Consider the following 118,260-nt stretch of genomic DNA (forward strand, 5'->3'; position numbering starts at 1 on the left):
GGAGGCTTAAGTGGGTAGAAGAAGAATAAATGAAACAAGATGGGATTGGGAGGGAGACAAACCATAAGTGACTCTTAATCTCACAAAACAAACCGAGGGTTGCCGGGGGGAGGGGGTTTGGGAGAAGGGGGTGGGATTATGGACATTGGGGAGGGTATGTGCTTTGGTGAGTGCTGTGAAGTGTGTAAACCTGGTGATTCACAGACCTGTACCCCTGGGGATAAAAATATATGTTTATAAAAAATAAAAAATTAAAAAAAAAAAATAATGACATACTGTATGATGACTAACATAATACAATAAAAAGTAATTTAAAAATTAAACATAGAGCTACCATTGGATCAAAAAACCTACTCCTTAGTATATACACAGCAGTATGAAACCAGATATTCAAGAAAAAAGGGTACACAAGCTTTCCTAGTGGCATTATCCAAAATAGCCAAGAGTAGAAATACTGAGAAGGTCAACAAATGATAAAGAGACAGATGAAATACAGAAAACCCATGATAAACAATAGCCAAACTACTCAGAGAACCCCAATGTCCTCTGAGTGATGACTGGATAGGGAGAATGTGGTATGTATATACACACAGGAATATTACTCAGTCATCAGAAATATGACATCTTGCCATTTGCAACAACATAGATGGAGCTAGAGGGTATTATGCTAAGCGAAATAAGTCAGAGAAGGACAAATACCATATGATTTCACTCATATAGGGAATTTAAGAAAAAAAAAAAAAGAAAGTATGGGAAGGGGAGAATAAGGAGAGAGGGAAACAATCCATAAGAGACTCTTAATGATGGATAACAAACTGAGGGCTGATGGGGGGAGGTGGGAGAGGGATGGGCTAGGTGGCTTAGGAATATTGAGGAGGGCCCTTGTGATGAGCACTGGGTATTGTATGTAAGAGAAGAACCACTTCTACTCTAGAAATTAATATTTCTATGTTATGTATGTTAACTATGTATGTTAAATAACTATAATTTAAATTAAAGAAAAGAAAGAAAGGAAATATTATATGTCCATATAATAGAATAGCATTTGACAATAAAAAGGAAAGAAGGTCTCATATATCTACAACATGAAGGAATCTTGAACACATTGTACTAAGTGAAAGAACTCAGTCAAAAAGACCACCTAATGTAATTCCATTTATATGAATGTTCCAAACAGGCAAAGCGGATGAGCAAGTCATGGGGATGAAAGGTACAGCGTAGGGAATGTAGGCAATCGTATTCGAATAGCATTGTGTGGCATCAGATCACTATGTTGTACAATTGACACTAAGGTAACATTGTCTGGCAACTATACTTCAATTTAAGAATTTAAACCATATTTTAGGGGAAAAATGGTTTCCTAGGGCTGGGGGTTATGGGAGTTGGAGGAGAAATGGGATTGAATGCATAGGGGTTTTCTTTTGGGGTGACAAAAATGTTTCAAATTGATGGTCGTGATGATCACATAACTGAATATAGGGAAGACCAACTGAATTGTGTACTTAAATGGGTAAATTTTATGGCATGTGGATTATATCTTAAGAAAACTGTTTGATTACAAATGACACTAATATGCAAGACACAAATCAAAGGAGAAAGAAGAAGTAAGGCTCACATTTATTGAGCACCTGCTATGTCCTGCGTGCCGTCACACATCTTTACCAATCATACTCGGTAGTCACTGTTAACCCCATTGTACAGATGGGGATATGGTCATCCTTCTACCTTCTTCTAACACCACCTTCACACTGGCCACTTAGATGCTGGAGGAATAGAGTTTGTTGAGGAAAGTCTTCCTCATGGCAATCTTCAGCTCCTTGTTCCTGAGACTGAAGATGATGGGACTGAGGAAGGGCGTGAGGACCGTGTAGGAGATGGCCATCAAGGTGTTGCTTTCCTGGGAGTGCAGATTCTTGGGCTTAAGGTAGATGATAGAGGCAAAGCCATAGTGCACAACGACCACAATAAGGTGGGAAGCACAAGTAGAGAAGGCTTTGTGCCTGCCCTCAGCAGAGGGGATCTTCAAGATGGCGGCCACAATTAAGGTGTAGGAGAGGAGGATGAAGAGAAAACAGCCCAACAAGACAATCATGCACACCAGCCCCACACCCAGGGCCACTACTGGTATATCAGTTCCACAGGCCAGCTTCAAGAGAGGGGGCACATGACATACAAAATGCTGGATTTCATTGGGTCCACAGAAGGTGAGGTGGAAAATAGTTGTGGTCACCACCAGCCCTATGACCGAACCACCAGCCCAAGACAAGGCCACCAGGCAAGCACAGCCACAGGGACTCATGAGCACATTGTATTGCAATGGGTGGCAGATGGCCACATACCGGTCGTAGCCCATGACGGTGAGCAAGAAGGAGTGGGTGAAACCACATGTGAAGAAGAAGAACATCTGGCTGGCACAGGCTGCAAAGGCAATGGTGCGACGGGAGGAGAGCAGGTCGGCCAGCAGGCGCGGGGTGACGGCCAAGGTGTAGAAGATCTCAGAGATGGACAGTGCACACAGGAAGAGGTACATGGGTGTGTGCAGGCTTCGCTCACTCCAGACAGTGGCCATGATGAGCAGGTTCCCCAGCAGCGTGAACAGGTACATGAGCAGGAACAGCAGGAAGAAGATGGGTAGGAGATGAGGTGGGAAGGTGGAGAAGCCCACGAGGATGAATTCAGAAACGGAGCTATGGTTTACACCCAGAGTGGCTGCCATCCCTGGGTGGAGAGAGAGTGAAGGTGACCTGGTCGGCAAGAGCTCTGGGTCCAAGCTGAGCCTGGCCTAAGAGGACTTCCAGAGGGAGCAGAGAGTCTTCACCCTGCAGACCATGGCCAGTCCCTCTGCCACCTGATGCTCGTGATACTTTCAGAGAACCTGGGAGCTGAATGGGGTCTACAGAAGATCATGAGCTTCAAGTGCCTAGCACAGGCCTTGGAGCATAGTAAGAACGCAGTAAAAAATAATACTGATAATAATAATGACAACCACCTGGCTTTCCTGCCTAATTGCTGTCGTCAGCTGGAGGGCACCTCTCCCGTGTAGCATGCAGAGGTTGTAGGCTCGGTTTAATTGTCAGCATTGCCCTTACTGGCTCACTGGGAATGTGGAATAATATACTTTAAACCACAGGACTGCAGTGGTGCTAAGGTAAGGTGTGCAAGTTCAACTCTTAGGTACTATTGTTGTTGTGTGGTCCTACTTGTGTGAGTCCCCCCCAAGGATGTGGCACTGACCAGAATCACCAGATCACATTCTGCAACCCTTGCTGGGCACTCAGCTCTGGTCACTTAACAATGCAATTCACTGAATCTCCTTCCATCTCCTCAAGCCCTATCCACTCTCCTATCCCCAAACGCCTGCTTCGTGGAGCAACCAAGGCTGGCAGCTGTGGGATCTCTCATACCCTTCTCCAAGAGGCAACAGACTCACATCTGCCCCAGCTCCCTGTGAGGACTGCTCTCCTTCCAAGCACCTGTTCCATCCAGGGTTACTTCTCTGTCTTTCTGTCTCTCTGTCTTCCTCTCTCTGCCACCAACAGACGTGATGCAAAAATGCAACACCTTTTTAACAATACAGAATGGATCAACCGATGAATGGATAAACAAGAAGTGGTATATCCATATGACGGAGTATCTTTGTGGCATACAAAAGCATGAAGTACTGACACACATTACAACATGCTGAGACAATATGCTGAGTGAAAGAAGCCAGCTGCAAAGACCACATATTGTACGAGTTCATTTATTTGAAGTATGCAGAATAGGTAAATGCATCAAGGCAGAAAGCAGATTAGCGGTTGCCAGGAACCAGAAGGAGGATGGAATGGGGAGTGAACTTTTAATGGGTTGCAGATTTCCTTCGGGGGTGGGGAAATATCTTGGACCTAAATGGAAGTGTTGGTGGCCCAACACTGGGAATGTCTAAATCACACTCAGTTGTACTGGAGGTATAGGGAGTGGAAATCTGTGCATTGTTAGTGGGACAGCACAGTCATGCAACAGCTATGGAAAACAGTATGAATGGTTTTCCATCCATAAATTAAAAATTAGAAATAGAACTACCTATTCCACAGGCATTACACATCTGGATGGATATGCAAAAGTGGCATAAGCAGCGTCTGGAAGATGTATTTGCACACTCCTGGTCAGAGCAGCACTAGCCACAAGAGCCCTGAGATGGAAACAGCCCCAATGTTCATTGGTGGATGGATGGATAAACAAGTTGTGAGATATCTGTACAATGGAATATCATTCAGCCTTGAAAGGGAAGAAATTCTGTCTCATGTTATAACACCAAAGAAGCTTTATGCTATATGGAATCAGCCAGTCCCCAGAAAGGACAAATCCAGTATGATCGCACCTATCTGAGGTCCCTAGAGCAGTCAAATTCATAGAAACAAAGTAGAATGGAGGTTGCCAAGGGCTACAGAGAGTGGGAAATGGAGAGTTTTGTTTAATGGGTATAGAGTTTCTGATTTGCAGGGTGACCTGAGTTCTGCAGATCAATTACAACAATGTGAATACACTTAATGCCACTGAACTGCATACTTAAAATGGTTGAGGTCATAAATTTTCTGTTGTGTGTTTTTTACACAACAAAGTAGGAACACATGCTGCGTCATAAATGAACCTTGAAAACATTCTGCTATGTGAAATAAAGCCAGGCAAGAAAGGTTGTCTGAAGAAAGGATTGTCTGCTTCCGTTAATATGAAATACCAAGGATAGGCAAATTCATAGACACAAAAAGTAGATTAGGGGTTGGGGGAAGCTGGAGCCCTGGCAGGGGGGAATGGGGAAGTGACTACTAATGAAGGCAGTGTTTCCTTTTGGGTGATGAAAATATTTGACAGCTAGAAAGGGGTGGTGATTGCACAACATCTGTCAATGTGCCAAATGCCTATGATTTGAACAATTCAAAAGGTTAATTCTTTATTATGTGAATTTTGACCCATTTTTTCTTTTAAAAACAAAATGGACCTTCCCCTTTACTTCTGAGTTGTCTCTCCCTTGATTCACAGCCCAGCCTGTCCCCAAGGAGACAGACAGTGAGTGTCTAGGGCCAGAGGGCAGATGAGGGAGGAAAAACCCACCACCTGCCCTTAAGCCTACCTGTGCCTTCCAGGGCAGCCACTGAGCCTCTGCCCAGGAGTATGTGAGAACAGAAGGAGAAGCACCTCAGAACAGCTCTTCTCAGGGGTGGGTGGCCTCCTGTCTCACAGACTGGGATCTGGGTGCCCCCTGTGTCTCACAAACACCTCCTTGTGGGCGGTCCCACACCTCCACATACCTGCATTCCCCTTGCCACCCATCCCCACAGGTGCAGCTGCCTTAAGCTCTCACACCAGATAGGCACCCAGCAGGCCCACAGGCACCTGAGCCCTGCTGTCAGCCCTGCACACTCACACAGATGCAGAGACCTCGCTGCGCGGATGGACCCACACAACAGCAGAGTCAGGGCCAAAAGCACACCTGCAGGTGCACACGGACCTACACTCTCACAGTAGGACACAGCACAAGCAGGTGACTAACGCTGGTGTCCCTGACACACAACCTTCCCGCTGAGATCTGCAGTGACAACCAGGAAGTGCACAGGACTCTCAAGGAAACCCTCGTGCACAAAGCCCAGCCTGGATGCGCGATTCCGGATTAGAGGTCTCCGCCCAGGCACTATTTGCTTCAGACTTCGTTGGGCCCAGTTCCGGGTCCCAAGATCCACCCCAATATTCTTATTACCCACAGTCTTTCTCTGCATCCCGCGCTTGCATCACCTCCTCCTCAAAGACACCCAGGGGCACACACTCGCCTCTGTTGTTGGCAGCCGAGAGCAGTCTGGGGGCGTCGCAGGGGAAGCCCGGGGTCCCCTCACTGGCACTCAACACCAAGAGCTCAGAAGTGGGGTGGGCAGGGCGGGAGGCTGCACCTGCACTTTATCTAGCTTTACTCCAGTGACATTCCAAAGGCTTTCCAGAGGGAGGTGAGCTGCTGACTCAGCTTGTGGGCGGGGCCGACCTCAGGCCCCAGAGTTGAGTGGGGGAGGGACTCAGGAGACTTCCAGAGGCTTCCCTGAGACCCACTGTACATGCAGCCTCCAAACCTTCCCTGAGGCCTCCCAGCTGGGCTGTGCAGAGGATAGTTAAGCCTGGAGATGGAGGTGACAAGACAGAGGAAGAAATACAGCAGGAGGCTGGTGTCCCTCCCCTACTCTCTGAGAATACTCCTTTGTTCTCATGCATTATGGACTAGGCACACTCTGTTCTCAATGTTCAGGCTCCATCCATACCCTACAGACAGGCACCGCGGGCTATCCTAGAGAGGACAACACAGGTTCTCAGAGCTTTGGTGGAGAAACCCTGGGCCCCAGTCCCTGGGACTGGTCCAGAAGAAAGCTGCGGTCTGGTTTCTGCAGAAGCAGAGATGTTGGGCCAGAGGTGGGATCTCTACAACATGGCCCTGCTCTGGACCCAACTGCCCAGGCTGAGATCTGAGAGGGAGGAGGCGGTGCCAAGCCATCACAGTTACCCATAGCCAGACTTGCCTTGTGCTTGGGCCACAGTGCAACTCAGTGTCCACTCACCTCCCACTCCCCGTGTGCAGGCCCCCTGCATAGTGTGAGCTCATCTGACCTAGAACACAGCACCTGCCCTTGCCTAAGTTTCCCGGGACTCGGGTACAAATTGCCATAAACTGGGGTGCTGCAAACTCCAGAAATGTGCTCTCTCACAGTTCTGGGGGTCAGGGGTCAGCAGGGTAGTTCCTTCTGCAGGCTCTGAGGGAGGATCAGCCCTATGCCTCTCTCCTGGCTTCTGGCGGCTGCCAGCGGACTTGACTGCATCATTTCAATCTCTACCTGCCCTCACATGAACTTGTCCTTGTGTCTGTATGTCTTCTCCTCTCCTTATAAGGACACTAGTCATTAGACACCAGCATTTAGGAGCCCAGCACTCAGTATGTTTTCACCTTGAGATCCTTCTCTAATTACATGTGTAAAGACCCTATTTCAAACAAGGTCACATTCTGAGGTTCCAAGTGGGCTTGCACTTCTGAGCGACACTATCTTGACCCACTACAGCATCCGTCCTGATTCAGTTCTCTGCTTCAGGTCTGACCTCTGCACCTGCTTCCTGCACAGCATCAGAGGGATCCTGCTGAACAAACCACATTCCGTCTTCCCCTCTGCGTGGAACCAGTCAGGGCTCCCTCGTCCCAGATGCTTCGCTGCAGCCAACAGTCTGGTCCTTGTTGGCCTCTTCAGTTTCCTCTCTCAGCTCCCTCTCCATCTTCCAACACAGACCCCCACTTTGTATCTGTAGGCTAAAATGATGGGAGCATTTTCAACTTCCTGAGTGTAGCAGACTCTCTCATCCCCAGATCCCACTGCATCCCTCATGCCGCACTCCTATCTGCTTCAATCAACTGGTCTCATTTCACGTGCCACCCTCTCCAGGAAGCCTATCCTGTGTCCTTGCACCACTGGCTTGACCAGGCGCCTGTCTGACTCCTAGCTTGCCCTGAAGTCCCCCATCACATGGTGCTGTCATCACTGGTTATGGGGTCTGTGTCTCTCACTGGACTTCAACAGACCTCCCGAGGGCAGAGATGGCATCTCATTGGGAGCATCCTATGTTCCCAGCACCCAGAATGGTAAATATTAAATGGAATGATAGATACACAATAAAAATGCATTAAAGAAAACAGTGAAGGAAGCACATGCACAGTGCTGTGAGACTCTACAGCGCCTGTGGGAAGGGAGGAAGGCGGCATCTGAGCTGAACTCCGAAGGATGAACAGTCCCTGGAACACGGAGTCAGGGAGGGAATGGCCAGCAAGGGAACCAACTGAAGAAAAGGCATGGAGAAATGTCCAGTATGGGGTCTGGGGAGTCTGGGAAGTCAGACGAGGTCAAAATGTGAAGGGACTTTAGGCCCCTTGGATCCACCCTTGTAGGGTCCAGGAGAGAGTGGGCTGGAAGGAGGTGTCAGCCTGGATTAAGGGTCCCATCAACACTCTCCTCTAAGCTTTAGCCCCCTGGCACAACAGAGGACCCAGAATGTGTGGACAATGTGAGGCATTTCCTAGCACTACTCAAGTCGGGAAAGAATATCACAGAATCAGATGTTCAACCAAGAAGTGAATTCAGGACTAAGGAGAAAGATTTTGGTTGTTGCTTCTGGATGCCCAGAGAGGTCAGGATATATAAGGCTAAGGTGACAGAAGAGGGTCAAGGGGAAGCCAGTTGATGGAGTGGAGCCAAGGGTCTCAGTTCAGTGGCTTCTTTATCCCTGCCTGGAGGGGGCGCTGTGACTCTGGACAAGTGGCTTGGCCTCTCTGGGCCTCATTTTCTCTTTTATGAAATGAGCTTGAATGAAAAGGAGAAGAGACACAATGTGTAGAAAAAGCCTGGCACAAGGTAGTTGCTTGGACCATGTGAACTCTTCACACCTCAACCCCCATCTCAGTCTTTTTTTTTTTTTTTTTAAGTTTTATTTATGTATTTGACAAACAGAGATCACAAGTAGGCAGAGAGACAGGGTTGAGAGAGGGGGAAGCCAGCTCCCTGCTGAGCAGAAAGCCCAATCCAGGGCTCCATGCCAGGACCCTGAGACCATGACCTGAGCCGAATGCAGAGTCTTTACCCACTGAGCCACACATGCGCCCCTCAACCTTTTTTCTTTCTTTCTTTTTTTTTTTTTTAAAGATTTTATTTATTTATTTGACAGAGAACACAAGTAGCAGAGAGGCAGGCAGAGAGAGAGAGAGAGAGAGAAGCAGGCTCTGCACTGAGCAGAGAGCCCGATGCGGGGCTCGATCCCAGGGTCCTGGGATCATGACCTGGGCCGAAGACAGAGGCTTTAACCCGCTGAGCCACCCAGGCGCCCCTCAACCTTTTTTCTTGAGTGTGGGTCCCATACTTCCATTTTTCTCACAGTTATTTCTTGTGCACCTACTGTGTGGCAAGCAGTGTGTGGCCCCTGGAGATAAAATAACCAATAACCAAAGTCCCTTGAATCAGACAGATGTGCAGATACTCTCAATACCTAATACGTGTGACGGACATCTTCAGGTTGTTAGTTCAGAATTGAACAGAATTATAGGACACCAACATGGTGTCTGGGTAGTTGGAGAATTGGTCATTGGTGTGGAAAGAACTCACATATTTGGTGTCTTGAGTGTTAGAAGTAGAAAACATTCACTTCCTCTCTCCCTCTGTCCAATCAACAGCACTGTCCGTCCGTTCTACCTCTGAAATCAGCTTCAGCTTGCCACTCCACCCCATCCAGGATGCCCTCATGCACCTCTCCCCATCTCTTCCTGCATCTGCCCACCCTGCCTGCCCTCAGCAGCCTGCTTCCCTCCTCACACCAGCCAGAGGGGGTCTCTACAAACAGGAATCTGACCATGCAACTTGTGCTTAAAATGTACCTATTGGTATCATCAGTTTGCAAAACGGTTTGGCAGTATCTATTCTAGCTGAACATAGGTATTCCCTATGAGTCAGCATTTACATGCCTAATATAGACCCAACACAACACATAGGTATTCATCCACCAAAAGATAGGTACTACATCTTATAAGAATACCCTCATAGGGAAACCCAAATAGAAACATCCATGAAAATGTTCACAAATTGGAATGCAGCTCATTCCTCTATGTATTTAGAAAACATGAAAAGGTCCCCATTACCCTCAGAACAAACTCCTCACGTGGACACCATTGTCTTATGTGCTCATGCCCTTCCCACCTGCATGCCTTCAATTCAGAACCGCACCAATGACTTCTAACTCTCCCTGGTGCACTGAACATACCATTTCCCAAATGCACTATGCCTCTGTCACCCTGAACCTTCATACTTGCTGTCCCCTCTGTCTGGAAACCCCTCTTCCAACTGCCTGGTTCACCTGAATCATACCTACTCACCCTGCACGTCTCCCTGTAGACATCACCAATTTCAAAGTCTCTAAATTGCAGTCTGGGTCTGAGACCTACACTTAGCTTCTGCAGCTCCCTCGGCTGTCTCTAACGCACCTCTGACTGTCTGTGCTGTCATTTTTGGTTATGACAACTTCCCTCTGTGTACCATGAAAAAGACCTCAGAGTCTTAGCCCTTGGTCATTGCTGGATTCAAGCACCTAGAATGTTTCCATATAAAATAGACCTTCAGTAACACTTCTTAACTATATAAAGGAATAAATGAGGTCAAAGTGCTGTGACATATAGCACTCTTCTCTGTTCATGATCATGGGCAATGACTGCTATGTGACTATCTGCCACCCTTGCGGTACAATGTGCTCATAAGTCCTCAGAGTTGTGCTGTCTTCGTCCTGGTGCTGGGCTGGTGTCTCGGTCATGGAGTTGATGGCGATCCTGATCATTTTTCACCTCACCTTCTTTGGGCTGAACGTGTTCTACCATTGGGTCTACTACGTGCTTTCCCTCCTAAAGATGGCCTATGGGAAGGAGACATCCTCTGTCACCTTGGGGACACCTTGGTCCTGACATGTGACACTGCTCTTATGGGATGTTTATTCCTCACCATCCTCTCCTACATCTTCTCCTGCATCCTCTCTGCATAGCGGCCTCCATACTGAGGATCCCCTCTGCTGAGGGCAAGCACAAGTCCTCCATCTCATGTGTGTCCCATCTCACTGTCATCATCTTGAACTATGATTCTGTCTCCATTATCTACCTCAAGTCCAAGCATCTCCATTCTATGGACAGTAACCCTCTGATGGCCACCCCCTACACAGCCTCACCCTTTTTTTAGCCTGATCATTTTCAGCCTCAGGAATAAGGAGCTCAGGAATGGCATAACGGGAAGCTTCCAGAGAAAATTCAGTCCCCTAAACTCCTAATCCTGATGTCCAGTTTGGTGGTAAGGAAATATGACAGAATGGCAGGGAATAATAATGTTCAACCTCCATAGGACTGTTGTAGGGTTTCAAGGATACGAAAATACACACATTCATAGATAATGGATACATGTTCAATATTTGTTTTTCTCCAGTTTGTTTACCTCCCTTGCATAGGATCTAGTGATCATGATCTCCTGTTCTTGACCCTGTGTGATGAAGTTCATCCCATGTCCTCCAACAGAGAAAATGTTATGTACCTAAGGGCTGGGAGGGCAGCATCATGTAGGTGTGTCTGGATTCTGATACACTGGGTTCTCTTGCATAGACAAGCAACAGAAGACTTTCTGTTGCCCAAATTGTTGACCCATATATATATACATATATATGTATATATATATACAGTTCTATTAGTCATCATATAATACATCATGTTTTTATTGTGTTATGTTAATCACCATAAAAATACACCATTAGCATTTGAGGCAGTGTTCCAAGATTCATTGTTTATGTACAATACCCAGTGCTCCATGGAATACATGCCCTCCTTAATACCCACCACCAGGCATCATTAGTTTTTGTTGCAATATTCAATGATTCATTACTTGCATTTGAGGCAGTGTTCCAAGATTCATTGTTTATGTACAATACCCAGTGCTCCATGGAATACATGCCTTCCTTAATACCCACCACCAGGCATCATTAGTTTTTGTTGCAATATTCAATGATTCATTACTTGCATATAACACCCTGTGCTCATCAGAATACCTGCCCTCCCTAATACTCATCACCCAGTTACCACATTCTTGTACCTCCTTCCCTTCTGTAACCCTCAGTTTTTTTCCCAGAGTCCAGAGGCTCTCATGGTTTGTCTCCCTCTCTGATTTCTTCCCATTCAGTTTTCCCTTACTTCCCCTGTGGTCCTCCGTGCTAGTCTTTATGTTCCACATAGGAGTGATAACCATAGGATAATTATCTTTCTCTGCTTGACTTATTTCACTCAGCATAATCTTCTCCTGTTCCATCCATGTTAAGAGAAATGGTAGGTATTCATCCTTTCTGATGGCTGAGTAATATTCCATTGTACATAGGAACCATATATCCTTTATCCATGCCCTTGTTGAAGGACATCTTGGCTCCTAACACAGTTTGCCTACTGGGCACATTGCTGCTATGAACGCTGGGGTGCATGTGCCCCTTCTCTTCACTACATATGTATCTGTATGGTAAATACCTAGTAGTGCAATTGCTGCATGTAGGATAGCTCTATTATGACCATCTTGAGAATCCTCCACACTGTTTTCCAGAGTGGCTGTATCAGCTTGCATTACCACCAACAGTGCAAGAGGGTTCCCCTTTCTCCACATCCTCTCCAACATTTGTTGCTTCCTGCCTTGTTAATTTTTGCCATTCTAACTGGTGGAAGCTGGTATCTCATTGTGGTTTTGATTTGTATTTCCCTGATGGCTAGTGATTTTGAACATTTTTTCATTTGCGTCTATTAGGCACTTGTATGTCTTCCCTCCGTTTCTGGACAGGATTCTTTGTTTTTTGGGGTGTTGAGTATGAGAAGTTCTTTGGAGATCTTGGATACCAGCCCTTTATCTCTAAAGTCATTTGCAAATATCTTCTCCCAAGCTGTGGATTGCCTCTTTGTTTTGTTGACTGTTTCCTTTGCTGTGCAGAGGTGGGTTTTTTTTTTTTTTTTTTAATGTTGAAGTCCTGAATTTTTACAATAGCTGTGCTTCAGCTAAATTTTCATATTTCATATTTGCTTTTGTTTCTCCTTGCCTTTAGAAATATGTCTTTGAAAGAGGTCTCTATGGTTGATGTCCAAGAGGTTACTTTCTATGTTCTCCTCTAGGTTTTGATGGATTCCTGTCTCACATTTCTATCCTTCATCCATTTTGAGTTCATCTTTGTGTATGGTATAAGAAAATGGTCCGGTTTCATTTTTCTGCATTGGCTATCCAGTTTTCCTAACACCATTCATTGAAGAGACTGTCTTTTTTTTTTTTTCACTGGGTAGTCTTTCCTGCTTTGTTGAAGATTAGTTGACCATAGAGGTCAGGGTCCATTTTGGGGTTCTCTTTTCTGTTCCATTGATCTATGTGTTGCTGTCTTGATGATCACGGCTTTGTAATATAGTTTGAAGTCAGACATTGTGATGCCTCAGGTTTGGTTTTCTTCTTCAACAATCCCCTATTGATTCCAGAGTCTTTTCTGGTTCCATACAAATGTGAGGATTGTTCCAGCTCTGTGAAAAATAATGATGGTAGTTTGTTTGACAGGGATGACATTGCAAGTGTAGATTGTCCTTGCAGCATAGACATTTTCACATGAGCATGGAATGTTTTCCATCTTTTTGTGTCTTCTTTGATTTCTTTCAGGAGTGTTCTGTAGTTTCTAGAGTATAGATCCGTTAAACTCTTTGCTTAGGTTTATTCCTAAGGATCTTACAGTTTCTGGTGCTATTGTAAATAGAATCAATTCTTTAATTTCTCTTTCTTCAGTCACATTGCTAGTGTATGGAAATGCTAGTGTATAGTTGAATTGCTATAAATTCTAGAAATTTGGGTTTTCCACATAAAGTATCATGTCATCTGTGAAGAGAGACAGTTTGACTTCTTTGTGAATTTGAATACCTTTTGTTTCTTTTTGTTTTCCGATTGCTGTTGCTGTTGCTAGGACTTCAGGTACTATGTTGAACAACAGTGGCAAGAGTGGGCAACCTTGTCATGTTCATGATCTTAAGGGGGAAGATTCTCAGCTTTTCCCCACTGAGAATGATATTTGCTGTGGGCTTTTCATAGATGACATTTAGGAAATTGAGGAATGTTCCTTCTATCAATACACTCTGACAAGTTGTAATCAGGAAAGGATGCTTTTTTTTTGTCAAATGTTTTTTCTGCCTCTGTTGAGAAGCCCATATGGTTCTTGTCTCTTCCCTTGTTAATGTGTTCCATCCCACTGATTGATTTGCGAATGTTGAACCACACCTTGTATCTCAGGGATAAATCCCAACTGGTCATAATGGATAATCCTTTTAATGTTCTGTTGAATCCTATTAGGAGGATCTTGTTGAGAATTTAGGCATCCATATTCAACAGGGATATTGATCTGAAATTCTCCTTTTTGGTGGGCTCTTTGCCTGGTTTTGGGATCAAGGCTTCATAGACTGAGGTTAGATATTTTCCTTCTGTTCCTATTTTTTGAAACATCTTCAGAAGAATAGGCATTATTGCTTCTTTGAATGTTTAGTAGAATTTCTCAGGAAATCTGTCAGGCCCTGGACTCTTGTTTTTTGGGAAGGTTTTTTTTTTTTAATCACTATTTCCATCTTGTTGCTGTTTTATTGGTTTATTGGTTTACTGGTTATTGGTTTATTCGGGTTGTCAGTTTGTTCAGAAAGTTTAGCTGAAGCTCAGCTATTGTGAAAATACAAGTAGAACAGGTGTCTCATGATGATTTGGTGAAGTGGACCAAACCATGTGCTTTCTCAGGATGTATTTGTAATTGATGTATTCAGCAAAAACTCATGAGTACTTATAACATTTTAGACACAGAGATTAAGAGCAGGATACAAATATCTGTCCCCAGGATGCCTTCCTGGGACTTTGTAGTTTATGGCAGAAGGGGAGCTGATAGAACTGGTGTACAGAGCAAGATGGAATCACTCAGGTCAAGAAATAACTTATGTCAAGCACTGACATAAGCAGCCAAGGGTGTTGCTGCTCAGACCTGATATCACTGAAACCAGCACAAGCTGATGGCTTCCAGAACTGGTAACCAGCTGAACTCAAGGAGGTCTTCAAAGGCCCCAGACTGATTAAACTCCCCCTTTTTTAAGGATTTTATTTATTTACAACAGAGAGATAATGAGCAAAGCAAAGGGAGAGAAGGAAAGGGAGAAGCAAGCTCCCCACTGAGCAGGGAGCCCAATATGGGGCTCGAACCCAGGCCCCTGGGATCTTGACCCAAGCCAAAGGCAGACACTCAACCAACTGAGCCACCCAGGCACCCCTGATTAAACTCCTTTTAAAAAGGAGCATTTTTGCATCAAACTGTCAAACTTTCCAAATGCTGCCCCTTTCACATCTGACCACATATAAAAAAGACAATTCCTGCAAAAGGTCTTCCCAACTGATCACCAAACTCAACAGAGATCCTCCACTGCTTGAACATAATAAGCAGCAGTTCAGAGAGCTGATCCTTTCAGACCAAGGTCTCCTCCCAACTGCATGCTCACGGACTGACTTTGTATTTGGTTTGTTAACCTCTTACCCTTTGCTCTATCTTGCTTGTTGTATGACTTTGTCTTGTGCTTGCTTTGTATGACATCTATGAAGCCAAGATAAAAATGTAGTAAAATGTCAAGTAAATTTGGAATATTGAGTTTGCTTTATAATTAGGTTAACCTGACTTTAAGACTGAATAAAGCTGAAATTATGGAAAGACACAACATGTGTATGTACCTTCATAGAATGCTCACAATGGTAAGTTTGAACAAACAACCAGGTGACCTGATCCTCACTGGGGAAGGGTCCAAATCCAGGAAAATGATTTCTTCACAACCCACACTGACTCTGATACAATATCCATTTAATGTTTGCTTTGCTGTTACATCTGGCCCAAGAACGGAAACTACAAATCCATTTCCTTAAAATTAGCATTTCTTTGTGTGAATCATACTAACTCATATTTTTATAAATGAGTCCCTTCCGATGTGAAGGTAAAAACCAGAAGGAACCTCATCTCCTTGCCCTGTGTTTAAATTTCAGGGGCCTGGAACACAGAAATCACTCAATAATGTTTGATGGATGAATGCATGGAGGATTTCCAAAGGCATGGGATAAGGTAGGTAGACAGTGAGCTGATTCTATTCACTGGACCCAGGCTGCTACTGGGCTCTCCTCAGTGATGAAATACCAGTACCGAGCACTTCCTGAATATTTGCTAAGTACCAGTCAGCTTATATATTAGGCAGGTGCTATTACTATTGGTGTCTCCGTTTTCAGACAGAGAATCAGAGAGATCCAATCATTGCACCAAGGTCCCACAACCAGGAAGTGGCTCACCAGGATTTCCACCTGAGTCTGTCTGATGTGAGTCAGTGCCCTGAGGCACAGAGCCACCCAAGTTACATACCCAAGTTACTACATCCAAGTTACTACAAAGTCTCTCTTTGCCTATCAATCTGTGTTAAAGAACCTCAAGAGAGCTGAACAGTTCACACTGGTGGCTAGCTAGTCTTTGTTTAAAGAAGCAAACAAAAAGCCCCCAGAGAATTCAGTGGAGGTGATGTCTTGGGGTAGCAGGATATTAGGAGAATTGTCTGAATCCACCATCTCCAGCCCTGCCCCCATGCTCTCAGAGCCCATCTGCCAGGGCCCCTGGGCTTGCTTCCTGGAGGACACAGAGAGCTGAACTGAGTTAGGCTCATCAGGAGTCAGTCAAAGGCATGAAAGAGCAAAATGGGACCCCTTCTGTGTACAGCCTGCCAATCCCAGCTGGCATACCAATCCTTAGAATCCAAGACCATGGTCATTACTGAACAAGTCACAGGATTTTAAGTGACAGCTGGCACACAATTAAAAGTTGGCACACAATTCCCCATCTCCACTTCTTTCGTGGAATTTAAAGAGTCCCTAAGGATTGGCCACAGACCTGCAGGCAGTTGAGTTTCAATACACACCTCAAGGCTTGGTAAGTCTGGCTCACTCCAGAGGAATGGTCCCCAAAGAGTTTTCCCACCTTAATTTCAAGCTCAGACATAATGTTTCTCTAGCACCAAGAAACATAGGTGGGAAATGGAGGTGACCATTTTTTGGCTCATGCACCAGTTTCCTGGGGCTCAAAGAGGTCAAGTTCTACAACATGCACCATGGCCGAACCATTGCCCACAAACCACGTGGTGTCAAGTGGCCATTGTGAACACTGCATGCTGCTGGACACAGACAGGGACAAAGGTCTCCAGAGCTCTGAGAGCAGCTGAGGCTTCTACTTCCACAGTAATAGTCACTACATTGCAATATAGTATTACTTGATCAACATCTTCCATCCTTCCCCACTAGAATAGCAACCTGAGAGCGTAGGACCAGTCTGAACTAGCTTAATATTGTGTGCCCATAGCTGGGTACCTAATAGGTGGTCAATAAAACTGGCTGAGAAAACAAACTCATCTCTCATTACAACACTCCAGGAAGTATGTGAGTGGTAAAATCCTCCTGAAATACAAATGGTTCATCCCTAATTTATCTGAAATTGACTTTTCAGGAGTGACTATGCGACTGATGTCACAGGAACCCATCTACCCTCTTGTGTGTATCATAGCCAGTATTTCCTGTAGATGAGTTCCATCCCATGGCAGTAGGGTTATGGAGTAGGGTTCTTTTGTTTTCATCCCTGTTTGGCTTTAAACCATCTTAAGCCACTCACTCTTCCTCTCCTGTCCAAGCTGTCACTTTGGCTTTCTTCCATTCCTGAAATGGACAGCCATCTTCCAACCTCGCAACCCCCAAACATTCTCTTCTCTCTGCCTGATGCACCCTTTCCTCACACTCTACCCATATAGGAGAAAGTCTCAGCTGAAATGCCTCCTTCTCCATAAAACCCTGCAATCTTCCCTGCTTTCACAGCCCACCACCTTCCCTTCCTCACTCATCTCATATCCTTGTCTAAATTCAGTTATCTATCATCCACCATCTCCTCTCTACTGTCATGTGCACAGGGACAGGCATGTCAGTCCTGGTCACTGTGGACTCCCCAGAGAAGGGCTCAGGTGTTGCATACACAACTACTGGATACATGCTAGCTAGGGCTAGATGTCCTCTGAGCCAGAGATAAGAGTTATCTGGCCCACAGTGTTTAGGAACTGAGGCCAGTCACGCTTATCAAACCAACCAGCTAGCGTGGCCTGTTCCGACTTTACCCAGCTATCAAAGAGCAGATCAAACATGACGCTTCCTCCCTCCATGTACCAACACACTGCCACCTAGCAAAATGAGCAGGGACTTCTTAAGCAAGACGATGACCAAGAATTTGAAGAGTTTTTCAATTGACTTAAGTGTCCAGTCTGTAGTTGAATATTGTGCCATACACATTCATGGTGTTCTAGATTGTGCTAGAGATGGAAAGTGACTGGACCTAAGTGCTAACACTTAAGGCTACCAGGCAAGGTGGGGAGAGATAGGCAAATGCTGAAATCATTCATATCCTTGGAGATAAATATCATGAAGGTGCTGTAGACTCTCGGGACGCTACAGCCCCGGTGACTTCCCTGAAATTCACAGAGGTAAAAGGATCTGAAAAGGAAATCTACTGACAGTTAATAAGTCCTGCCATGTCCATGAGCCTGGGATCAGATGGAAGATTCATAGGAAACTGCCCCCACATTCCTGGGGCCAGGAGTGCCATGTCGTATAGAGAAGTAGGCGCAGGACATTAGTCTTGGAGATGGGCTGAGTCTGAACCATCTCTCTGTCTGTAGCTGTGAATACAGATTCCGGCACCCAGTGGGGGTTGATGAATGCCTAGGGTAGGAAACCTCTAGGACAATATTTCTTGTTCACCACTGCATCAGACTCAGTGCAGAGACCCAGAAATGCGCAAATCCTGCCTGGCAGAAAAGCTGAGCAAAGCTACAAGGCTGTGCTTCAAAAGAACATTGGTTTTGGTAATTTTATTTCCAGTGACCACAGACTGCTTGGCACACAGTAGGTGCACAAGAAATACCTGTGAGAAAAATGAAAGTACGGTGCCCACAGTTCAAGAAAAATGTTGAAATTGGTGCTGAGGTGGGTGGAGGTCACCTCGGCCGCACACCTACTGTGTGCCAGGCTCTATATACAAAAGTGTCGCTTCTCCTTATCATTCACTCCCATTTCATAAAAGAGAAAGTGAGTCCCAGAGAGGCCAAGCCACTTGTCCAGGGTCACAGTGCCCCCCTCGAGGCAGGATTGCAAGACCCAGCTGAGCAAATATTCCATCTCCGGGCTTCCTCCTGACCCCCTTCTGTGACCTTAGCCTTATATCTTGACCTCTCTGCGTATCCAGAAGCAACAACAAAGATCTTTCTCCTTAGACCCGAATTCATTTCTTGGTTGAACATACGTTTCCTTCATGTCCTTTCTGGACTTGAGTCTTGCCGGGAATTTCCCAGATGGCCCTCACATTCTGGGTCTTCTGCTGTGCCGGTGGGCTAGAACTTAGAGTATAGTGTTGATGGAACCCTCAGTCCAGGCTGACACCTCCTTCCACCACTCTCCCCTGGACCCTACAAGGGTGGATCCAAGGTGCCTAAAGGCCCTTTATATTTTGACCGTGAATGATTTCCCAGACTCCCCCAGCCCCACTCTGGGCACTTTTCTCCATGCCTTTTCTTAAGTTGGTTCCTTTGCTGGCCATTCCCTCCCTGACTCCACATGCCAGGGTCTGTTCATCCTTCAGAGTTCAGCTCATGCCACCTCCCTCCTTTCCCACTGGTGCTGTAGCGTCTCACAGCACTGTGCATGTGCTTCCTTCACTGTTTCGATTAATGCATTTGTACTGTGCATGTATCATTCCATTTAATTTTTACCATTCTGGGTGTAGGGAACTCAGGATGCTCCCAATGAGATGCCATCTCTGCCCTCAGGAGGTCTGGCAAAGTCTAGTGAGAGACACAGACCCATAACCGGTGATGACAGCATCATGCGATGGGGGACTTCAGGGGAAGCTAGGAGTCAGACAGGACCCTGGCCAAGCCAGTGGTGCAAGGACACAGGATAAGATTCCTGAACAGGGTGGCATGTGACCTGAGACCCGTTGATTGAAGCAGATAGGAGTGGGGTATGAGGGATGCAGTGGGATCTGGGGATGCGAGAGTCTGCTACACTCAAGAAATTGAAAATGCTCCCATCTCATTTCAGCCTAGATACAAAGTGGGGGTCTGTGTTGGAAGATGGAGAGGGAGCTGAGAGAGGAAACTGGAGAGGCCAACAAGGACCAGACTGTCGGCTGCAGTGAAGCATCTGGGACTAGGGAGCCATGGCTGGTTCCAAGCAGGGGGGAAGACGGAATGTGGTTTGTTCAGCAGAATCCCTCTGATGCTGTGCAGGAAGCAGGTGCAGAGGCCAGACCTGAAGCAGAGAACTGAATCAGGACAGATGTTGTAGTGGGTCAAGATAGTGTCACTCAGAAATGCATGCCCACTTGGAACCTCAGAATGTGACCTTGTTTGAAATAGGGTCTTTACACATGTAATTAGAGAAGGATCTCAAGGTGAAAACATGCTGCGTGCTGGGCTCCTAAATGCTGGTGTCTAATGACTAGTGTCCTTATAAGGAGAGGAGAAGACATACAGACACAAGGACAAGTTCATATGAGGGCAGGTAGAGATGGAAATGATGCAGTCAAGTCTGCTGGCAGCCACCAGAAGCCAGGAGAGAGGCATAGGGCTGATCCTCCCTCAGAGCCTGCAGAAGGAACTACCCTGCTGACCCCTGACCCCCAGAACTGTGAGAGAGCACATTTCTGGAGTTTGCAGCACCCCAGTTTGTGGCAATTTGTCCCTGAGCCCCAGGAAACTAATTCAAGGGCAGGTGCTGTGTTCTAGGTCAGATGTGCTCACACCATCTGACCTAGGGAGTGGGTCTTGACACGGGGAGTGGGAGGTGAGTGGATACTGAGCTGCACTGTTCTTCAAGCGCAAGTCAGATCTGGTTGTGGGTAACTGCGATGGCTTGTCACCACCTCCTCCCTCTCTCAGTCCTTAGCCTGGGCAGTTGGGCCCAGGGAAGGGCCATGCCACAGAGATCCCACCTCTGGCCCAACACCTTTGCTTCTGCAGAGGCCAGACAGCAGCTCTCTTATGGACCAGTCCCAGACACTGGGACCCTGGTGTCCTCACTAAATTTCTGAGAACCTGCACCTTTCTCTCTGAGATAGCCCGGGGTGCCTGTTTGTGGGGGTGTGGAAGCAGCCTGAGCATTAGGAATGGAGTGTGCCTAGCCCAGCATGCATGAGAACAAGGGACTATGCTCAGTCCCAAGGGACTGCTGCTCCCTGGCCCCCAGAACTGTGAGAGAGCACATTTCTGGAGTTTGCAGCACCCCAGTTTGTGGCAATTTGTCCCTGAGCCCCAGGAAACTAATTCAAGGGCAGGTGCTGTGTTCTAGGTCAGATGTGCTCACACCATGCAGCGGGCCCGGATATGAGAACATGGGGAGTGGAAGGTGAGTGGACACTGAGCTGCACTGTGGCCCAACTGCAAGGCAAGTCGGGTGCTGGTAACTGTGATGGTGTGGCACTGCCTCCTCCCCTCCATCAGACCTCAGCCTGGAGCAGCCTGGGCCCAGAGCAGGGACATGCCTTAGAGATCCCATCTCTGGCCCAACACCTGTCTCTGCAGAGGCCAGACGGCAGCTCTCTTCTGGACCAGTCCCAGGGCCTGGGACCCAGGGTTTCTCCACCAAAGCTCTGAGAACCTGTGCTGTCCTCTCTGGGATAGCTCCGGGGTGCCTGTTTGTGGGGTGTGGATGGAGCCTGAGCATTGGGAATGGAGTGTGCCTAGTCCATAATGCATGAGAACAAAGTTGTATTCTCAGAGGGGATGGGAGGGACGCCAGCCTCCTGTTGTATTTCTTCCTCTGTCTTGTCACCTCCATCTACAGACCTAACCTTCCTCTGCACAGCCCAGGTGGGAGGCCTTAGGGAAGGTTTGGAGGCTGCAGGTACAGCTCTAGGTGAATCTCAGGAAAGATTCTGGAAGTCTCTGGAGTCCTGTTGCTTCTCTCCACCCCCTCCCTCTGGGGCTATGATGGTGGCCCCGCCCACAAGCTGAGTCAGCAGCCCGCCTCCCCCTGGGAAGCCTTGGGAATGTCACTGGAGTACAGCTAGATAAAGTGCAGGTGCAGCCTCCCGCCCTGCCCACCCCACTTCTGAGCTCTCGGTGTTGAGTGCCAGTGAGGGGACCCAGGGCTACCTCAGCGACGCCCCCAGACCGCTCCCCGACGCCAACAACAGAGGCGAGTGTGTGCCCCTGGGTGTCTTTGAGGAGGAGGTGATGCAAGCTCGGGATGCAGGGAAAGACTGTGGGTAATAAGAATGTTGGGGTGGATCTTGGGACCCCGAACCCGGCCCGATGAAGTCTGGAGCAAATAGTACCTGGGCGGAGACCTCTAATCCAGAATCTTGCATCCAGGCTGGGCTGTGTGCGCGCGGGAGTCCATGAGAGTCCTGTGCACTTCCTGGCTGTCTCTGCAGATCTTAGCAGAAAGGTTGTGTGTCAGGGACACCAGCGTTAGTCACCATCTTCCTGCTTGTGCTGTGTCCTACTGTGAGAGTGTAGGTCTGTGTGCACCTGCAGGTCTGCCTGTGTCCATGACTCTGCGCAGCCGGATCTCCGCATCTGTATGGTGCTGCAGGCTGATAGCAGGGCTCAGGTGTCTGTGGGCCTGCTGGGTGCCTATCTGGTGTGAGTGCTTAAGGCAGCTGCACCTGTGGGGATGGGTGACAAGGGGAATGCTGGTATGTGGAGGTGTGGGGCCCGCCCACATGGAGGTGTTTGTGAGACACAGGGGGCACCCAGATCCCAGTCTGTGAGACAGGAGGCCACCAATCCCTGAGAGGAGCTGTTCTGAGGTGCTTCTCCTTCTGTTCTCACACACACCTGGGCAGAGGCTCAGTGGCTGCCCTGGATGGCACAGGTAGGCTTAAGGGCAGGTGGTGGGTTCTTCCTCCCTCATCTGCCCTCTGGCCCTAGACACTCACTCTCTGTCTTTCTGGGGACAGGCTGGGCTGTGAATCAAGGGAGAGAGAACTCAGAATTAAAGGAGGGCTGAAAGGCCTGTTTTGCTTTCTTTAAAAAATGGGGCAAAATTCACATAATATAGAATTAACCATTTTGAGTTGAACAGATTATTGGCATTTGGCACATTCATGATATTGTGCAATCACCACCCCTTTGTAGTTGTCTAATATTTTCATCACTCCAAAAGGAAACACTGTCTTCATTAGTAATCACTTACCCATTCCCCAGGCCCTTCAGCAAGGGCTCTAGCCCCTAATTTGCTTGTTGTATCTATGAATTTGTATGTCTCAGGTATTTCATATTAAAGGAATCAGACGACTTTTTCTTCAGAAAGTCTTTCATGCCTGGCTTTTTTTCCACATAGCATAATGTTTTCAAGGTTCATTTATGATGTCGCAAGTGTTCATACTTTGTTGTGTAAAAAGCACACAACAGAAAATTTATTATCTTAACCATTGTTAAGTGTGCAGTTCAGTGGTGTTACGTATATTCACGTTTTTATGTAATCGATCTGCAGAGCCCTTTTCATCCTGCAAAACAGAAACTCTACACCCATTAAACAAAGCTTTCCATTTCCCACTCTCTGTAGCCCTTGGCAACCTCCATTCTACTTTGTTTCTATGAATTTGACTGCTTTAGGTACCTCGGATAGGTGCAATCATACAGGATTTCTCCTTTCTGGGGACTGGCTGATTCCACATAGCATAAAGCTCCATTGGTGTTATAACAGAAGACAGGATTTCCTTCCTTTAAGGTAGAATGATATTCCATTGTATGGATGTATCACACCTTGTTTATCCATCCATCCACCAATGAACAATGGGGCTGCTTCCACCTTAGATTTATTATAGCTAGTGTTGCTCTGACCAGGAGTATGCAAATATGTCTTCCAGACCCTGCTTTTGCCACTTTTGCATATCCATCCAGAAGTGGGATGCCTGAAGCATAGGTAGTTCTATTTTTAATTTTTAATTTATGAATGGAAAGCCATTCATACTGTTTTCCATAGCTCTTGAACGACTGTGCTATCCCAACCAACAGTGCAGATTTCCAATTTCCCCACCTCCTTCCCAATTTAAATGGCACAACTGAGTGCCATTTAAACACTCCCAGTGTTGGGCCACCAACACCTCTATTTAGGTCCAAGGCATTTCCCCACCCCTGAAGGAAATCTACAACCCATTAAAAGTTCACTCCCCATTCCATCCTCCTCCCGTTCCCTGGCAACCGCTAACCTGCTTTCTGTCTTAATGCATTTGCCTATTCTGCATATTTCAAATAAATGAACTCATACAATATGTGGTCTTTGCAGCTGGCTTCTTTCACTCAGCATATTGTCTCAGCATGTTGTAATGTGTGTCAGCACTTCATGCTTTTGTATGCCTCAAAGATACTCCATCATACGGATATACCACTTTTTGTTTATCCATTCATCGGTTGATCCATCCTGTGTTGTTAAAAATGTGTTGCATTTTTGCATCACGTATGTTGGTGTCAGAGAGAGGAAGACAGAGAGACAGAAAGACAGAGAAGTAACCCTGGATGGAGCAGATGCTTGGAAGGAGAGCTGTCCTCACAGGGAGCTGGGGCAGATGTGAGTCTGTTGCCTCTTGGAGAAGGGTAATGGAGATCCCACAGCTGCCAGCCTTAGTTGCTCCATGAAGCAGGCGTTTGGAGATAGGAGAGTGGGTAGGGCTTGAGGAGATGGAAGGAGATTCAGTGAATTGCACTGGTACCTGACCAGAGATAGAGTGCCCAGCAGGGGTCAGAGAATGTGATGGTATGCTGGTCAGTGCTGCATCCTTGTGGGGGACTCCCACAAGTAGGACCACACAACAACAACAGTACCTAAGAGCTGAATGTGCACACCTCACCTTAGTGTCACTACAGCCCTGTGGAATAAGGAGTATTATTCCATGTTCCCAGTGAGCCAGTAAGGGGCAATGCTGACAATTAAACAGAGCCTACATCCTCTCCATGCCACACAGGAGAGGTGCCCTCCAGCTGAAGATAGCAATTAGGGAGTAGTTTGCACTTACAGTTCAGGATGGATTTTGAATCACAGAGTTGGAGATAAGCATGAAATGGCCAGCCTGCTCCAAGGCAGGAAAGCCAGGAGGTTGTGCATGGAGCAATAATAGTAATAATAGTAGTTGTAGTTATTATTAGTAGTATTATTTTTACTGCATTCTTACTATGCTCCAGGGCCCACCCTATGCACTTGAGGCTCATGATGTTCCATGAACCCCATGCAACTCCCAGGTGCAGTGACAGTCATTATGAGCATTGGGTGGCGGAGAGAATGGCCATGGTCTGCAGGGTGAGGGTCCCCTCTTCCCCTGGGAAGTCCTCTGGCTTGGGCTCAGCTTGGACCCAGAGCTCCTGCCCACCAGGCCACCTTCACTCTCTCTCCACCCAGGGATGGCTGCCACTCGGGGTCTAAATCACAGCTCCGTGTCTGAATTCATCCTCGTGGGCTTCTCCACCTTCCCACCTCATCTCCTGCCCATCTTCTTTCTGCTGTTCCTGCTCATGTACCTGTTCACACTGCTGGGGAACCTGCTCATCATGGCCACTGTCTGGAGTGAACGCAGCCTGCACACACCTATGTACCTCTTTCTGTGTGCACTGTCCATCTCTGAGATCCTCTACACCTTGGCCATCACCCCGCGCCTGCTGGCCGACCTGCTCTCCACCCATCGCACCATCGCCTTTGCAGCCTGTGCCAGCCAGATGTTCTTCTCCTTCACATTCGGCTTCACCCACTCCTTCCTGCTCACCGTCATGGGCTATGACCGCTACGTGGCCATCTGCCACCCATTGCGGTACAACGTGCTTATGAGCCCTCGTGGTTGCGCCTGCCTGGTGGCCTGGTCCTGGGCTGGTGGTTCAGTCATAGGGCTGGTGGTTGCCACTGCCATTTTCCACCTCACCTTCTGTGGACCCAATGAGATCCACCATTTTTTATGTCATGTGCCCCCTCTCTTGAAGTTAGCCTGTGGAACAGATGTACCAATAGTGGCCCTAGGTGTGGGGCTGGTGTGCATCACCAACTTGTTGGGCTGTTTTCTCCTCATCCTCCTCTCCTACACCTTAATTGTGGCCGCCATCTTGAAGATCCCCTCTGCTGAGGGCAGGCACAAAGCCTTCTCCACCTGTGCTTCCCACCTTATTGTGGTCATTGTTCACTATGGCTTTGCCTCAATTATCTACCTCAAGCCCAAAGGTCTTCACTCCCAGGAAAGCAGTACCCTTATGGCCATCACCTATACAGTCCTCACACCCTTCCTCAGTCCCATCATCTTCAGTCTCAGGAACAAGGAGCTGAAGACTGCCATGAAGAAGACCTTCCTCAGCAAACTTTATCCCTCCAACATTTAAGTGGCCAGTGAAGGTGGTTTTAGAAAAAGGTAGAAGGATGACCGTAGCCTCATCTGTAAAATGGGTTAAAAGTGACTACTGAGTATGATTGGTAAAGGTGTGTGACAACACCCATAACATGGCAGGTGCTCAATAAATGTGAACTTTTCTTCTTCTTCCTCCATTGGTTTGTGTTCAGACATTAGTTTTATTTGTAATCAAACAGCTTTCTTTTTTTTTTTATATATAAACATATATTTTTATCGCCAGGGGTACAGGTCTGTGAATCACCAGGTTTACACACTACAGCACTCACCCAAGCACATACCCTCCCCAATGTCCATAATCCCACCCCCTTCTCCCAAACCCCCTCCCCCCAGCAACCCTCAGTTTGTTTTGTGAGATTAAGAGTCACTTATGGTTTGTCTCCCTCCCAATCCCATCTTGTTTCATTGATTCTTCTCCTACCCACTTAAGCCCCCATGTTGCATCACCACTTCCTCATATCAGGGAGATCATATGATACATCCAGATGGCCAACAGACACATGAAAAAGTGCTCCATATCACTTGGCATCAGGGTAATCAAACAGCTTTCTTGAGATATAATCCACATGCCATAAAATTCACCCATTTAAAATACACAATTCAGTTGGTCTTTAGTATATTCAAAGTTAAGTGATCATCACCACTATCAATTTGAAACATTTTTGTCACCCAAAAAGATAACCCCCTTCCCACTTATTCCCCATTTCTTCCCCAGCTCCCATAACTCCCAGACCTGGGAAACCACTTTTTTTTTTTTTCAGAAAATTTTGTTTAAAATTCTTTTATATTATTTTATGTTAGTCACCATACAGTACATTATTAGTTTTTGATGTAGTGTTCCATGGTTCATTGTTTGCATATCACACCCAGTTCTCCATGAAATACGTTCCCTCTTCAATACACATCACGGGCTAACCCACCCCCACCCCCATCTAAAACCCTCAATTTGTTTTCTGGAGCCCATAGTCTGTCATGGTTTATCTCCCCCTCTGATTTCGGACCCCTTCATTTTTCCCTTCCTTCTCATAATGTCCTCCATGCTGTTCCTTTTACTCCACAAACAAGTGAAACCATATGACTTTCTCATTAACTTTCTCTTCTTGAGTTATTTCACCTAGCATAATCTTCTCCAATTCCATCCATGCTGATGCAAATGTTGGGTATTCACCCTTTCTTATGGCTGAGTGATATTCCATTGTATAGATGGACCACATCTTCTTTATCCATTCATCTGTTGAAGGACATCCTGGCTCCTTCCATGGTGTGGCTATTGTGGATATGCTGCTACAACAATGGGGTTCATGTGGCCCTTCTTTTCACTACATCTGTATCTTTGGGGTAAATACCCAGTAGTGCAATTGCAGGGTCAGGAGGTAGCTCTATTTTTAACTTCTTAAGGAATCTCCACATTGTTTTCCAAAGTGGCTGCACCAACTTGCATTCCCACCAACAGTGAAAGAAGGTTCCCCTTTCTCCATATCCTCTCCAACATTTGTTGTTTCTTGCCTTGTCAATTTTTTGACATTCTAACGGTGTAAGGTGGTATCTTAATGTGGTTTCGATTTGAATCTCCCTGATGGCTATTGATGATTAACATTTTTTCATGCATCTGGTAGCCACTTGTATGTCTTCTTTGGAGAAGTGTCTGTTCATGTCTTCTGCCCCTTTTTTGACGTGATTATGTTTTTTGAGTGTTGAGTTTGAGGAGTTTTTTATAGATCTTTTTAGAAGGAGTTTCCATGTGACATCAATTATAAGGCTTCCTCCTTATCTGCTTAAGAAACCTCTAGTAATGTATCATTGTCATGACCTTGCGGAATGCCTCTCTACTGGATCTCACTTGAAAGTGGGCATAGGAGGAAAGTCTCTATTCCTTGGGAGTCTATTCCTCTTCACACTGTCTTACCCTGAAGTGCAGTGAAGAAGACAAATGCAAAAGGGGGCATCATCCATGCTACAAGTGGAATTCCCTCAAACAACCAGCTCTTTGGGGCAGGCAATCAAACCAACCATGAGAGAAGAGATGTAGGTGGTATTTCCAATACGCAGTTACCACTACTTCTGACATCAACCACTCTAACTCAGGAATCTTCATAAAGCAGCAAAGCAATATCTAGCTCCTTGGTTCCCCTGTCCTGGAATGAATCTCTCCTCAAAATTCTGTTTTTTATCTGTATTTTTAAAGTTGTATTCTCCTTTCATGCATAGTACCCAGTTCTCCCCATTACTCAACTTTTTAAAAATTTGAATTCAATTAGCCAAGGTATAGTACATCATTGGTTTTTAATGTAATGTTCAATGCCTAATTACCCAACTTTTACTGGTGAATTGTCTATATGGGTTGGTAATTTGACAAATGTTAGCAGCATATGATCTCCTTGACAGCTCACCCTCTTTATATTGATTCCCTTTAGGTTTTTCCATTACCATTGGCTGGGAAACCCTTAAGGATGACTTCAGACATGGAGTTGTGGTGTAGGCCCCACATGTGACCATCTCTGCTGGGGAAGGAGGTAAGAAGGCCCAGTGGACATGACTCAGGTTATCCACTGGGCCCCTGCCTGGGAGGACTTCCTGGACATGTCCCTTACACCTTCCAACTGTAGCCCCTCCTTTTGCAACATGGTGTTCATGGTATTGGTCTGTGTTTCAAAGAGCTATTTGGGGTTTATATAAGATCATGCACCTCAAATGCTCAGCATGGGTCCTGGTGCATAGTAAGGATTCAAAATAATATTAATAATTGTTATGACTACTATTCTAAAATACCAGTGGAAGGAGCTCAGGGTCTATATTCAGCCACACCCGGGTTGAATCCTACTTCAGAGCTCGTCAGGACCTCCAGCCATTTTTCTAAGTAGGAAGGGTAAATTCAAGAAGAAACAAGTCTAATCTTTCCTTAAAAAATTTATACTGGGATCTCTAATAAAAAATTTGAATTGGAACAATCTGGTGCTGGTTGGCATTCTATCTTTGAAAGAATAATGCACATCTCACATCACTATGCCCAGTATGCTTGCATCAACTCTGAGCTGTGTGCAAGCCTTAGTAAGAATTACATGGTGCTTTTTCCTTTTATACAAAACTCTACCATGTTACTTGCATGAAAATCTGTTTAAGAAATTTGAGCTTTAAACCACTGCTCAAAAACCCCAAGCCTACATTGGGTTGGTTCCTTACCTCTTCCTATAATAAGTCTCTAAATATCTATTCATATTATAATGTAATATTATATGTTATGTAGTATTAAATTTCATTAAATTATTATTATATTACATGTATAATCACATTAATATATAATCATATACATTATAAAAACATATACTGTGGTATGTTATGTTAATAATTATTGCATTTGATAATAATTAAATTAGATTATATATATTATTTGTAACAACCATATGTTATATAAAAATGCATAATTAATAAATAATTATCAATAATAATATGCAATAATATACATTACATGCAATAATATATGCATAATATATTAATATATAGTACAATATATTAACAAGTTATATATTTATCAATATAATTATTTTATGAAATTATATAAATTATATTTATATATTGCTATATAATATATATCATATAATATAAAACATACACTATATATTATCATATTAATATATATACCATATTATTATAGTATATTATGTCATATATACTATCATACATAGTATCATAGTATATAATATATACTATATATTATTTTTTTAATAATTTTTTATTTTTTAAATTTTTCAGTGTACCAGAATTCATTGTTTATGCACCACACCCAGTGCTCCATGCAACACATGCCCTCCACAATACCCACCACCAGGCTCACCCAACTTCCCACCCCCTGCCCCGTCAAAACCCTCAGATTGTTTTTCATAGTCCATAGTCTCTCATCTCCCCCTCCAATTTCCCTCAACTCCCTTCTCCTCTCCATCTCCTCATGTTCTCCATGTTATTTGTTATGCTCCACAAATAAGTGAAACCATATGATAATTGACTCTCTCTGCTTGACTTATTTCACTCAGCATAATCTCTTCCAGTCCTATCCATGTTGCTACAAAAGTTGGGTATTCATCCTTTCTGATAGAGGCATAATACTCCATAATGTATATGGACCACATCTTCCTTATCCATTTGTCCATTGAAGGGCATTTTGGTTCTTTCCACAGTTTGGTGACTGTGGCCATTGCTGCTATAAACATTGGGGTACAGATGGCCCTCCTTTTCACTACATCTGTATCTTTGGGGTAAATACCCAGTAGTGCAATGGCAGGGTCATAGGGAAGTTCTATTTTTTATTTCTTGAGGAATCTCCACACTGTTCTCCAAAGAGGCTGCACCAACTTGCATTCCCACCAACAGTGTAAGAGGGTTCCCCTTTCTCCACATCCCCTCCAACACATGTTGCTTCCTGTTTTGCTAATTTTGGCCTTTCTAACTGGTGTAATGTCAATGTCAATGTGGTTTTAATTTGAATCTCCCTGAGGGCTAGTGATGATGAACATTTTTTCATGTGTCTGATAGCCATTTGTATGTCTTGATTGGAGAAGTGTCTGTTCATATCTTCTGCCCATTTTTTGATATGATTGTGTTTTGTGTGTATTGAGTTTGAGGAGTTCTTGATAGATCCTGGATATCAGCCTTTTGTCTGTACTGTCATTTGCAAATATCTTCTCCCATTCCGTGGGTTGCTTCTTTGTTTTCTTAACTGTTTCCTTTGCTGTGCAGAAGCATTTGATCTTGATGAAGTCCCAAGAGTTTATTTTCACTTTTGTTTCCATTGCCTTTGGAGACGTATCTTGAAAGAAGTTGCTGTGGCTGATATTGAACTGCCTATGTTCTCCTCTAGAATTCTGATGGATTCCTGTCTCATGTTGAGGTTTTTTATCCATTTTGAGTTTATCTTTGTGTATGGTGTAAGAGAATGGTTGAGTTTCATTCTTCTACATATAGCTGTCCAATTTTCCCAGAACCATTTATGGAAGAGACTGTCTTTTTTCCCCTGGATATTTTTTTCTGCTTTGTTGAAGATAATTTGACCATAGAGTTCAGGGTCCATATCTGGACTCTCTACTCTGTTCCACTGGTCTATGTGTCTGATTTTATGCCAGTACGATGCTGTCTTGGTGATCACAGATTTGTAGTAAAGCTTGAAATCAGGCAACGTGATGTCCCCAGTTTTGTTTTGTTACATATACTATCATATAGAGTATCATAGTATATAATATATGCTATATATAGTTTAATATATATTGTTTTATATAATGGAACAATACAATTATAGCATAGTACAAAATATATTCTAATTGCACTAGATCATTATTTACTAAGTTGAGTTTTTCAGGCAATTAACAAATATTAAGTATCTACTATGAGTCAAGCATAGTAGGGCTACAATGGTAAGCAAGACAGAGACCCTGACCCCAAGAAGCTTACAATCTAATGGGGAGATTCACGAGGGGAATAAAGTACCCATGTGTACTGCACAGCAATCATGTTATTCAAAAAACAATTCATATAGACTACAGTGAAGTGCAGATAGTAAAGTCTCTGAACCATGTGAAGCCTGCAAAATATTCTAAGAGTGTCAAAAACTGTGGTTTTATTTTTTTTTCCCTACTGGCAAACAGTGTGACTTTCTGCACATTCTATGGATGTGAAGGACTCAACAAATAGAAGAGTCATAAGTACAGACAGATGCTGGGTTCTAGGTCCTGGCCTGGGTACTCTACAGCTGCAAGGTGGTATGTGTCCTCACGACACTCCCCAAGGGCCTTGCTGCCAATGACCAAATCCTGCAGCTGGGCTATCAGGACTCCTTCACCTTTGCTGATGGACTTCCAAGGATACTTTGCCCTTCTCATGAGTGATCGCAATGCCCTAAGTCTTCTCCATAGAGAATGGCCTACGAATCTGGCTTGAAACTAATTTGTTCATGAAACATTTGTTTCATGAAACAAATCACATAGAATGACAGGCTGCCATTCCATGAGTCAGGTTTCTAGGGCTGCTGTAACAAAGCACATAAACCTAGTGACTTAAAACCACACATATCTATCCTCCTCTATGCTGGAGGCCAGAAGCCAAAATCAGGGTCACCAGCTGTGAGTCAAGGTGTGAGCAGGGCTGCATCCTTCAGGGGATCCAGGGGAGGTTCTGTCTCCTGCTTTCCCAGCTGCCAGAGGCAGCAGGCATTCCTTGGCTCAAGGTTCCTGGCTCAGCTACTCCAATCCCTCCTTCCAGTGTCACATCACCAACTTCTCTCTGTATCTGACCCCTCCTGCCCCCTTCTAGAAGGACACTTGCAGTTATAGCAAGCCCACCTGGATGATCCAGGGCAATCCCTCTGCCTCAGAGGATTAACTGCATCTCATCACATGCAGTCCCTTTTGCTGGGGAAGGGAACACAGTCACAGGCTTTGGAAAAGGACCTCTTAGGGGTGGTGGGTTGGCATTAGTCGTTAACATCAGTAATTGTAAAATAATGAAATGGAACCCCAGGGTCTCATGTCAGTGTCAATGTGACAAGAGTCACAAAGTGTCTCTGTAACTCCTCTGGAGTCAGTGTTTCTCTCTGGCTGTGTGAAGAGGTGTGTGTTTAGGGCTGCACCTGCCCTCCCACCCCAAAGGGTGTCTGTTCCTTCTAATGACAGTCTTCCTCTCCCAGTCAGGACCACACTTCCCTCTGCAGGCATCTGAGAGAGGTGCATTCCTGATCACCAAGGGCACACATATGCAGATTGTAATGAATTCCTGCTTCACCACTCCAGGGCACTGTGTCTGGGACAAATCATCTCTCAGATTTGCATTTACTGCTTTACAAAAATGTGAATAGGAATAGATTTGAGTCATATCTAAATGTTTAAAAATAATTATTTATTTTGAGATGTAGAAGAGTGAATGTACAGGAAACCCTTCCCACAACATTTGGCAAACTGCAAGTGCTCATATGTGATAGCCATTTTTACATTTATTATTATAAAACACCTTCCATCTGCAGCCTAAATATCTGGCCACAGCTTTGAGCATGAACTTACACCAAAAAAAGATCCTCTTCTTGGATGTTTAGATATATGGTATTCCCAAACCCCAGCATGGAACTCAGACAGATGTAAAATTTCATGTGACTCCTTCATTCATGGGTGACGTCCTGCAACATTTCTAATCTGTAAAGAAAGTACGCATACCCTGATCTCTCTTTGTGCCATCCTGAGATACTGCCGTGCCCTCCAACACATCTCCCAGATAGACTCAAGTAAAACACAGGAATGAGAAATTGATGTTTCACTGAAAGTCAGGTGAGAAAGAAGGGAAAGGATTTCTATAAGATGTCAGATAGCAACACACTTTTAACATGTTGTGTGTTTTCATACACTGAGCCCTCTACTCCTCCACTCTGACCCCCTCTCTAGTCCCTCGCTTTCTCCCTCCTACTCTTTTTTTTTCTTTTCAGCGTAACATTATTCATTGTTTTTTGCACCACACCCAGTGCTCCATGCAATCCGTGCCCTCTCTAGTACCCACCACCTGGTTCCCCCAACCTCCCACCCACCGCCCCTTCAAAACCCTCAGATTGTTTTTCAGAGTCCATAGTCCCTCCTACTCTTCACTTCATATTCTGACATCCTTCACACAATTCAGATCAGTATAGAAAAATTCCCCTTGGATCGATCACCTACAGACCGAAGGGACTGGACAGAGTCAAATACCTTCATGGAAACAAATAGTTTATTTACTTTTTTGTACATTTTTATATTAAACGGTGACTATAAAGCACTGGACACAATGCCCTACCCCCCAAAAGCTGCAATGTTGGTGGTATTCATTATTATGCTAATTTCTGTTTATACTTATGTTGGAGGAAACAAGTCTTTCCTGGTTTCTCCATTCAAGAAGAACCATTGGCTTCAGTGCCCCAAAACATCCATATGATGCTTGGCTCTGGCTCATAGGCAGAAAACACATTCTTAGACATAAGCAATGGTATGAACTTCATCTCACAGAGGAAAGAACAAGAGATAATGATCGCTAGTTATTATGCAAAAGGGGGCAAACAAATTGAAGAAAAACAAATATGTAGCATGCTCCAATACCTATGCATGTGTCCAACCATACCTTTCAGTATTTTCATATATTAAATCTCTACAAAAGTCCTGCGGAGAGATTCATCATTATCCCCAGCCCAGCTATCCTATTTTCTCACCAACAAAATGGCTATCAAGAGCTTAGGGGACTGAATTTTCTCTGAAAACTTCTCCTTATGGCATTCTTGAGCTCCTTATTCCTGAGGCTGAAAATGATTGGGCTGAGAAAGGGAGTGAAGACTGTATAGGTGGTGGCCATCAGAGTGTTACTGTCCATAGAATGGGGGCCCTTGGGCTTGAGGTAGATAATGGATGCAAAACTGTAGTGCACAATGACCACAGTGAGGTGGGACACACATGTGGAGAAGGTCTTGTGCCTGCCTTCAGCTGAGGGGATCCTCAATATGGCAGCTACAATGAAGACATACGAGAGCATGATGAGGAATAAACATCCCATCAGAGCTGTGACACACACCAGGATCACACCCAAGGTGACAGAAGAATTCTCATTCCCACAGGCCAACTTCAAGAGAGAAAACACGTGGCAGAGAAAATGGTGAATGACGTTAGACCCACAGAAGGTAAGGTGAAAAACTATCAGGGTCACCATCATCCCCATGACTGAGCCACCAGCCCAGGTCCAGGACACCAGACGAGCACAGGTGCGGGTGCTCATGAGCACGTTGTAGCGCAGGGGGTGGCAGATGGCCACGTAGCGGTCATAGCCCATGATCATAAGCAGGAAGGAGTGGGTGAAGCCAAATGTGAAGGAAAAGAACATCTGACTGGCACAGGCCATGAAGGTGATGGAACGGTGGCTGGAGAGCATGTCAACCAGCATGCGAGGCGTGACGGCAACAGTAAACAGAATCTCGGAGGTTGACAAAGCACACAGAAAGAGGTACATGGGTGTGTGTAGGCTGCGCTCACTCCAGACAGTGGCCATGATGAGCAGGTTCCCCAGCAGCGTGAACAGGTACATCAGCAGGTACAGCAGGAAGAAGATAGGTAGGAGATGCTGTGGAAAGTTGGAGAAGCCCACGAGGATGAATTCAGACACCATGCTATAGTTCTGACCAGCCCCAGATGCTGCATCTGCTCAAATCATAGAGGGAATGAAGACAATCAGAAGATCATGAATCTATATAACAATATATCCTAGAAAATATACAAAATGGAGGAACACAGATGCAGTGTCTTAGGATTGGGAAAATGACAGGGATACTCACTGTTTCTGCTGTTCTTTAGCATGGAACTGAAAGCCGTGAGTGGTGCTCTGAGAAAAGAAAAAGAAAGAAGGTATGTAAGGATTGGAAAGGAAGAGACTGGCTTGTTCACCCAGAAAAAGCTGAAGAATGAAGTAAGAACATATCACAGTGTGAGAGAGCACTGAGCTGTAGAAGACAAGATCTGCTTCCAAAAAAAAAAAAAAACAAAAACCAGTATTTCTCATAGAATTATACCAGTAGTCATCATTCAAAGTATGAATTTGAATTAAAAAGTAAGATACCATTCCCAGGAGTGACACAAAGTATAAAGAAACAGCTCTCTAGCATTTTAGTCTGGCGATTTCTTTACATTCAAGAAAAGTTGAGCTTTTAATGGGCTTTTGTTTGGGGCATTATCACTCCCCTTGTTCACCAGTTTAGAAAGAAACACAGATATTTCTGACAATATTCAATTATGGATACATACTAAAGAAAAATCAACCTGTTCAATGTCAATGTAAGTAACAATTATTTAGGAAAGTAACTACTTTTACAAAATTAACATTTAGTGACAAGAGCGGTTTCTTTCCCCTCCTCCTCTTCCTCCTCCTCCTCTTCCTCCTCTTCCTCCTCCTCCTTCTTCTTTTTCTTCTTCTTCTTCTTCTTCTTCTTCTTCTTCTTCTTCTTCTTCTTCTTCTTCTTCTTCTTCTTCTTCTTTCTCCTCCTCCTCTTCCTCCTCCTTCTTCTTACATTTTAGCAAATTTGTCCCATGCTGGCTGGGTGGGAGACAAGATGATGCTTGTATCTACTTCTTCATTCAGGCTGTGGCAATATGTGGTTGGAGTTGAAGCATATGGTGAAAATTCATCATCAGCTTCACTGGAAAACTGAGAACCTGATGGTCCCCCCAAAATGGTCTCTGGGACCCTAGGGTCCTCATGCCACACTTTGGAAGCCTCTGTTGTAAAATATCTAGGAATCAATCAAACATATGAATGCCTCCAAATTCAGAAATTTTTTAACAATAATAAAATGTAGAAGGTGATGGGGTGCCTGGGTGGCTCAGTGGGTTAAGCCTCTGCCTTTGGCTCCGGTCATGATCTCGGGAACCTGGGATCGAGCCCCACATCCGGCTCTCTGCTCAGCAGGGAGCTTGCTTCCCCTTCTCTCTCTGGCTGCCTCTCTGCCTACTTGTGATCTCTCTCTCTCTGTCAAATAAATAAATTTTTAAAAATGTAGAAGGTGATTTGCATGCAGAAAAACCTACACTCTCAGATGAGGTCAGTGAGTATGGAAATGATAACACTTCTTCCTCAAATCAGAGCACCAGAGCAACTACACTTTCAGTGAGTCAGCTGTACATCTCATAGCAGTTTCCTCAAATCCCTTCTGAAAACTAAGGTCAGTGCAAAACCATACTAATCTTCTAAAAGTGGAGTCAATAGGAAAGGAATGCTCTGGCAGGTGTGAAGACTCATCATAGACATTATACACATCATAGTCATTTTTTTAATTTTTTATTTTTTATAAACATATATTTTTATCCCCAGGGGTACAGGTCTGTGAATCATAGTCATTTTTAAGTGTGAACCTGGAACAGACACAGACACTGATCAAATTGATCGGATACCTCAGAAAATACCCCCACATGAGTCACAGCTTAACATGTGCTAAAGGTGGGAGCACAAGTCAAAGGGAAAAGCTGGATTGTTTAGGAGTTTGTGGTGGTAAAACTGGTCCTTTGATGAAGCAAACTCAATCTGAATTTCTGCCCAAGACCATATGCAAAGGTGGATTCCAGGATTCAAGACATAAATATGAAATATGACCATGGGAAGTTAATAGGAGAAGGTATAGGAGAAGAATTTTGTTGATCTAGGGTTGGAGAAGGACTTCTTTTTTTTAATTTATTTTTTATTTTCAGCATAACAGTATTCACTATTTTTGCACCACACCCAGTGCTCCATGCAATCCGTGCCCTCTATAATACCCACCACCTGGTACATTGTCTCTCATGGTTCACCTCCTCTTCCAATTTCCCACAACTCCCTTTGGAGAAGGACTTCTTAAACAAACTTCAGAAACACAAATATTAGGTGTTTTTGAAAGAATGAAAACATCAACAGGAAGAGTATTTGTTCAACAAATGATGTTGTAGATCCAGCTAAGAGTAGATGGAAAAGTGAGGAAAGATCACTGTCGTTGTCCACGACTGAGCAGGGAATATCATGTAGAATAAACAAAAAACCAGTTCCATCTACAAGGAGTAGAAATCTCAATGCAGAAATGAGCAAAGGTGTGAAGAGAGAGCTCACATTGGGTATAGCACAAGCAAATGAAAACATGCTAAAAAAAGAGAGAGAGAGAGAGAGAGAGAGAGAGAGAGAGAGAGAGAGAGAGAGAGAGAGAGAGAGAGAGAGAGAAGAGAAAGAAAGAGAAATGCAGTGGAAATTCAGTGTCTACGTATTTAAGGTCCCAAATTAGAAAGTACCCAGTGCTGATCAGGTATGGGGAGAAAGCAACATTAGTGCACTGCCTGTGAGAACTAGAGGGTTAAAATTAATAGTTCCTGTGCTCTGTGTACTAGCACATGTGCTCCTGAGTATCTATCTCCATTGCTGACAGGTATTTATAAGGGAACATGTCAGGGAATGTTCTGTAACATTGCTTGTAGTGGGGAATGTGGAAAGTGCTTGTCCATAAGTGGAAAGAGGGCAGGTCACATGGGTTGGATGCAAACACTGGAGTCCCAGGCAGCAGTTGGATGCACACTCAGCAGACTAAAGGACCCTTAGAGACTCTTAATCATAGGGAAAAAACTGAAGATTGCTGGAGGGGAAGGGAGTGGAGGGATGGGATAACTGGGTGATGGACATTAAGGAGGGCAAGTGATGTAATGAGCACTGGGTATTATATAAGACTAAGGAGTCACAGGCTTGTACCTATAAAACCATAGTACATTATGGGTCAATTAATTCAATGTAAATAAAAATGCTTTAAAATAATATTGAGTGAATGACCCAAAAATGAGATGAATGCTCCAGTATAATCCCATTTGGGTACATGAAGTACAGAGCCCCTGAAACTCTTCTGATGATGCATATCACTATACATTTGTCAAACTCACACAATGTGCAACACAGACAGTGAACTCTAATGTAACCCATGGGCTGATTTAATAATAATGTATCCATATTGGCTCACCAACTGGAACAAATGTACTACACTAACACAAGGGGTAGAAGAGGAAATGGTATGCAGGAGAGAGGAGGTATGCCTTTTTCTGTAAACTAAAAACTTCTCTATAAATCTAAAAGTGACCAATTTTCTATGAAATTAAAAAAAAGGAAAAATCATTTACAACATAGGTACGTGCAGAGAAACAATACCTATCTACAAGAGCATACACAAATCAAAGAGCGTGACTTCAGTGTCTTAGAATGGTTGTTGAAACTGGAGGGAAACAGGGTGGCAGAAAGAAAATATGAACAAAAATAGAAAAGGGCATTATCAAAATTATCAAAAGCAGTGAACCAGACATATCATTGACTCAAACCTCTGCACCTGTCGTCTGCCATAAAATAAAACAAAAATATGTTTTTATAAATAATAAGAGCCTCATTTGCTGCCTAGAGCTCCCGAAATCCTGGGCTCTGGGACAGGACCCAGCCATAATTGTACCCCACGGTCTCCCTGGGGTCTTGTTCCCAAGGATCCCCCACAATAGGGGTCAGAATGGAGCCTAGAGGACACAGAAGCAGCAGAATGGGGAGGGACCTTCCTGGAGTGAGGAAGGCTGTGCTGATGACCAGGAAATAGTCTGGTGGCCATGCAGGTGTCCCTCTCAGAAACCCAGACACCGGTGTTAGCTCCCTTCTGTGCCTCATTCCCCTTCACTCAGCATCCTCGCGGTCTACAAAATAGCTGCCCCCGTGCTCAGCTCCTCTCCATCTATGTGACTCCTCCTCTCCCCTGCACTGCTCACAGCCCCAAGCTCCTTCTCTGCTTCCACTCCATTCGGGCTCCCAGAGAGCATTGCCTGAAACACACATCCAATGTAGTCATCAGAGCCAGTCTTCAGTCTTCTTTTGCTGTGTGCTTCTGAGAAAGAAAGTACCATCTCTGAGCCTCCTCTCCTCCAAATGAAAGGTGGGAGTAAGCAGAGAACCATCTGGAGAAGGACCATGAGCATCCACAAAAAGGGCCCCATGTTTACCTAAAGTGGGTAGTTATCACTGAATTTGACATCTTTTTTTGTCTTCTAAGCTGCTTTGCTGTCCTCAGTCTATACCACATGGAACCAATTGGCCCCATTCTAAATTCATGGTCTCTGCCCTTACGGGGACCCTTAGTCCCTCTGGTAACCTGACAATCCAGTTCTGTGAGTGTCTGATCCAGTCTGATCCAATCTCCACACTCCACCTGTCTCACCATTATAGTCTGCCTTCCCACATCCTGCTGGGTGGAGTAGCATCAGTTCTCTGGGCTGGGTTCCCCAATCTCCTCTAACAGGTGCAGGAGAGAATTCTGTCTACTCTGGTCTCACAGAGGATGGCTCACACACAGGTGTGGAGTCCATGTCACACACCACAGGAGAACAACCAGCTCAACCTTCTGCCTCCCCCAAAAGGCTACCCTCCAGGGTAGCAAAACCACTGTCACCCTAATTAGGACACGACAGCACAGACAAGATACACACCTGGAGCAAGGTTTCTGATCCTCAATACTCCTCGCATTTGGGGCCATATCATTCTCTGGGATGGTGGCTGTCTTCTGCATTTTATTATGTTCAACATCCCTGGCCTCATCCCCCCAGTGGCAGTAACCTCTCTTGCCTTCCTGAGTCATGACAACTGTCTCCAGACATGTGCACATGTCCCCTGTGGGGTAGAATCACCCTAGATTGAGAACTACTGACCTAGAAGCCACAAAGGGCACTAGGTTGGGTGAAGAACACTAGACCCAAAATGGGCAACCCGAGAAGACCCCCAGCAGCTGCCCAAGGCTAAGAGCCTGTCTTCTGACCTTTGTCCCAGACCCTGTCCCAATTCCGAGTCTGGGTCTCTCTCCCCACAGCTGCCTGAGTATTGCCACCTACCCTGTTCCTCCTGGTCGCCCTCAGCCTACGCTGCCTCTTCCAGGAAGCAGCCAGCAGGGGAGGGTAGAAGAAGCTCTCCAGCCTGAGGCTGTCAGCAGCACACAGGGGCCTGGTGCGGGGCCAGACCTCAGGGCTCCTGAAACTGAGGCTATGTGCTTTGTCCCTGCCACAACTTCCCAGGAGACTGCTCCCCAGGGCCTCCCTGGGACACCAACCTGCAAGGTCAGCCCTCAGAGTCTTGAGAGGCCAGGAGGATCATCAGAGGGCCTCTGGGGACCTGCAACCTCTAGTCCTTCCTCCAACACTCCAACACAATCAAGACTCCCTACTGTCTAACTCTGTCCAGAGTCCCAGCCCCTGCTCAGGCCTAGGAACTCCCAGTCTTGGGGGAAACAGGACAGGATTAGATACCCTCAATGAGTTGGGATCAGGGCAAGGTCAGAGGGAAGGCAGGAACTGGAGCAGTGCAGAGTGGAAATCCAGAGCTTTGCAGTGGGATCAAGGTAGCTAGAAGGCTTCCCAGAATAAGGGTAATTTAGAGCTAGGTCTTGCAGAATGCTTTCTTTTGGTCAATAAAAGTGTTCAGTGTCTTCTGGCCAAACTGGATAACCCTGCTTCTCCCCTTGGTTGACTTAGCCTATCTCTGTTTTCATGGTGATCCAGTCAAAGAATTCAAATTAGTATGTGAATTCTTGGGCTATAGTAACTCACTTGGTCTTGTCCAGTTCCTGAGACAGATCCCCTATGCCCTTGTCTCAGGAGTGATACAGTGGCTTCTGTATGCTCCTGAGATGAGTGGTGGCTGAGCCCTCAGCCTGAATAGTTTTAGGAAGGGGGCTGCTCTCCAGAACAACCAAGGGGTAATTAGAGAACTGGAACCTCCAGGGAGGGGACAGGGGTAGAGATTGATGCTCAATTAGGGATGAATGACTTAATCAATGATGTATGTGTAATCAAACCCCCATAAAAACTCCCTAAAAATGGGATTCCAGAAAGCTTTCCAACTGGTGAGTACACAGCGGTGCTAGAGAGTGGCGTGTGCAGAGAGGGCATGGAAGTTCCTTGCTCCTTCCTCCATACCTTGCAGGATACATCTCTTTCATTTGGCTGTTCTGAGTTGTTTGTTCATAATTAACTAGGAAGAGTAAGTGTTGCATTTTCCTGATTTCTGTGAGTTATTCTAGCAAAGTATTCCAACTGAAAGGGAGAAATGTAGAAACCCTCATCCTTATAGCCACATCAGGCAGAAGCACAGGTGTCCTGGGCACCCAGTACTTGTGACTGGCATCTCCAGGTAGTTAGTGTCAGAACTGAATAGAATTATGGACACCAACGTGGTATCTGGGTAGTTGGAGAAATGGTCATTGGTATGGAAAGAATTCACACATTTGGTGTCTTGAGTGTTAGAAGTAGAAACTGTTCACTTCCTCTCTCCTTCTGTCCAATCAACAACACTGTCCATTCTACCTCTGAAATCAACCTCAATTTGCCACTCCACCCCAGCCAGGATGCCCTCATGCACCTCTCCCCATCTCTTCCTGCATCTGCCCACCCTGCTGCCCTGAAGCCTGCTTCCCTCTACAAACAGGAATCTCACCACGCTACTTGTGCTTAAAATGTATCTGTTGGTATCATCAGTTTGCAAAACTGATACCATGATACCAATAGGTATCATGGTTTGGCAGTATCTATTCTTGCTGAACACAGGTGTTCCCTATGAGTCGGTATTTACACACCTAACTATAGACCCAACACAACACATAAGTATTAACCCACCAAAGGACATGTACTAGATGTCATAAGAACACCCTCATAGGAAGCCCCAACTGGAAACATCCATGAGAATGTTCACATAATGGAATACAGCTCTTTCCTCTTGCATATTGCATGGAGCACTGGGTGTTACATGCAAACAATGAATCATGGAACACTTCATCTAATGATGTACTGTACAATGACTAATAAAACATAATAGAAAATAAAATTTACCCAAAAAACACATTTATTGGTCCCCATTCCCCTTAAAACAAACTCCACAAGTGGACACCATTGTCTTGCATGCCCATGCCCTTCCCACCAGCATGCTTTCAATTCCAGAAATACACTAGTGACCTTCAGCTCTTCGGGGTGCACTGAACATACCATTGTCCCAAATACACTATGCCTTTGTCACCTTGAGCTTTTGTATTTGCTGTCCCCTCTGTCTGGAAACCCCTCTCCCACCTGCTTGGCTCAGCTGAATCATACCTACTCACCCTGCAGGATTCCCACCAGTTTCAAAGTCTCTAAATCCCAGGCTGGATGTGTGACCCACACTTAGCTTTTGCAGATCTCTATGCTGTCCCCAAAACCCCTCCAACCACTCTGTGCTGTCTTCTTTGGTTATATGGCAGCTTCCCTTGGTGGACAATGAAAAGGACAAAGAAGAGCCCTAGCCCTTGGTCATTGCTGAATTCAACCACCTAGAATATTTCCACATAAAATAAGCCTTGGGTAACATTTCTCAACTATATGAATGAATAAATGAGGGTAAAGAGCTCATGAGGACATATAGCACTTCTTTCTGTCCATGATCATTGGCAATGTCTGCTATGTGGCCATCTGCCACCCTCTGAGATACAATATGCTCATGAGTCCACATGGCTATGCTATCTCATGTCCAGGTGGGTGGGCTGGCACCTCCATCATGGGGATGATGATGACTCTGATAGATTTTCACCTTACTTTCTATGAGTCTTAAGTAATCCATGATTTTGTCTACCATGTTCTTTCCATCCTAAAGTTGGCCTGTGGGAAGGAGATATCCTCTGTCATCTTGAGTGTGATCCTGGTGTGTGTCATAGTGCTGATGAGATATTTATTCCTCATCATTCTCTCCTATGTCTTCATTGTGGCTGTCATATCAAGGATCCCTTCAGCTCAGGGCAGGCACAAGATCTTCTCCACATGTGTGTCCCACCTCACTGTGGTCATTGTGCACTATGTTTTGTCTCCATGATCTACCTCAAGTCCGAGGACCCCCTTCTATAGACAGTAACACTCTGATGGCCACCACCTATACAGTCTTCACTCCCTTTCTCAGCCTGATCATTTTCAGCCTCAGGAATAAGGAGCTCAGGAATACCATAAAGAAAAGCTTCCAGAGAAAATTGAGTCCCCTAAGCTCCTGATGGCCAGTTTCGTGGTAAGGAAATATGACAGGAGGGCTGGGAATAATAAAATCTGTCTCCATAGGACCCTTGTAGGGTTTCAAGCATATGAAGATACACATCAGAGTTAATAGATACATGCTCATATTTGTTTACCCCCCACCCCTTGCATGGGATCTAGTGATCAGGATCTCCTGCTTTTAACCCTGTGTGGTGAAGTCTATCCCATTACCTCCATCAGAGAATGTGTTATCTGCCTAAGGGCCAGGAGGGTGGCATCATGTAGGTGTGTCTGGGCACTGATGCACAGGGTTCTTCTTGAATGGGCAAGCATCGGATAAGCACCATAAGGATAAACAAAAATAAGCATTATAAAAATACCAAAAGTGTTGATCCTTTTCTTTTTCTAAAAAGGATTTTATTTAATGTGTGACTATGGACTCCAAGAAACAAACTGAGGGTTTTAGAAGGGAAGGGGATGGGAGGATGGATAAACCTGGTGGTGGGTAATAAGGAGAAAACATATTGCATGGAGCACTGAGTATTATACGTAAATGATGAATCTTGGAACACTATGTCAAAAACTAATGATAACTCAACCACAAAAGGAAGTTTGAAAAGAACCAAAATACATGGAGACTAAACAGCATCCTTCTAAAGAATGAATGGGTCAACCGGGAAATTAAAGAAGAATTGAAAAAAATCATGGAAACAAATGATAATGAAAATACAACGGTTCAAAATCTGTGGGACACAACAAAGGCAGTCCTGAGAGGAAAATATATAGCGGTACAAGCCTTTCTCAAGAAACAAGAAAGGTCTCAGGTACACAACCTAACCCTACACCTAAAGGAGCTGGAGAAAGAACAAGAAAGAAACCCTAAGCCCAGCAGGAGAAGAGAAATCATAAAGATCAGAGCAGAAATCAATGAAATAGAAACCAAAAAAACAATAGAACAAATCAACGAAAGTAGGAGCTGGTTCTTTGAAAGAATTAATAAAATTGATCAACCCCTGGCCCGACTTATCAAAAAGAAAAGAGAAAGGACCCAAATAAATAAAATCATGAATGAAAGAGGAGATATCACAACTAACACCAAAGAAATACAAACTATTATAAGAACATACTATGAGCAACTCTACGGCAATAAATTTGACAATCTGGAAGAAATAGATGCATTCCTAGAAACATATAAACTACCACAACTGAACGAGGAAGAAATAGAAAGCCTGAACAGACCCATAACCAGTAAGGAGATTGAAACAGTCATTAAAAATCTCCAAACAAACAAAAGCCCAGGGCCAGACGGCTTCCCGGGGGAATTCTACCAAACATTTAAAGAAGAACTAATTCCTATTCTCCTAAAACTGTTCCAAAAAATAGAAATGGAAGGAAAACTTCCAAACTCATTTTATGAGGCCAGCATCACCTTGATCCCAAAACCAGACAAGGATCCCACCAAAAAAGAGAGCTATAGACCAATATCCTTGATGAACACAGATGCGAAAATACTCAACAAAATACTAGCCAATAGGATTCAACAGTACATTAAAAAATTATTCACCACGACCAAGTGGGATTTATTCCAGGGCTGCAAGGTTGGTTCAACATCCGCAAATCAGTCAATGTGATACAACACATCAATAAAAGAAAGAACAAGAACCATATGATACTCTCAATAGATGCTGAAAAAGCATTTGACAAAGTACAACATCCCTTCCTGATCAAAACTCTTCAAAGTGTAGGGATAGAGGGCACATACCTCAATATCATCAAAGCCATCTATGAAAAACCCACCGCAAATATCATTCTCAATGGAGAAAAACTGAAAGCTTTTCCGCTAAGGTCAGGAACACAGCAGGGATGTTCATTATCACCACTGCTATTCAACATAGTACTAGAGGTCCTAGCCTCAGCAATCAGACAACAAAAGGAAATTAAAGGCATCCAAATCGGCAAAGAAGTAGTCAAATTATCACTCTTCGCAGATATGATACTATATGTGGAAAACCCAAAAGACTCCACTCCAAAACTGCTAGAACTTATACAGGAATTCAGTAAAGTGTCAGGATATAAAATCAATGCACAGAAATCAGTTGCATTTCTCTACACCAACAGCAAGACAGAAGAAAGAGATATTAAGGAGTCAATCCCATTTACAATTGCATCCAAAACCATAAGATACCTAGGAATAAACCTAACCAAAGAGACACAGAATCTATACTCAGAAAACTATAAAGTACTCATGAAAGAAATTGAGGAAGACACAAAGAAATGGAAAAATGTTCCATGCTCCTGGATTGGAAGAATAAATATTGTGAAAATGTCTATGCTACCTAAAGCAATCTACACATTTAATGCAATTCCTATCAAAGTACCATCCATCTTTTTCAAAGAAATGGAACAAATAATTCTAAAATTTATATGGAACCAGAAAAGACCTCGAATAGCCAAAGGGATATTGAAAAAGAAAGCCAACGTTTGGTGGCATCACAATTCCGGACTTCAAGCTCTATTACAAAGCTGTCATCATCAAGACAGCATGGTACTGGCACAAAAACAGACACATAGATCAATGGAACAGAATAGAGAGCCCAGAAATAGACCCTCAACTCTATGGTCAACTCATCTTCGACAAAGCAGGAAAGAATGTCCAATGGAAAAAAGACAGCCTCTTCAATAAATGGTGCTGGGAAAATTGGACAGCCACATGCAGAAAAATGAAATTGGACCATTTCCTTACACCACACACGAAAATAGACTCCAAATGGATGAAGGACCTCAATGTACGAAAGGAATCCATCAAAATCCTTGAGGAGAACACGGGCAGCAACCTCTTCGACCTCTGCCGCAGCAACATCTTCCTAGGAACAACGCAAAAGGCAAGGGAAGCAAGGGAAAAAATGAACTACTGGGATTTCATCAAGATCAAAAGCTTTTGCACAGCAAAGGAAACAGTTAACAAAATCAAAAGACAACTGACAGAATGGGAGAAGATATTTGCAAACTACATATCAGATAAAGGACTAGTGTCCAGAATCTATAAAGAACTTAGCAAACTCAACACCCAAAGAACAAATAATCCAATCAAGAAATGGGCAGAAGACATGAACAGACATTTCTGCAAAGAAGACATCCAGATGGCGAACAGACACATGAAAAAGTGCTCCATATCACTCGGCATCAGGGAAATACAAATCAAAACCACAATGAGATATCACCTCACACCAGTCAGAATGGCTAAAATCAACAAGTCAGGAAATGACAAATGCTGGCGAGGATGAGGAGAAAGGGGAACCCTCCTACACTGTTGGTGGGAATGCAAGCTGGTGCAGCCACTCTGGAAAACAGCATGGAGGTTCCTCAAAATGTTGAAAATAGAACTGCCCTATGACCCAGCAATTGCACTATTGGGTATTTACCCTAAAGATACAAATGTAGTGATCCAAAGGGACACATGCACCCGAATGTTTATAGCAGCAATGTCCACAATAGCCAAACTATGGAAAGAACCTAGATGTCCATCAACAGATGAATGGATCAAGAAGATGTGGTATATATACACAATGGAATACTATGCAGCCATCAAAAGAAATGAAGTCTTGCCATTTGCAACAACATGGATGGAACTAGAGCGTATCATGCTTAGTGAAATAAGTCAAGCGGAGAAAGACAACTATCATATGATCTCCCTGATATGAGGAAGTGGTGATGTAACATGGGGGCTTAAGTGGGTACGAGAAGAATAAATGAAACAAGATGGGATTGGGAGGGAGACAAACCATAAATGACTCTTAATCTCACAAAACAAACTGAGGGTTGCTGGGGGGAGGGGGTTTGGGAGAAGGGGGTGGGATTATGGACATTGGGGAGGGTATGTGCTTTGGTGAGTGCTGTGAAGTGTGTAAACCTGGTGATTCACAGACCTGTACCCCCGGGGATAAAAATATATGAAAAAAAAAGTAAAAAAAAAAACTAATGATATATAAGAGGGTTCCCCTTTCTCCACATCCTCTCCAACACATGTTGTTTCCTGTCTTGCTAATTTGGGCCATTCTAACTGGTGTAAGGTGGTATCTCAATGTGGTTTTTTTTTTTTTTTAAAGATTTTATTTATTTGACAGAGAGAGGCAGGCAGAGAGAGAGGAGGAAGCAGGCACCCTGCTGAGCAGAGAGCCCGATGTGGGACTCGATCCTAGGACCCTGAGATCATGACCCGAGCCGAAGGCAGCGGCTTAACCCACTGAGCCACCCAGGCGCCCCTCAATGTGGTTTTAATTTGCATCTCCCTGATGGCTAGTGATGATGAACATTTTTTCATGTGTCTGATAGCCATTTGCATGTCTTCATTGGAGAAGAGTCTGTTCATCTTCTGCCCATTTTTTGATATGATTATCTGTTTTGTGTGTGTTGAGTTTGAGGAGTTCCTTATAGATCCTGGATATCAACTTTTTGTCTGTACTGTTATTTGCAAATATCTTCTCTCATTCCGTGGGTTGCCTCTTTGTTTTCTTGACTGTTTCCTTTGCTGTGCAGAAGCTTTTGATTTTGAGGAAGTCCCAAAAGTTCATTTTCGCTTTTGTTTCCTTTGCCTTTGGAGATATGTTTTGAAAGAAGTTGCTGTGGCCAATGTCGAAGAGGTTACTGCCTATGTTCTCTAGGATTTTGATAGATCCCTGCCTCACATTGAGGTCTTTCATCCATTTTGAGTTTATGGTGCTGGGAAAATTGGATAGCTATGTATAGAGGAATGAAACTCAACCATTGTCTTACAACTCTTAGTTTTGTTGATCTGTTCTACTGTTCTTTTGGTTTCTATTTCATTTTTTTTATGCTCTAATCTTTATTATTTCTCTCCTCCTGTCTGGCTTAGGCTTTATTTGTTGTTTATTCTCCACCTCCTTTGAGTGTAAGTTTAGCTTGTGTGTTTAAGACCTTTCTTGTTTCTTGAAAATCCGTGTATTGCTATATACTTCCCCCAGAACCGTTTTTGCTGCATCTCAAAAATTTTGAACAGTTGTGTTTTCATTTTCATTTGTTTCCATGAATTTTTAAATTCTTCTTTAATTTCCTGGTTGACCCATTCATTCTTTTTTTTAAAATATGTTATTTATTTTATTTGAGAGAGAGAGAGAGAGCATGAGAAGGGTGAGGGTGAGAGGGAGAAGCAGACTCCCTGCCAAGCAGGTAGCCTGATGCAGGGCTTTATTCCAGGACTCTAGGATCATGACCTGAGCCAAAGGCAGTTGCTTAACCAACTGAGCCACCCAGGCGCCCCCATTCATTCTTTAGTAGGATGCTCTTTAGCCTCCATGTATTTAAGTTCTTTACAAATTTCCTCTTGTGATTGAGTTCCAGTTTCAAAGCACTGTGGTCCAAAAATACACAGGGAATGATCCCAGTCTTTGGTACTGGTTGAGACCTGGTTTGTGACCCAGGATGTGATCTATTCTGGAGAATGCTTCTTCTTCTTCTTTTTTTAATTGTGTTATGTTAATCACCATAATATACATCATTTGTTTTTGATGCAGTGTTCCAAGATTCACTGTGTATGTACAACACCCAGTGCTCCATGCAATACATGCCCTCCTTAATACCCACCACCAGGCTCGCCCATTCCCCCTACCCTACTCCCCTCTAAAACCTTCGGTTTGTTTCTTGGAGAATGTTTCATGTGCCCTAGAGAAGAATGTGTATTCTGTTTCTTTAGGATAGAATGTTCTGAATATAACTGTGAAGTCCATCTGGCCCAGTGTGTTATTCAAAGCCTTTACTTCCTTGTTGATCTTTTGCTTAGATGATCTGTCCACTGCAATGAGGGTGTATTAAATCCCCCACTATTATTATATTATTATCAATATATTTCATTGATTTTATTATTAATTGGCTTATATAATTGACTGCTCCCATGTTGGGGTATAAGTATTTATTTTTAAAACTATTATATTAGTTATTTGTCAGAGATAAAGAGATAAAGAGAGAGAACATAAGCAGCATGAGCAGCAGGTAGAGGGAGAAGCAGGCTCCCTGCTGAGCAGGGAGTGCGATTCAGGACTCGATTTCAGGACCCCGGGATCATGACCTGAGCCAAAGGCAGATGCTTAACTGACTGAGCCCCCCAGGCATCCCAAGGGACATAAATATTTATAATTGCTAGATCTTCTTATTGGATAGACCCTTTAATTATGATATAGTGCCCTTCTTCATCTCTTATTACAGTCTTTGGTTTAAAATCTGATTTGTCTGATATAAGGATTGTCACCCAGCTTTCTTTTGATGCCCATTAGCATGATAAATCACTTTCTACCCCTTCACTTTCAACCTGGAGGTGTCTTTGGGTCTAAAATGAGTCTCCTATAGACAGCATATTGATGGGTCTTGGTTTTTTTAATCCAATCTGATAACTTGTGTCTTTTCATTGGGTCCATTTAGCTCATTTACATTCTGAATATATAGTACTGTCTTTTAAATTATAACAAATGCACTAAGGAAAATAAACTATTTGTATCCTGGAAGATGGTTTACTATTTATAATTGCTCCCTTCTTTAGAAAGGATAGACCCTAAGGGAGATTTTCTATCTTATGTGAAGAAGCAGGGAGAGAGAAAGAGTAAGAGATTAAAAAAGAGAAAATGAACTCATGGGATAGGAGTCCTTTAAACTAATCTGAACAGAAATTTGCAAAAAATTGGATATGGTACAGAATCTGGGAAAGGAATGAAGAAGGAGGAGGAGGTTTGTAACAGGGCAATGTTCATCAGAGAGGGAGAGGGAAGAATGATAGAGGAAGGGACCAGAGGTAGAAGGATGGAGACAGAGAGAAATGAGGGCTAGAAGGGGGAGAGCAGTCATGCCTGGTTAGAACATAAAGGATGGTAATGTTATTAAAGGATGGTGACATGTTATGGAAATTCTTTTCCCTTTCCCCACATTACTTAAAAAAAAATCAATTTATCATTCCTGTGTTTTACTTGAATCTATCTGGGGGATGTGTTGTAGTCATGATGATATCTCAAGATGGTGCAAAACGAGATCAAGGGTGTGTACCCTTTTTATGTGTATGAGAAATGTTGGTGGAGGTCACACAACACAGACTGAATGGGTCCCATGGAAGTTTAAGTCTGTCTGACTCCCATGCTGGGGTTTAGGAAAGCCTATGTCTGAAGATCAAGGAAAGGGGCCTTCTGTGAATCTAAACTATTACTCAAAGGTGAGGGCCAGATATTAGAGTTGGAGGCAGAAGGTGTGTTTGTAACATTAAACGCACAGCCACCAGTCATCTTTTGAGCATACAAAGACTCTCATCAGAGAGTCACTGAACAAAGACACACAAAAGACCAAATATTAGTTTGAGTATATCACGAGAGGCAGATGTTAATGTAGCCTCTTTGACTTGGACCACCAGGAAAACAAGGATAGGGAAGAACTTGACCACAAGATGAAGTGGGGCTATCCAGTTTGGCCACAAGATACTAAACATTTCTACTGACAAAAAGAAGTGACTTTCCAAGACCCAGCTCTAAATTACCCTTATTCTCAGAAGTCTTCCAGCTGCCTCAATTCCAGGGAAGAGCCCTGGATTCCCACTCTGGGATACTCCAGCTCCTGCCTTCCCTCTGACCCTGCCCTGACCCCAAATGGTTGAGGGCATCTAATCCAGTCCTGTCTCTCCCAAAACTTGGAGATCCTAGTCCTCAGCAGGGGTTGGGGCTGACTGGACAGATAGAGACAGCAGTGAGCCTTGGTTATGTCAAGCTGTTGGAGGAAGAAGTAGAGGACACAAGTCCCTGGAGGCCTGATGATCCTCCTGGCCACTCCATACCCTGAGGGAAGCCTTACAGGTTGGTGTTCCAGGCAGGCCCAGGGGAGCAGCCTCCTGGGAAGCTGCAGCAGGGGTAAAGCACACAGCATGGGTTCCAGGAACTCCGAGGTCTGGCACCACACCTACCCCTGTGTGCTGCTGACAGAAGGCAGGAGAGCTTCTTCTACCCTCCCCTGCTGGCTGCTTCCTGGAAGAGGCAGCCCAGGCTGAGGGGAACCAGGAGGGACAGGTGACAATACTCATACAGTTGTGACCCAGACTCTGGATGAGGACAGGGCCTGGGATAAGGGTCTTATATCACATAAGACAGACTCTTAGCCTTGGGTAGCTGCTAGGAGTCCTCTTGGGCTGCCCATTCTGGATCCTGTGTTCCTTACCCAACATAGTGACCTCTGCAGCTTCTAGCTCTGCAGTCTTTTTGAGGGCAGATTCTGTACATGTGCATGCACACACACATGCACACACACACAGGAAATGTTTGTACATGTCTGGAGGCCCCTTTAGTTGTCAGAGTTCATGGGGAGGGAAGGGACGCTACTGGCATGGTGAGTGGAGGTCAGGGTTTTTGCTTTTGCTAAACCTTGTACAATCAGGTATTCTTGTGGTCCATTTGTTCCAGTTAGTGAACAAATATGGTTACATTATTAACTCAGCCCACAGATCATTAGGGTTCACTGTCTGTGTTACACAATTCTTGTGTTTTGGCAAATGTATAGTGACTTGTACACACCATTACAACATCATCCAGAATAGTTTCAGGTGCTCTAATTTTCATGTGCCTGATGGAATTATGCTTGAATGTTCATCTGCTTTAGCTTCATAATGTATTATTTGCTTCAGGGGTACAGGTCTGTGAATCATCAGGCTTACACATTTCACAGCACTCACCATATCACATACCATCCTCAATGTCCGTAACCCAACCACCCTATCCCTATCTCCCCAACCCCAGAAACCCTCAGTTGTTTCATGAGATTAAGAGTCTCTTATGGTTTGGAGACATGTCTTGAAAGAAGTTGCTGTGGCCGATGTCAAAGATGTTATTGCCTATGTTCTCCTCTGGGATTTTGGTAGATTCCTGCCTCATATTGAGATCTTTTATCCATTTTGAGTTTATCTTTGTGTAAAAAAAAAAAAAAAAAAAAAAAACAAAAACAAAACACAAACAAACAAACAAACAAAAATTAAAAAAACAATAATGTTAAACTTCTCCAAAGCCAAAAAATAAAGGGGGGGGGGGAGACAGAGACAGAGACTCTTGTGGTTTGTATGACCCACATTCATTACTATTCACATTTTTGAAATGCAGAAAATGCATTGCATGGAGCACTGGGTGTTGTACATAAGCAATGAACTTGGAACACGGCATCAAAAACTAATATATTTTATGGTGACTAACATAACACAACAAAAAAATTTAAGAAGGGGACCCACTGGGTGGCTCAGTGGGTTAAGCCTCTGCCTTTGGATCAGGTCATGATCTCAGGGATCAAAGCAGGCTCCCCGATGAGCAGAGCCCCGCTGAGCAGAGCATTGTCTGGGGCTCTCTGCTCAGCAAGGAGCCTGCTTCCTCCTCTTATTCTGCCTGCCTCTCTGCCTACTTGTGATCTCTTTCTCTGTCAAATAAATAAATAAAATCTTTAAACAAAATAAAACTAAATTTAAAAAGAAAAAAAGAAATGCAGAAAATGCAAATCTGAGAGATGATTTCTCCCCAGCCACACTGCCCTGAAGTGGTGAGGCAGGAATCCATTATAATCTGCACGTGTGTGCTGTTGGTGATCAGGAATGCATCTCTCTCAGGTGCCTGCAGAAAGAAGTGTGGTCATGACTGTGAGGGCAAAGCTGTCTTTAGAAGGAATAGACAGCTTTCAGGGAAGAGAGCAGGTGCAGCCCTAGGCATACATCCCTTTCACACAGCCAGAGAGAAACCACAGTGCACAATAACCAAAATATAATACCAAGCATGCATCCATCACCTATGGGTGTTGTATTTTCATATCCTTGAAACCCTACAACAGTCATGTAGAGACAGATGTTATTATTCCCAGCCCTCTTGGTGGTCCAAGCCAAAGAATCCACATTAACATCTGCCTCTCTGTGATATAATCAAACTCATATTTGGTCTCTTGTGTGTCTTTGCTTACTGACCATCTGATGAGAGTCTGTCCTTACTATCAAACTGGCCATCAAGAGCTTAGGGGAATGAATTTTCTCTGGAAGTTTTTCTTTATGGCATTCTTTGATGATGATGATGATGATGACGACGACGACGACGATGGCAATGATCATGCTTTGCAAGTCACCATACGGTACATCCTTAGGTTTTGATGTAGTGTTCCATGATTCATTGTTTGCATATAACATTCAGTAGTCCATGCAATACGCGTCCTCCTTAATACCCATCACTGGGCTCAACTATCCCACCACACGCCTCTACTCTAAAACCCTCAGTTTGATTTCCAGAGTCGATAGTCTCTCAGGGTTCATCTCCTCCTCTAATTCCCCCCTTGTTCTTCCCTTCCTTCCCTAATGTCCTCTGCTATTCCTTATTTTCCGTAAATAAGTGAAGCCATATAATCGTCTTTCTCTGCTTGACTTATTTCACTTAGCATAATCTCTCCAGTTATATTTCTATGGCATTCTTGAGCATCTTATGAGGCTAAAAATGATCAGCTGAGAAAGGGGGTGAAGACTGTAGGTGATGGCCCTCAAAATGTTATGGTCTATAGAAGGCGGGCCCTTGGGCTTGAGGTAGATAATGGAGGCAAAACCATAGTGCACAATGACCACAGTGAGGTGGGACACACATGAGGAGAAGGTCTTGTGCTGTCCTCAGCTGAGGGGATCCTCAATATGGCAGCAACAATGAAAACATAGAAGAGGATGATTAAGAATAAACAGCACATCAGAGCTGTAACACTTACTAGGACCACAACCAAGGTAACAGAGGATGTCTTATTCCCACAGCCAACGTTAGGAGGGAAAGCATGTTGTAGAAAAAATCATGGATTACTTTAGACCCACAGAAGGTGAGGTGAAAAACTATCAGGGTCACCATCATCCCTATGACCAAGAGACCAGCCCAGGACCGGCACATGGCATGGCACAGTCATGTGGACTCATGAACACATTGTACCTCAGGGAGTGACAGATGGCCACATAGGTGTCATTGCCCATGTAAATGAACAGAAAAGAGTGCTGTATGTTCTCACAGTTATTTGCCCTCATTTATTCATTCATATAGTCAAGAAATATTATTGAAGGCTTATTCTATATGGAAATATTCTAGGTGCTCAAATCCAATAACCAAGGGCAAGGGCTCTGCTCTGTCCTTTTCATGGTCCACAGGGGAAGCTGTCATATAACCAAAGAAGACAGCACAGAGTAATCAGAGGAGTGTTTGAGACAGCCTAGGGATCTGGAGAAGCTAAGTGTGGGTCTCAGACCCAACCTGGGATTTAGAGTCTTTGAAATTGGTGATGTCTACAGGGAGACCTGAAGGGTGAGTAGGTATGATTCAGATGACCAGACAGGTGGAAAAGGGGTTTCCAGACAGAGAGGTCAGCAAGTACAAAGTCTCAGGGTGAAAAAGGCAGAGTGCACTTGGGACAGTGGTATGTTCAGTGCACCAGAGAGAGTTGGAGGTCGCTAGTGTGTTTTTAGAATTGAAGGCATATAGGTGGGAAGGTCATGGGCATGCAAGACAGTGGTGTCCAATTGAGGAGTTTGTTTTAAGGGGAATGGAGACTAATAAATGTTTTTTAAATTCATAAAGGGAAGAGCTGTATTCCATTACGTGAACATTCTCATGGATATTTCCAGTTGGGGCTTCCTATGAGGGTGTTCTTATGACATCTAGTACATGTCCTTTGGCAGATTAATACTTATATGTTGTGTTGGTTCTATAGTTAGGTGTGTAAATACTGACTCATAGGGAATACCTATGTTCAGCTTGAATAGATGCTGCGAAACAGTTTTCCAAAGTGGTCAGATTCCTGTTTGTAGAGCCCTCTTCTAGTTGGTGTGAGGGAAGCAGCCTGCTGAGGGCAGGCAGAGTGAGCAGATGCAGGAAAAGATGAGGAGAGGTGCATGAGGGCATCTTGGATGGGGTGGGGTGGCAAGTTGAGGCTGATTTCAGATGTAGAAGGGACAATGTTTCTGACAGAACAAAGGGAGAGAAAGTGAACTATTTCTGCCTCTAATACTCAAGACACCAAATGTGTAAATTCTTTCCACACCAATACCAATTCTCCAACTATCCAGACACCACCTTGTTGTCTGATAATTGTGTTCTGACACTAACAACCTGGAGATGTCAGTCACACATATTTACTGCCCAGGGAACCTGCACTTCTTTCTGATGGGGGTTTCCACACTCCTTAGTTTGAATACTTTGCTAGAATGGCTCTCAGAAATCAGGAAAATGCAACACTTACTCTTCCCACTTTATTATGAATTAACAACTCAAGAACAGAAAAATAAAAGAGATGTATGGAGGAAAGAGTGAGGAACTTCCATGCCCTCGCTGCACACACCACCCTCTAGCACTGCTATGTGTTCACGAGCTGGGAAGGTTTCTGAATTCCAGGGTTTAGGGAGTTTTATGAGGGTTTGATGACAAAGACACGATTAATTAAATCATTCATCATCAGTATTGAATATCAATCTGTATCCCCTCCCCTCCCTGGAGGTTCCAATTCACTAATCATCCCTTGGTTGTTCTGGTGAGCAGCCCCCTTCCTAAAACTATCCAGGTGTCCTCAGCCACCACTCATCTCAGTAGCATACAGAAGCCACTATATTACTCTTGAGACAAGAGCATAGGGGGTCTATCTCAGGAACTGGACAAAAAGCAAATGTGTTATTAGAGCCCAAGAATGCACATGCTAAATAGATTCACTGGCTTGGATCACCGTGACAACAGAGAAAAGTTAAGTCAACCAATGAAGAAGTGGAGCTATCCAGTTTGGTCAGAAGACTCTGAACACTTCCAAAGACCAAGGGAAAACAGTCTCCAAGACCAACCTCTAAATTACCCTTATTCTGGAAAGCCTTGGCCCCAGGGTAGAGCCCTGGATTCCCACTCTGGGCTACTCCAGCTCCTGCCTTCCCTCTGTCCCTGTCCTGACCCCAAGTGGTTGAAGGCATCTAATCTTGCCCCGTCTCCCTCAACAATGGGAGCTCCTAGTCCTCAGCAGGGACTGGGTCTCTCTGGGCAGAGAGAGACAGAAGGGAGCCTTGATCATCTTGGAGTGTTGGAGGAAGGAATAGTAGCTGCTAGTCCCTGGAGGTCCCCTGATGATCCTCCTAGCCTCTCAAGAACCTGAGAGCAGAACTTGCAGGTTGGTATCCTAGGGAAGTCCTGGGGAGCAGCCAGCTGGGAAGCTACAGTAGGGGTAAAGCACACAGCATCAGTTCCAGGAGCCCTGACGTCTGGCCCCACACCTGCCCCTGTGTGCTGCCCTCCCTTGCTGCTTACTTCCTGGAAGAGGCAGCCCAGGCTGAGAAAGACCAGGAGGGACAGGTAGGTGGCAATAATCATGCAGTTGTGGGAAGCAAGGCCCAGACTGGTGATGGGGACAGGGTCTGGGAGAAGGGTCATTAGACAGGCTCTTAGCCTTGGGCAACTGCTGGGGGTCTTCTTAGGTTGACCATTCTGGGTCTTAAGTTCTTTCTCAGCCTAGTGCCCATTGCAGCTTGTAAGTCTGCATTCTTGTTTGGGGCTCCTACCCCCCCCTCCTCAAATGTTTGTACATGCATGAAGGACCTTTTTGTTGTCCCTGCTCCTGAGGAGGTAAGGGATGCTACTGGCATCTGGTGAGTGGAGGCCAGGTTTGCTGATAAAGATTGTACAATCTGGTATTCTTGTGGTGCCATTGTTCCAGTTGGTGAACCAATAGGGATAAATTATTATTAACTCAACCCACAGGTTACATTAGGGTTCACTGTCTACATTTTACATTCTTGGGTTTGGGCAAATGTACAGTGATTTGTACACACCATTATGGCATCATCCAGAATATTTCAGGTGCTTTAAATTTCATGTACCCAAATGGACTTATGCTAGAGTGTTCATGTGCTCATGCTTCATTCACTCAAGATCATTTTACAAGTTCATTTATTATGCTGCTGTGGGCATCAAACTCTGGAGCTCTAGTAGTTGCATCCAGCCCATGTGACCTGCCCTCTTTCCACTTATGGACAAGCACTTTCCACATTCCTCACTACAAGCAATGCTACAAAATATTCCCTGACATGTTCCCTTATAAATACCTATCAGCAATGGAGATAGGTACTCAGGAGTACATGTGCTAGTGCACAGAGCACAGGAACTATTAATTTTAACCCTCTAGTTCTCACAGGCAGTGCACTAATACTGCTTTCTCCCCATACCTGATAGCACTAGGCACTTTCTAGTTTGGGACCTTAAATACGTAGATACTGAATTTCCACTGCATTTCTCTTCCTTTCTCTCCCTTCCTCTCTCTCTCTCTCTTTCTCTTTCTTTTTAGCATGTTTTCATTTGCTTGTGTTATACCCAATGTGAGCTCTCTCTTCACACCTTTGCTCATTTCTGCATTGAGATTTCTACTCCTTGTAGATGGAACTGGTTTTTTGTTTATTCCACATCATATTCCCTGCTCAGTCGTGGACAATGACAGTGATCTTTCCTCACCTTTCCATCTACTCTTAGCTGGATCCACAACATCATTTATTGAACAAATACTCTTCCTGTTGATGTTTTCATTTTTTCAAAAATACCTAATGTTTGTGTTTCTGACGTTCTCCAACCCTAGATCAACAAAATTCTTCTCCTATACCTTCTCCTATTAACTTCCCATGGTCATATTTCATATTTATGTCTTGAATCCTGGAATCCACCTTTGCATATGGTCTTGGGCAGAAGTTCAGATTGAGTTTGCTTCATCAAAGGACCAGTTTTACCACCACAAACTCCTAAACAATCCAGCTCTTCCCTTTGACTTGTGCTCCCACCTTTAGCACATATTAAGCTGTGACTCATGCGGGGATATTTTCTGAGGTATCCGATCAATTTGATCAGTGTCTGTGTCTGTTCCAGGTTCACACTTAAAAATGACTATGATGTGTATAATGTCTATGATGAGTCTTCACACCTTCCAGAGCATTTCTTTCCTATTGACTCCACTTTTAGAAGAATAGTATGGTTTTGCACTGACCTTAGTTTTCAGAAGGGATTTGAGGAAACCGTTATGAGATATACAGCTGACTCACTGAAAGTGTAGTTGCTCTGGTGCTCTGATTTGAGGAAGAGGTGTTATTGTTTCCGTACCCACCTACCTCATCTGAGAGTGTAGATCTTTCTCTATGTATTCAAATCACCTGCATTTTATTAATGTTAAAAATTTCCATGTGCTTGATTGATTCCTAGATATTTTACAACAGAGGCTTCCAAAGTGTGATATGAGGACCCTGGGGTCCCAGAGACCATTTTGGGGGGACCATCAGGTTCTCAGTTTTCCAATGAAGGTGAGGATGTATTTTCATCATATGCTTCAACTACAGCCACATATTGCCACAGCCTGAATGAAGAAGAAGATACAAGCATTATCTTGTTTCCCACCCAGCCAGCCTGGGACAAATTTGCTAAAATGTAAAAAGAAGAATAAGGAGGAGATGGAGAAGGAGCAGAAGAAGGAGGAAGAAGGGGAGGAGAAGAAGAAGAGGAGGAGGAGGAGGAGGAGGAGGAGGAGGAAGGAGGAGGAGGAAGAGGAGGAGGAGGAGAAACCCCTCTTGTCACTAAATGTTAATTTTGTAAAAGTAGCTACTTTCCTAAATAGTTGTTACTTACATTGACATTGAACAGGTAGATTCTTCCTTAAAATGTATCCATAATTGGATATTGTCAGAAAATCTGTGTTTCTTTCTAATCTGGTGAACATGGGGGAGTGATAATGCCCCCAAACAAAAGCGCTTTAGAGGCTCAACTTTTCTTAAGTGTAAAGAAGTCGCCGGACCGAAATGCTAGAGAGCTGTTTCTTTATACTTTGTGTCACTCCTGGGAATGGTATCTTACTTTTTACTTCAAATTCATACTTTTTTTTTTTAATTTTTTATTTTTTATAAACATATATTTTTATCCCCAGGGGTACAGGTCTGTGAATCACCAGGTTTACACACTTCACAGCACTCACCAAATCACATACCCTCCCCAATGTCCATAATCCCACCCCCTTCTCCCAAACCCCCTCCCCCCGGCAACCCTCAGTTTGTTTTGTGAGATTAAGAGTCACTTATGGTTTGTCTCCCTCCCAATCCCATCTTGTTTCGTTTATTCTTCTACCCACTTAATCCTCCATGTTGCATCACCACTTCCTCATATCAGGGAGATCATATGATAGTTGTCTTTCTCTGCTTGACTTATTTCGCTAAGCATGATACGCTCTAGTTCCATCCATGTTGTTGCAAATGGCAAGATTTCATTTCTTTTGATGGCTGCATAGTATTCCATTGTGTATATATACCACATCTTCTTGATCCATTCATCTGTTGATGGACATCTAGGTTCTTTCCATAGTTTGGCTATTGTGGACATATAGCAGCAATGTCCTCAAATTCATACTTTTAATGATGACTAGTGGTGTAATTCTATGAGAAATACTGGTTTTTAGAAGCAAATCTTGTCTTCTACAGCTCAGTGCTCTCTCACACTGGGTATGTTCTGATTTCATTCTTTTGCTTTTTCTGTCAGATGAGCGGGTCTCTTCTTTTCCAATTCTTACATATCTTCTTTCTTTTCCTTCCTTAGAGCACCACTCACGGCTTTCAGTTCCATGCTAAAGAACAGCAGAAACAGTGAGTATCCTTGTCACTTTCCCAATCCTAACACACCGTATCTAAAGTTCCTCCATTTTGTAGATTTTTCAAGGTTATTGTTATACAGATTCACTATCTTTATTATTTTTATTCTGGTCACCTTCATTTCCTCCATGATCTGAGCAGATGCAGCATCCGAGGCTGGTCAGAACTATAGCATGGTGTCTGAATTCATCCTTCTGGGTTTCTCCAACCTCCCACAGCATCTCCTGCCCGTCCTCTTTTTGCTGTACCTGCTGATGTACCTGTTCACCCTGTTGGGGAACCTGCTCATCATGGTCACTGTCTGGAATGAGCAGAGCCTGCACACACCCATGTACCTCTTCTTATGTGCCCTGTCTACCTCCGAGATTCTGTTCACTGTTGCTGTCACACCTCGCATGCTGGTTGACATGCTCTCCAGCCACCATTCCATCAGCTTTGTGGCCTGTGCCAGTCAGATGTTCTTCTCTTTCACATTTGGCTTCACCCACTCCTTCCTGCTTATGATCATGGGCTATGACCGCTACGTGGCCATCTGCCACCCCCTGCGCTACAACATGCTCATGAGCACCCGCACCTGTGCCCGTCTGGTGTCCTGGACCTGGGCTGGTGGCTCAGTCATGGGGATGATGGTGACCCTGATAGTTTTTCACCTCACCTTCTGTGGGTCTAATGTGATCCATCATTTTGGCTGCCACGTGTTTTCCCTCCTAAAGTTGGCCTGTGGGAAGGAGACATCTTCTGTCACCCTGGGTGTGATCCTGGTGTGTGTCACAGCTCTGATGGGATGTTTATTCCTCATCATGCTCTCCTATGTCTTCATTGTGGCTGCCATATTGAGGATCCCTTCAGGTGAAGGCAGGCACAAGACCTTCTCCACATGTGTGTCCCACCTCACTGTGGTCATTGTGCACTATGGTTTTGCCTCCATGATCTACCTCAAGCCCAAGGGATCCCATTCTATGGACAGTAATACTCTGATGGCCACCACCTATACAGTCTTCACTCCCTTTCTCAGCCCAATCATTTTCAGCCTCAGGAATAAGGAGCTCAAGAATGCCATAAAGAAAAGCTTCCAGAGAAAATTCAGTCCCCTAAGCTCCTGATGGCCAGTTTGGTCAAGAGGAAATATGATAGCAGATCTGGGAATAGTAATGACTGTCTCCATAGGACTGTTGTAGAGATTTAGCATTTGAGAATACTACATAGGTATCGTGAGATGCATCCATAGATGTTGGATGCATGGTAGGTGTTCTTTTTTTCCCCTTCAGTTTGTTTTCAATTTGTTCCCTCTTGTATAGCCTCTAGTGATTACCATCTCTCGTTCTTGACACCATGTGATGAAGTCCATCCCAGTACCTATGTCTAAGAATGTATTATTTACCTATGGGCCAGTGGGGGGCATCACAATGATGTGTCCGGCCACTGATGGCAATGATTCTTCTTGCATGGACAAGTAGGGCAGAACTTCCCCTCCTCCACCATAAGGACAACAAGAGTAAGCAAAATGATAAATTCCACCAGCATTGGGGCTTTTCTTATTAGGCACTGTGTCCAGTGTTGTATAGGTATTATCTTTAAATTATAACATATGCACAAGAGAAAATAAACTATTTGTCTCCAAGAAGATGGCTGACTATAGTTTCCGCTGTCTTTGGAGGGGATTGACCCCCAATAAGTTTCTATGTTGATCTTAGTTGACTGAAGGATGTCTGAATGTGAAGTAAAGAGAAAGAGGAGGGGAGTGAGAGGGAAAGAGCTAAGGGAGGAGATGTTCAGTGTTTGGATAAGAACATGCAGAATATTAAAACTGTGTTGCTAACTGACATCTTATGGAAATCCCTTTCCCTTTTCCCCACATTACCTTCAGTACAACATCAAGTTCTCATTCCTGTTTCACTTGAATCTATCTAGAGCATTTGCTGAGAGCACAGTGCTATCTCAAATGACAGAAGAGAGGTCAATGGTATGGGTACTATTATTATGCAGAGGAGAAATGCTGGTGGTGGTCACACAACACTTGAATGAAGGGGGTCACATGGAATGTTAGGCCTGTCTGATTCCCATGCTGGGGGTTTGGTAAAGCATATGTCTGAGCATATGCTCAGACCTTCCTGGATCTTCCTGGATCTTCCTGGAAAACTATTACTCAAAGATGAGGCCAGCAGATACCTTGTAATGTTAAACCCACAGCCTCCCGTCATCTCATGAGCATACAAAGACTCTCATCAGATGGGCAGTAAACTAAGAAACACAAGAAACAAAATATTAGTTTGACTGTATCACAGAGAGGCAGATATTAATGTAGATTCTTTGGCCTGGACTACCAGGAAAACAGGGATAGGGAAGAACTTGACCATAAGGAGAGATGGGGCCTCCAGCCCCCATTAATCTTATTAGCATACAGAAGCTACTATTATCACTCCTGAGACAGGGGCTTAGGGGCTGTGTCTTAGGAACTGGACAAAGACCAAATATGTTATTACATCCCAAGGATGCACATACTAATGTGAATTCTCTGGCTGGATCACCATGACAACACAGGGTAACTCCACCAAGAGGAGAAGCAGGGCTTTCCACTTTGGCCAGAAGACCCTGAACACTTCCATTCACCAAGAGAAGAGACTTTCCAAGACCCAGCTCTAAATTACCTTTATTCTGGGAAGCCTTCCAGCTACCTTGACCCCAGGGCAGAGCCCTGAATTCCCACTCTGGGCCACTCCAGCTCCTTTCTTCCCCTCTGACCCTGCTCTGACCCCCACTGGCTGAGGGCATCTAATCCAGTCCTGTCTCTCCCAAGACTGGGAGTTCCTAGGCCTCAGCAGGGGCTGGGGCGCTCAGGGCAGAGAGAACAATAGGGAGCCTTGGTTGCGTTGGGCTACTGGAGGAAGGAATAGAGGCTGCGGGTCCCCAGAGGCCCTCTGATGATCTTCCTGGCCTCTCCAGACTCAGGGCAGACCTTGCATGTTGGTGTCCCAGGAAGGCCCTGGGGAGCAGCCTGTTGGGAAGTTGCATCAGGGGTAAAGTACGGAGCATCCAGGAGCCCCAAGGTCTGGCCCCACACCTGCCGCTGTGTGCCACTGACAGCCTCAGGCAGGGGAGCTTCTTCTGCCGTCCCCTGCTGGCTGCTTCCTGGAAGAGATAGCCCAGGCTGAGGAGGACCAGGAGGAACAGGGTAGGTGGTGATATTCGTACAGTTGTGGGGAGCAAGACCGAAACTTGGGATGGGGACAGAGTCTAGGAGGAGGGTCATAAGATAGGCTTTTAGCCTTGGGGAACTGCTGGGGTTATTCTCAGGTTGCCCACTCTGGGTCCTGGACACACAGCCTAGTGCCCTTTGCAGCCTCTAAGTCTGCATTCTTATTTGGGACTGATTCTGCACATCCAGTGCAAAATGTTTGTACTTGCCTGAAGGACCTCCTGGTTATCAGAGCTCATGGGGAGGGAGGGGATGCTACTGGCATCTGGTGAGTTGAGGCCAGCGTTGCTGAAGGCTGTACAATCTGGTATTCTTGTGGTACATTTGTTCCAGTTGGTGATTCAATATGGATAGATACATAATTATTAACTTAACTTATATTATATTATATTAGGGTTGACTGTGTTACCCATCCTTGGGTTTTGAGAAACATATAGAAACATGTATACCCTATTACAGCATCATCCAGAGTAATTTCAGGTGCTCTATTTTTCATGGGCCCAATGGAATTATGCTAGAGTGTTTATCTGCTTTTGCTTCATTTACTTAAGATCATTTTATAGGTTCCTTTACCCGCTATGTGTACATCAAACTCCTGCCTGGGCCCAACAGTTGCATCCAGTCCATGTGAACTGCCCTCTTCCCAATTACAGTTCCCAAGCAGGCTTGTTCATTTACCCACTTCAAGCAATGGCTACCGAAACATCCTCTGACATTCTCCCTTCAGACAGGTGTGAACAATCAAGATAGGTGCTCAGGAGACCATGTGCTGTTGCACAGAGCAGGTGAAGTCTGTTCTTCTGCATTCTTGGTTCTCACCAGGAGGCTATCAGTATTGTTTTCTCTCCATATTTCCATTAACACCAGGCACTTTCTAGTCTGGGGATATGAATAGGTGTACAGTGAAAGGGCACGGTGGTTTTACTCTGCGCTTTCCTTGTCTAAACCACCCTTTCCTATGTCTGTGAAACCCCATCTGTGAGTTCTTTGCTCATATCCTTGACTCATTTCTGCATTGAAATTTCTCCGTCTGAATGTGTCTTACTTATTCTAGATAGTACTTCCTGGTCAATTTTCAGCAATGCAAAGTTTCTTTCCCCAAATTCCACCTGCCTATTCATGGATCCTCGATATCCCTTGGTTTTGTTGTTGTTTGTTGTTGTTGTTGAACAAAATCCTTGGCGAACGTTTTTTTGTCTGTTTCCTTTCTTGAGAAGTTAGCATTTTTCTCCAGAGAATGGCATCAGCACCTACAGAAGATACGCTTATGAAATTCAAATGCTGCTTTATACATAAAACACGCATATACAAATTTTGTGTATTTTTTAAGTTGTTATCTCAATCTCCCTAGTTAACATATGGTGTAATACTAGTTTCAGGTGTTCAATATACTAGTTCAACTCTTCCATACAATACCCCATGTTCATCATAAGTGTACTCCTCAATGCCCATCACCTATTTCTCCCACCCCCTACCCTCTCCCCTCTGGTAACCAAGAGTTTTTTCCTCTATAGTTAAGAGTCTCTTTTCTCTGTAGTTAAGAGTCACTCTCTCCCTTTTTTTCCCTTTGCTCCTTTGTCTGTTTCTTAAATTCCACATACGAGTGAAATCATATGCTATTTGTCTTTCCCTAACTGGCTTATTTCATTTAGCATAATACTCTCTAGTTCCATCCATGCTGTTGCAAACAGCAAGATTTCATTCTTTTGATGGCTGAGTAATATTCTATCGTATATAGAAACCACATCTTCTTTATCCAACACTTGAGCTGTTCCCATAATTTAGCTATTGCAGAAAATGCTGCTATAAACATCAGTGTGCATGTATACCTTTGAATTTGTATATATTTTTTGTTTTGTTCTTTTGGTAAATATGTAGTAGTACGATTGCTGGATACAGGGTAGTTCTATTTTTAACTTTTTGAGGAATCTCCATGCTGTTTTCCACAGTGACTGCACCAGTATGCATTCCCACCAACAGTGTAAAAGGGTTCTCCTTTCTCCATATCACCTTAATATTTGTGGTTTTGAGTTTTGGTTAAGAAGTCCTTCTTCACTCTGAAATTGCAAGGTTATTCTCCTACACTCTTTCCTCTCAAATTTATATTTCACTTAATGCATGAAATCCATCTATTTTGGTTGTTGTCTTGGGCAGGAATCCAGATTTGCACTGCTTCATAAACCCACGAGTTTTCCACCACAAACCAGTCAATAATCCATTTTTTCCATTTGAATCACATATTGTGTTTAGAATCAAGCAGGGATATTTTCTGAGATATCCAACCAGCATGATCATACACATCTGTTCCATTGTCACACTTTTAAAAATGATTCCTAGTCTGTAGTGAGTCTCAATGTGGGGATGGATATCTCTCTCTCTCTTGTGTACTCCCTTTTTAGAAGACCAGTATGCCTTTTCACTGACTATCTTTCAGAAAGAAGTTTAAAATAGTTCTTAAATTTAACTTCTTTTTTTATGTGTTACAGCATGTGCTGCTTTTATTATTTTTTTTAATTTTACTTTATTTTTACAATTACTAACGTAATTGCTATATTAGCTTACCCCATCCAAGAGAGAACCGTGGTTTTCATATTTTCCATGTACCCATAGTATCTTCTACATATCTATCTATGATTAAAATTTCTGTCCTTCACTTCTCCAAAGAAGATATACAAATGGCTAATAAACACATGAAAAAATGTTCATCATCACTAGCCATCAGGGAGATTCAAATCAAAACCACATTGAGATACCACTTTACCCCAGTTTGAAAGCCCAAAATTAACAAGACAGGAAACAACATGTGTTGGAGAGGATGTGGAGAAAGGGGAACCCTCTTACACTGTTGCAAATGTGTAGAAAGGGGAGCCCTCTTACACTGAATGCAAGTTGGTGCAGCCACTTTGGAAAACAATGTGGATATTCCTCAAGAAATTAAAAATAGAGCTTCTCTATGCTCCTGCAATTGCACTATTGGGTATTTACCCCAAAGATACAGAGGTAGTGAAAAGAAGGGCCATCTGTATCCCAATGTTCATAGCAGCAATGGCCACAATCGCCAAACTGTGAAAAGAGCCAAGATGACCTTCAACAGACAAATGGATAAAGATGATGTGGTCTATATATACAATGGAGTATTCCTCCTCCATCAGAAAGGATGAATACCCAACTTTTTTATCAACATGGACGGAACTGGAGGATACTATGCGAGTTTAACAAGTCAAGCAGAGAGAGTCAATTATCATATGGTTTCACTTGTGGAGCATTAGGAATAACACAGAGGACATTGAAGGAGAGAAGAAGTGAGTTGGGGGAAACTGGAGGGGGAGATGAGCCATGAGAGTCTGTGGACTCTGAGAAACAAACTGAGGGTTTTGAGGGGAAGGAGGTGGGGAGTTGGGTGAGCCTGGTGGTGGGTAGGGCATGTATTAAAAGGGCATGAATTACATGGAACACTGGGTGTGGTGCATAAACAATGAATCTTGGAACAATGGAAAAATAAAATACAATTTTTTAAAATTCTGTCCTGGGAGATACTGCATATGCTTGGTTAATTCCTAGATATTTTACATCAAAGGTTTTCAATGTGTGATATGAGGATCCCTGGGGCCCTGGAGACCCTTTTGGGAGGTCATCAGGTCCTCAATTTTCCAATAAAGGAGAGGATATATTTTTGTCATATGTTTCAATTAAAAACACATAGTGCCACAGGCTGAATGCAGGAACAGATATGAGCATCTTCTTGTCTTTCATCCAGCCAGCATTGGACAAATTTGCTAAAATGCAAAACAAAGCCACACTTCTCACTAGACAAGTTTTTTTTAATCCAGCTACTTTCCTAAAGTGTTTCTTATATTAGCATGAGTTGATTGTTCCTTTAGATTGAATCAATGGTTGATTATTGTTCTTTTTAATGTGTTAATAATGTATGCTTATATCTGCTTGACTTATTTCATTCATCATAATCTCCTCCAGTCGCATCCATGTTGATGCAAAAGTTGGGTATTCATCCTTTCTGATGACTGAATAATATTCTATTGTATATATGGACCACATCTTGTTTTTTTTTTTTAATCTTTTTAAAATTTCTAGTTATTTTGTTGTTTCTTTCCAGTGTTCCAGAATTCATTATTTATTCATTTAATATTGTCAAGGAATCTCAATTTTCATTACTAATATGCTATGAATGGAGAGTTATAACCCCCTTGAACAAAAGCCCTTTAGGGGACTCAATAGGTTTCTAGTGTAAAGAAATCATGAGACCAAAATGTATGAACACTCTCTCATTACAGTTTGTCTCACTATCGGTAATGTTATTTTATGTTTCCCTTAAATTCTATCTTAAACGTTGACTCTTACAAGTGTAATTCTATGGGAAATACTTTGAGTTTGGGAAGATGATCTAGTCTTCTGAAACTTGTGTTCTTTCTGTCTTTGCTCAAATATATTCTGCTTTCGTTCTTTTACCTTTCTAGGTAGACGATCACATCTCTTCCCTTCTGATCCTGATATTCCTTCTTTTGATATCTTTCCTGAAGCACCTCTCCTGGCTTTCTCTTCCCTGCTAATGAGCAGCAGAGACCGTGAGTAACTTGGCTTGTTCCTGATCCTAAAACAAGGCACTCCTAGCTTCCCACTTCATGTACTATTTGTTAATTTTGCAGTGTATATTCTTAGTTAACTAAGAAAGTGTTGGTTGATTTCACGTTGAGAAGAAGCTTTTTAAGAATCTTTAAGATTCTGAGAAGGTCTTCTCACTGTCCGTCTCTATGACCACCTTATAGTAATATTTAACCCTTAGTGAATACTTAAAAAAATTTGTTAGGCACCTATTAAAATCCTTGTGTGATTTAACTCATTGGATCTTCCCAGCAACCCCATGAAGTACATAAAACCTTCATTTTCAGATAAAGAAAATGAAACTAAACATTTTATTTGTAGCTCTGGAGCTGTAATTGGGAGAACCAGTAGGAAACCCAGGATTTGTAGTCCCACCCCCTAGCCTGAGCACTATTAATATTAACCATAATATTCACAGAATACAATCATTTCACATTGCATAGCTTCCCCCAGGTACCCTGCCTGCATGTCCTCACTTACTTGCTTGCACTCCTCTTCTTCCCATCACTTTCTATCTGATAGACACCTAGGTCCTCATCTAAGAATGACTACTTGTCCCAGGTTTCCCTGACTTTTCTGGGCTGCTTCTTTCTACCTACTATGTGGACATTGTATACTCACTGTTGGTATTAAGGCACATAACACATTTTTTTTTTTAATTTTTTTTTTATAAACATGTATTTTTATCCCCAGGGGTACAGGTCTGTGAATCGCCAGGTTTACACACTTCACAGCACTCACCAAAGCACATACCCTCTCCAATGTCCATAACCCCACCCTCCCTTCTCCCAACCCTCCTCCCCCCAGCAACCCTCAGTTTGTTTTGTGAGATTAAGAGTCACTTATGGTTTGTCTCCCTCCCAATCCCATCTTGTTTCATTGATTCTTCTCGTACCCACTTAAGCCCCCATGTTGCATCACCACTTCCTCATATCAGGGAGATCATATGATAGTTGTCTTTCTCTGCTTGACTTATTTCGCTAAGCATGATACACTCTAGTTCCATCCATGTTGTCGCAAATGGCAAGATTTCATTTCTTTTGATGGCTGCATAGTATTCCATTGTGTATATATACCACATCTTCTTTATCCATTCATCTGTTGATGGACATCTAGGTTCTTTCCATAGTTTGGCTATTGTGGACATTGCTGCTATAAACATTCGGGTGCACGAAGGCACATATCACATTTTTATTAACTATTATTAATTTGTGTTCATTGCAGTGGGAGCACCTTTGAATTCCTCTTCGTATCTCATGTCCTAGTACAGAATAATATTCAATAAATATTGCTAAAATGTTTGAGAGTTTAAAAAAATCTTTGAGATGTATGCTTATATCTGCTTGACTTATTTCATTCAGTATAATCTCCTCCAGTCCCATCCATGTTGATGCAAAAGTTGGGTATTCATCCTTTCTGATGACTGAATAATACTCCATTGTATATATGGACTATATCTTCTTTTTTTTCACCATTTTTAAAAATTTCTTTCCAGCATAACAGTATTCACTGTTTTTGCACCACACCCAATGCTCCATGCACATCTTCTTTTTTTTAATTTTTTAAAATTTTTATTTATTTTTTAAATTTCTTTTCAATGTTCCAGAATTCATTATTTATGCACCACACCCAGGGCTCCATGCAATACATGCCTTCCATAATACCCACCACCAGGCTCACCCAACCTCCCACTCCCCACCCCTCCAAAACCCTCAGATTGTTTTTCAGAGCCCATAGTCTCTCATGGTTCATCTCCCCCTCCAATTTCCCCCAACTCCCTTCTCCTCTCCATCTTCCCATGTCCTCCGTGTTATTCTGTATGCTCCACAAATAAACGAAACCATATGATAATTGACTCTCTCTGCTTGACTTACTTCACTCAGCATAATCCCTTCCAGTCCTGTCCATGTTGATACAAAAGCTGGGTATTCATCCTTTCTAATGGAGGCATAATACTCCATAGTATATATGGACCACATCTTCCTTATCCATTTGCCCATCGAAGGGCATCTTGGTTTTTTCCACAGTTTGGCGATTGTGGCCATTGCTGCTATAAACATTGGGGTACAGAGGGCCCTTCTTTTCACTACCTCTGTATCTTTGGGGTAAATACCCAGTAGTGCAATTGCAGGGTCATAGAGAAGCTCTATTTTTAATTTCTGAAGGAATCTCCACACTGTTTTCCAAAATGGCTGCACCAGCTTGCATTCCCACCAACAGTGTAAGAGGGTTCCCCTTTCTCCACATCTTCTCCAACACTTGTTGTTTCCTGTCTTGTTAATTTTGGGCATTCTAACTGGTGTAAGGTGGTATCTCAATGTGGTTTTGATTTGAATCTCCCTGATGGCTGGTAATGATGTACATTTTTTTCATGTAAATGTTTTTTATTAGCCATTTGTGTGTCTTCATTGGAGAAGTGTCTGTTCATGTCTTCTGTCCATTTTTTGAAATGATTATCTGTTTTGTGTGTGTTGAGTTTGAGGACCACATCTTCTTTATCCATTCATCTGTTTAAGGGCATCTCAGCTCTTCCCTCAGTTTGGCTATTGTGGATGTACAGTTTCACTTAACTGTGGAACACAAGGAATAACATGGAGGATATTAGGAGAAGGAAAGGAAAAGTGAATTGGGGGAAATACCATCAACATTTTTTACAGAGCTGGAACAAATAATTCTAAAATTTGTATGGAAACAGAAAAGACCCTGAGTTGCCAGAGGAATGTTGAAAAAGAAAACCAAAACTGGGGACACCACAATGCCTGACTTCAAGGTATATTGCAAAGCTGTGATTAGCAAAACAGCATAGTACTAGCACAAAAACAGACACATAAAATAGTGGAACAGAATAAATAACCCAGAAATGGACCCTCAACTCTATGGTTAACTAATCTTTGACAAATCAGGCAAGAATATACAATGGGAAAAAAATGGGGGAAAAAAAGAATATACAATGGAAAAAAGGCATCTCTTCAATAAATGGTGCTGGGAAAATTAGACAGTCACATGCAGAAAGATGAAACTGGACCTTGCTCTTATACCATACTCGATATAAACTTAAAATGGATGAAAGATCTAAATGTGACACAGGAATCCATCAAAATCCTAGAAGAGAACAAAGGCAGTAACCTCTTCGACATTGGTCACTGGGACTTCTTTCATGTCTCTAAAGGCAAGAGAAAGAAAAGCAAAAATGAATTTTGGGGACTTCATCAAGATACAAAGCTTCTGCACAGCAAAGGAAACAGTCAACAAAACTAAGAAATAACCCACTCCGTAGGAGAAGATACTTGCAAATGACAGTATACATAAAAGGCTGTATCCAAGATCTCTTAAGGAACTTCTTATACTCAACACTCATAAAACAAATAATTCAGTCAAGAAATGGGCAGAAGACATGAACAGATAATTCTCCAAAGAAGATATCCAAATGGCCAACAGACACATGAAAAAAATGTTCCACATCTCTTACCATCAAGGAAATACACATCAAAACCACCATACATTAGTCAGAATAGCTAAAATTACATCTGTATCTTTGGGATAAATACACAGTAAGAAGAAGGGCCATAGGTACCCCACTGTTCATAGCATCAATGTCCACAATAGCCAAAATGTGGAAAGAGCCAAGATACCTTTCAACAGACAAATGGATAAAGAAGATATGATCCATATATACAATGGGATGTCATGCAGCCATCAGAAAGGATGATTACCCAACTTTTGCATCAACATGGATAGGACTGGAGGAGATTGTGCTGAGTGAAATAAGTCAAACAGAGAAAGCCAATTATCGTATGGTTTCACTTACTTGTAGAATATAAGGAATAACATGGAGGACATTAGGAGAAGGAAAGGAAAAGTGAATTGAGCATATAAGAGGGGGAGAAGAAGCATGAGAGACTGTGGACTCTGAGAAACAAACTGAGGGTTTTGGAGGAGAGAGAAGGAGGAGATGGGTGAGCCTGGTGGTGGGTAATAAGGAGGATATGTATTGCATGGACTACTGGGTGTGGTGCATAAACAATGAATCTTGGAACACTGAAAAAATAAAATAAAAATTTTAAAAATCAATTTTTAAAGTCACAAATAGGAATTGAACTTTAGTAATCCAGGATTGCTGCCTAGATTGAAATAATTATGCTATTTCCTTTTTAGTTTATTCATGTGAACAACCACACGATAGATTTTCTGATGCTGAACCATACTTGTCCTTCATAGGATAAACCATGAACCTTCATATCCTTTCTGGTCTCAGCAGATGCAGCATCTGAGGCGGGTCAGAACTATAGCATGGTGTATGAATTCATCCTCCTAGGCTTCTCCACCTTCCCACCACATCTCCTGCCTGCCTTCTTCTTGCTGTACCTGCTGATGTACCTGTTCACCCTGATGGGGAACCTGATCATCATGGCCACTGTCTGGAATGAGCACAGCCTGCACACACCCATGTACCTTTTCTTCTGTGCCTTGTCTACATCTGAGATTCTGTTAACTGTTACCCTCACCCCTCGCATGCTGGTTGACATGCTCTCAACCTGCCACACCATCTCCTTTGTGGCCTGTGCCAGTCAGATGTTCTTCTCCTTTACCTTCGGCTTCACCCACTCCTTCCTGCTCACAGTCATGGGCTATGACCGTTACGTGGCCATCAGCCACCCCCTGTGGTATAACGTGCTCATGAGCACCCACACCTGTGCCCGGCTAGTTTCCTGGTCCTGGGCTGGTGGCTCAGTCATAGGGTTGATGGTAACCCTGATAGTTTTTCATCTCACCTTCTGTGGGTCTAATGAGATCCATCATTTTGGCTGCCACGTGCTTTCCCTCCTAAAGTTGGCCTGTGGGAAGGAGACATCTTCTGTCACCTTGGGTGTGATCCTGGTGTGTGTCACAGTTCTAATGGGGTGTTTATTCCTCATCATCCTCTCCTATGTCTTCATTGTGGCTGCCATATTGAGGATCCCTTCAGCTGAAGGCAGGCACAAGACCTTCTCCACATGTGTGTCCCACCTCACTGTGGTCATTGTGCACTATGGTTTTGCCTCCATAATTTACCTCAAGCCCAAAGGCTCCCATTCTTTGAACAGTAACACTCTGATGGCCACCACCTATACAGTCTTCACTCCCTTTCTCAGTCCAATCATTTTCAGCCTCAGGAATAAGGAGCTCAAGAATGCCATAAAGAAAAGCTTCCAGAGAAAATTCAATCCCCTAAGCTCCTGATGGCCGTGGTCATAAGAAAATATGATAGCAGGGCTGGGAATAATAATGACTCTCTCCATAAGACTGTTGTAGAGATTCACTATGTGAGAATACTAAACAGGTACTGTGGAATAGATCCATAGGGGTTGGATACATGGTAGGTGTTTGTTTAATGAAAAAAATAAAATAAAATTAGATGTTTTAAAAATGTCATCTTTCCATACTAAAGAGATGAGTTCCAGATCTCTAGATCCCTCGTGGTTTTTCCTTTGTGTATTTCCACCAGGTCAAGCTCCCTGCAACTCAGCGTTCTCTCTGATGATGTGCATATTTGTGTATCCTTATTATAATGCATAGGGCTCATCTCACAGGAGTTTTAGCACACCTTCCAAGCTCACACAATGCACACTGAACACTGAGAAGTTTCCTGGTGTCCTCCAGTTCCTACTCCGCTGAGTTCTTTGGGTGTAGACCAGAGTCCCTGGGCTGGGTATCCTACAGCTTCACAGCATGTCTGTCTCCACAACACACCCCCAAGGGCCTTGCTGCCAAATAGCAAATTCTGCAGATGGACTATCAGGACTCCTTCATCTTTGCTGATGGACTTTCAAGGGTACTCAGCCCTTCTCATGAGTGAACGCAATACCCTAAGTCTTCTCCATAGAGAATAGGCCAAGGATCTGGCTTGAAAAAAATTCTGTCATGAAACGAATCACATAGAATGACAGGATGCCATTCCATGAGTCAGGTTTCTAGGGCTGCTGTAACAAAGCACATAAACCTAGTGACTTAAAACCACGCATATCTATCATCCTCTATGCTGGAGGCCAGAAGCCAAAATCAGGGTCACCAGCTGTGAGTCAAGGTGTGAGCAGGGCTGCGTCCTTCAGGGGATCCAGGGGAGGTTCTGTCTCCTGCTTTCCCAGCTGCCAGAGGCAACAGGCATTCCTTGGCTCAAGGTTCCTGGCTCAGCTACTCCAATCCCTCCTTCCAGTGTCACATCACCGACTTCTCTCTGTGTCTGACCCCTCCTGCCCCCTTCTAGAAGGACACTTGCAGTTATAGCAAGCTCATCTGGATGATCCAGGGCAATCCCTCTGCCTCAGAGGATTAACTGCATCTCATCACATGCAGTCCCTTTTGCTGGGGAAGGGAACACAGTCACAGGCTCTGGAAAAGGACGTCTTAGGGGTGGTGGGTTGGCATTAGTCGTTAACATCAGTAATTGTAAAATAATGAAATGGAACCCCGGGGTCTCATGTCAGTGACATGAGTCAAGTCACAAGTGTCACAAAGTGTCTCTATAACTCCTCTGGAGTCAGTGTTTCTCTCTGGCTGTGTGAAGGGGTGTGTGTTTAGGGCTGCACCTGCCCTCCCACCCCGAAGGGTGTCTATTCCTTCTGACAGTCTTCCTCTCCCAGTTAGGACCACACTTCCCTCTGCAGGAACCTGAGAGAGGTGCATTCCTGATCACCAAGGGCACACATATACAGATTGTGATGAATTCCTGCTTCAGCAGCTCAGGGAACTGTGTCTGGAGACAAATCATCTCTCCGATTTGCATTTTCTGCATTTCAAAAAAGTGAATAGTTGGAGCGCTTGGGTGGCTTCACTGGTTAAGCATCCCACTCTTCATTTAGGCTCAGCTCATCTTCTCAGGGTCCCAAATGGAGCCCAAGGTCAAGCTTTGTGCTAGTGGGGACTGCTTGAGATTCTCTCCCTCTTCCTCCCCCCCACCCAGCTCTCTCTTTCTCTATCTCTCAAGAAAAAAATACGAGTAGTAATAGATGTGGGTCATATCTAAATAGGGAGAAATAATCATTTATTTTGAGTCTTAGAAGAGTGAATGCATAGGAAACACTTCCCGCATTTGGCAAGCAGCAGACACTCATATGTGATAGCCATTCATTGGTTTATTATTATAAAACATCTTCTTCCTGAAATTCAAATATCTACCTGAAGCTCTGAGTATGAACTTACCCAGTGGAAGTCCCCCTTCCTGGATCCTGAGACACATGGTTTCCTGAACAACATGAGAGTTAGACCAAATGTTGCATGGAACTCCTTCCTTAACGTGTTGTGTGGCCTCCACCAACAGTTTACATCTGTTAAAATGGGGACCCATACCCTTGATGTCTCTTTTTGCCATCTTCAGTTACCACTGTGCCCTCCAACACATCCTCCAGATCGTTCCACATAAGACAAAAGAATTAGAAATTGATGTTTTATGGAAAGTAATGTGGGAAAAAGGGAAAGGATTTCCATAAAATGTCAGATAACAGCCCACACTTACTATTCTGTATGTCCTTACCTAAGCACGGAACCCTCTCCCCTTTCTCTCTTGGTCTCTCTGCCTCTCTCTTTCTCCACTTCATATCCTGACATCTGTCACTCTACTAAATTCAACATAGAAACTTCCTTAAGGTCTATCCACCCCAAAGACAGAAGGAACTAAAAACATTCAATCATCTCCTTAGAGAAAAGTAGTCATGTTCTTTTCTGCATTTGTTGTGATTAAAAGATAACCCTGAAACAGCACTGGACACAGTGCCCAATTAGTATATCCCCAGGGCTGGTGGTATTTATCATTATGCTACTTTTGTTTATGTCATGGTGAGGGAAGGTGAAACTCCTCCCTCACTTGTCTATTGGAGAAGAACCGTGTTCATTACTAGTCACACATACTTGTGATGCTCTCCTCTGCCCATAGAGGGATAACACATTCTTAGAAATAGGTAACTGGATTGGGGTTCATCACACAGGGTCAAGAAGAGAGAGGATGATTGATCACTAGAGCTTATGCAAGAGGGAAGGAGGAAACAAATGCAAAAACTAATAACCTAGCTGGCTCCAAAACCTATAGATGTATCCAATATACCTCTTCAGAATTCTCATGTATTGAATATAGACAGTGGTCCCATGGAGAGGATCATTATCCCCAGTCCTTGCATCATACTCTTCATTACCAAACTGGCCATCAGGAACTTAGGGGACTGAATTTTCTCTGGAAGCTTTTCTTTATGGCATTCTTGAGCTCCTTATTCCTGAGGCTGAAAATAATTGGGCTGAGAAAGGGAGTGAAGACTATATAGGTAGTGGCCATCAGAGTGTGACTGCCCATAGAATGGGGGCCCTTGGGCTTGAGGTAGATCATGGAGGCAAAACCATAGTGCACAATGACCACAGTGAGGTGGGACACACATGTGGAGAAGGTCTTGTGCCTGCCTTCACTTGAAGGGATCCTCAATATGGCGGCCACAATGAAGACATAGGAGAGGATGATGAGGAATAAACATCCCATCAGAGCTGTGACACACACCAGGATCACACCCAAAGTGACAGAGGATGTCTCCTTCCCACAGGCCAACTTTAGGAGGGAAAGCGCATGGCAGAAAAAATGGTGTATGACATTAGACCCACAGAAGGTGAGATGAAAAACTATCAGGATCACCATCATCCCCATGACTGAGCCACCAGCCCAGGTCCAGGACACCAGACGAGCACAGGTGCGGGGGCTCATGAGCATGTTGTAGCGCAGGGGGTGGCAGATGGCCAAGTAGCGGTCATAGCCCATGATCATGAGCAGGAAGGAGTGGGTGAAGCCAAATGTGAAGGAAAAGAACATCTGACTGGCACAGGCCACAAAGGTGATCGAGCTGTGGCTGAAGAGCATGTCAACCAGCATGCGAGGAGTAACCACAATGGTGAACAGAATCTCAGAGATGGACAGGGCACACAGGAAGAGGTACATAGGCGTGTGCAGGCTGCGCTCACTCCAGATAGTGGCCATGATGATCAAGTTCCCCAGCAGGGTGAACAGGTACATCAGCAGGTACAGCAAGAAGAAGGCAGGCAGGAGATGCCGAGGGAAGGTGGAAAAGCCCACGAGGATGAATTCAGAGACCATGCTATAGTTCTGACCAGTCAGGGATGCTGCACCTGCTGAGACAAGAAAGGGAATGAAGGTACATGGTTTATCCCATGAAGGACAAGGATGAGTCAGTATCAGAAAACCTACAATGTGGTTAGTTACATGAAAAGGAAATGTCATATATCAATCTGGGCAGCAGTTCTAGATTACTAAATTTGAGCTTCTATTTATGATTAAAAGTTGATATTTGGTGACATAAAACATTGTATTATTTTAGATATATAGCATAACTATTGACATATGTACATCTCTTAAAAAATTTTTAAGTGTTTTTTTTTAAACCTGACATCAACTGAAACTTTCTTAGCTAACTGAGAATATGCACTGCAAAACTAGCAAATGCTATATGAAGTAGGGAACTATCGATGCATTATTTTAGAATCAGGAACATGACAAGTTTACTCACTGTCTCTGCCGGTCATTAGCTGAGAACTGAAAGTCTGGAGTGGTACTTGAGGATGAAAAAGAAGGAATATTGAATTGAAACAGAAGAGATGTGATCATTTACCTAGAAAAGTAAAAGAATCAAAATGAAATGTGTTTGAGCAAAGACAGAACACAAGCAGTAGAAGACGAGATCGACTTTCCAAACTCATAGCATTTTCAATAGAATTAAAAACATAAAACTAATGCAAGACATATATTTTTAAGGAAAGAAATAAGACAACATTACTATTAGTGACCCAAATGATAATGAGACAGCTCTTAACATTTTGACCCCAGGACTTCATATGCTAAAACACTATTGAGTCCTCTAGGGCTTTAGCTTGAGTGAGTTATAACTCTCCATTCTCACCATATTAGTAATTAAAACTGAGATCTTTGAAAATATTCAGTTAATGAGCTTTTGCACTGCTGAAAATTGACCAGGGAATACTATCTAGAAGAAATAAGAAAGCAGTGACATTCAGAAGGAGAAACCTCAATGTAGAAATGAGTCAAGGACATGAGCAGAGAATTCACAGAAGGAGTTACACAGACACAGGAAAGGGTGGTTTTAAGGCAAGAAAAGGACAAAGGAAAATAATCACGGACTTTCAGTGTACACCTGTTCGTTTCCCCAGACTAGAAAGTGCCGGGTACTAATCAAAACATGGTCAGAAGGCAATCCTCGTGGCCTGCTGGCGAGAACCAAGAATGCAGAAGAACAGACTTCACCTGCTCTGTGCAACAGCACATGGTCTCCTGAGCATCTATCTTGATTGTTCACACCTGTCTGAAGGGAGATTGTCAGAGGATGTTTCAGTAGCATTGCCTGAAGTGGGGAAATGGACAAGCCTGCTTGGGAACTGTAATTGGAAAGAGGCCAGGTCCATGGGCTGGATGCAACCGCTGGAGCCCTGAGCAGGAGTTTGATGCACACACAGCGGGTAAAGGAACCTGTAAAATGATCTTGAGTGAATGAAGCAAAAGCAGATGAACACTCAAGCATAATTCTATTTGGGCACATGAAAATTAGAGCACCTGAACCTATTCTAGACCGTGCTGTAAGGGTGTATACATGTCACCATACATTTCTCAATACCCACAGAATGGGTAACACAGTCAACCCTAATATAACCTATGAGGTGAATTAGTAATTCTGTATCTATCCATCTTGGTTCACCAACTGGAACAAATGCACCACAAGAATTACTAGATTGTACAGCCTTTAGCAACAAACCTGACCTCAACCCAACAGATGTCAGTAGCAACCCCCCCCGCCCACCATGAGCTCTGACAACCAAGAGGTCCTCCAGGCAGGTACAAATATTTCAGGTTAGGGATACAAAATCATTCCCAAATAAGATACAGACTTAGAAGCTGCAAAGGGCACTAGGTTGGGTGAAGAACCCAAGATCCAGAATGGGCAGCCTGAGAAGACCCCCAGCAGCTGCCCAAGGCTAAGAGCCTGTCTAATGACCCTTCTCCTAGACCCTGTCCTCAGTCTGGGTCTCGCTCCCCATAACTATTCAAGTATTGTCACCTACCCTGTCCCTCCTGTCCCTCTCAGCCTGGGCTGCCTCTTCCAGGAAGCAACCAGCAGGAGAAGGCAGAAGGAGCTCTCCTGCCTGAGGTTGTCAGTGGCGCACACAGGGGCAGGTGTGTGACCAGACCAGACCTTGGAGTTTCTGGAACTGATGCTGTGCACTTTACCCCTGATTCAGCTTCCCAGGAGGCTGCTACCCAGGGTCTTCCCAAGACACCAACCTGCAAGGTCTGCCCTCTGGTTCTTAAGCGGCCAGGAGGATCATCAGAGGTCCTCCAGGGACCTGAAGCCTCTACTCCTTCCTCCAACACTCCAACACAACCAAGGCTCCCTACTTTCTAACTCTGCCCAGAGCCCCAGTCCCTGCTCAAGCCTAGGAACTCCCAGTCTTGGGGGAGACAGGACAGGATTAGATGCGCTCAGCGAGTTGGGATCAGGGCAGGGTCAGAGGTAAGGTGGGAGCTGAAGAAACCCATAGTGGGAATTCAGGGCTCTGGAGTCAAAGCAGCTGGAAGGCTTCCCAGAATAAGGGTAATTTAGGAGGGGGGTGTGGGGGGTTGGGTGAGCCTGGTGGTGGGTATTATGGAGGGCATGTATTGCATGGAGTATGGGATGTGGTGCATAAACAATGAATTTTGGAACACTGAAAAGAAATTTTTTAAAAGATTTAAAAATTAAAATAAATAAATAAATAAATAAGCAATGTAAAAAACAAAACAAAACAAAAAGGGTAACTTAGCGCTAGGACTTGGAGACTGGTTTCTCCTGGTCAATGGGAGTGTTCAGTGTGTCTTTTGACCAAACTGGATAGTCCCACTTCTTTTGGTTTACCCAGATTTATCCTATCTGTTGTCATGGTGATTAAAGCAAGAGAATCCACTTTAGTTTGTGCCTCCTTTGGCTCTAATTCTTTACATAAAGCCCCAAAGCCCCTGCCTCAGGAGTGATAATAGTGTCTTCTGTATGCTAATGGGATAAGTGTTGGCTGGAGGCTCCACCTCTCCTATGGTCAAGTTTTTCCCTATCCCTATTGTCCGGGTGGTCCAAGTCAAAGAGTCTACATTAACATCTGTCTCTCTGTAATATAATCAAACTTATATTTGGTCTTTTATGTGTTTTTGTTACTGACTTTTGATGAGAGTCTTTGTATGCTCATAAGATGACTGGTGACTATGGGTTTAGGGTGACAATATACCTTGTGCCTCCAACTCTAATATCTGGCCTCAACTTTGAGTAAGAGTTTAGATCCACAGAAGGCCCCCTTCCTTGATCTTCAGACATATGCTTTCCCAAACCCCAGCATGGGAGTCAAACAGACCTAAATTTTCATGGGACTCCTTCACTCATGTGTTGTGTGACCTCCACCAACATTTCTCATCGGCATAGTAAGGATTCCCATACACTTGACCTCAATTTGTGACATGTTGAGATATCATTGTGCCTACAACATCCCCAGATAGATTCAAGTAAAACACAGGAGTGAGAAATTGATGTTTTCCTGAAAGTAATGTGGGGAAAAGGATTTCCATAAGATGTCAGATAGTCTCACACTTTTACCATCCTTGTGTTCTAACCCAAGCATGAACCCTCTCCCCCTTCCAGCCCTCCTTTCTCTGTCTGCATTCTTCTACTTCTGGCCCCTTCCTCTCTCATTCTCCCTTCCCTTTCCCTTCTTGGGTGAAAACTGCCCTGTTACCAGCCTTCTTCTTCCTTATTGCTTTATAGATTTTGCCCCATATCCAATTTTATGCAACTTTCTGTTCAGGACTCCCATCCCACTATTCACTCTCTCTCTTATCTCTCTCACTCTCTCCTTCTATCTCTCTCTTCTTCACTTTCTAAACTCTTAAGATAGAAAACCTCCTTTAGGGTCAACTCTTCCAAAGCAGGGATAAATTATAAAGAGTAACCATCTTCCTAGAGACAAACAGTTTATTTCCTTTTGTATATTTGTTATAATTTAAAAGACCCTACCTTATGACCCTGCAATTGCATTACTGGGTATTTACCCCAAAGATACAGATACAGTGAAAAGAAGGGCCATCTGTACCCCAATGTTTATAGCAGCAATGTCCACAATAGCCAAACTGTGGAAAGAGCCAAGAGACCTTTCAATAGATGAATGGATAAAGAAGATATGGTCCATATATACAATGGAATATTGTGCCTCCATCAGAAAGGATGAATACCCAAGGTCAGGAACACGGCAGGGATGTCCATTATCACCACTGCTATTCAACATTGTACTAGAGGTCCTAGCCTCAGCAATCAGACAACAAAAGGAAATTAAAGGCATCCAAATCGGCAAAGAAGAAGTCAAATTATCACTCTTCACAGATGATATGATACTATATGTGGAAAACCCAAAAGAATGCACTCCAAAACTGCTAGAACTTATACAGGAATTCAGTAAAGTGTCAGGATATAAAATCAATGCACAGAAATCAGTTGCATTTCTCTACACCAACAGCAAGACAGAAGAAAGAGATATTAAGGAGTCAATCCCATTTACAATTGCATCCAAAACCATAAGATACCTAGGAATAAACCTAACCAAAGAGACACAGAATCTATACTCAGAAAACTATAAAGTACTCATGAAAGAAATTGAGGAAGACACAAAGAAATGGAAAAATGTTCCATGCTCCTGGATTGGAAGAATAAATATTGTGAAAATGTCTATGCTACCTAAAGCAATCTACACATTTAATGCAATTCCTATCAAAGTACCATCCATCTTTTTCAAAGAAATGGAACAAATAATTCTAAAATTTATATGGAACCAGAAAAGACCTCGAATAGCCAAAGGGATATTGAAAAAGAAAGCCAACGTTGGTGGCATCACAATTCCGGACTTCAAGCTCTATTACAAAGCTGTCATCATCAAGACAGCATGGTACTGGCACAAAAACAGACACATAGATCAATGGAACAGAATAGAGAGCCCAGAAATAGACCCTCAAATCTATGGTCAACTAATCTTCGACAAAGCAGGAAAGAATGTCCAATGGAAAAAAGACAGCCTTTTCAATAAATGGTGCTGGGAAAATTGGACAGCCACATGCAGAAAAATGAAATTGGACCATTTCCTTACACCACACACAAAAATAGACTCAAAATGGATGAAGGACCTCAATGTACGAAAGGAATCCATCAAAATCCTTGAGAACACACGGGCAGCAACCTCTTCGACCTCTGCCGCAGCAACATCCTCCTAGGAACAACGCAAAAGGCAAGGGAAGCAAGGGAAAAAATGAACTACTGGGATTTCATCAAGATCAAAAGCTTTTGCACAGCAAAGGAAACAGTTTAAAAAGACAACTGACAGAATGGGAGAAGATATTTGCAAACGACATATCAGATAAAGGACTAGTGTCCAGAATCTATAAAGAACTTAGCAAACTCAACACCCAAAGAACAAATAATCCAATCAAGAAATGGGCAGAAGACATGAACAGACATTTCTGCAAAGAAGACATCCAGATGGCCAACAGACACATGAAAAAGTGCTCCATATCACTCGGCATCAGGGAAATACAAATCAAAACCACAATGAGATATCACCTCACACCAGTCAGAATGGCTAAAATACCCAACTTTTGTATCAACATGGATGGGACTGAAGGAGATTAAGCTGAGTGAAATAAGTCAAGCAGAGAAAGTCAACTATCATATGGTTTCACTTACTTGAGGAGCAAAAGGAATAACATGGAGGACATTGGGTGAAGGAGAGAAGTAAGTTGGGGGAAATCAGAGGGGGAGATGAACCACGAGAGACTGTGAACTCTGAGAAACAAACTGAGGGTTTTGCAAGAGAGGGGGATGGGAGGTTGGGTGAGCCTGGTGGTGAGTATTAAGGAGGACACGTATTGCATGGAGCATTGGGTGTGGTGCATAAACAATGAATCTAGGAACACTGAAAAAATAAAATAAAATTTTTAAAAAGATAATACTATAAAACACTGAATATCATGCTTGATAAGAAAAGGGTAAATACTTTGGACATTTATTATTTTGCTAATTTTTATTTATCCTTATGGTGGAGGAGGGGAAAGTCTTCTGTTGCATATCCATTCAAGAAGAACCCTATGCATCAGAAGCCAAGCACACCTACAATGCTGCTGTCCAGCACTTAAGTAGGTAACATGTTCTTTGATGGAGGTAATTGGATGGACTTCATCACTTGGGATCAAGAAGAAGAGATCGTGATCACTGGATCCCATACAAGGGGGCAAACAAATTGGAGAAAAACAAGTATCAGGCATTCATCCATCACCTATGGATGTGTTTATTTTCATATAATGAAACCCTACAACAGTCTTATAGAGACAGATCTTATTATTCCCAGCCCTCCTGTCATATTTCCTTACCACCCCAAACTGGCCAATAGGAGCTCAGGGGACTAAATTTTCTCTGGAAGCTTTTCTTTATGGCTTTCTTGAACTCCTTATTCCTGAGGCTGAAAATGATTGGGCTTAGAAAGGGGGTAAAGACTGTATAGGTAGTGGCCATCAGAGTGTTACTGTCCATAGAACAGTGGCCTTTGGGCTTGAGGTAGATAATAGAGGCAAAACCAAAATGCACAATGACTGCAGTGAGGTGGGACATACATGTGGAGAAGGTCTTGAGCCTGCCTTCAGCTGAGGGGATCCTTATATAACAGCTGTTATATAACCAAAGATGACAGCACATAGTCATCAGAGGAGTGTTCAGGACAGCCTAGGGATCTGAAGAAGCTAAGTGTGGGTCTCAGACCCAACTTGGGATTTAGAGTGTTTGAAATTGGTGATGTGAGTGAGTAGGTATGATTCAGCTGAGCCAGGCAGGTGGAAGAGGGTTTTCCAGACAGAGGGGACAACAAATACAAAGTCTCAGGGTGACAAACATAGTGCATTTGGGACAATGGTATGTTCAGTGCACAGGGGAATTTGAAGTTGCTACTGCAGTTCTGGAATGGAAAGCAGACAGGTGAATAGGGCAAGAGCATACAAGACCACAGTGTCCACTTGAGAAATTTGTTCTAAGGGCAATGGGGACCCCTAAATGTTTTTTTTAGGTCCGTAGAGGAAAGAGCTGTATTCCATTATATGAACATTCTCATGGATGTTTCCAGTTGGGTCTTCCTATGAGAGTGTTCTTACGACATCTAGTACATGTCCTTTGGTGGATTAATACTTATGTGTTGTGTTGGGTCTATAGTTAGGTGTGTAAATACTGACTCATAGGGAATACCAAGGTTCACCTAGAATAGATACTGACAAACAGTTCTCCAAAGTGATTGTACCAACAGGTACATTTTAAGCACAAGTAGCATGGTCAGATTCCCTCTGGCTGGTCTGAGAGAGATAGGAACTGAACTGTTTCTACATCTAACACTCAAGGCACCAAATGTGTGAATTATTTCCACACCCATACCAATCCTACAACTACCTGACACCACCTTGGTGTCCTATAATTGTGTTCAGTGCTGACACTAACTACGTGGAGATGACATTCACATGTACTTGGTGCTCAGGGTATCTGCACTTCTTTCTGACATGGCTACAAAGGTGAGGGTTTCTACATTTCCCCCTTTCCATTTGGGTACTTTGCTAAAATGACTCACAGAAATCAGGAAAATGCAACACTTACTCTTCCCAGTTTATTATGACAGACACAACTCAGGAACAGCCCAATCAAAGATGCATCCAGCAAGGTATGGAGGAAGGAGCAAGGAACTTCCATGCCCTCTCTGCACATGCCATCCTCTAGCACCGCCGTGTATTCACCAGCTGGGAAGGTTTCTGAATCCCATTTTTAGGGAGTTTTTATGGGGGTTCGATTACATAGGCATGATTGATTAAATCATTCATCATCAGTATTGAATATCAATCTGTATCCCCTCCCCTCCCTGGAGGTTCCAATTCACTAATCATCCCTTGGTTGTTCTGGTGAGCAGCAGCTCCCTTTCTAAAACTATCCAGGTGCCCTCAGCCACCACTCATCTCAGTAGCATACAGAAGCCACTAGATTACTCCTGAGACAAGGGTAAGGGACTGTGTTTCGGGAACTGGACAAATTCCAAATATGTTATTATAGCTCAAAGATACACAGACTACGATGAAGTCACTGGCTTGGATCACCATGAAAACAGAGATAGGATAAGTCAACCAAGCGGGGAGAAGTGGGGATATCCAGTTTGGTCAGAAGACATTAAATACTTCCATTAACCTAGGGAAACAATCCTCCAAGACCCAGCTCTAAATTACCTTTATTCTGGAAAGGCTTCCAGCTACCTTGACTCCAGGGCAGAGCCCAGGATTCCCACTCTGGGTTGCTCCAGTTCCTGCCTTCCTTCTGACCGTGCCCTGATCCCAACTCGCTGAGGGCATCTAATCCTGTCCTGTCTCCCCCAAGACTGGGAGTTCCCAGGCTTGAGCAGGGACTGGGGCTCTGGGCAGAGTTAAACAGTAGGGAGCCTTGGTTGTGTTGGAGTGTTGGAGGAAGGAGTAAAGACTTCAGGTCCCTGGAGGCCCTCTGATGATCCTCCTGGCCGCTTAAGAACCAGAGGGCAGACCTTGCAGGCTGGTGTCCTGGGAAGACCCTGGGTAGCAGCCTCCTGGGAAGCTGAATCAGGGGTAGAGCACACAGCATCAGTTCCAGAAACTCCAAGGTCTGGTCACACACCTGCCCCTGTGTGCGCCACTGACAACCTCAGGCAGGAGAGCTCCTTCTGCCTTCTCCTGCTGGTTGCTTCCTGGAAGAGGCAGCCCAGGCTGAGAGGGACAGGAGGGACAGGGTAGGTGACAATACTTGAATAGTTATGGGGAGCGAGACCCAGACTGAGGACAGGGTCTAGGAGAAGGGTCATTAGACAGGCTCTTAGCCTTGGGCAGCTGCTGGGGGTCTTCTCAGGCTGCCCATTCTGGATCTTGGGTTCTTCACCCAACCTAGTGCCCCTTGCAGCTTCTAAGTCTGTATCTTATTTGGGAATGATTTTGTATCCCTAACCTGAAATATTTGTACCTGCCTGGAGGACCTCTTGGTTGTCAGAGCTCATGGTGGGCAGGGGGGTGGTGCTACTGACATCTGTTGGGTTGAGGTCAGGTTTGTTGCTAAAGGCTGTACAATCTAGTAATTCTTGTGGTGCATTTGTTCCAGTTGGCGAATGAAGATGGATAGATACATAATTACTAATTCACCTCATAGGTTATATTAGGGTTGACTGTGTTACCCATTCTGTGGATATTGAGAAATGTATAGTGACATGTATACACCCTTACAGCACGGTCTAGAATAGGTTCAGGTGCTCTAATTTTCATGTGCCCAAATAGAATTATGCTTGAGTGTTCATCTGCTTTTGCTTCATTCACTCAAGATCATTTTACAGGTTCCTTTACCCGCTGTGTGTGCATCAAACTCCTGCTCAGGGCTCCAGCGGTTGCATCCAGCCCATGGACCTGGCCTCTTTCCAATTACAGTTCCCAAGCAGGCTTGTCCATTTCCCCACTTCAGGCAATGCTACTGAAACATCCTCTGACAATCTCCCTTCAGACAGGTGTGAACAATCAAGATAGATGCTCAGGAGACCATGTGCTGTTGCACAGAGCAGGTGAAGTCTGTTCTTCTGCATTCTTGGTTCTCGCCAGCAGGCCACGAGGATTGCCCTCTGACCATGTTTTGATTAGTACCCGGCACTTTCTAGTCTGGGGAAACGAACAGGTGTACACTGAAAGTCCGTGATTATTTTCCTTTGTCCTTTTCTTGCCTTAAAACCACCCTTTCCTGTGTCTGTGTAACTCCTTCTGTGAATTCTCTGCTCATGTCCTTGACTCATTTCTACATTGAGGTTTCTCCTTCTGAATGTCACTGCTTTCTTATTTCTTCTAGATAGTATTCCCTGGTCAATTTTCAGCAGTGCAAAAGCTCATTAACTGAATATTTTCAAAGATATTTATTTAAATAAGGTTACAGGTTAGAGAGGAGAAGGGAGTTGGGGGAAATTGGAAGGGGAGGTGAACCATGAGAGACTATGGACTCTGAAAAACAATCTGAGGGGTTTGAAGTGCAAAGGGTGGTGGGAGTTTGGTGTACCAGGTGGTGGGTATTATAGAGGGCATAGATTGCATGGAGCACTGGGTGTGGTGCAAAAATAATGAATACTGTTATGTTGAAAATAAATAAACAATAAATTTTTTAAAAAATGAATATGATCAGAAATATAAGTTGCATCAAATGCATCATTGAGTAGGTCCTAGAGTTTTCTATCTCATCAGTTAATATGGGATTACTTTGATTTTCTAAGGTTAAACCAACCTTGCTTTCCTGGGATAACTCCACTTTATCATTAAATATTATCCTTTATGTTTCTTGTTGTAGTCTAGTTGCTAAAATGATACTAAGGATTTTTGCATCTATGGTTATGAGTGATGTTTGTGTATATTAAAAGGCTTTTTCCATAAACAACGAATTCCGGAACACTGAAAATAAATAAAATAAAATGGAAAAACAAAAAGAAATGCAGAAAATGCAAATCTGAGAGATGATTTGTCCCCAGACACAGTACCCTGAAGTGCTGAAGCCAGAATTCATTACAATCTGCATATGTGTGCCCTTGGTGATCAGGAATGCGCCTTTCTCAGGTGCCTGCAGAGGGAAGTGTGGTCCTGACTGGGAGAGGAAGACTTCGGAGTGGGAGGGCAGGTGCAGCCCTAAACACACACCCCTTCACACAGCCAGAGAGAAACACTGACTCCAGAGGAGTTACAGAGACACTTTGTGACATTTGTCACATTGACACTGACATGAGACCCTGGGGTTCCATTTCATTATTTTACAATTACTGGTGTTAACGACTAATGCCAACCCACCACCCCTAAGACGTCCTTTTCCAGAGCCTGTGACTGTGTTCCCTTCCCCAGCAAAAGGGACTGCATGTGATGAGATGCAGTTAATCCTCTGAGGCAGAGGGATTGCCCTGGATCATCCAGATGAGCTTGCTATAACTGCAAGTGTCCTTCTAGAAGGGGGCAGGAGGGGTCAGACACAGAGAGAAGTCGGTGATGTGACACTGGAAGGAGGGATTGGAGTAGCTGAGCCAGGAACCTTGAGCCAAGGAATGCCTGCTGCCTCTGGCAGCTGGGAAAGCAGGAGACAGAACCTCCCCTGGATCCCCTGAAGGACGCAGCCCTGCTCACACCTTGACTCACAGCTGGTGACCCTGATTTTGGCTTCTGGCCTCCAGCATAGAGGATGATAGATATGCGTGGTTTTAAGTCACTAGGTTTATGTGCTTTGTTACAGCAGCCCTAGAAACCTGACTCATGGAATGGCATCCTGTCATTCTATGTGATTCGTTTCATGACAGAATTTTTTTCAAGCCAGATCCTTGGCCTATTCTCTATGGAGAAGACTTAGGGCATTGTGTTCACTCATAAGAAGGGCTGAATACCCTTGAAAGTCCATCAGCAAAGGTGAAGGATCTTGATAGCCCGGCTGCAGGATTTGCTCATTGGCAGCAAGGCCCTTGGGGAGTGTCATGAGGACACACATGCTGTGAAGCTATAGGGTAGGCAACCCAGGGACTATGGTCTACACCCAACAAACCTACTCAGCAGAGTAGGAACTGGAGGACACCAGGAATTTTCTCCGTATTGATGTGGGCCATGTGAGCCCACATGCTAAGAGATGCTAAAACTGCTGTGAGATGGGACCTCTGCATTACAATAAGGGCACATGAACACGTATATCATCAGAAAAAATGCTGAGTTGCAGGGGGCCTGACCCAGTGGAAATAGTTACACAAAGGAAAAACCACCAGGGATCCGGAGATCAGGAACTCATCTCTTTAGATGGAAAGATGACATTTTTATAAGGCATCTTTTTCTTTTGGATTTGTGGATGTCGGAATTCTCCAGAGAACTTCCAGGATGAATGTGTATTCATATCTGTGTGTTATATACATACAAGTATATATATATATAGTATAGCGTATGTAATAATGTTATAATATGTTTAAATTCATCTTTTTACTGCTTGCTTTTATCTTTTAAAAATGCACAATCTCATGGCACATGTAACATTTTTTCCTTGGTACTAGAACAATAGTCTTGCAGCTAAAGACCAAGTAGCTCCAACTACTAAGCTAAAGAGATACAAGATATGTAATTTCATTTACAAATTATAATGCCTTTCTCTTTTGGCACTAATTTTAAAAACAAAGAAAAAACTTCGAAATAGTATCAAAAAGGAAAAGCTTGCTTGGCATATAGTAGGAGTTTATTAAATATTTGTTATTGAGTAAAAAAACTCAAGGTAGAAAGTAAATAATGTCCCTGTGCAGTTACAATCTACTATAGATTATAATACACTATGTTATACTGTTGCATTTTATATAATGTAATATGTCTGCATCCAGCTGTGAGCTAGACTGAGAGCTCTTTTAGGGTTACTGCAGTGCTCTTTTTGGGTTCCAGGATTCAGACCAAGTTCCTTAACTAGTGCTCAATGAAGATGTGATGGATGGAGGAAGTAGGGAGAGAGCACGAGAGACAAGAAGGGAGGGATGACTGGAAGAAAAGAAGTGAGGGGCGACCTGAGGAAGAGAGAGAAGAAGGAAAAGGAGAGAAAGATCAAGAGAGGAAGGGGCATTTCCAGGGCCCCTGTCATCCTCCTTGAACTTGGAGAAGCTGGCATCCTACATCCCAGACTCTGGGGAAAGACCTCTGGGAATCCATCACAGGGGAGGGCACCAGGGAGATAAAGCTCCCGCCTGGCTTACAGCTGGCCCCGGCTCACCACTGGCCCTGCACGAGGCAGGACGCACAGCCCCAGTCCCGGCTGCAAACACGGCATCCCTGGCAGCAGTCTGCAAGCAAGGCAAGAGGAACGCTCTTTCCAGCAATGTTTTCCAGGAACAGGTGGCAAGAGCCAGGGGAGCTAGAAGGGAGAAATTTTGCGGACCATGGAAAGCCAAAGCAGAGGGAGGCTCTGGCTGGAGGAAGGGAGCTAGGAGAGCGATGGGGTGGAGTGGGGTTATACTCCCAGCAACCTGGTCCCACACTGAGTCCATCTACTGCCCACACTGCCTCCTTCCCCCCAAAGCCTGGACCCACAGCAGTCAGGCATGCCAGGGTCCATTCCCAGGCAGGAAGTGTTCTCTGTACCAGGCATGCGGAGAATGGTGTTGAGCCAGAAGGGTGGCACTGGGTTTGTCACCATGTACGTGTGTTCATTTATACAATGTTGTGTGTGCTTCTGTGGGCGCTGCTTGTTTATGTGCACTTGTGTTTGTCCATATTCATTTCCTGTGGCTGCTGTGACAAGTCCCACAACCAGGTGGCTTTAAACAACAGAAATTTATTCTCTCACAGTTCTGGAGGCTAGAGTCTAAAACCAAGATATAGGCAGGGTCAGGTCATGCTCCCTCCAAAGGCTCTAGGGGAGTATCTTTCTGGTGGCCTGAGGCATGCCTCTGTCTTTACAAAGCCTGCTTCCGTCTGTGTGTCCCCTCCTATTCTTGTCAGGACACCAGTCATTGGATTTAGGGCCCACCTTTATCCAGGATGATCTCACCTTAATCCTTACCGTGATTACATCTGCAAAGACCCTATTTCCAAATAAGGTGATGTTCCAACATTCCAGTGGACGTGAATTGGAGGGGGATGCTATTCAACCCACCATGGTATACTTGTTTGCAGGTCTCTGGTCTCTGGTCCAGTCACCTGGTTCATCCTCAGTAGAGGGGTGCAGAATGAGCAACAGTGTCTCTGTTCCTGGCTGAGTGTCTCCTGGGTTTCACTGCTGGTGTATATTTCAGAACCTGTGTATCTATGTGGCAGTGCTCAGCTCTGTCTGCTTATACTCCCGGGAGCCCAGTCTTGAGTCTCTGACACCGGTGCATAAGCAGAGAGAGCTGAATGAGTAGTGTCCCCTCGAGGAGGAAGGAAGGGCACAGGGTCAGGATGTGGGGCCAGCCCGAGTGTGCCCTGGCTTGGGGTTCTGGCTGAGAGCCCATAGCTAGGATGAGGGCCTGGACTTTCTCCTTCCTTAAATCATACCTGGACAGGTCACTTGGAGACCTCCATTCCCATGGAGAGCATTGCACAGGGGTTGTTCTGGGAAGGACGACACAGAACAAGTGCCAGACAGAGACAAAGGGACAAGAGAGACCCCTTTTTTGGGGTACCATTTATACATTTTGAAGCACATACATTGGCCTGTTTGTAGCCAAGAAAGGGGAAGAGATGGGTTGCCCAAGGGAGTAGGAGTACGTGCTTGGGTGTGGTCATCCACGGTATAGACATAGGGAGCCCCAGAATAGGGGCTGGCACCAATATGCATTACCTGAAAGAGAAGAGTGAGTGACAGCCAGCTCAAAGACGATGATAAAAATTGACCACAATGCCAGCTAGCATTCCTTGAGAACTTTCTCTGTGCTGATCACTTGGCATCCAATCCCCACAGAGAACCCATGAGGGCAGTTCTCTGGCTATCCCAACACATGGTGAGGATCCAGGATTTGAAGTGGGTTGGAATGACTCCCCAAGGTGCATGTGTCTCAGAAGATGGACTCTGGAAGCCAGTTAGATTTGGAGTCAAAAGGGGAGGTGGACAGGCACGGTTTACCAGGAGACAGGGAATGAGAAAAGAGCCAGGGCTAGCCATGGCACAGAGAGGCTGGGAGTAGGGGCCAGAGAGGTGGCCAAGGGATGAGGTAGAGAAGGGAGTTGAGACAGGTACCCCTAGAATTGTTGGGCTGCCCCATGCCCCTGTGGCCCAATGCTGCTTTCCTGCATGAGGAACCCCATTCTGACACTCAGCCCAATTGTCCATTTTCCACCGGATTCTGGGTCCTCCAAGCACTGGCTCACCATGGCTCTGAGATGACACTTAATAACAATCTTCCAGGGGAGGGAGTGGGGAGGATGGAAGCAGGATTGTAATATGGGGGTGAGCTCTGCTCCTGGGTAAATACTTCAAAGCTTGTCATCAAATGTACCCAATATATGTATATGATAGCTATGTGTATCATAGATATATATACATGTATCATTAAGATATATATGTATCAATGATACAGGTATAAATATGAATATATATGTGTGTGTGTGTGTGTGTGTGTGTGTGTGTGTGTGTATACTTCTTTTCTAATTTTTCACCCAGAGCTATGGTTTAAGAGCCATCCACATTGCAGTGTGGATGTCAGATTTGTTTCTTTCTTACATGTTGTTTAGAGCTTCATGGTTCAGGCTCACCACATGTTACTTCTTCATGCCCCAGGTTGTGGGGGTCTCTCAGACTGTCCCCCAGCTCTCCACCATCACAGACAATGCTGCAGTGAATGGTCTTGACCACGCCCCTTCACTGAGCTCTGTGGGCGTTTCAGACGGAGACTTAGGAGCAGTGATTTTGCGACTTCAGGTGAGTGTTCCCTTAATCTGGCCATGAACCACCAAGTACCATGAGAGTCATTGTAGTCCACTTACCCCACATCTGGGACAACACAGAGCAAATCCAACTTTCTAAGTCTTGCTGCTCCAACGGGGCGGGGGGGGGGGATGTCTGTGCTCATTGCATTCACAGAGTGTTGCTGTTTCATTTATTTATTTAATTTTATGGTGTGACTCTTTTTTTTTTTTAATTTTGTTTTTCCGGTGTTCCAAGGGTCATTGTTTTTGCACCATACCCAGTGCTCCAAGCAATACATGCCCTCCTTAATACCCACCACTAGGTTCACCTAACCCCCGCACCCCCCCTACCCTCCCAAACCCTCAGTTTGTATCGAATGGGGAGATGAACCATGAGAGTGTTGCAGTTTTCAATTGAATTCCTCTAGTTGCTAATCAGCTTCTCATGTCTTTGCTGCTTGCCTTTTCCACTTCCTCAGCTGCAAATCTCCTGTGCCCCTCTGTTGCCCTCTTTCTATCATGATCCTGTCTTTTTTCTCCATGGTTTTCTCACGTCTCTTTTTTGTCATTGTAGATTCTAGATACTGCTCTCTCAGTGGATTTTTTTTCAGTCTGACTGAAGTATACATAATAGACAAAAATCTGCATATATTTAATGTATATGTTTTTATGAGTTTGGACATACGTGCCCATAATTGTGATACCATCGCCACAATCAAGGTAATAAATGTATCTATCAGCTCCAAATGATACCTTGTGTCCCCTTCCTCTGTGGGTGTGTGTGTTAATAACATTAACGAAATCTATCATCTTAGCAAGTTCTTTTTATTGAAATATATGCAACTAATGAATCATTGAACACTACCTCAAAAACTAAGGATGTACCTCATGTGGCTAAATCAATAAAAAATGAAATATATTGACAGATAACTTGTATCAATTTAAGGTGTACAACATGCTGAGTTGGTATGCTTATATATTGTAATATGACTGCCCTTGGAGTGATAGTTAGCACCTCTATCAGGTCACATAATAATTATTTCTTTTTAGTGTTAGGAATAATGAGGATCTAATCAATGCTGCTTAGCAAGTTTGATGATTATAATACAATATTGTTGTCTATATTCTTAAGAAGTTTTTAATTGCACACTATCATATTGTTAAGTATAGGCTCAGCTGTACAGCAAATAACTTCCTGTTCTCTGTCATCTGTTAACTTTATCCATGATGCTCTTTGTTAATATGATTCATAAATCTGATGTAAAATTTTTTATTTAAGGTTTGTGTTGTTTTTTGTTGTTGTTGTTGTTTAAGGAACTTCTTTTCTGTTCTTAGAGCACAAAGATCCTGTTACGCTTGCTCTCATTAGCTCTGTTTTTATGTCACAATTATGTTACTAATCTCTCTTGATTCTCTTTTCATTGGGATAGTGAGAGTCTAGTTTTGGTTTTTGTTTGTACAGAGAGATACTTTCCTCAACAGCATCCCTTAAACAATTCATTTCTTTCTAAAAGATCTGTGGTGTGACCTTAACCATATACAAATGGCTAACTCTGTTTTAGAGGTCTGCATTCAGAATCACTGGTCGTCTGTCTGCCCTTGCACTAATCCTACCCTGCTTTGTTTCCAAGACTCTGTAGAATGTCTCTGTGTCTCAGAAGGCAATTACCTCACCCCTCCACCACCTTTCACTCTTCATTTCAAGACCGCCTCTGTGATTCATGGGTCTTTATTTTTTTATAAACATTTTGAAATAAATTTATTATCATCTTTCTCAAGAAATCCAGCTGGATAGTTCTGCAAAGATTACATTGCATGTATAAATTAAATTGGGGGGAAAATGAACATCTTTCTTATATTGTCTTTTCTTTTCATCCATTTAGGCATATGATCTTTCATGTTTTTTATCTAATAGAGGTTTAATTTTTCCCCACGCAACTCTTGTGTGTTCTTGTTTAAAGTAATTCCTAGATTGTGACAGGTTTTGTGCAACAGTGAGCGATATCTTATTTTGCAATGTTTAATTATTAACAAATTTTAAACTTATGAACAAGTAGCAAAAATAATACAGAAAATTCTTATCCTCCCCTCACCAAATCTTTCTAACAGCAGGATCTTACAGAACCCCATGACAATGAGCAGACCCAGGAAATGACTGTTGGTGTATATAACTATATAGCAAGCAACAGATCTTACTAGAATTTTTCTGGCTCTCCATTCATATCCTTTTTCTATCCCAGCACATAATCCATTTCATTTTAGTTATTTCGACTTTTCATTATCATGAATTTCTTAGTGTTTCTTAATTTTCCTTTTAGCCTGAAGATTAATGAGTGGTATGTAATGGTGGCAACGTCAAATGGTTCAACCTAATATTTACACTGTAAGTATTTGGGAATTTTGAGGTATCCTCTTATTAAGTTCTAGTTTCATCGTCAAATGGTCAGATACCTGCGTCTTTGTAATACTGGTACTTGGGAATGTACCTGCACTTCCTTTATGGCCTCACACAGGGTTCTTTTTCATGATAATTACATGATCTTGGTGTTTGGGGTCTTGTTTTCTTATTTTTTATTTTTTTATTAACATATAATGTATTATTAGCCCCAGGGATACAGGTCTGTGAATCGCCAGGTTTACACACTTCACAGCACTCACCATAGCACATACCCTCCCCAATGTCCATAACCCAATCTTGTATTCTTTTTGTTTCTTTGTTTGTTTTTGGTATAGTAAACAGGAATATACATGTGTCTTTGTGTATTTGTACAGATTAAATATACATATACAAGTATATATTAGCTATGTACATTAATATATATAAAAGCTCAAATATTAAATAATGTGATAGAATTAAGTCCTAAGACACCAGTAATTACAAAAGAGGAAAATGTATTAAATACCCAACTAAAAGAGAGATACAATCATAGGTTGCTACATTTTAAGAGAATCTGATTCTGGTCATGCGTGCTTGTCCTCACTCTTAACTTCTCCAATGTTTATTATCTATTCCATGCCCCACAATAAGCACGTTATATGTATAAACTTATTTTGTCCCTGTAACAACTTCGTCAGCTAGATATTATTATAATCAACTTCCTTTTAGGGATGAGGAAACTAAAGCTCAAAAAAATTAAGGAACCAACCCAATTGTTGCTGTTGATATAGTTGTTGGAAGCACTGTTTGAAAACAGCTTCTCAAATTTATTTCACTCATGTGGATAACATGGTAGAGTTTTGTCTAAAAAAAAGAAAAAAAGCCACCATGTAATGCTTGCTAAGCTTTGCAAACAGCTCAGAGTTGATGCAGCAAACTGGGGATAGCGATGGCGAGATCTGCATTAACCTTTCAAAGATGGAATTCCAACCAGCACCAGAATGTTCCAATTTGAACATTTTTATTGGAGACCCCCACACAATAACTTTTGTTAAAAAAAGAAGACTGAATTGTTGCTTTTTTTCCTTTAATTTTCCATTCGTACTTAGAAATATGGCTGGAGGCACTGACAAGCTCTGAAGAGAGACTCAACTCAGGTGTGGTTGACTAGAGACCCTGAGCTCCTTCCACTGAGATTTTAAAATAGTAGCCATTATTATTATTACTATTACTACTGTCATCATTTCCTGAATTTTTACTATGTGCCAGGCCCTGCACTATGCACTTGAGGCACACAATCTTCCATGAACCCCAAGCAGCTCCAAGAAGCGCTGACAGTCATCATGAGCATCAGGTGGCGGAGGGACCGGCCATGGTCTGCAGGGTGAGGCCCCCTCTCCCCCCCCGCGGGAAGTCCTCCAGGACTGGGTTCAGCTTGGACCCGGAGCTCCTGCCCACCAGGCCACCTTCGCTCTCTCCCCACCCAGGGATGGCTGCCACTCTGGGTCTAAACCACAGCTCCGTGTCTGAATTCATCCTCGTGGGCTTCTCCACCTTCCCACCTCACGTCCTGCCCGTCTTCTTCCTGCTGTTCCTGCTCATGTACCTGTTCACGCTGCTGGGGAACCTGCTCATCATGGCCACTGTCTGGAGCGAGCGAAGCCTGCACACACCTATGTACTTCTTCCTGTGTGCACTGTCCATCTCTGAGATCTTCTACACCTTGACCATCACCCCGCGCCTGCTGGCCGACCTGCTCTCCTCCCACTGCACCATCGCCTTTGCAGCCTGTGCCAGCCAGATGTTCTTCTCCTTCACATTCGGCTTCACCCACTCCTTCCTGCTCACTGTCATGGGCTACGACCGCTACGTGGCCATCTGCCACCCCTTGCGCTACAATGTGCTCATGAGCCCCCATAGCTGCGCCTGCCTGGTGGCCTGGTCCTGGTTTGGTGGCTCTGTCATGGGGATGGTGGTGACCACAGCCATTTTCCACCTCACCTTCTGTGGACCCAATGAGATTCACCATTTCTTCTGCCACGTGCCGCCTCTGGTGAAGCTGGCCTGTGGAACTGATGTACCAATAGTGGCCCAGGGCGTGGGCCTGGTGTGCATCACTGCCCTGCTGGGCTGCTTTCTCCTCATCCTCCTCTCTTATGCCTTCATTGTGGCTGCCATCTTGAAGATCCCCTCTGCAGAGGGCCGGCACAAGGCCTTCTCCACCTGTGCGTCCCACCTCACTGTGGTGGTTGTGCACTATGGATTTGCTTCTGTCATCTACCTCAAGCCCAAGGCTCCCCAGTCCCTGGAAGGGGACACTCTGATGGCCATCACCTACACGGTCCTCACACCCTTCCTCAGTCCTATCATCTTTAGTCTCAGGAACAAGGAGCTGAAGACTGCCATGAAGAAGACCTTCCTCAGAAGACTCTATCCCCAGAGCTCCTGAAGTTGTTTCTTTTGTGGCAGCAGATGTTTTGGGTAGAGGCACCTCAGCCTTCCATCTATAAAATGGGAATGATTATGCTTCACTGATGATGATTCTTTTTTTTTTTTTTAAGATCTTCTTTCAGGAGACAAACCATGAGAGACTGTGGATTCTGAGAAACAAACTAAGGGTTTTGGAAGGGAGGGGGTAAGAGATGGGTGAGCCTGGTGGTGGGTATTAAGGAGGCCACATATTGTATGGAGCACTGGGTGTGGTGCATAAACAATGAATCTTGGAACACTGAAAAAAAATAAAATTAAACTTAAAAAAAAAGATCTTACTTATTTGAGAGAGAAAACGCATGAGCAGGGGAAGGGGCAGAGGCAGAGGAAGAAGCAGACTCCCCACTGAGCAGGGAGCCCGAGATGGGAATCAGTCCTAGGACCCTGAGATCATGACCTGAGCCTAAGGCAGATGCTTAACCAACTGAGCCACCCAGGTGTCCCTGGTGATGATTCTTGAATGTGAATTCTCCCATCTGCCTTCTTGGCAAGTACTCTAAATTCTAGATGTTTGTTTTCTCTCCTTTCCCCCAGTCTCAGTGACTGGATTCCTTCTGGATTCACTGGGGTCACAACCTCCCCAATATTGATTGTGTATATCAACTTCCTCCTGGTTCCTGTGCCTGAGGGTGGCTGGGGGTGGGCGGGTCTGGGGTCACGCCCACATTGCTGGGTTGAGAAGCCTATGTGCATGGTCTATCACAAACGTGTGAATAAGGGGTGCTTGCTCTGCCCCAAATACATCAACTGTGATTGGGCACCTGCTATGTACCAAGCATTGTGTCCTCTGCTTCAGACACATCATTGCTCGCATTTTGAATATCATGTTGAAGGAAAGAAATAATTTTTTTTTAAGATTTTATTTATTTATTTGACAGATAGAAATCACAAGTAGGCAGAGAGGCAGGCAGAGAGAGAGGAGGGGAGGAATCAGGCTCCCTGCTGAGCAGAGAGCCTGATGCGGGGCTTGATCCCAGGACCCTGAGGTCATGACCTGAGCCGAAGGCAGAGGCTTTAACCCACTGAGCCACCCAGGCGCCCCAGAAATCATTTTTGATGAAGAAAACAATTGTTCATTTTTAGTTCTTCAAATTTTTGGTGGAAAGACATCTCCTCCTATGTGTTGTCTTGTTGGCTGAGCCAAATGACCAGTCTGGGGATGTAAATTACAGAAAGAAAGGGGGTGATCTGAATTTCTCCTTGATAGAGAAGTGTGGGCAGATGGGGCAAAGATGTGGGAGAGGACTAAGGAAGTGAGGACTGGGCTGAGGGAAAGGACTGAGACAGGAGAAAAAACCAGTTGCTGGTAGTTGACCAGGATATAAAGGAAGTGATGGGCCCAGTGACTGGTAAAGAAGTCTGAGGAAAGAACAGGCATGTAAATGGGCATTTTATAAGGTTTTTACAGTTGCCATCAAGTGCCTGATGTAAATCCCCCTTCCCTAACTCCCTTGAAATCCTCAATATCCATTTCTCTTTCATGTGTTGTGGAGTCAGTATATTGGGAGAAGCATCCACAAGCTGGGTCTTGTTTCAAAGGAGGTGCTCAGGCAAAGCTGGGCAGGCCCTTGGGGTTGCACTTAGTTTTGAAATGAGGAAATGGGCACAGTGAGGCTCAGGACTTGCTCAGTGTTGAAAAGCCAGCAAGGTGCAGGGATGCAGTATGGGGTCAGCCCAGGGAGTCCTCAGGAGCAATGGGTCTCCAAACTGGGGACATGCCACAGTCACCTGGAGGGCTGGTTAGGTCAAAGGCTGCTGGGCCTCACTCCAAAGGGTCTGATTCAACAGGTCTGGAAAAGGGCTCTAGAAATTATATTTCTAACAGGCTCTTAGGTGCTGAGACTGCTGATGACAGTTTGGAAACCCCTGGTCTACAGAACTTCTAGCTCAAAGATAAAGCCAGATATTTGAGTTGAAAACAAAAGGAGCTTGCTTCCTTCCTTTCTTCTTTTCTTTCTTTCCTTCCTTCCTTCCATCTTATCTTCCTTCTTTCCTTATTAATAGTTATGCTGATAACAGCTTCCATTTTTTTCCCATTTGGGGGGCCATTTATCATCAGCTAAGTGTGGTCTTTTAAAAAACAACTGTATGGGGATGTACTTCACATTACCATATAATTCACCCACTTAAAGATATAACGGTGTGGTACATAAATAATTAATCTTGGAACACTGAAAAAATAAAATAAAATGTAAAAAAAGAAATATGTGTAATCCTCACAGTCAATTTAGACATTTCCATCATCTCCAAATAAAACCTTATACCATTTAGCTGTCATTCCTCTTTTCTCCCCTCCCTTCAGGCTTAAGCAGCTACTAATCCACTGTCTTTATAGATTTGCTTGTTCTGGACACTTTTCAATAAACGGAGTCATGCAATATTGATCTTTTTATGTTTGGCTTCTTTCATTTAGCATGTTTTCAAGGTTTACTCACATGGTAGCATGAATCAGTGTCTCATTCCTTTTCTTTTTTTAAATTTTTTTAAATTTCTTTTCAGTGTTCTGGAATTCATTGTTTATGCACCACGACCAGTGCTCCATGCAATACGTGCCCTCCGTAATACCCACCACCAGTCTCACCCAACCTCTCTTCCCCCTCCCCTCCAAAACCATGAGAGTCTCATTCTTTTTTATGGCTGAATGATATGCCATTGTTTGGATAGACTGCAATTCGTTTATGCATTCATTTGTTGATAGATATTTGAGCTATTCTGACTTTTGGCTATGAGCAATGCTGCAATAAACATTCGTGTTCAAGCTTCTGCGTGGACATACATTTTCATTTGCGGGGGCATATGAACTAGGAGTGGAATTGAGGGATTGTATGGTAAGTCTATGTTAAATCATTTGAGGAACTTGTAGACTGTTTTTCAAAGTAGCTGCATCATTTTACATCCCCACCAGCAGTGTTTGAGTGTCCCAGTTTCTCCACTTCCTTGCCAACACTAACATATCTAACTTCTTGATCATAAACATTCATATGGTTATGTCTTATTGTGTGTGCCTTATTGTGATTTGATTTTATTTTCCCTGATGACTAATGATAGGTACAATTTTAAATGATTTAACACATAATAGTTCCTTTACTTCACAAGGAAGATCATATTATTAGCTCCATTTTGAAGATGAGGAAACAGAGATATAAAGAGAACAAATCTATTCATTAAAGGTCTTGCCCCTGAAATGGAAAAACTAGAATTCTTTGAGTTGGTACTGAGGATCAGAAACATAGATTTCTCAGAGGTTACAAGGAGAGGAAGCCAGTGCATTCCAAGAAGGGACAAAGACCTGGATTGGAAAGAAGGGACTGATTTTAGGAAGCACTGATGAAATGAGGCGGAACTGAAGATATGCTGTTCTTGGGGGGTGGGGAGGTTAGGAAGAAGCACCCAGTGTGATGAGATGGGAGAGATACATTATAAGCTTGACAAAACTGGCTGTAGCATTTCTGGTTTTAGTTTTCATTAATAGACGTATTAATACAGAAAATACTGTCATGTTTGACCACCAAATTATTTGCTCTGAAAAAAATCTGAAAACCAAACTGAGGGTTACAGAAAGGGGGAATGGGGTAACTGGGTGATAGATATTAAGGAGGGCACCTGTGGTGATGACCACTGGGTGTTATACACAACTAATGAATCGTGGAGCACTACATCAAAAACTAATGATGTGCTATATATGTTGGTTAATTGAACATAATAATTAATAAATTGATTAATTAAATTCCATAAATAAATTTTCTACAAGGAGAAAAAACTCTGACCCCTTTTGGAGCCAGATTCCTGGGTTATATTGAGATTTGAGGTAGTTAATTAGCAATATTTGGCAAGATCCTTTGCCTCCCTTACAAAATGAGAAAGAGTCCCAGATGGTAAGAGCTGCTCCTCTTAGAGCTGTCCTGTATGAGGTATGTTTAATTGGCCCACACAAGTCTTGGGGTATAGCCAGAGCTTGTCTGGTCACAGATCCAGAGACAACTTGGAGTATACTGGTTGACCTGGGAAAGGGGTAAGAGACTGTGAATTTGAAAGAGCTGATGGCAAAAATGTCTTCTGGATTATCTTCAAGAAGTGTCGGTGTGGCTCCCGTGGTCATCAGAAAATCAACGTACTCCAGTTTGAATGACCAATGTCAATGCATTCTGAAATTTAAATAAACCATGTGTTTAGTGCCTTGCTTTTTTAGTATTAGTCGTTTTGAAAATTTAAAACAACCAAAGAAACTGAACTTAGTGAATGTATATTGTTTCTATAAGTGATATATTCTAAACTCCAAGTCCTGGGTCAGGACGATGTTTGAGGCAGGGCTACAAAAGCACTTATTGAAGTTGTTGATGTGCTATTCATCATAAATTTTTGCATTAGTTTTGACTTTTAATCTACTGCATTAAATATGATTTATCTTGATCACTGAGTTTTTTGGTTGCCCCTTAAATTTGGTGGTCAAGGTGAATGCCTCACTTGTCTGACCCTAGTCCCTGCCCTGCTAGACTTCCCCTTCCTTGCCCCCCAGTAACCTTGCATTTATTTTTCCTAAAAGGGACCAAAAAATAGAAGCTATCATTAACTTATCTGGTGACAGAAAATAGGAATAGGAACATACACCAGAAAGTCACTGTAAACACAAGATCTTAGGGGATGATCCTTGACATCACAGGGGTGGAGACAGCCCCCACCCCTCTGCTCACTAGGGTTGACCAGGACCCCATCCCCACACCCAGGGGCCCTGTCCCACCTCCTCTCCATTACTCAGCTCCCACTTTCTGAAGTTCCCTCACCCCCTCCATTCCTAGCTCTTTACCATTCCTTGCTAATGGTCCCCTTTGTGCCACATTCTTCCATGTCCCCAAGGCAGAGCCAGAGCCCAGAGAGGTGATTAAAAGTCCTGGAGCACAGAGAAGGGCTGTTGTTGGGGAGATCTCCAGACTTTAGAGGACCCATCCCTCCCTTTACTAATTGGAGTGTTTCAATGCTAATTCCTGGAGGCAAAGGCCAGCTTGAGAGATGCAATTTATTGCCTTTACCTCACCTGTTCTGTTCCTCTCCAATGTTGACCTTGATCCCCTTGCCCTTGCCAGCTCCTTCCTCAAGGGTGTTTTCCTCCTCCTCCCCCTCAACCCCCACCAGACTATCTCTGTCCAGAGGCCGGAGGGAACTTTCTAAAGGGAAAAACCAAAAAATCATTGGTCTGTTTTTATACTCTTTATTTATGTATTTATCTATTTGCTAAGACTTTATTTTTTAAGAGTGGTTTAAGGTTCACAGCAAAGTTGAGGGGAAGGTACAGAGACTTTCCATATACCCTCTGCCCAGCACATGCATAGCCTCCCCCATTACCAGAATTCCCCACCAGAGAGATCATCTTAGTTATCATTGATGAACCTGTATCAATAATCATCACCTAGATTCCGTAGTTTACATTAGGGTTTGCTCTTGGTTTTGTACATTCTATGGAGGTGAGTAATGACATATATCCATCATTACAGTATTATGTAGAGTATTTTCACTGCCCTAAAAAACCCTCTATGCTCCTTCTGTTTATTTCTCCTGCCAATCTCCAGTCCCTGGCAGCTGTTCATCTTGTTACTGTCTCCATAGTTTTATCTCTGTTTAGATACAATACAAACCCTAGTGTGGTTGGATCACTGCTTCATCTCCAATTCTATTCCCCAGCCCTCCCCTGCTCTCCAGCCCCACTACACCTTCAGCTGTTCTGTAACAAAGCAAGCATGCTTGGATCTCAGGAACTTTGCACAAGTTGTTGCTTCTTCCTGAAACACCCTCCCCCTACTCTTATACATCCTTAAGTATGACCTTAAATGCCACTTCCTCAGAAAACCCTTTCCTGATTTCCCAATTCCAGGTTACCATCGCTATTATAAGCAACTCCTATCACAGCAACTTCTTTCTTTTTCCTCATAGCATTTATCATAGTTTACCATATATATTCAGTAGGTTGATTATTTGTTTAATATCTACATCTTTCTCTAACAAGTACAAGCACTGAAATCAGGGGTCATGTGTGATCAGTGTAACATTGTATCCCTAGTGACATCTAAAAAGTGCCTGGCACACAGTAGGTGCTCAATAGCTGTTGAATAAATACAACAAGGTTTGTCATCATTGGCACTATTGACATTTGGAGATGGCTCATTCTTTGTGGCAGGTTTTGCTCTTGTAGGATTTTGAACAGCATCCCTGGCCTTCACCCACTAGATATTGTAGAATATCTCACCCTCCTTCAGCTGTAATAACCAAAAATTCTCCAGAAACTTGCAAGTGTCCTCTGAGGAGCACTGGTGAAAATCATGTCCCTTTTGGTGGCCTTTAGTATTTGGTCTATACCTTGGTCTGTATTTCTCTGTGTGTCATTCTATCAAGCACTTAGAAACTCTTCAAAGACAGGGAAGAGCAATGTACCCACCTCTGTACTCCCCAAACTAGCACAGGATTTGAGACACAGAAGGCTGCAAATAATTATAGAACAAATCTTTAAAAGCTGGCATTAATTGAGTGCAATTGCATGCCAGTCATTGTCAATCGCCCTACACAGATGATGCTATTTAATTCTCAGAACTATCCTAAGGGATGACTACATTATTATTAAATTCATTTTAATGACAGGAAACTGAGGCCAAGAGATAGGATGTAATTTAACCAATGCCACTTTGCTTCATCCCTTACCCACTGCACAATCATGTCTGCAATTCAGAGCATCTTTTTAATCTCTCAAGAGAGCTATGTTTCACCTATGTCTAGTGCCATTAGCTGTTGCCACAGTGATGAGTCATGGGGATCACTCATAGAGGCTAGGAGCCATAGAGAGGAAGATATTCCAGGAGAAGAGGGTTCTGGGAGAAGAGGGTTAGGTCGGGAAGCTTAGTTGGAGCTGCACTTCTCCCAATGGTGCCCCCTCCTGGACCCCAATCCTCTCCACTGAAGGTCAGCTCCTTCTGCAGCACTGATAACCAAGATGGATATATCAAAGTTGAAGACTCCAATTGATCATTGCCTCAACTTACACCTCTCTCTGATCCCAAGCTCATCAAACAAAACTTGAAATTATAAAGTCATCCTAACTACTGTGGATATCCTTGTGCCAGACACCATGCTAAGCCCTTCACAAGCATTGTCTCACTTCAGTCTTAAAACTGTCTTAGAAGGTAGGTGTTGTGCATTCCTCCAGGGTAGGCTGAGAGGGGAAGTGAGCTGCCCAAGCACAAACAGCAAAGTCTGAGAGCCAGTTTCTCCACCCTACTGAAACAGTGTTAATAAAGTTGACATTTTTTTGTCCTTCTGCTCGGATAGACAAAAATTGTACCCCACAGTTACCTTCATTTGCCATCATTCTTCTAAACTGATTTATTCAACAAATATTTGAGAACTTAGCATATACTATGCAGACATAGAAAAATGGACCAAGAGTCCCTGACTACCTCAAAAAACATTCTGGTAGGTGGAGACAGACAACATCCAATAAGCAGATATATGCCAGGTAGTAATAAGCACATGTCGGGAAATAACCAGATAAAGAGACATAGGATATGGCTGAGGTGTTTCTAATTTCTGTGGTAGGGTTAGAGAAGGGCTCTATGATTTTTGAACAGGCATGTTTTTGGGGATTTGAGACTGAGTTGATGTTTTTTAAGATAAGAAAGACTGTGGAAGAATTGTGTGTGTGAGAGAGAGAAAGAGACAGAGATAGAGAAAGAGAGAATGATAACAGAACTGAGAACTTCCAAGAGTTAGGGTTTTGACACATTGTTTGAGATGCCTACTAGATAACCATGTGGAGATACTGCATAGGCAGTTGGATAGAGATGAAGATAAGAATTTGGGGGTCACTTGTGTGCAGAGTATACATAAAGCCCTGATACTGATAGGACCCCCCAGGAAGGAAGAACACTGATGAAGTTCAAGGATCAGATGGTTTTAATGGCCACTTTGTGTTCCAAGTATAAATAAACCAACATTTGTTTACCAATGTTTCATTAATGAGTATATCTAATATGCTTTATAATTAATAATATCACTGATCTGAATATACTTTTTTTGCACAGATATGGGATATATCTGTAAGAGGCCAATCTAATTTGGTAGGAAGATAAGAAGCCAGTTCAAACCCTGGTCAGTCTGACCTCAAACACAGCTCCCCCCAACACTGTCTCCCACTGCTTTGGAGGACAATGAGGTTTCTCACAGTAGATATTATAAGCCAGCCTTCTGGTTTGTTCAGTATTATAGGGAATACATTGGTCCACCCAAGAAATATTTATTAATTAATGAATTATATCTTCCAAGTATCATGTTGGTGTTATGTGATGGTGAGCAAGATGGACAGATTTCCTGACCACAGAAAGCTAATAGCCTAAGAGATCCCAATGAGTTAGCAAAAGACACTGGGGGTCTGACTCACGGTGGGTACCCAGCCGCCTTCCAGGTTCTCTTTCCATTTAGATACCAGCAGGATCAGAGGCCAACTGGCCTTTAATGAAGACAATGAAAGAGGCTACTTTGTATTTTGGTCGTCCAGGTTGGCTACGCTACTGGGAAAGTGGAGCATCTTAACTCAGTGTGAAAGGAATTCACTGCAAAACCAAACTTACTTTAAAATAATGAGGTAGTCCTGAATCTATAGAAACAGCCCATCAGTCTCCCAAAGATTCTTGCTCCAGTGCATGGTGGGTTATAATTTCCTACCTGTGTGGTTTAAAAGGCTCTCAGGATGGGCGCCTGGGTGGCTCAGCTGGCTGAACATCTGACCTGGTTTCCACTCAGGTCATGATCTCAGGTCATGGGATCAAACCCCACATTGGACTCCGTGCTGAGCCTGGAGCCTGCATGTGATCCTCTCTCTCCCTCCCCCTACCCCATTTGCACTCTATTTCTATCTTTAAAAAACTAAAAAATAGAAAAATAAATAAAAGGCTCTCAGAGTTCTGGGGTGTTTGGTTTGAGGATAGACTAGTCCTCCATGGACAGGCAACCCACAAAACCCACTGTAGGAAGATGCTGTGTGAAGTGCTTGGTGGTCAGGACTGGGATTCACAAAAGACCTACAACAGAAGCTTGGCCCTACTAAGTTGCATGATGTTGTATGAGTCATCCAAACATTTTAACCCTGAGTTTCCCATCTGTCAAATGGAGTGGATGTGGGGCACCTGGGTGGCTCAGTGGGTTAAAGCCTCTGCCTTCGGCTCGGGTCATGATCCCAGGGTTCTAGGATCGAGCCCCGCATCGGGCTCTCTGCTCGGCAGGGAGCCTGCTTCCCCTCCCCCCCCCCCGCCTCTCTCTCTCTCTGCCTGCTTCTCTGCCTACTTGTGATCTCTGTCTGTCAAATAAATAAAATCTTTAAAAAAAAATGGAGTGGATGTGAATTTATGTGCCCTGATCCCTTATTGTGAGGCTATAATGAGATAATGTACATGAGGGGGAACAGGAAACATGCAGTGCAGTGTACATTCTGCAAAGGACGACGGTCTGGGTTTCCCACTTTTGACTGAAGTTGTTTCCTACATCCTCCCACTTCATGATAACATGGGATATTTTTATTGCTCAAGTTGTAAAGAAAAACTGCATTCAACTTTAGGACAAATGACAAATTGTTTACTATTCAACTTAAATATGAATAAATGTATTTTTATTAGCTTTGGCCAATTGGAAATGTATTGCTTGTGCATTTTTGTGCATTTTCATTACATGTATTATTATGTACAACAGTAACACCATAAGCTACTGTCCATTAAGTATTATGATAAATTGCTATTTTAAAATAATTCGTAAATTCAGGAGTGCCTGGGTGGCGCAGTGGGTTAAGCTGCTGACTTCAGCTCAGGTCATGATCTCAGAGTCCTGGGATGGAGCCCCTGTCAGGCTCTCTGCTAGGCAGGGAGCCTGCTTCCCCCTCTCTCTCTGCCTGACTCTCTGCCTACTTGTGATCTCTCTCTGTCAAATAAATAAATGAATAAAATCTTTTTTTTAAATTTCATGAATTCATATACAGAAACAATTTAAGGAAACCTTTCTTTAAACATTTTATTTATAAGTAATCCCTATACCCAACATAGGGCAGGAACTCACAACCTCAAAATCAAACCAAGAGTCAATCAAATCAAGATTCACATACTTTACCAACTGAGCCAGCCAGGTACCTCAAGGAAACCTTTTTTTTTTTTTTACATTTTTTATTTTTTATAAACATATATTTTTATCCCCAGGGGTACAGGTCTGTGAATCACCAGGTTTACACACTTCACAGCACTCACCAAAGCACATACCCTCCCCAATGTCCATAATCCCACCCCCTTCTCCCAAACCCCCTCCCCCCAGCAACCCTCAGTTCGTTTTGTGAGATTTTTTATTGAGATATAATTGGCACATAACATTGTGTAAGTTTAAGGTATAGTATGTGTTGATTTGATACATTTGTATATTGCAATATGATGACTACTGTATCATTAGCTAATACCTCTATCATGTCAAATAATTATCATTTCATTTTTGTGGTGGGAACGACTAGGATCTAGTCTCTTAGCAACTTTTAAGTTACCAATATAGTATTGTTGTCCATAATCACTATGCTCTGGGTAAGACCTCCAGGACTTATTTATCTACTGGTTGCAAATTTGTAACTTTAAACAACATCTTCCCAATTCCGCCTCAGCCCCTGATAACAAACAATTTTACTCTGCTTTATACAAGTTCACCTTTTTTAGGTTTTGCATATAAGTGATATTATGTAGTATTTGTTATTCTCTTAAATATACATATTTTCAACAAATTATATATATTATGTAATATTATGTAGTATAAATCCCTCCTCATGCCTACAAGGAAGCATTAAGCTGATCTGATCATGAGATACCCCTCTATCCTGGACTCTGCATTTATTGTGGCTCAACAAAGAGTTCCCCACTGGCCTGTGTTCCACATTACTTTCTCTTTTTTTTTAAGATTTTATTTATTTACTTGACAGACAGAGATCACAAGTAGGCAGAGAGGCAGAGAGAGAGAGAGAGAGGGGGAAGCAGGCTTCGGGTCGAGCAGACCCCAATGTGGGGCTCGATCCCAGGACTCTGGGATCATGACCCGAGTTGAAGGCAGAGGCTTTAACCCACTGAGCCACCCAGACGCCCTATCTTTCTTTCTTTCTTTCTTTTTTTGTTGTTGTTCTCTAGCTGGTTTTGTGTTTTATTTGGTATATTCCAAATATTCATCAAAAATATATAGAAAACATGCGATTTTAACATTTTTAAATTTTTTTATAAACATATAATGTATTATTAGCCCCGGGGGTACAAGTCTGTGAATAGCCAGGTTTACACACTTCACAGCACTCAACATAGCTCATCCCTTCCACAATGTCCGTAACCCAACCACCCTCTCCCTATCCCCCTCCCCCGGCAACCCTCAGTTTGTTTTGCGAGATTAAGAGTCTCTTATGGTTTGTCTCCCTCCCAATCCCATCTTGTTTCATTTATTCTTTTCCTACCCCCCCAAAACCCCCACTTTGCCTCTCAACTTCCTCATATCAAGGGAGATTATATGATAATTGTCTTTCTCAGACTGACTTATTTCACTCAGCATAATACCCTCTAGTTCCATCCATGTCATCGCAAATGGTAAGATTTCATTTCTTTTGATGGCTGCATAGTATTCATATACCACATCTTTATCCATTCATCTTCACATCACTTTCTAACACAACAGGTGATTTCTCACAGTGGGACTTTTTCCTTGAATTGACTGTGGAGATACACACTTGAAATGCAGAATTTTCCATGATTTTTTTCTCTGAGTCTGCTTTATTACTATTTCTAACTGCTGTTGCACAGATCTGTGCAATGCTGAAATTTTGGGTGCTTTGCTCTCCTCTGTTATAATTTGGCTTAGTCTTTTGTAACCTTGCAAAATCCATGTTGTAGGTACCCATTGCTGCCTAGTAGAAGGTGGGGAACTGACATCCTCCATTTCTCTTCATAATATGGATTAATAGTTGTGGAAGTAATTAGACCTTCTGGCAGGAGAAGAACAGATCCTAGGTTTGATGCTGCCTAGTAAAGTGTCCTGCAGCAGGTAAGAATCATGAAATCTGATTTTCTCTGTGTATCACCATCTCATACATCTTAATACACTCTTAAGTTGATTAACCATTGTGTGTACAGTTGAATGTTGCCTTCAAAGTTCCTTGTAAACCTTAAAGCATCAGATAAATATAGGTTATTGCATTTCTAATGATAGCATCTGATAACATGATTTAAGCTGTTTCCAAACAATTCCTCCCAGATCATCATATTTTTTCTGGGTAGAGTTTGCTGAGGAAGGTCTTCTTCATGGCAGTCTTCAGCTCCTTGTTTCTGAGACTAAAGATAATAGGGCTGAGGAAGGGTGTGAGGATTGTGTAGGTGATGCCCATCAGAGTGTCCCCTTCCAGAGACTGAGGAGCCTTGGGCTTGAGGTAGATGACAGAAGCAAATCCATAGTGCACAACCACCACAGTGAGGTGGGACGCACAGGTGGAGAAAGCCTTGTGCCGGCCCTCTGCAGAAGGGATTTTCAAGATGGCAGCCACGATGAAGGCATAAGAGAGGAGGATGAGGAGAAAGCAGCCCAGCAGGGCAGTGATGCACACCAGGCCCACACCCAAGGCCACTATTGGTACATCAGTTCCACAGGCCAGCTTCAACAGTGGTGGCACATGGCAAGCAAAATGGTGAATTTCATTGGGTCCACAGAAGGTTAGGCGGAAAACGGCCATGGTTACCACCAGCCCCATGACAGAGCCACCAACCCAGGACCAGGCCACCAGGCAGGAGCAGCCGCGGGGGCTCATGAGCACATTGTAGCGCAAGGGGTGGCAGATGGCCACATAGCGGTCGTAGCCCATGATGGTGAGAAGGAAGGAGTGGGTGAAGCCAAACATGAAGGAGAAGAACATCTGACTGGCACAGGCTGCAAAGACAATGGCATGGTAGGTGGAGAGCAGGTCAGCCAGTAGGCGTGGGGTGATGGCCAAGGTGTAGAGGATCTCAGAGATGGAGAGGGCACACAGAAAGAGGTACATGGGTGTGTGCAGGCTGCGCTCACTCCAGACAGTGGCCATGATGAGCAGGTTTCCCAGCAGCGTGAACAGGTACATCAGCAGGAACAGAAAGAAGAACATCAGCTGAAGGTGGGGGAAGGTGGAGAAACCCACCAGTATGAATTCAGTCACCACTGAGAAGTTGCTTCTCTGCATAGAGGCTATATCTGGGATGAAGTGTGACAGAGAGAGGTCAGCTACTGGATGGGGAAAGGCTTTCTCCATACCTGGAATGGCTCAGGAAGCTGCCCCTGATCAGTGACCGCTGGCATTTGTGAAAATTAGTAGAGGGAAATCTCACTAAAATGCACTGGAAGGTTTCAGCAGGAAGAGCTCTCATACCTTGCCCCTCCTGGTGGATTGCAAACTGGACAAGACAGGAAGAGGTGGACTTGACCTTGGGTATGGATACTACTTCCTGCCCCTAACAGTTCTCCTTTTGAGAAACCACTATACTTTGAATTCTCCATTTATTCTAATGGACTTTTAATAACAGCTTTGCTATCTTACCCCTGTTCTTCTTAAGAATTCTACCTCTTGTTTGTTCCCCTCAACCTGCCTTCGATTTTTCGGTAGCTTGTTTGCACTAGATTGTGATTCCCTTTTATTCCCAAATAAACACATCTTTTGCTGGTAAAATAACTGTTTTTATTTTTAATGTTAACACATTGATTGAATTCCCACCCTGGGCCTCTTATGATTTAACCCTCTCATTATTTTAATAAAGAAGGTGCTGTTTTTATCACCAACATTTTGAGTATCTTGAGCATACTCATTGAGAATATTGGTGTACATAGAGGTTGGGCTACTGGCTCAAGGTGATGCTGTCAAAATGGCAGAGCTAAGACTTGAACCCATGCCTGACTGTCTCCAAAGACTATGCTTTTCACTATCCTTCTGGATTGCCTACCAAAATGAGAACATTCTTCCACTGGAGCTTCCACCCATTGTCCCTGGGTTCCCTACTCCTTTCCGATAAACCCTGTTCTCCCCATAGCCTCAGAGACCACAAGAGACCCTTTCCCCATGACTACAGCTCCTTGGATCAGCTTGCCCCTCTAACTTAAATCAGATTCTTCCCCTGGATTTACCCATGCAGGGAGTCAGAAGCAGGAGGCTGATTAGAAATAACATTATGGTTGTTTTCCAGCTCCGATGAAGGAAGTCTATATGTTCTAAAGCAACACAACATGGCCATCAGACAGGGGACATGGGAGCCAGCCAACCTGAGTTTGAATTCTTGTTCTGCCTACTGCGTAAACTTGAGCAAGTTTCTTCACCTCTCTGTACCTCCATGTCCCCCTACCTACTTCAAAGAGTTGTTATGAGAAATAAATGAGTTTCTTGGAAGGTCACCTGACACACACCAAGTACTACCTATGGTAAATCAATACAGTAAATAGTACATAGTCTGTGTACATAGTCTGTGATCAGGAAATAACTTCAATTTAATGAGATTTCCATGTTTCTTTATGAGTAACTTAACCATTTTAAAATGATCTTTTTATTAGGCAATATAAACTTCAAAAGGTGTAAACCACTAATAATCTTTCTGTCTCTATTTGCCTGTTCTTGGCACTCATCTAAATGAAATTATATTCTATGTGACCTTTGGGATCTGGCTTCTTTCATTCAGCCTACTGGTTTTGAGGTTTATCGACATTGTAGTATGTAACGTTCTGAAAACTTTGTTGCTTTTCATGGTTGACCAATATTTCACTGCATGGATAAACCATTTTCTACTTTTTTTTGTCTATTTACTTTGTTTACTTTTGTCTACTTTTTTGTCTATTTACTCACATTTGGATTGCTTCCACTTTTTCATTATTGTGAATAGTGCTACTATGAATATTCATTCTTGCAGGAGCTCAAAGCATATCGGTGGTTGCCAGGGACTGGGGAGGGAGAGTAGGGAATGATTGCTAATGGACACAGTGTTTCCTTTGGATGATGAGAAAGTTCTAGAACTAGATAGAGGTGGTGGCTTCACAACACTGTGAATGTAGTTAATACCTCTGAACTGTATGCTATAAAATGGCTAAAATGGTAAGTTTTATGTTATAGTACTTTACCACAATAAAAAAAATCAGGAAAAAGTGGCCAATGCCCTCTTAAGTGGCCACAGTTCCCTGTCAAGCCCTGACAGGTTGATAGTGAGAAATGAAGGGGGAGCAACTGTTGGTGACTAGAGGCTGCATTCTCCAAATACCACCAGTTTCCAGAGTTTCTTGGCTTCCCTTCTGTGGAGTCCCTTGCACCCTTCCTCCACTTTTGGGTGAGCACCTGGCCATAGGTCCCCTAGGACTGTTCCCCCAACAACCCCCCAGTCAGTCCTGCCACTCTGACAGGTGAGTCAAAGTCAATAATTTGGAAATAAGAACCTCCTAGAGGAGGCTGAATGGGTGAGACCAGTGTCATGAGTTGTGCTCACGAGCTTCCAGTGGCTCTCCACCATCTAATGCAAGGTTTCTCAACTGTGGGACTCTTGACTTTTAAGGCAAGATCATTCTTTGCTGGGGCGGTGATGATGGGCATTCTGGGCAGAATACCCAATTTTTGCATCAACATGGACAGGACTGGAGAACATTATGCTGAGTGAAATAAGTGAAATAAGTGAAGCAGAGAGAATCAATTATCATTATCATTGATTTCACTTACTTGTGGATCATAAGGAATAACACAGAGGACCTTAGAAGAAGGAAAGGAAAAGTAAAGAGGGGGAAATTAGAGGGGGGAGATTAAACATGAGAGACTATGGACTCTGAGAAACAAAATGAGGGTTTTAGAGGGGAGGAGGGTTGGGGGATTGGTGAGCCTGGTGGTGGGTACTGAGGAAGGCAGGTATTACATGGAGAACTGGGTGTGGTACATAAACAATGAATATTGGAACACTGAAAAAATAAAATAATAAACAAGTAAATAAATAAATAAAGATTCAGCTTAAATGTCATCCTGGACACTCTCCTCCCAAAGCAGATTTAATCACTCATTCCTGCATGCTTCCAAAACAATGACTCTTGAGTAAAATTCCTTGCTCCTAACTTATCATGACCCTCATCATAATGGGTCATGCTGGAGACAAACTGTTCCTGGTACTGGATTTTGAGTTCTTGGTGAAAAAAGCTACCCTTTATTGGATGTATCCTATAAACCCAGCACCTATGCTTATGCATTTTGTATTAAATCTTTACTCCAACATTATAAGGCATCCCCTATGATCCTCATCTTATAGATGTGGTCACCGAATCCCACAGAAGACACATCACTTGCTCAAGGGACCGCAGCTGCGGAATAAGGAAGCCAGGATCAGAACCTGTATTTGAATGTTTCCAAAATTTATCTCTTCCTAACCTCTCTGTCACATTCACCACTTACTGGTGGCTGTTAATGAATGTCAGAGGCCACTCCCAGGGCCTGGGAGATGGCAGCCTCACTATGCTGGACCACTCCCTCCCGGTATCAGTTAAGATCACAAAAATCCACAGCCATGAAGAAAGAAAGGGAGAGGATGTATGAGAAGATGAGAAGTTACCTTGTCCTGAGAAGGTGGTCCAGAGCTGCATAAAGCACCCTCTAGAGTGATGGGGATGAAGAATGCACCTAAGAGGGGTGCCTGTTCATTCTGGAAAAAGCAAAACTAGGGAGACAGTAAAAAGACTGGTGGCTGCCAGAGGTTCAGTGGCAGAGAGGAAGGGATAAATAGGTAAAACTCTGAGGGCGTGGGGTAAGCTGGTGAACTGTTCTGTATGATACCGTAATGGTGGATAATTACATTGTGCATTTGTCAAAACCCACAGCATCACGAACAGTGAACCCTAATGTAAACTGTAGGCTTTTGTCAATAATAATGTGTCAAAATTACCTCAGCTACTGTAACAGATGTAACATTACTATATCCTGTAATGCAGGATAATAAGGGGAGAAACTGTGTGCAGGGAGAGAGAGGATCTATAAGAAATCTCTACATTATCTGCTCAACTTTTTATTTTTTTACTTACTTTAAATTCAGTTAGTTAACACATGGTGTATCATTAGTTTCAGATGCCTTAAGGAGGGCACAAGATGTAATGGGCACCCGGTGTTCATGCAACTGACAAATTCCTCTCAATTTTTTAGAACATTTTAAAAATTTCTTTATTTGAGAGCGAGTGGAGGGGCACGAGGGAGAAGGAGCAGCAGACTCCTCACTTGGCAGGGAGCCCAGACAAGGGGCGACATCCGGACCCCGAAATCATGACCTAAGCTAAAGACAGACGCTTAAGGCAGTGTGAACAGATACATGAGCCACTCTCTCTCTCAAATAAAGAAATTTTAAAAATTGAGCAGATGATGCAGAGATTTCTTATAGATCCTCTCTCTCCCTGCAGACCAGTCTTTTTACTGAGGGGGCAAGGGGAGAGTGGGAGAGATGTCTGGCTACCTAGAACTTAGAGGAAATCATGGTGGGGCCAGCTGCTGCCCATATACACCCATAAGGCTGGGTTCTTTGTGAAGGGACTATGTGTGCATTGCAGGATCGAGCTGCATTTCTGGTACCCATAGATACCAGTAACACCTCTCAGTTGGGAAAATCAAAAGTATCTTTGCATATTGTCATATGTATCCTTGGGGGCCGGAAGTGCCCCTCACTGAGAACCACAGGCTAGATCTGTCTTGCCTCTCAGTCCCCATCCTGTCTTACCTGTCTGCCCGCATCCTGGCTGTCTCTTCTTAGTCAAACTGTTGGTTTTCCCTTCTTGGCATCCTCCTTCACGCTTTAGACACCTCCTGCTTGCCTTTTCTCTCCCTCTCTTCATCCTTAAATCCACACCATCACCCCATCTGTCCCTCAGGCCTCTCTGACAGTTTATACCCCTGAAGGTGGCTAGAGTCTCTCAATCCTGAATCCTCTTATCTCTCTCTTTTCTTTGCCTTTCCCTGATCCTTTACCATTTGTTTCTGGGCAGAACAGAGAGGAGAAAGAGGTGCAAAGTCAGGAAGTATTCTGGGTAACTTTGAGGGGCAGCTCTTCGGTCTCTGTACCTCAGTTTCTCAGCTATCCAATGAACCTCCCTCATAAAGTAATGTGAGCTCCAAAAAAGCAATGCCTGCAAAGCAATCATCACACTGCCTCAAAGCTAGGAAGTGGACCCCCCACCTACTGCCCCCATGCCATAGACTCAAGTTGCACAAGGGGTTGTATAAACAGGATGGCTTCACTGAGTCCAGGACAGGTGCTGGTTCCCCAGGTCTCTCTTAGGTGGAATGTGAGGAAGGTGACTCACCTGGGGTCAAGGCTCTGCATCTGCCTCTGCCTCAGTCCAGCAGGAGGTCCTTGGTTAGTGCTACTCTGCAGGTGAGGAGGGCTGGACAGGTGAGGGCTGGACTGCAAAACAAAGGGTTGCTGCCCTGAGCATGCCGGCTGGACAGGAGTGGCGGGGGGTGGGGGGGAGGACATAAGCCTGTCCTTCATTACTTATGCCGCCTCTGTTCCTTACCTGTGCCTTCTCTCACTGTGGTCCTACTGCTTCTGCTTCTGCTACAGGGATGCCAGGACCCCTTGGGATCCTGCAAGGGAGGGGGCAGCCTCAGAGAGACTATGTCCTCACTTTCCTTCCCTCCCTGCTTGCCAGGGGTGAGTCAATTACCTGAGCTTCTCAGGGACTTAAGCAGAGTCTAATGCTCTGCAAACTTGGGATCTGAGGCCCTGACTTCTGGTGCTGAGAGAAGAGTAGCCCTGCCATGGGCCACTGGGGTCAAGGAGTCTGCCAAATACACCCTCCTGACCTTCATCCTTCCCCACTCGGGTCACTTACACAATTAAATGTCTTTTTAAAGATATAAAATATTTAAAAAACTACAACTGTTTGTTTCCTCTTATTAAATAGTTGAGATATCACAACTAAGGCTAAAATCATGCAATGGCCAGCCATGCAATTATGAGGGTGAATTTGATGGGCATCCTTCCACACCTTTGTACACATGTGACATGTAAACAAACATAAAATAAGATTATTATGAGTTTTTGTTGTGGTTTAAGGTAGGTATCTTTCTCTAACTTGTTTTTTTTTTTTTTCTTAACTCAACATCACAAAGTGAAACCCATGTTAGTTTACAGAGACCAAGGTTTCTGTACCTTGGCAGTACTGACATTTGGGGCTGGATCATTCCTTGTAGCAGGGGTTGTCTGGTACCTTGCAGAATGTTCTCCACCTGCCAGATGCCAGTAGCCTCCCCACCCCAGTCATAACAAAAATGTCTCCAGTTATTGCCAAAATTGCCACTGCCTGCCACTGAGAGCCACTATTATAGAACCGCCTCATTTTTATAAAATCAGTTTAATATTCAATTTTATGAATATGCACAATATATAGTTATCTGATAGACACCTCAGTTGCTTCTAATTTTTCACTGTTGTTAGGAATAATGCAATACATACCTTTGTATATCATTTACTACCCACAGGCACTATTAAATACAAATTAAGGGGGCACCTGCGTGGCTCAGTGGGTTAAGCTTCTGCCTTCAGCTCAGGTCATGATCTGAGGGTCCTGGAATCGAGCCCCACATCGGGCTCTCTGCTCAGCAGGGAGCCTGCTTCCTCCTCTCTCTCTACCTACTTGTGATCTTTGTCTGTCAAATAAATAAATAAATAATCTTGTTTAAAAAAATACAAATTACTACTAGTGAGATAATCAGGTCATAGGAAATACGATTCTTAAATTTAAGAAGAATTGGCAAATTAAACTCCCAAATGGCTGTGCTAATTCACACTCCAGGCACCTGGGTATCGGAGGATTTATTTCTCCCACCCTCACTAATGCCTCATCATGTGAAACTTAATTTTACCAATATGGTTGCCAAGTGGTCTCCTGTTGTGGCTTTAATTTACATTTCCCTAATTACTGAAAATCTCCACTGGTTTTTAACTATGTGAGTTCCCTCTTTTTGATATGTCTATCCAAAACTTTTTCTCATTTTCCTGTTGGATTGTCTTGTTCTTATTGATTTGCAGGCATTTTTTGAAGAGATTCTAAATACTCGTTTTTGTACAATTTTTTTAATATAATTTTTTATTTTTTATAAACATATATTTTTATCCCCAGGGGTACAGGTCTGTGAATCACCAGGTTTACACACTTCACAGCACTCACCAAAACACATACCCTCCCCAATGTCCATAATACCACCCCTTTCCCCCAAACCCCCTCCCCCCAGCAACCCTCAGTTTGTTTTGTGAGATTAAGAGTCACTTATGGTTTGTCTCCCTCCCAATCCCATCTTCTTTCATTTATTCTTCTCGTACCCACTTAAGCCCCCATGTTGCATCACCACTTCCTCATATCAGGGAGATCATATGATAGTTGTCTTTCTCCGCTTGACTTATTTCGCTAAGCATGATACGCTCTAGTTCCATCCATGTTGTCGCAAATGGCAAGATTTCATTTCTTTTGATGGCTGCATAGTATTCCATTGTGTATATATACCACATCTTCAGGGAAATACAAATCAAAACCACAATGCGATATCACCTCACACCAGTCAGAATGGCTAAAATCAACAAGTCAGGAAATGACAGATGCTGGCGAGGATGCGGAGAAAGGGGAACCCTCCTACACTGTTGGTGGGAATGCAAGCTGGTGCAACCTCTCTGGAAAACAGCATGGAGGTTCCTCAAAATGTTGAAAATAGAACTGCCCTATGACCCAGCAATTGCACTATTGGGTATTTACCCTAAAGATACAAACGTAGTGATCCAAAGGGGCACGTGT

At 43.6% G+C, this 118,260-nt stretch overlaps 8 protein-coding genes and 3 pseudogenes across 8 annotated transcripts; 6 read left to right on the plus strand and 5 right to left on the minus strand.

Moving 5' to 3' along the window:
* Positions 1-1,756: 1,756 nt before the first annotated feature.
* LOC101688308 (olfactory receptor 10H2-like) lies at positions 1,757-2,716 on the minus strand. The gene has a single exon (XM_004761185.1). It carries the CDS (start codon positions 2,714-2,716, stop codon positions 1,757-1,759), a length of 960 nt encoding a protein of 319 aa, XP_004761242.1.
* A 3,729-nt stretch (positions 2,717-6,445) lies between these two features.
* Positions 6,446-10,851, plus strand: LOC101690583 (annotated as a pseudogene).
* A 14,209-nt stretch (positions 10,852-25,060) lies between these two features.
* LOC101688589 (olfactory receptor 10H2-like) lies at positions 25,061-26,020 on the plus strand. Its single transcript, XM_004761186.1, has one exon. The coding sequence runs from the start codon at positions 25,061-25,063 to the stop codon at positions 26,018-26,020; it is 960 nt and encodes a 319-aa protein (XP_004761243.1).
* Positions 26,021-34,266: 8,246 nt separating this feature from the next.
* LOC101688885 (olfactory receptor 10H3-like) lies at positions 34,267-35,205 on the minus strand. The gene has a single exon (XM_013060464.2). It carries the CDS (start codon positions 35,194-35,196, stop codon positions 34,267-34,269), a length of 930 nt encoding a protein of 309 aa, XP_012915918.1. The 5' UTR covers positions 35,197-35,205.
* A 6,214-nt stretch (positions 35,206-41,419) lies between these two features.
* Positions 41,420-43,609, plus strand: LOC101689158 (annotated as a pseudogene).
* A 9,991-nt stretch (positions 43,610-53,600) lies between these two features.
* Positions 53,601-54,642, minus strand: LOC123391317 (annotated as a pseudogene).
* Positions 54,643-60,419: 5,777 nt separating this feature from the next.
* Positions 60,420-61,358, plus strand: LOC101689731 (olfactory receptor 10H4-like). The gene has a single exon (XM_013060463.2). The coding sequence runs from the start codon at positions 60,429-60,431 to the stop codon at positions 61,356-61,358; it is 930 nt and encodes a 309-aa protein (XP_012915917.1). The 5' UTR covers positions 60,420-60,428.
* Positions 61,359-72,352: 10,994 nt separating this feature from the next.
* LOC101690013 (olfactory receptor 10H4-like) lies at positions 72,353-73,291 on the plus strand. Its single transcript, XM_013060478.2, has one exon. The coding sequence runs from the start codon at positions 72,362-72,364 to the stop codon at positions 73,289-73,291; it is 930 nt and encodes a 309-aa protein (XP_012915932.2). The 5' UTR covers positions 72,353-72,361.
* A 2,956-nt stretch (positions 73,292-76,247) lies between these two features.
* LOC101675746 (olfactory receptor 10H3-like) lies at positions 76,248-77,192 on the minus strand. The gene has a single exon (XM_004782558.3). The coding sequence runs from the start codon at positions 77,175-77,177 to the stop codon at positions 76,248-76,250; it is 930 nt and encodes a 309-aa protein (XP_004782615.2). The 5' UTR covers positions 77,178-77,192.
* Positions 77,193-96,234: 19,042 nt separating this feature from the next.
* LOC101690871 (olfactory receptor 10H1-like) lies at positions 96,235-97,384 on the plus strand. The gene has a single exon (XM_004761107.3). It carries the CDS (start codon positions 96,308-96,310, stop codon positions 97,382-97,384), a length of 1,077 nt encoding a protein of 358 aa, XP_004761164.3. The 5' UTR covers positions 96,235-96,307.
* A 12,333-nt stretch (positions 97,385-109,717) lies between these two features.
* On the minus strand, positions 109,718-110,665 carry LOC101691162 (olfactory receptor 10H1). The gene has a single exon (XM_004761108.1). It carries the CDS (start codon positions 110,663-110,665, stop codon positions 109,718-109,720), a length of 948 nt encoding a protein of 315 aa, XP_004761165.1.
* Positions 110,666-118,260: the final 7,595 nt, after the last annotated feature.

This window comes from Mustela putorius, unplaced genomic scaffold (assembly GCF_011764305.1).
Source record: "Mustela putorius furo isolate JIRA1106 unplaced genomic scaffold, ASM1176430v1.1 tig00000095_pilon_pilon_pilon, whole genome shotgun sequence".
NCBI lineage: Eukaryota > Metazoa > Chordata > Mammalia > Carnivora > Mustelidae > Mustela > Mustela putorius.

Coding starts and splice junctions, on each gene's coding strand:
- LOC101688308 (XM_004761185.1), bottom strand. CDS start 2,716: ATGGCAGCCACTCTGGGTGTAAACCATAGCTCCGTTTCTGAATTCATC.
- LOC101688589 (XM_004761186.1), top strand. CDS start 25,061: ATGGCTGCCACTCGGGGTCTAAATCACAGCTCCGTGTCTGAATTCATC.
- LOC101688885 (XM_013060464.2), bottom strand. CDS start 35,196: ATGGTGTCTGAATTCATCCTCGTGGGCTTCTCCAACTTTCCACAGCAT.
- LOC101689731 (XM_013060463.2), top strand. CDS start 60,429: ATGGTGTCTGAATTCATCCTTCTGGGTTTCTCCAACCTCCCACAGCAT.
- LOC101690013 (XM_013060478.2), top strand. CDS start 72,362: ATGGTGTATGAATTCATCCTCCTAGGCTTCTCCACCTTCCCACCACAT.
- LOC101675746 (XM_004782558.3), bottom strand. CDS start 77,177: ATGGTCTCTGAATTCATCCTCGTGGGCTTTTCCACCTTCCCTCGGCAT.
- LOC101690871 (XM_004761107.3), top strand. CDS start 96,308: ATGGTCTGCAGGGTGAGGCCCCCTCTCCCCCCCCGCGGGAAGTCCTCC.
- LOC101691162 (XM_004761108.1), bottom strand. CDS start 110,665: ATGCAGAGAAGCAACTTCTCAGTGGTGACTGAATTCATACTGGTGGGT.